Consider the following 124,957-nt stretch of genomic DNA (forward strand, 5'->3'; position numbering starts at 1 on the left):
CTGCCAATGTCTTAAACTCTGATCTGGAATTAGTATTGGGTAGCATTAAATAAAAAGTTAAGTTTTTCAAGAATTTTCATTTTTAACACTGCAAATCCACACTAAAATACTGAAATGTTTTGAAGCCCCATTTTTCATTTCTTTAATTTCTTCCAGGTTGATATGTAATTATTTGTAAAAAAAAAAGTTAAAATTTTTATTAATAGTGATATTTAAATATTTTAAAGATTAAAAACAATATTAGAATCCCTAAAACTGTGGAAATGTCATTCTGGCAGTGTATCAAAAAAACATCAAATGTGATTTATAAAAATTAAGTGATGGTCCTTTACACTTCTGCAAATTCCTCTAATTCCTTCTTAAAATAGCTAGCTGAATGAGAAGCATTTGAGAGCATCAAGATCATATCCTCCACAAATCGATTTAAAAGATATGTCTTATCTCCCATTTTTATTCCTTTAATCTGATTATTGGACTTAATTGCTAGTTCTGGGGCTTTGATAGCCAGGTTGAATAGTAAAGGTAATAAAGGACAATCCTGCTTGTTTCTTCTTCAAATTGTGAGGGGATCTGAATCATAACTATTAAGTTGCATCTGAACTTTATTTGGTCCATAAATATATTCAATCATTTTATAGAAACCAGCCACAATTTTAAATGCAATTAATCTTTGTTTTAAAAATTGTATATCCAAACCTTTTCCTATATTTGAAGAATATATGATTAATGAATTAATCATATAATCATTAATTATATATATATATGAATATATAATTAATGTAATAATAATAATGTTTTAATTTGTATATTATTTACTAATTTCTTGATTGAAGTAGATATAGTATGGTTTGGCATGATGCCAGACTGATCCATATGATTATTTTATCTATAATTATCTATAATCACTTTTAATTGATCAGCTAACAGCCAAGAAATTAAAAGACGCTTGCTCCTGGGGAGGAAAGCTATGGCAAATATAGACAGAATACTAAAAAGCAGAGACATCACCCTGCCAACAAAATTCCGAATAGTCAAGGCTATGGTGTTCCCAGTTGCAATGCATGGCTGTGAAAGTTGGACCATAAGAAAGGCTGAGCGCCAAAAATCGAGGCCTTTGAACTCTGTTGCTGGAGAAGACTCCTGCGAGTCCCTTGGACTGCAAGGCGAACAAACAAGTCAGTCCTAGAGGAGATCAACCCTGACTGCTCTTTAGAAGGCCAGATCCTGAAGATGAAACTGAAATACTTTGGCCACCTAATGAGAAAGAAGGACTCACTGGAGAAGAGCCTAATGCTGGGAAAGATTGAGGGCAAAAGAAGAAGGGGACGACAGAGAACGAGGTGGCTGGATGGAGTCACTGAAGCAGTAGGCATGAATTTAAATGGACTCCAGAGGATGGTAGAGGACAGGAAGGCCTGGAGGAACGTTGTCCATGGGGTTGCGATGGGTCGGACATGACTTCACAACTAACAAGAAGAAACAGTTTAATGCACATCTTATAATCCATATTGAGAAGTGAGATGGGCCTATAAAATTCCAAATCATGGGAATTTTCACCAAATTTAAGGATCAAACTCCCAAACTTAATTACACGAATACTTTAGACATAATTTTACCTAAATTATTTTATTTAATTCTTTACTCTTATTTAACTCCCTTTTTTCCTCCTTTCCTCCAAATTGAAGAATTAAAAATGAATAGTGCAGTCAATATAATTTCTTTTACTCCTCAACAAAATGCAATCTTTTTTTTTTAATTTACATTTATATCCCGCCCTTCTCCAAAGACTCAGGGCAGCTTACAGTGTGTAAGGCAATAGTCTCATTCTATTTGTATATTTACAAAGTCAACTTATTGCCCCCCACAACAATCTGGGTCCTCATCTAATCTTCAATTTTGGTTGAGCTGCTCTCCATAGTTCCAAGGACAAGTTCTAGATTGCTTCCTTCATCCCTTGTTAGAGAGCTCTGCCATGATGTTGTGCATCTCAAGTCAAAATAAAAATAACTTTTGTCCTTGTGGCATAAAGTCAATTAACTTGAATGGGAATCCTCACATGTATAGAATCTTATTTTGCATTATTTTTCCCCCCCGTCAGGGGTTTGAATTCCTTTCTTTGCTGCAGTCTAGCTATGCCGATACCTTGGAAGAATATTATTTCACGGCTCTATTTAATCTCCTCTAATTCATGTGACTTTCTTATAATTTTATTTTTTAGATTTGAATTTACAAATCTCACCAAAATGTGTCTAGATAACTGAGTTTCTAGTCAAACCAGGTGAGCGCGTTCAATACCTTTATCTTTAACTTCGAATCAAAGCTCAGGTCATTTATTTTAGAGAAGAGATAAGTAGTCAGATTGGTCATTGCAGTTTTCTCTGCTTTCATCCTTAAATTATCTCCTGCTACAATTCTGTAAATCTGCCAATTCAATCTTTATTTCAGAAATACTCTTTTGAGCCCTGCCTATCTCTAATCTATTGATTGCAGCCAATATCATAAGCTTTACTGGCAATAAACTGACCTGTATCTGCTATTAGCTGTGACATTTCCTTAAATTGTTTATTGTAAGTATGCTCAGGCATACTTACAATAAGTCTTTAGTTATTCACACAGCATGTTTATCCTACTCTGCCTTCTATTCTTTGTTTTATTAATTGTCCAATTACTACCATATGGGATGTCTGTCCATGTTGGTGGACAGTGCTTCCTTCCTTCATTGCTTCTTCTTTATTACTGGGAAGAGGCTCCTCAACCTCTTTCGGGTCTTCCAAATAAGCTTTGATTCCCTTGGCTTTGACCAGATTCTCCTTTAAGATTCTCCTTAAATCATTTTGTTATTTGAAAATATTTAAGGTAAACTGGCAACAGTAAAGAAAATAGCTGACCTGGGGCAAGAGCAGAGAACACAGCACAGCCTCCTTATCTTTAACTAGTGATATGAGCCGTGGTGGTGCAGTGGTTGGAATGCAGAATTGCAGGCTAACTTTGCTGACTGTCAGCAGTTCGATCCTGACCGGCTCAAGGTTGACTCAGCCTTCCAGCCTTCCGAGGTGGGTAAAATGAGGACCCAGATTGTTGGGGGCAAGATGCTGACTTGGTAAACCACATAGAGAAGGCTGTAAAGTAGTATGAAGCAGTACATAGGTCTAAGTGCTATTGCTATATCCCTCCATCAGGCGTCTTCTTACAGGTAGCATAACTAATCAAAAGAAACTTCAAATAGTGACCAGATCTGATCATATAGAATTCTGCTCCATACAAAGACATATTTCTCCTTTTCACCCCATGTCAGATTCTTCTTTTAGGCACTCGGTGCGAGCAAATGTTATTACTGTGCTAGAACAAACTTCAATATGCAAGAATCTTTTGTCTCGAAAAAAAGCAGTTTGTGCACAACTGCACAACAAAAACTTCATTTACATTTAGAGTAAAAGCAGATAAAGCAGGTTCCTTGCTGTTCAAAGGAGATGGCCCTGCTGGATGACAATGGGAGTAAAAAACAACAACAACACATTATTTTTATTTTCTGCTTTGTCCCTAACTATGGCATTTTACTTTCAAGCGCTGCAAGATGTAAAGCCAAGAGCTAGTTATTTGTAAATTGTTCCTCCCAAAGAAAACAGATCAACAGCAGGTGGATGCAGTGAAGATTATTTTGATTGACAGTTGGAGGACATACAGTTTTTCAGAATACATCACACCGCCAGTTTATAGGTGGTCTTGTACAAAACCAGACTTTTATAACAGCGAGAGAAGAGGCCTAGGTCTGTATACTGCTTCCACTTTGGTCACACATTTTTGGTTTTATTTGATTGTAATTTTGTTTTTATGACAATTTAAATAATAATAATTGTTAGCCATCTTGAATGCTTTAGAACAGGGGTCCTCAACTTTTTGGACCTCAGAGACCAATAAATTCATAATTTTAAATCCCATGGACCACTAATATGATCTGCCTAATGACCAGCTGGTTGGGCGTGGGTAGGTGGTCATGTGACTGGGTGGGCGTGGCCAACTCAATGTCATGTCAAGGGGCGCCTCACCAGCCTTTACTCACCCCTCCTCTCTCAGCCCCTCCTCGCCTCCCTGGGCTCCTTAGGTTCCCTACAGGAAGCAGTTGTTGGAGCTAAGCAACCACTATGAGAAAGAGTTGGTAAAACAGCTTAGTTCAAATTGGATCTGGCCGAGAAAGAGGCTCAGCAGAAGCACCTCATTGAGGACTATGAGCATAGGCTTTCCAAGCAGAGAGAAGACTTGCAGGAGTGCAAGGCCAGGTGCCAGTGCCTGGAGGCTCAGTGGGCTGAGTTGGTCAGCCAGTTTCAGGCCATGAGGCAGTCCCACTGGAAAAAGGCGGTGACTGCTGCTTTAGAAGGCCTAGATATATTTTGAAAAATATTTAAAAAATAACTACTACTGCTATTACAAGATTCTCTACAAAGAAACAGGGACATACAAAATATAAGTACATCAGGAAGAAAAATAGTATCTCACTATGTATTTTAATTATAGAAAGTTATTCTTTAAAGTAGGTGATATTCAAAACCCTGTTCTAGCACCTATGGTGGGTGGTATAGTTTATCCTTCAACTCTCAATAAAGGTAGTTTTTGACTTAACATCACTCGCTTAGTGACCATTCAAAAATATAATGGATGTATCTGGGGGGGTGGATACTTATCCAGATTCAAAGTTCTAAAGGTTGTTCCAATGGTCATGACTACATTTCGGGAACTTGGCAACCAGGCCAGATTCATGGCCAAGCAGCATCCCATAGTCACATGACTGCATTTTACAAAGGTTTCCCCCCAAAACAGCATTTATTTCTGAGTTTTTGCAAAACCAAACCTATGGCAAACCATTGGCTCGCTTAATGACTGCGACATACACTGAATGACTGCTGCAAAAGAGATTCTCCTAAAATAGACATATCCAAATGATGATTATTAAACCTCCATAAGTATTAAATTTCCCATGATATTCCATATCATTGTTTATAATATAACGTTATAATATTTTATATATATTTAATTATAATTGTTTATAATATAACTGTTTCAACTCCTACCATCAAAACGACGCTATAGAGCATTGCACACCAGAACAACTAGACACAAGAACAGTTTTTTCCTGAAGGCCATCACTCTGCTAAATAAATAATTCCCTCAGCACTGTCAAACTATTTACTAAATCTACACTACTATTAATCTTCTCGTTTTCATCACCAATCTCTTTCCACTTATGACTGTAACTTTTTGTTGCTATCATTAAGGGTTAAATTGCAACCTATGACCATCATTTGTGTTGTAAATGTTGTACCTTTGATGAAGGTTTATTTTCTTTTTCTTTTATGTACACTGAGACCATATGCACCAAGACAAATTCCTTGTGTGTCCAATCACACTTGGCCAATAAATTCTATTCTATTCTATTCTATTCTATTCTATTCTATTCAGCATTTTTTTAAAAAAATCGAGGGTTATTTAACACTTTATTGAAGAAGTTTTATTTAACACTCATAAAGTAGTTTTTAAAGTGTTTTACAAGTGTTTAGAATAAAAGAATTCTTCTAAGGGAATTTCAACCCAATTTTACCGACAGGATTCTAAAGAGAAAGAGAGAATAGTTTTCCAGAGATGTGACAGATCTCAAGAACAGATTGACTGGACCATGGCAATTGCAAATATTCTGATTTCACAATTTTCAGTGGAACAATAAGGGTGAAATGTTGACAATTGCCCCTAAATTCTTCCTCAAATCTGGTATCTCCAACTCCCCTACCTTTGGAGATGGCTCTCTGCCCACGTGATCTCTGAAGTGAGGGGCAGGGGGGGGGGAATGGCCATCAGCTCCAGTACCACTTTGATTTCAGATTTACACTCCAGTTCCTCAATAAATCTGCCACAGTGCTTTAATCCCTCAGACAGAAATAATGTGTGAGCCACAAAAGGGGAAAGTAGGAACTGTTTATTTCCATCATAAAGATGCCTTTTAATATTTCAACATAAATCAAGCTGTGGTTTATGATTATAATAAATTTACCAGGAAGAAAACCAACAACACTTCATTTGTTGCCCAAGACTGTGGAATGATTTGATTTGCTCCGTTTTTCAGTTCGAGAAAATGTAATTGAGCTGGGTGAGGTACAGCTGTTTTAATTGAGTCTTCAGAAAGTACCTGCTGCTGCTGGAAGCAGGAGGCTAATACAGAATGAGAAGGTACGCGTGCGCGCACACACACACACACACACACCATCTCTATGAGCTGCTGCCACAAGGCTGCCCTTCTTTGCTTCTGGCCATAGAAACCAATTCTAAATTTCCCCTAATCCCTGGAGGAAAAGGCCAGACACCACAGATGCATAACGTTTTGGAAAAATAATTACCCCTAGGGACAAATCAAGGACACAGAGCCATAGGGGAGAACTTTTGCATTAGAATAATCAATTAAAAATATCTCCCATATTAAAACAAGTGGAGATCTCAGCTGCTCATACTCACTCAAGGTATGTTCTGGATTTCCTGATCCTGTTCCCTGCAGTCCTTGATTATGGAATCAATGAAGAATACACAAGAACAGAAATAATCCTATTTCACATTTCTAGCTCTTCTTCTGAAACTTTTTAAATATACATTACAACTATTACGGGAATTGGGATCGCACTGCCACTTGCTCTGGGAGTCACTCCAGCCCTACGAAGGAACCCTCCAAACTGGGGGACTAATGGAGGGCACTATTATAAGCTGCATGGAAAAATCTGGATCCCATTCATGCAGAAAGGGAGCAGGGGCGGCTGGGGAATTCTGGGAGTTGACATCCAAAAGGTCTTAAAGTTACCCAGGTTGGATACCCCCTGATCTAGAGAGTTGTTCTGAAATCAGGGAACAATTACTATCATGTTGTGCTTTACAACCTTCAGAGCAGCATTTAGGGTAGCTAATGTTGGTTGAAAATACATTTAATACAACATGGAACTGGGAAGGAGCTGCTAGAGGAAATCCCACAAAGCATACCAGAGACTGTAGCTGTGAAGTTATGACTAATAGTGCATTTAAGTAAATGATAGGAAATGAGTGCACTTGAAGCCAGCGGTTTCCTCTTTTCAAGAAGGAAGAATGAGCGAAGACAAGTGGCAGGAATTCCGCTTTTGCTGAAATTCCAGCCCTTCTTGCCTGCCTCTAGAATCAAATGATGGCAAACCTGATCTTCAGAGAAGGTTCTTCTGAGCTGAGTGTCAAGGATGAAGGTCAAAACAAAGGGGGAAGAAAACCCTGTGAAGATTCAAGAGGGATACATGCAGGAAATGAGTAACCCTCTCTCCAGAAGAAAAAAGAAATAAAATACATGGTAAATTCTTTTAGGTGAAATAGGGCATTTTTTTATCTTTCAGATCATTCAAGGCCTGAAGATTAAGCAGTAATAGCCAAAATGTACATTTTCATCATGTATACAGTGGGGCAAAAAAGTATTTAGTCAGCCACCAGTTGTGCAAGTTCTTCCACTGAAAAAGATGAGAGAGGCCTATAATTGTTATCATAGGTATACCTCAACTAGGAGAGACAACATGAGAAAACACATCCAGAAAATCACATTGTCTGATTTGTAACGAATTTATTTGCAATTTATGGTGGAAAATAAGTATTTGGTCAATATCGAAAGTTCATCTCAATACTTCGTTATATATCCTTTGTTGGCAATGACAGAGGTCAAACGTTTTCTGTACGTCTTCACAAGGTTTTCACACACTGTTGCTGGTATGTTGGCCCATTCCTCCATGCAGATCTCCTCAAGAGCAGTGATGTTTTGGGGCTGTCGCTGGGCAACACGGACTTTCAACTCCCTCCAAAGGTTTTCTGTGGGGTTGAGATCTGGTGACTGGCTAGGCCACTCCAGGACCTTGAAATGCTTCTTACGGAGCCACTCCTTCGTTGCCCGGGCAGTGTGTTTAGGATCATTGTCATGCTGAAAGACCCAGCCACGTTTCATCTTCAATGCTCTTGCTGATGGAAGGAGGTTTGCACTCAAAATCTCACGATACATGGCCCCATTCATTCTTTCCTTTACACGGATCAGTCGTCCTGGTCCCTTTGCAGAGAAACAGCCCCACAACATGATGTTGCCACTCCCATGCTTCACAGCATGGTGTTCTTTGGATGCAATTCAGCATTCTCTCTCCTCCAAACACGACAAGTTGAGTTTCTACCAAACAGTTCTACTTTGGTTTCATCTGACCATATGACATTCTCCCAATCCTCTTCTGGATCATCCAAATGCTCTCAGCAAACTTCAGACGGGCCCGGACATGTACTGGCTTAAGCAGAGGGACACGTCTGGCACTGCAGGATCTGAATCCCTGGCGGTGTAGTGTGTTACTGATGGTAGCCTTTGTTACGTTGGTCCCAGCTCTCTGCAGGTCATTCACTAGGTCCCCCCGTGTGGTTCTGGGATATTTGCTCACCGTTCTTGTGATCATTTTGACTCCTCGGGGTGAGATCTTGCATGGAGCCCCAGATCGAGGGAGATTATCAGTGGTCTTGTATGTCTTCCATTTTCTAATTATTCCTCCCACGGTTGATTTCTTCACACCAAGCTGCTTGCCTATTGCAGATTCAGTCTTCCCAGCCTGGTGCAGGTCTACAATTTTGTTTCTGGTGTCCTTCGACAGCTCTTTGGTCTTCACCATAGTGGAGTTTGGAGTGTGACTGTTTGAGGTTGTGGACAGGTGTCTTTTATACTGATAACAAGTTCAAACAGGTACCATTAATACAGGTAATGAGTGGAGAACAGAGGAGCCTCTTAAAGTAGAAGTTACAGGTCTGTGAGAGCCAGAAATCTTGCTTGTTTGTTGGTGACCAAATACTTATTTTCCACCATAATTTGCAAATAAATTCGTTACAAATCAGACAATGTGATTTTCTGGATGTGTTTTCTCATGTTGTCTCTCCTAGTTGAGGTATATCTATGATGACAATTACAGACCTCTCTCATCTTTTTCAGTGGGAGAACTTGCACAATTGGTGGCTGACTAAATACTTTTTTGCCCCACTGTAGGTGATTCCTAAGGCACAGGAGAGTTTGTTACTAAAATACTAGCAGTCATCCTATCTTTGATAGTATCTTATTATTCCGAGGATAGATGGGAGCAGCACCTGACAGCTCTTGACATGGCTCTCCGTGATCTCTCTTCTGTTGCTTAGGAAGGTTTATGGCAATTGCAGGCAAGAATGACAGAAATGAACAATGCTAAATCTATGTGCTTGTTGAGATAGTAGATTTCCTATTTCAATGGAGGGTGAATTTTTAAGCAAACTATTTTTGTTCGCCCTGAACCAGGACGGAAATTTGACTCTTATGGGTTCAGTCATTAAGAGGTTCCCACAACCTGGTGTCCGAAAACCAGCCTTATCCATTTGCAAGCTTTGCAGGTTGTGTACGTGATTCTTTGATGCACCAAAAGGACTGCCAAGAACAGCCTGACATCGAGAGGGTGCTGTCATCGGGTCTTGATGTGCCTGCAGCAAACGTCCCTAGCTGCCAAGCGTAACCTTACGCAATCTAGCAAAGACACAGTCTTCTTTTGGAGACAGCTGAGCTTCACTGAAGAAAAGATACTGTCTATATTTTTTTTAAGCAAAGCCGCTGCCAATCTCTGTAACAAAAGCAATTTGGGCTTTTAAAAAATCATTCTACTTAATTCTTTTTTTTTTAAAAAAAACCCTAACATCACCGAATTTATCAACTAACCTTGGTGAACATCAAATTTAATATCACGGGTACAACCAGCCTGGAGAAGAGCAGCATCATCCACCTGTTTGGAAGGCGGAATTTAATAACAGAAAAAGCACTTTCAACACATCTATAGCCAAAGGAAAGAAAAAATAATACTTTCCTTATACGGATAACTTTGTGAGTAGTGACCCAAACTTCTCTTGTGACTTTGTATCAACAGCAGTTGAAGAAATATTCCTTCTAAGCAAAGCCTTATGGTCCCAACTAGAAGACACTGAAATCCAGTATTTTGTCCATCATGTATCCAGTTGGATATAGATATCGGATTTAAGATCCAAATATTGTAATAGATAATGGATATTGGGAGTTCTCTTTCAAACTCCCCCACCTCATTTTTCCCCCCAGAAGGCTTAGTTGTCATATTCAAGAGAATATTCAAATCTCTTCATATCTTGATATGATTCAACAGAAAAAGAGAACAACCCTACGCCTAGAATATTGCATCCAGTTCTGGGAATTGCATTTTAGTGATGACTTTGACAAACTGATATTTACTTATTTAGTTTGGTTCACACAGCTCTGCATCCAAAAACAGCAACTAAGATGATAAGCAACCTGGAAGGAAAAAGTTATGAGTAGATAGATAACCTGGAGAAGAGTAGATTGCAGGGAGTTTAATGACTGTCGTATAGAAGGGGAATTGTTTCTATTTATTTATTCATTAATCAAATTTATATGGCCACCCATCTCACAGGAAATGACGCTGGGAGGTTTACAGCATTGTTCAGAGTTATTTCAGAAGACAGAATGGCAAACAACGGAAAGAATTAGTAATGGGTCATCCGAATTTTCTTATAGTAGGAGCTACTCAACAATGGAACAGATTCCTTCAGATGATGACTGACTTCACAAGAGGTGTTTACGCAGTGTGGAATCATGCCCAGGGACGGCATTGGACTCAACATTCTCTAACGTCTCCTTCAACCTTTATATTTTATGATGTGATCATCAGTTTAAGGAGAGAGAGAAATGAGATTTCATGGACTGGAGTTCATGATTTAGCAAGAATCAAGAGGCATCGTTTGCAATATTCTGAAAGACGATGGAATGGCTGCCAGAACAAGTCTCTTTCCACTTTCTATAGTCCACTCCCTCCTAAATTTAGAAAATTCTTCAGATAGATTTAGTCATACTATACTGTATCAAGACAATATCAGCTGCCCTCCACTTTTATCAAAGTATTCCTTTAGTAAGTAATCAACATTTTCACACCCATACAGAAAGCACAGGGCCTGCCCTGCTGCTGTGACACTAGCATGATTCCGTTAGCAGTATAAAAAGAAAACAAAGCATTATACTGGGAAACATTCCTTATTACTTATTAAGAGATGGCTTTGTATCAGCCAAGTCTATAGTTCATGATAGGACTTCCTGCTCAGATTCATTTTGTACATAAACAAATGAGGAGGGAAATATCAGAGATAAAATAACAACAAAGCTTAAAGCTTGGCAAGCTTCAGTCTTAGGACTGCATTATATGAAACAAGGCAATATGGAAAGGCGTTGGAAAGGCTGAAAAACAAATGGGGAAAACAATCAAGGCAGGACTAGGGGAAGTAGTGGGGCTCCTCTACCCGTTGCAGAGTGCTTAGGTTGCCACACACATCATGCAATATTAAGTTATGAAACCAAGTTCCATCAGTTGCTTTCATTTTGCTCCTAAGTCAATGCATTGGCAGGTTAGAAAGCCACTTCACAAGGAATATGAATGATTAGGGAAGCAGATCTTAGTAAGTCAGATCTTGCTTTAGTCATTGGTTATTGGCTTGCCTACTAAAGTAAAACTTTTAGTAAAACTGATCTTTTCCATCTCATGGGGGATTAGATGCATATCCAACAGTCTCTGACATCTTCCGATAGAGAGGAAAATACCCTGCTTAAAAAGTCATAGCAGCCTGATATAGGATAGGGTACAGTTGTTTTGCGCATGAAATGGAAAATCAGAATCTGAAAGGTAACTAAACAAGTAGCAAGGTGCCTCAAATGAGCATCAAGCTCAATATTGTATTAATAGTTTAAAAGTAGTTTCATCTTAAATTAGCGTAAAAATATCATTATTAGGTGGATTGCTCCATCAGTTTTTTGTTTCACTCAAAATGATATTTGCAGTCACAAACAAAAAACAAAAAAGCCCCCAGAGCAGCACAAACCCAATCCAGAAGGTGTGCCGGAAAGGAGACAAATGTTTATTTAGTGCGCTATTTCTAAAGGTCGTTTGTGTTTCCTTCCGACTATAGTATGCTAAAAAAGCCGGGATGATATACTGGATCCCATTTCCAGCATAGGCACCAGTGATTCCCACCAAGGATTCCAGGTCATGAGTACAGAAAGCCACAATAATTGGAGGAATTAGTGTGATGACTGGGAAAAAAATTCTGTCCACTACCCATGGATAGGTTCCCCCTTCCCGGTGGAAGAGAGTTTTCCAATTATTTCTTAGCGTCACAGCAATTATAGGAAAGTTTGTACTGATGGTGAAGACAGGGAAGAGTCCCAGGAAGTAGCGGATAAATGCAATGCTGACAATGTCACAGTTTGTGAAGTTGAGTGTGTACATGTCCATTAGAGTCCCATTGCGGAAACAATAGATAGCAGTGAAAGACAGGAGGCTGTAGAAACCCAGGATCAAGACGTAATCCAGCAGGACTAGCTTGTTAACATGCTTCTTCTTAGAGATGGGAGTGATGAGGGATGGCAGGGAGTGCTGACACATGAAGGAATAAACGCAGACTCCAAAGAGGTTCCGAACTCCTGAGAGCTGAGCCAGAGGGGGATGACCTTCCCCTTGACCCTTGGCGATGCGGAGGAGGGCCACAATGATCATGATGATGAATGCTGAAACAAAAAGGGGGAAGGGAAGGGGAGAAGAGAGAAGGAACAGAGTTTAAGTCAGAGACGTAGGCAGGATCCCAACTTTTGAAACTTTTCTCCTCTAATCTTTGCTGGATCTTTCCTAGTCTATAGCTGAAGGGACAAGGAAAAAACCACTCATCTGGCTAAAGCTGCTCCATGAATAGAATAGAATAGGAATAATAGAATAGAACAGAATAGAATAAGAATCGTAGAATAGAATAGAATAGAATAGAATAAGAATAAGAATAAGAGAAGAGAAGAGAAGAGAAGAGTTGGAAGGGACCTTGGAGGCCTTCTAGTCCAACCCCCTGCTCAGGCAGGAAACCCTATAATATTTCTGACAAATGGTTGCCAAATCTCTTCTTAAAAACTTCCAGTGTTGGAGCATTTCACAACTTGTGGAAGTCGTTCCACTGATGAATTGTTCTCACTGTCAGGAAATTTCTCCTTATTTCTAGGTTTCTCTCTCCTTGATTACTTTCCACCCATTGCTTCTTGCTCTGCCTTCAGGTGCTTTGGAGAACAGCCCGACTCCCTCTTCTTTGTGGCAACCCCTGAGATATTGGAACACTGCTATCATATCACCCCTAGTCCTTCTTTTCATTAAACTAGACATACTGAGTTCCTGCAACCATTCTTCATGTTTTAGCCTCCAGTCCCCTAATCATCTTTGTTGCTGTTCTCTGCACTCTTTCTATAGTTTCAAAATCTTTTTTAGGAGTTATAAATCATGAGGCGTTATCAGTACATAAACAACCCACCTGATTGTACTGAAGATTGAAAATATAAGGCTCCGTTTAGGCTCTTCTAAATACCACTAATTTTTTTCCTCAGGAGCACCTAATTCACCTCTGAATTGTACAAGAACGTACATGGTCCCTTCATTTGAGGGTTCTTGTCTCGTTTGTGCTAATAAAGTTGCATGAAAAAAAAACTTCTTAGCATAAGCATATACCACTTCAGATGAAAGGTCATTTGAAAAATTGCCTCTGGCAGCTCAAGAGTATATGCCCTGTGGTTCAGGGCAGCATTTGTTAAATTTTTAAAAAACTGACAGCACAGGAATTCTTGCAAATGGAATAAGAAATTATCGGCATTGTTCTGAATCAACAACAGTCAAATTTGCTGCCTCTGGCTAACTGCAATCACAACTAACTTGGGTAAGTTATCATTTATTTTGCATTTTATTTTCAATTATTTTCCTCTTTCTTTTTTGCATAAAAATGCATACAGCTTAAAAGATGTACCATTGCAGTTTGTTGTTTCATAATAAAATATTTCACTCTAAGGAATTAGCTCCACCTCAGCTCCCACCTGGATTCTTTCAGTACTGATTTTCATCACGTTCGCCCAATGTGAGCAGACTTCTGTCTTACAGAATTTACTCTTTTTCTTCATGAGAATTTCAAGACCTACCAATTGTAGGGACAAGGTGGCTCAGCTCAAAATACCACAAATAGAATTAAGGTGCAGTGACATATGCTCTGGATTTGATTTCAATAATGTGTGAGCTTTCACAAAAATCAATTTCTGATTACTGCCTCCCCAACTGCTCTACCTTCTGTTGGTCACCTGGTTTAGTTAATGAAGCAAACCTAAGGAGATCAAATAAGACTACAGTATTTTCAAAGTTTGCTCTCAATCATCTGTAGGTTGGAGTCAAGGTATTTGCTCCATACTTCAAAGTGGCTCATTGCTTCAAGATCACAAAGGCATCCCACACATCCCAGGACAAATCCACCTCTATAAAAATCTTAACTGTAAACAAAACTTAAAGCTAATTTTCTTAGGATTCATAATGACATGTTTCCAACAACTGTTAATAGTGTTTAGAGTCACTTTTAACCCGAAGACTCCATTTTCTTTAAAAAAACCCAAAAAAAAACCCACCTTGTGAAATATAAATAGGGCTGCTGCTGTTTTGTATCTGTTTTTAATCTGCAGATGAAATGTACTACTGGTCATAAGTTACTTCAAAACAGCAGAGAACCCAGTAAATAGCTGAAAACATGAAGGCTGAAATTAAAGATTGAATTATATAACCTGTGCAGAAAAATTAATAAGACTCAACAACACAGAACACAAGACATAAAAAAAACCTAGCTGGCACAAATTCCTAGCTATACTTATCTACCGGTTTCTAAAAACAAAAACAAAAAACAACAAAAAACAGAAGCTTCCGAATGTAAATATTCTGCCACTTCAATTACTGCTTCAATTTTTGCAGCTTCTTGGAGAGGCTCCTGAGGGCTTAAAAACTCTGTTCCTTATCCAACAACTTTGTTATAAAAAAGCAAAACATGTATTTATCCAACAGAGAAAGCAGTTGGGTATCTGGCACTGAATACTGTATTTGACAAAGGGCTATTTCACAGTTGTAGACTGTGAATCTTTTAAGTCTGCATTCTGGCATGCAGACTATATTCACAATATTCCATTTTATTTTATTTCTACTACAGCCCAAAAGCAGAGTAACAAGGAACAGATGTCTGTGCCTGAAAGGGGAAAATGTCCAAATACCAGCTTCAAGATGCTGGTACCTCATCAGGAACCACAGAATTGTGTCCTTAATTTGAAAAATTGCTCTGCAATATTTGTATAATTTATGAATGGAAAAATCCGCCTGTCCAACCAGATCTGACAGGGTGGGCCCACTTCATGTCCTTTCCTTTAAATGTTGTCACTTCAGGAGACTTAGATTGTGTGCCTTCTCCACAGCAGCCCCTGTCCTATGGAATACCCTTCCCCCTCAGATCCAGCAGGCTCCTACACTCCTCGCATTCTGGAAGTCTAAAAAGCTGGTTCTTCCCAGGAGTATTGGGGTACAGTGAGGCTACAGTCCATTGGACCTTTGGTAGTCTGTTGCCTTTGGAGAGCCAGGATTCCTTCTCTTTTCTTAACCCGAGTTAATATCTACTAGCTACTTGATCCCCTGCTTTAATTCTGTACAAGGCACAAATTGTATTTAGAAGTTGTTGTTTTTTCCTGTTACTTCCACAAGGATTCCATGTTACATCACAGACAATATTCATATGAAATAAAATAATGCCTTCCTCCAATAAAGTAATTTTGGTTTGCACTGGAAAAAGTATCTTTCCCAATGGTTCAGTAAAATATAAAACAACAAAAGCTAAATTAGAATTCCTCAGCTCCCATTTTTTTCTTACAAGCAAGCTCAGAGAGCACCAAGGACCTCTCATGTCAACCATGAGCTACAAATATTCTCCTTTATTAGTTCTTACAAACTGCTATAACATCATTTCATTACAAAAGGAAGATTGAATCCTGGTTTTCATTTTCCAAATCTAACTGTCTATCAATGGGACTATAAAGTTTTTTGGAATATATTATGTTAGCATATTCTACATAGAGAAAGCAGCTTTTTTCTGTTTTGGAGATTCCCCTCCCCCCCACACACACACTTTATTGAAGAAAGCAACCTTAAAGCTCAACCTGTAATAGTTATAAGTTCTTCTAAAAACAATTATGTACAAAAGCTCTAAATCACCACAGGAAAGGTACAAAGCTCTTCAAATTATCTAGAACTCTCACAAAGACATAAAGTATTATCAGTAAGGCAGCAAGAATTGCAAGCTCACACATCCTGACAGGAGTAGGACAGTAGGCCCAATACCAAATGGTAGCTTCAAAGAAAGATCAAGTTAAGACAAGTTAGTCTTTTCAGAAAATCCAAGTGGAAAATCTCTAAGACTCTATTTGGAGAAAAAGAGTTTGATTTATGGAACACGGTCCCATAAACACTGCTGGAGCTTAATTATATTTATATATAAGACCTCTGTACCTCTTCTCCTGGTGGAGAGTGAAACAATATATCTCTACTCTTTCTGTTTATCCAAGGGTGAAGATATGACCTGTATCCTCCCAAAGTTCCCTTTATCAGGTAGAGACTTCATTATTTCCCATAATAGTAGCATGTGAGTATCAGTGGTGTGCCCAGCAAACACAATCTTTCCAAACACTTTGGTTTAAAGTCACCTAGCAACTTTATAAAGTAGTGGCCAAATTTGGGAAAAGTGTATTTTTGAGGTTTGATAGCTAATAACACCACTTTTTTTGGGGGTGGGGGGAGTTTCAAGATAATCATACTGCTGGAATGGCCTGGGAATAGCCCAGACCTTAACCCAATAGAAAATCTATGGAGCCGACTAAAGAAACTTGTTAGTCAGAAGCGACCCAGCAATAAAACCCAGTTAATAAAGCAATCATTCAATCTTGGTTTCACATTATAACAGCTGCAGAACTATGGGAAGACGTTGTAAGGCCGTAATTTATGCTAAAGGTTACCCAAGGAAGTATTTAACTGACATGGTGATAATTTTTGTACATCTTGTTTTTTCTACGTGTTTCGCTTTTCTTCTTTATACTGTAACTGCTATTCTAATAGCAAATCCTTCTTAAAAGTTACTGCATTACATTCTTGATTAAATTATCTTTCCATTGATATATAATTTTATGTTACTACTCCCCCAAACAAGTAGTGTTATTAGCTAATTTTAGAAAACACACTTTTCCCAAAGGTTTCCACAATTTTGGCCACTACTGTATATAGCTGCGTTGGCGAACCTTCCGCATTCTCATGTGCCGCCCGCGTGCCAAAAGTGGCACGCAAAACCGTCTTGAGACAAATGCTCACTCTCGCCGGCTCCCATGGCATTCCTATGGTCAAATGCGCACCGGCCAGCTGGCAGTCATGCATGCAGTGCTAGTGATCCCGGAAGTGCGACGGTCCATCGCGCATGTGCGATGGTGAACCTTCGGCACGTGTGCCACCTCACGCATGCGTGGTCAACCGGCACCGCGCGCACACGACGGCCAGCTGACTGGCGCACATTTGACCACAGGAACACGACAAGGAGCCGGTGAGGGTGCACAGTTGTCTCGGGATGGTTTCGTGTGCTGCTTCCGGCACGCGTGCCATAGGTTCGCCAACACTGGTATATAGCATTCTCAAGTTCACTTCCAGGAGGCAAGTCACCAATCACTCAGGTCTAGCTTGAACCTGCCAGTCTGGGAATAATTCTGATGTTCACTTTGTAACATTTGAATTTTTTTTTTTAAAAAAAAGAGAGAATGCCTTATTTCTGTCCTGGAAAGGCAGGGTGAGGTTTAGAGACCACAGGCAATAGTGAATTGATACATTAAAATAATAGAATAGAATTTTTTATTGGCTAAGTTTACAGAATCTATAGTTAGAAGAGGCAGTTTATGCCAACAAGTCCAAATCTTTGCTATATGTGGAAATCTATATAAAGATATGTAGCTTTCCCCTGTCCAGTCTCTACTGAACAAATCCAATGATGGGGAAACCCACGAATTTTCTAAATTGGTTCCATTATCAAAATGCTTTTTCTGTTAGAAAAAAATGTTCAAACCATTTACAATACCTGGAATCTGCCTTCATATAATTAGATCCATTATTCTGCATCTGTTCTCTAGGATGACAAGAGAATATATATTTTCTACTGCCATAAGAATATGTCTGCTCTATTCAGAGAATATGTCTATTCTACTCTTCTTATTCTACTCTTCTACTCATATGAATGCATGCATATAATATGTTGTTTGAATGATATGAATGCATGCATAACTTTGCATCTGTGCAGTTAAATGGTTTGTATCTCGTAACTGATTTATGACATTACCATAAGTTCAGATTTTTTAAAAAAATGAATTCATCAACAGATATGCAACAGAAAACTCACCCACAAACAGACATACAATTATTTTTATATGAGAATTATTTGTAACATCTGACTCCATTTTTGTATAGCACATATGAACAAAATGCAAACTACCTATAACCATGATGGCAAACCTATGGCACACGTGCCACAGGTGGCACGCGGAGCCCTCTCTGTGGGCACACGAGCCATCGCCCAGCTCAGCTCCATTGCGCGTGCTTGAACGCTTCCCGCCGGACAGCTGGTTTTCAGGTCTCAGCCCTGCAGGCAGGAGACAAGCGTGCATGTGGGTGGGGGGCTACCTTTCTCCTCACTTTCTGCTGCCTCTGCCTTCCCAGATCTGCGGAGATTCCCCTCCCAGCGTTGTTTTGGAAGGTGAGGCTTTTTTCCCTCCCAGCCGTTTTGGGAGGTGAGGCTTCCCCCCCCCGCGCTGTTTTGGGATGTAAAGCCAAGAGGTGGTGGTGCGCGCATGTACAGGCGAGAGCGTGCATATGCACAGGGAGGGGGTCACATACACATGTGCAGGGGGCAGGGCGTGCAGGAGGGGCATTGCATTATGGGTGTGGGCACACACACGTGCGCGACACTTTTGGCACCCAAGGAAAAAAAGTTAGCCATCACTGACCTATAATGAGTCTCGAAACTTTTCAAAACAAGTTATGACTGATGCTCTCTGAGCTTGGTTATTTTCTTGCAGAGTTTTCATTATCCAAAGTAGGTAACATTATCAGGGCTAGTTATTTTTAAAATATGAAAAAACATCACTAAAATGTTAGCTCTTTTTTCCCTCTAAGAGTGATCTGGTTTACCTGATATTTTATAAGCTGTAAACCAAAGGTTTTGCTGGAAATGTTCATTTTTTTTCCTGATCTACAATTCACAAAAGCCTGACGTAATTCAAGATATTTAGCAATTATCTTAGTAATTTCTTTCCGAGTGAAGGGGATAATGGGAACATCTTCTTGCTTGTGGTACAGGTACTGCAAAGCTGAATATTTAGATGCTAAATTTATCTTTCTGCTCTGAAGGCAGCAAGATGAAGACAACGTTCCAAAACCCAGTTATGTCCAACAATAAATCAAAACAAAGAGGGTAATAACTCTTGATAACAAGTATTAAAGCAAGGGTTTGGTGGCATATGGGACATGCCCTGTTCATCTAACTTCAGGATCCTCAAGTAATGAGAAAGAATATAAACATTCAATTTTATGAAAGTTAACTATGAAATCAGTGGGTATTACTAGCTATTCCTCTTCAAACAAAAAATGTTGAAATACTTACCTACATACGTCTTTATTAGAAAATTGATAGAACTTTCAGTTTGTCAAAACATAAACTGTATTTGTAAATTAAGTGCAGCCCCGAATACATGTGATATAAGAAAATATAGAATGCTAGATATTTGGGGGTATAATTCTACTTCTAGAGTGTTATAACTAGAGACAAATTTTATATGGGAGCCCTTAATTGTTGGACCTAGGGCAACATAAAACAATTATATGTATGCAGAAAGAAATAAACTGAAAAAGTAAGGTTCTACTTTTAGGCTAAATTCTACATTTAGGCCAAAAAAAACCCAACGCACAGGTATGTGGTACTTTGCTCAATAGTAGTAACTGGAGAGGCATCTTGGAGTCCTAGTGGACAACCATTTAGATATGAGCCAGCAGTGTGCAGCAGCTGCCAAAAAAGCCAACACCGTTCTGGGCTGCATAAACAGAGGGATAGAATCAAGATCACGTGCAGTGTTAATACCACTTTATAATGCCTTGGTAAGGCCACACTTGGAATATTGCATTCAGTTTTGGTCGCCACGATGTAAAAAGGATGTTGAGACTCTAGAAAGAGTGCAGAGAAGAGCAACAAAGATGATTAGGGGGACTGGAGGCTAAAACATATGAAGAACGGTTGCAGGAACTGGATATGTCTAGTTTAATGAAAAGAAGGACTAGGGGAGACATGATAGCAGTATTTCAATATCTCAGGGGCTGCCACAAAGAAGAGGGAGTCGGGCTGTTCTCCAAAGCACCTGAGGGTAGAACAAGAAGCAATGGGTGGAAACTGATCAAGGAGAGAAGCAACCTAGCACTAAGGAGAAATTTCCTGACAGTTAGAACAACTAATCAGTGGAACAACTTGCCTGCAGAAGTTGTAAATGCTCCAACACTGGAAATTTTTAAGAAAATGTTGGATAGCCATTTGTCTGAAATGGTGTAGGGTTTCCTGCCTGGGCAGGGGGTTGGACTAGAAGACCTCCAAGGTCCCTTCCAATTCTGATATATTATTATTATTATAAATCCAGAGAAAATAAAAGATAAAGGTAAAGGTTCCCCTCGCATATACGTGCTAGTCGTTGCCGACTCTAGGGGGCAGTGCTCATCTCCGTTTCAAAGCCGAAGAGCCACCGCTGTCCGAAGACGTCTCCGTGGTCATGTGGCCGGCATGACTCAACACCAAAGGCGCTCGGAACGCTGTTATCTTCCCACCAAGGTGGTCCCTATTTTTCTACTTGCATTTTTATGTGCTTTTGAAACTGCTAGGTTGGCAGAAGCTGGGACAAGTAACGGGCTGGGACTGCTCACCCGGCAGCACTAGGGATTCGAACAGCTGAGCTGCCGACCTTTCGATCAACAAGCTCAATGTCCTAGCCCCTGAGCCACCACGTCCCTTACAAATAAAAGATATAAAGGTGAAAAATGAAAACAAAGAAAACAAGCAGGATAAGAAATAGCTCTACAAAGTATCATCAAGTAAAAAAAAAGTAAACATATTTTCAAGGAAAGGAAAGGAAAAACAAATTCTGTTAAGACTGTCCTGCCACCCAAGTTTGATGCTTCTCCAAATGTATCTTTTTTCAATGTTCACTTAGTTTTCTTTCTCACTTTACTTTCACATGCCCCCTCAAGATTATTATAATTAAAAATAAAATAAATGGAGAGGTGGCATCTGCAAAGCAAACATCTGCCTCTAGCATCCCATTTATTTGCAGGGGTTATTATTCCTTTCTGGAATATCACAGAGCATTTTGGGAGAGAGGAATTCAGCAACGTGTCTAGCCTTCTCAAAAATGCCAATTAAGAATCCAGCAGATGCTATATTCTTCCTCAAGCACTTGACACAGTACTTTGGCAATTCTAGAAACACCTCTAGAAGCTTATAGAACAACAGAGCCGATGTCAAAAGCACTCTCTTAAAACAGACTAAAGGATGATCCTGAGGTGATCCTACATTATAACAAACATGTAGAGGAGTAGATAAAAATTAAGATTTCCATTTTCAAGCCTTTTAGCAATTCTAACTTATTCTGGGTCACAAATTTCACAGCTAGGAAGCCTTAATATTAATCATCAGAATATATCTTATTCTAGTTGTCATTGCCACAAACAATCTAGATTAGATCAGAGCATAAAATCATACCGTATCATCATGATAGAAAGGGAGGAGTCTAAACCACATTGCTCTCTTGATCCAATTTAAAACCATTTGTTTAAGCAAACAACTATTAACCATTTTGACACATTTATGACAGAGCTATCTATCAATACTAGCTCCTGGTGTGACACATATTCCCTTCAAAGCTGAGAGTCAATATTCTAGAGCATAATGATAATGAATCACCCTCTTTACATATGTGCTTCTTGCTTCATTCTTCATGAAAAAAGTAGCAGGATTTTAGTGGGAAGAAGAATCTTGAGGGAAAGAGAAGGCAGATGAGGCCAAATCATGATCTCTCTGGAAAAATTCTCTTTCAAGCATATTTTACAGAAAGGAAGGGTCTTTGACTCACAACAGGCTGTCTCTTATAACAAAGGTCTTCAGTATTTTAGAGTGATGGACTTTACAATCTACATCTTAAAATATGAAAAGAGGCCTGTTTGAAATTTGTGAAGTTCAAATTTTTTTAAGGCTGATTATGCTATGTAGTACTGTACTTAATTGATCAGATTAAAGATTGTAACACTGGAATTAAGAGTGATTTTAGAAATTACTTACAAAATTTCTCTTCAAAGTCTACAACATAGAGGTGTATAATACTAGCTGACGGGTCACCTGTGGCTTTTGAAAAAACCTTTAAAGGCCTTTCTGAATGCCCATTAGGCTCCTTCCAGGAAAACACAAAGGTTGATTTTAAAAGCAGGCTGGCTTTTTCATTTTTAAGTTGCAAAAGTTTTATATCTATCAGGAAAAAATCCTACTACATTTCCTGTCCTATACAGAGATTTTTTTCCTGTCTTCAGAAAAATCCTACAGGTAATCCTCAATTTACAACCACAATTGAGTCCAAAATTTCCGATATCCCAGGTGCTAAGCTGAGACGTTAAGTAAGCTTTGCCTCATTATATGACCTTTCTTGCCACATTTATTAAGTGAATCACTGCAGTTGTTAAGTTAGTCACACGATTGTTCAGGGAATCTGGCTTCCCCATCGACTTTGCTTGTCAGAACATCATAAAAGGGATTGTCACATGACCTTGGGCCAGATCAACCATCATAACTATGAATCAGTTGTCAAGTGTCCGAATTTTGATCACATGATCATGAGAATGCTGCAACGGTTGTGTGAAAAATGATCATCTTTTTTTCAGTGCCGTTGTAACTTTGAATGGTCCCTAAACAAACTGTTGTAAGTTGAGGTCTACCTGTACTAACAAGTACCAGAGACAAAACCTTCCTTGAGGAACTTGAAGCTGACTCTAGAAAAAAACAGAATTATTTTAGGTTTAACATCTCTACTGTAGAATGAACACCACTGACAAAACAATGATCCTATTCCCCCAAAGCCCCTATTTTCCTTTTGAGGGTTGAAAGGCCCTGGGGTAAAGGAAGACTAAGAAGCAAGCTGGCCCTATTCTACCCTACCAATCATATTTATACTATAAAATGGAGAATATTTCAATTCTGTATCTGTGAAAATATGTTCTTCTCTCATCACATTATTTATGACAGCCACTCTTGCCCTCTCTGAAAGGATCAAGAAAAATGGTTTTTTGTGGGCACATATAAAAACTTTATGAGTTACAGATACCAGTTAAAATCCCAAACATACATAAGTAGTAGTATAGCCTTTATTGTCATTGTATATCATATATACAATGAAATTGGGTAAGATGGTTCAGGCTTTTCTAAAACCAATACCGGTATATGTAAATTAAAATCTAAGGAGGAATAAATCATACAAGCTTTTCATGAGCACTCAGCTTTTTTTCCACTTCACCTGGATAAAAGGTAATGATATAGACAGCTTAGTGTCATTAACTTAGTAACAGATTTTATATATCATTATATTAGCTGTGGCTCTAAATATTGAGAACAGTTCTCCCCAGTCCCAATTTGCATAATAGCAAAACTGATTCAGAGGTGGATCTGCTAGGTACATTTTAATTTCAAAATACATGATGGCCAAAGCTAAGAATTCAAAGTCTATACAACAATAAGAGTGATGTAAAAGTAATGATTTTTAGCTGTCACCATGCACAAAGTAAGCTTTTCAGAGGCACCAACTATTGTAAATCTCAATTACACCAAAACCAGATGTGATTACTAATAACAATAGGTTTACCAAACTCTATTTCATTTTAATGAAATCCAAATTCAGATTCTTGCTGAAAGTGTCTGGAATATGTTGCATCCTTATGCCTGTCACTTAATCTGATGTGAATGGTACATTTGGTTCTGAAACAGCTGCAAATCCCAAATCTATTTCTAAAATGGTCAGTTTGCTGGAGAAACCAACTTGGATAAGTGTCAAAGCCTGGAGCCTTTTAAAAACATAAGAATAATGTATATGTATGTCTTAAGCTTTTGACTTTGAAATTGTTTTCTGAACTCAGTTTATTGTTAAATTATGAATAATGATGGAATTCACTCATTATGCTAAACCATGATTTATTGAAAACACCATAATGGTTAGGATCGTATAGAATGTTAAAACATAAATTGTGATTCCTTAAGTGAGTTCACACAACACACTATGGCAAAATTAAGCAACTCTCTTTGTGTTAAACATGACGTATGAAGCTAGCTTTCCCTCTTAAAGATGAAATGAATTTTTTCCTTAGGGCTCGGATTTATTTCTTCATTGGGCTTCTACATTAAATTATTTAAGAGTACATTGTAATTCTTCTTGTGTTTAGAAATCAGTAATAAAACTCTAGTTTACCTTCTGGTATACAAAAAGTCAGAAGTAGACTGATTTAATTTTGTAACATAAAACACTTTTTGGAGTCTGAAATATAATTGACACAAAAGAGAGAAGTATGGGGAAGCTTTATTAACTACCTGGATCAAACACAATCAGCTATTTTAGTTAATACATCTTTAGGGCTGATTTTGCATAAGGATAACCTTATACCATATGTATTAAACTACTGTCCACAGTATTTTTTTCTGATGTAATCATAGAGAGCTTTATACCATATCAACTTATATCATTTCAGCAGTCCTTAAAATGCTGATTATTAAATCCTACCTGTTTTCTTGCATAAAATACTGAATTTTAATTAATTCCTGCATCCACAATACAATGCATCTATTTAAATTTTGTTAAAAGATATCACAGCAATTCTAATAAATCACCCTCATTGTTCTGGGAGACTTTCTATTTAAAAAGCCGCTGCCACCTGAGAGAGAAAATACTGATGGTGTGGCAACCATTTTGCTGCCAAATAGAATGTCCAGTTCTTGGGTTGATCTAGCACAAGGTACACAAACTCAAGGTAAATTCTTGAGAGTCTTACTGCAATTCCATTCTTCTTGAGCATATGGTTTATGTAACTTATACAGTCAAAACCGAGGAACCTTGTCTCTACTCTACACATCCAAGATTCATAATATGTAAATGTTTAACTTGCTCATCCACAAGTAAGCTGCAGATGATCAATGTCACATTATGGACTAATTGCAGTTAAAACAGCAATACTAAGTGACAAATGGAGTCATTGTACGATCCAGGAGGAGAACAACCAAGGGCAGAATGACTGAATGCCATGGAGGGAACTAAGAGATGGCAGAGAGTGTGAGAGCAGGCAACTCCAACAAGCGTGGAATAAGCTAACTGATTCATAAGAGTGTTTGGTTATATTAAAAATAAATGACCACCCCAGGTTTGGCTTGTAGGACAGTACTGCGAAATGACAGGAATTTGGGGAGGAAATTAACCCTTAAGATGGAAAAAGTCCAATTTATGCTCCTTTCACATTCTTTCTGCACCTATTTCCTACTCCTCAGATATCTTTCTATTTTTTTTCCATGCAAGGTACTGAAGTTCATTAGGAAGTTCTGTTCATTGTTCAGTTTGATTATAACACTGAAATATAGTGGGCAACCTGAGAACTATTTGAAGCACATTTGAGACTAACATTTCTTCTATGGTATAATGGCACTGAAATGAAGTCCCTGGCTGAGTTTAGCCACACCTTGCCTGCTCATATCTCAGCAGCTCTGAGGATCCTTCTTTTCTATTCCAAGCATCTCCAGTAAAAGGGATGAAAGAGCCATTTCCTTGAGAACCTAAATAATTTTGGGTTACAGGAACATACAATGTAGTATCCCTGGATGGGAATTAGCCCAGGATTTTTTTTTATTTTAAACTAGCAAGTCTGAAAAAAGGATTCAAAACCCTGATCTAGAAAAATCAATGTATAGAGAAATCAAAGATTTATGGACGTCAAAGGTATGTTGTTAGCATGTTCTTTGCAAATTAATACAAGTTAAGTCTGGCAAAGAACAAATTCTTTATGATCAGTCATGCCCAACAAATATCGATTTTGTAACACAAAAGCAATTACCTAAGATATTTTTTCAATTATATCAAATCTGGTATGATAACATTTGGTTTAATTGCAAACAGCTGGTGATGTTTCTATAGTGTTCCATGAAAGAGTTACATATGTGTTCAGGATGAAACATTGAGACTAGATTTGTGTATTTCATGACAGATTTTAAGAAGCATACAAAAATAAACCAAAAAATTGATGAACAGTAGCACTGTCTCTTTTATTATGATGGTAATATATTCAAATAATGAGTTAACCATAGATAATTGGGATATTATTAGCATCTTGATCTCTTTGATTCTGGGTTTAATAATGCCCATTAAAATCTCTCTGGGGTGGGGGGAAACTATCTAAAATATGATTATGTCCCAAGGGAGGGAAGGAGGGCATGACTGACTGACTGAATAAGTAGTTTTTCCACTACACATTTGCTTAATAGCTGGTCTCAGTGGAAAAATCCACTGTGCATGCATACATATACAGACAGATAGTTGGGAATACCTTTTTAAGCAGCCACACAAACCTTGTAAAATATTACTGCTTTAGTATTTCAATAATAAAGAAAGGTTTTGCAAAGCACATGTTTATATGCTTTGTAAAATATCTTTTTTGAGTTCTTTGCAGTCCTAGTAGTGACTGCTACTCATTCATTCAATTACAGAAACAAAACTACTTAATTTCACATCATGAATTGTTCTGGTTATTAAGAATTATGCCCTGGATAAAGGAGAATTTCTATGGTGTACCCATTAAGCCATCATCACAACTGCAACATAAGTGAAGTAATCACATACATTTTTGTAACAACAATACAGAATGGTATTTTTCCTCCCTCTATCTTCCCACAACTAGCCAAATCCATATACATATGGAAATATCTTGTATGCTTACCTAACCACCTCATTAGCGATGTCATGATCTGAAGATATTTAGTTTTCTGTACATTAAAAAAGGTGAAAGGGCCCAAAAGAAGAGTAAATGCTGCCTGGAAGAAAATCAAGTGAGAAAAACAATGCAGATTAGGAAAAACAGTTTCCTGGTAGAAGTATAAATAGTTCACTGAAATACAGTTTTACCAATTATTATTCACTTAAAAAAAGAATAAATTTGCTTAGTAAACAATTTACTTATTTTTTTTATTAAGGTAGAGGCATAATACTAATAGGCTTCATCACATTGGCTACAGCTGATAAACAGTGCTACACAAGTTCCCCTACCTCAGAATATATCCATTATTATATCCATCCATTATTATTATTTTTTTTGCAAATTTCTCCTAGGACAAAACAAATTTTGGTATTTTTAGTAAGACTCAAATTTATTCTAAAATGCCTTATTAAATGTACATCATTAATACTAAAATATGCCATTTAGAATACATCATCAGAAAAAGTGATAAATAGCAAACACAAATTCAGAATACACATTTATGTAGGTGCAAAAGCAGCCCAATATTTCTTGCACATTTCACTACTGACTTTAAAGAGGTTGTCATGATTAAAATGATTAATCATTCATAATGTTGTTGTTTAAGAACTGAAGAAAGGTGGACAAATCCAGTTGGGACTGAAGTCTAAAAGAGACGTTCTTTTCACTCTGCCTGACTCAATGAAAATCACCCCAACTTGTTATTTGTCCTACTGAATATTCATGTTTTGTCATGTAGGATAGAAGAAAGTGAATGTGTGCATGAGTATGCATTTCATTTTTATTTGGAAATATATCCCAGGTGCAGTCATGTCTCTCCTTGTTAACCAAAGTGCTGAAAAAAACGATGGGATATTCAAATTTCACTTCTTTTAATTATTTGGTTCAGGAAGTCATCTCATGGCCATATTTTCAAAAACTGACAGTAGTGATGCATATACAGTATTGTCAGAATCAATACAGTTTTATGGGATTATCAATAACCTGTTTCCGCATTTCCTTTCAAGGGACTTCCAAAATGTTCAGAAGTATCTCTTAAAGCATATCATAAACATTTTATAAATTCCCTAGATTATTATTATTATATACACAACAATATGAAATTACAGCTACCAGTTCTTTAACTGGTGTTAGCCTTCATAAGCATTGAGTTCTTCCCAAGAACCTAGGATGTGTTAATGTATCAGGGTGGTATATATGCAGATCCAAGTCATGTGGCCTTTTGTAATTAATAGATGGAAATTTTGTCAATGTGCAGATTTACTAAGTGTCATCCAAGGCTTTTTCATATACCATCCATCCAGTGTACTGATAACCACCATGACCACAGCCAATTTATGCCATAATCTTTCAACTTTGTGATAATTGTGCTACTTGGTGATCTCCAATTCTTTGTCTTCTATTCTACGACCCCTGATATTGTCACATCAATTATCCACATTATAATTATCCATTCTTCTTCTTTTCAACCACACTTAAATCTGTTGTGTTATGTGGCAAGACTTTATCGGTTTGTATTTGGAAATCCCACAATATTTTAACCTGCTCATTTTTAATCAATTTTTACAACTATATCTTCCCACTAATTTACATTACTGGGTCATGATAATTTTTCATAATCTTCTTGCACGAGCTGTGATTATAATCTACTATTTCTTCTTCTTCTTTGCACAACCTGCACTTGGAATCATGATGATGATTTTTTTTCAGTTCTGGCCTTGATTGTATTAGTTCAAATAGCTTGCTCTTGAGCAACCAAAATCAAGCCTTCAGTTTCTTTCTTTTTTTAATTCTTCCAATTGTAAGCTATTGTCAGGTTTTATCTTTTCTACTTTCTACTTTCCCCTCCATCTTTTAAAAAAATTGACCATGTAATGCTTTTCCTTGCGGCATTTTGTTTATTTATTATTTTTGTATTCAAATATTTTTTTTCTGTACATTCAGTAAGTTCCAATTTTTATCTTGCATCAGTCCCCTTTTTTACTGACTTTTACATAACCGAATGCATGCTTCACAGTTTGTTTGACCTAAAGTAAACTTCTGCCTCTATTTTTTGCAGAGCAGGTATAATCTATCATCACTTCAGGGTCATAATGCATAACAAATAGTCATCAGCTCGAGGTTAGTGACCACCCCATCGTGGTTATCAGGGATGTTAAGCTCATTCTTGTATAGTTCTTCTGTTTATTTTTGCCACCTCTTCTTAATCTCTTCTGCCTCTGTTAGGTCCCTGCCATTTTGGTCCTTTATCATGCCCATCTTTGCATGAAACGTTCCTTCATATCTCCAATTTTCTTGAATAGATCTCTGGTCCTCCCTACTCTATTGTTTTCTTCTATTTCTTTGCACTGTTCATTTAAGAAGGCATTCTTATCTCTTCTAGCTATTCTCTGGAATTCTGCGTTCAACTGGGTGTATCTTTTTCTTTCTCCAATGCCTTTCGTTTCTCTTCTTTTCTCAGCTATTTGCAAAGCTTCCTCAGACATTTTGCTTTCTTGCCTTTCTCTTTAGTTGCTACCTCTTGTACAATATTGCGAACCTCCGTCCATAGTTCATCAGGCACTCTGTCTATCAGATCTAATTCTTTAAATATGTTTGTCACCTCTACTGTATATTCATCAGGGATATGATTTAGTTCATACCTGAGTGGCCTAGTGCTTTTCCCTACTTTCTTTAGTTTAAGCCTAAATATTACAAGAAGAAGCTCATGATCTGAGCCACAGTCAGCTCCTGGTCTTGTTTTTACTGACTGTATAGAGCTTCTCCATCTTTGGCTGCAGAGCACATAGTCAATCTGATTTCTGTGTTGACCATCTGGTGATATCCATGTGTAGAGTCGTCTCTTAGGCTGTTGGAAAAGAGTGTTTGCTATGACCATCGTATTATCTTCTTTTTTTTTTTATTCAAAACGTTTTACAAAAAAAAAATTCCCCCCTTTCCCCCCCAACCCCCCTCCCTTCACTAATCCCTCCCCCCTCCCCCCTGACTTCCCGGATGAAGCACAAGGTATAGTTAAAAATAAAACAAACATATGCTAAGAAGATTTTCCCCCAAAACTATTATACCAATTTTCCCTCTCTAGCTCTGACTTCCTCCTAACACAACCAAAATCCTTCAAGAAAAAAAAATATTAACAATTAAGAATAACAAAATATGTAAATCAATAAAACAAATTAATCCTAAAGTATTTAAAACCAACTAAAACATAAAAATCCAATCCAATTCAAAGAATATCTCCCTTATAGCTTCTATAACCATATAATTTCCCCCCCAGGTCTTTCTTACATAAACTCTTTCAAAAATATTCTATTCAAAATACAATACAACACATTATAAAATTTCAATACCAAGAATTACAGTAGCTATTCAAATTTAGTCCATCCTCGTCAAAATCCAGTATAAATCCAAATACCTAGTCTTTTATAATAGATATAAAACATATAATCAACCCATTTCTTCCAGATCTTCCTCACATATTGTCTTTCAGGGACAGTAATATTTCTGTCTGTTAATAATTCAAAGAATAATACTTTTGTCTCTTGCCATATTTTTTGATGCATTAATCTCTGTCTTTCCTTCATTTCTCCTTTTGAAAAGTCAGTCACAATATTGCCTAATAGATCCTTATGTTCAAAAATCCACAAATTACTACCATATATTCCATCAATCCAAAGAGAGAATTCTTGAAAAGCATTAAGCCTGTAAATTTTTTCAGTTCGGGAGACAGCCTCCTGTAGCACAAATTCTGACATTTCATCCAAACTATTTAAAGGAAACTTCTTTACATCAACTTGTTTATTCACGATCATATCTTCATATTTATCCATTTTTATTTGTATCTCCTCCATTGCATTTAATGTTTCAGTTCGTATTTTTGAATAATTAAATACATTATTTCTGTGTAGTCCTGTATAAAGTCACGAATCCATTCTTCTGAAAGAACCTTCATGGCAAAGTTCTTGCTGAAAATCCCCTTATGAAATACTTAAACAACGTAATATAATCCAACAATCCAGAATCATGATGTCTCCATTCAGTTTCGATTTCACAGCAAGGCTGGTCTATTTGCAGTTAGTCTAAAACGCCATTTTAAGAGAAGGAAAAAATAATAATTTTTCTCTCTTTAAAAAAGGAGGAAGTCAGGAAATCAACAATACTTGCAAACCAATAATTGTTCACTCATGCTTCTTCCGCCTGCTTATAGAAATCCACAAAAAGAAATCAATTGTTAGCAGAACTTGGACACCTTCCTCTTTTCCTGCTGTTGCAGGAGACGCGCTGGATAATGGAGGTAGGAGGAATTCAAAGGGATTCGACCTTTCGGGACTTTGCATAACAAAAACAAAGCCCCTAGGGGAATCTACCTCTCTCCCCCCTGCTCTTTCCCCTGCTCTCTCAACCAGAGAGGGAAAATTAAGTCGGGAACAGCTGTTCGTAGCTATTTACACCGGCTTTTACAATATCCAGTGCGGAGTGCCATAAATTAGCACCCAGCGAGAAAGGTGGCGCCCAGTGGAAGTCGACCATCGTATTATCTTGACAGAATTCTATCAGCCTGTGCCCTGCTTCATTTTGTACTGCAAGGGCATACTTGCCTGTTATTCCAGTTATCTTTTGGCTTCCTACTTTAGCATTCCAATCTCCCATGATGATAAGGACATCATTTTTGGGTGTTAATTCTATAAGGTGCTGTAGGCTTCATAGAACCGATCAATTTCATCATCTTCAGCACCAGTGGTTGGGGCATAGACTTGAACTACTGTGATATTGAATGGTTTGCCTTGGATTCGGACTGAGATCATTCTGTCATTTTGGGGATTGTATCCCAGTATTGCTTTTCCTACTTTTTTATTGTTATGAAGGCTACTCCATTTCTTAATAATAATAATATCAGAGTTGGAAGGGACCTTGGAGGTCTTCTAGTCCAACCCCCTGCCCAGGCAGGAAACCCTACACCATTTTAGACAAATGGCTATCCAACATTTTCTTTAAAATTTCCAGTGTTGGAGCATTTACAATTTCTGCAGGCAAGTTGTTCCACTGATTAATTGTTCTAACTGTCAGGAAATTTCTCCTTAGTTCTAGGTTGCTTCTCTCCTTGATTAGTTTCCACCCATTGCTTCTTGTTCTACCCTCAGGTGCTTTGGAGAATAGTTTGACTCCCTCTTCTTTGTGGCAACCCCTGAGATATTAGAACACTGCTATCATGTCTCCCCTAGTCCTTCTTTTCATTAAACTAGGCATACCGAGTTCCTTTGTAATTTTGCCACCTCTTCTTAATCTCTTCTGCCTCTGTTAGGTCCCTGCCATTTTGGTCCTTTATCATGCCCATCTTTGCATGAAACGTTCCTTCATATCTCCAATTTTCTTGAATAGATCTCTGGTCCTTCCTACTCTATTGTTTTCTTCTATTTCTTTGCACTGTTCATTTAAGAATGCACTCTTATCTCTTCTAGCTATTCTCTGGAATTCTGCATTCAACTGGGTGTTATCTTTCTCTTTCTCCCTTGCCTTTTGCTTCCCTTCTTTCCTCAGCTATTTGCAGAGCTTCCTCAGATAGCCATTTTGCTTTCTTGCATTTCTTTTTCTTTGGAATGGTTTTAGTTGCTACCTCTTGTACAATGTTGCGAACCTCTGTCCATAGTTCATCGGGCACTCTCAGATGTACTATGCTGCTAGCTCAGAACCTGTATAATTTGGCTGAGAACTTACATGAAAAGGAATAGTCTGGTGTAGGGGTACATTGTATTCAGCAATTAACAATAAAAGAACCTTAATATTGTTTAATATCACACGTTTGGTTGCTATTATTCATAATTCAAAAGGTGAATTCTCCAGAAATATTGACCCACTTTTCCTGGATTTAAGGTTATAACAGTCCTTGTGTGCCTCTGACAAAACCATTTAATCAACTCTGCTTGGAATGAAGGGGAAAAAGTGAATTCCGATTCCCTAAGATAAGGCAACAGAGGAAAACAATATTTAGTGATAGCAGGATATGCCTGAAGTTTAGTAAGATGAACAACAGCTTCTCAGTCTCCAACAACACTAGAATATCGTATAAGCAGCAATGCGGTCTACATTCTGAGGGACAGGACGTGTGCTTTGTGGATCAGTGGCTGCAAGAATGTATGTATTTTCATGTAAATCATCTTTACTACCTTTCTTCAAAGATTTCAGGACATGTTTTAAGGCAGTGGTCACCAACCGGTGGTCCGTGGACCACTGGTGGTCCACGATAAAATTTTGGTGATCCTCAGAAAAATTATTTGCATTTTTTATATTGCACTAAATCAGGGGTCCTTAAACTACAGCCCCGGCACACATACGTGCAATGAACGTTTGTGTTGCTGCAGAGAGTCTCTCCCTTTGGGATCTTTTTGTGTGGGTCAGAGGGGTGCAGAAATTCTGACTTGGGGTCTGCTTCGGCCTCCTGGTGTGAGGCTTTGGGCAAAGGCTGGAGGAAAGTGCCACTGGTGGCAAAGAACCGGAGGGCCTTGTCCTAATAGGACTGCATCATGGCCTGGAACTGGCTGACCATCTCAGCCCGCTGAGCCTCCAGGCGCCGGTACCTGCCCTTGCACTCCTACAGGTCTTCTCTCTGCTTGGAAAGCCTATGCTCGTAGTCCTCAGTGAGGTGCTTCTGCTGAACCTCCTTCTCGGCCAGATGAGCTGTTTGGCCATCTCTTTCTCATGCTGGCTGCTTAGCTCCAACAACTGCTTCCTGTTGGGGCCCTAAGGAGCCCGGGTGAGGAGACAAGGAGTGGCTGGGAGGGGAGGGGCAAGTAGAGGCTGGCGAGGCGCCCCTTGACGTGACATCGAGTTGTCCATGCCCACCCAGTTACATGACCACCTACCCACCCGCACCCAGCCGGTCATTAGGCAGATCATATTAGTGGTCCGCAGGATTTAAAATTATGAATTTAGTGGTCCCTGAGGTCTGAAAGGTTAGTGACCCCTGTGTTAAGGTTAAAAACAAATGCAATATTATGAACTCATTTCAAAGAAATGAAGGAATTAAACAGTACAGCGTATTAAGCAGAGGTTACAATAGCATTATCATCATATTTTTCACTGGCCTATCTTTCAGCTGGACGCTCAGCAAGCCATAATAAACACTTCAACATGATAAATCTATAAACAACAGAGGTAGCTAATATCACAAGCATTTTCAAAATAAAAAGGAAATATAAAATTCACGAATTCTTACACACTTTTGCTGCAGGTAAGATCTGCTCTCCTGTTATACCAAGTCTGAAGATGTGTCCAATGTCTTAAAACACTTAAACATACAGAAAAAGGCCTCCTATGATCTTCTTTCTTAGCCAACCTATTATTCATTGGTTATTATTCAACCTGCATTCTTCTGCGCATGTGCAGGATGGCGGCGTTGTAAAATACATGCCGACAGCGGGTCGGGTTTTTTCCCGGCCGGGAAGCCGCGGAGGTGGCTGCTAGGCTGCCCGGACCCATCGCCCCGCAGATTATCTCCCCGACAGCCGGACAGAGATCTTTAGGTCCCGTTAGACCCCCGGCTGCCGGGGAACGGGGCTGAAGTGTCGGGCGGCAGACGGCGGATGGCGGCGGCCATCTTGGGTGGGCGCGGCATGGGGCTGCGCCCGCCGGGAAGAACGGAGAGCTGTGGCCGAGCTGCCTGGGCTTATCGCTCTATGGACCATCTTCCTGACAGCCGGATAGAGACCTGTGGGCCCTGCTGGACCCCCGGCTGCCAGGAACGGGCTAAAGTGCCGGGCGAGCAGCGGACGGCGGACGGGGGCGGCCATTTTGGTTGGGCGTGGCATGGGGCAGCGCCCGCCAGCGCCCGCCGGGAAGACCGGAGAGCTGTTGCCGAGCGGCCTGGAGCTATCGCCCTGTGGACCATCTTCCCGACAGCCGGATGAAGACCTGTGGGCCCTGTTGGACCCCCGGCTGCCAGGAACGGGGCAGAGGCGCCGGGCGGGTAGCAGCGCCCGCTGAGAAGAGCCGGCCCGGTTTTGTGGTTCGCTGCCAGGCGGCCGCATGGGTCATCAGTGGCCGATTACCCAGCATGGGTGCCCCCGGCTGAAGCGCCCAGCGGCAATGATACCAACAGTGGCCCTGATACCATCGGAGGCCACTACTAATGATGATGAACGACGGCCGCCATTTTGGAAGGGCGCGGATTGGCGCGCGCTAGAAATGGCCTGGCTTGGCCGAGGGTTGCTGCAGCCGGTCGTCAGGACATCGGCGACTGAGTGTGGGCCGCTGATTTTTTGGCAGCTCTGCTTAGCAGCACGGATACCAACAACCCAACGATTCACCATCATTGACCGCATTTGCCATCTTTGCGGATGCCTGGACGGTTTGCCGCACTTTTTGAGCGGCAGTGTTATCGCCGGTTTGGATACGAACAGCTCTGGCAGGTGGAACTTTGACCTTAGTCGATGGGTGACATTATGGGCAGAATTCATCAGCCCAACTTTTATTTCATCTAACTGTTGCCCTACCGGCCTTTTGGCGTTGTCTGTGACTGTTCCGGTCTCACCCATCGTCCGCAATACCATCTACTGACCGGGAACTTTTCCTCTCCCCGCTGTTATTTAGATCTTTATGCATGAAATATACGGCTGCCGAACTTCTTCAACTGCGAGGTTCCCCCGCCTCGCAGGAATGGCCATCTGGGTTATCGAGGGCCGGCCTTAACGAGGGGTCTTGGGACCCGGAGAGGTGGCATGCGAGGAAGAAGAATTTATGGGGTTTTGTACATAGGTTTTTTAATAAGGGTTTTTTAAAGGGGGGGAGGAAAGTGACGGGAGGGGGGGAGATCCCGTCGGGGAGGGTTGGTTCAGTCCCAGTCCCAGTTCACGGCGTTTTTTCATCTGGTCCGAGGGAGGGGGGTGAGGGGTTCGTTCCAGAATTGGAAGTTGGTTCCATCTGTACGGTAAGTGGGAGGGGCAGATATGGCGGAAGCAAGGGGCCGTATCGTTCGTTGGGAGCACGTGTTCGCTGTTTAAAAGCGATCGTGTGCTCCGGCCCCCTAGTCTTTCCCCGTTCCCCGGAAGGTCAGGATCCTCAGAGCCCGGGCCTCCGGTTGATGTTGTGCAATGCCCGGTCCGTGGTTAACAAGGCCCCCCTGATTTGCGATCTTATCCAGGGGGAATCCACGGACTTTATGGGCATTACGGAGACCTGGCTGGGTGCAGAAGGGGTGCCCTAGTTGAACTGTGCCCGCCAGGTTTCGAGCATTCCATCAGCCAAGGGCCCAGGGTAGGGGTGGAGGGGTGGCGGTTGTAATGAGAGAGGGTCTAGAGCCGAGAGAGACCACTGTTCCTCAGATAGCCGGCTGTGAATCGCTTCTTGTGAAGTGGGGCCATAAGAATCAGATGGGTTTGTTGATCGCGTACCTGGCTCCTTGCTACGTGACTACAGCCCTGCCTGAGCTACTGGAGGTGCTTGCCGGGGTGGCTGTTGAGATCCCCAGACTTTTGGTCATGGGCGATTTCAATCTGCCATCGGCTGGCTTGTCATCAACAGTGGTTCAGGAGTTCCAGGCTTCCATGACGGCCTTGGACCTGATTCAAGTAACTGATGGCCCTACTCACACGGGGATCTGCGCTGGATCTGATTTATATCTCTGGACAGTGGTTTAATGATCTGGTAGTAAGAGATTTAGTGACAATACCGGTGTCATGGTCAGATCATTTTCTCCTCCGCCTAGACTTTCAGACCGCTACTCACCACTGCAGGAGACGGAGCCAATGCGTTGGTTCCGTCCCAGGCGCCTGATGGACCCTGAGAGGTTCCAGACGGAGCTTGGGCGTTCCTGAGGATCTTACCCATGGCACGACTGAAGAACTAGTCGCGCCTGGGAACAGGCCGCGGCTGGGGCTTTGGACCGTGTCGTGCCTTTGCGACCTCTGACCCGGCGCAGATCTCGATTAGCTCCTTGGTTCTCTGAGGAGCTGAGAGATGAAACGCCGGAGAAGACGCCTAGAGAGCACCTGGAGGTCCAGCCGCTCCGGCTGATCGGACACTAGTTAGGTCTTTTCAAAGACCTACCTAGTGGCACTGAGGGTGGCGAGGCGCCCACGCCTCCCTCATTGCGTCGGCAGATAACCGCCCGGCCGACCTGTTTCGGGTGATCCGTTTCCTCCTTCACCAGGGGGGGCGGGATGAACCCTTACAGGGACGTGCCCAGGAGTTTAGCGGGTATCTATACGATAAAATCGCTCAGCTTCGGGATAGCTTGGACCAAGATTGCGATGATCCAGATGAGATGACTGAGGCTCGTCTTGTTGATGTGGTTTGGGATGAGTTTGATTCTGTGGCTCCGAGGACATGGACAGGTTGCTGGGGAGGCTGCATGCCACTACATGTTTACTGGACCCGTGCCCCTCCTGGCTGGTGCTGGCCACTCAGGAGGTGACACGAGGCTGGCTCCGGGGTATTATAAATGCTTCTTTGATGGAGGGGGTCTTTCCCGCTGCCTTGAAAGAGGCGGTGGTGAGACCCCTCCTCAAGAAGCCTTCCCTGGACCCAGCTATTTTGGGTAATTATCGTCCAGTCTCCAACCCTCGCTTTGTTGCGAAGGGTGTAGAGAGGGGGGGGGGACGGCAGGTCCCTCAGGACCTGGAGGGAGGTGTCTATCTAGCCCGGTTCCAGCCCGGCTTCCGGCCCGGTTATAGCACGGAGACAGCTTTGGTCGCGTTGGTGGATGACCTCTGGAGGGCCAGGGATAGGGGTTGTTCCTCTGCCCTGGTCCTGTTGGATCTCTCATCGGCTTTTGATACCATCGACCATGGTATCCTGCTGCGCCGGTTGGAGGGGTTGGGAGTGGGAGGCACCGTTTATCGGTGGTTCTCCTCCTACCTCTCCGACCGGTCGCAGTCGGTGTTGACAGGGGGGCAGAGATCGGCCGCGAGGCGCCTCACTTGTGGGGTGCCGCAGGGGTCGATTCTCTCGCCTCTCCTGTTCAACATCTACATGAAGCCGTTGGGCGAGGTCATCAGTGGCTTTGGGGTGAGTTATCATCTGTACGCTGATGATACTCAGCTGTACTTTTCCACCCCAGGCCACCCCAGCGAAGCTGTCGAAGTGCTGTCCCGTTGTTTGGAGGCCGTACGGGTCTGGATGGGGAGAAACAGACTCAGACTCAATCCATCCAAGACGGAGTGGCTGTGGATGCCGGCATCCCGGTACAGTCAGCTGCAATCGCGGCTGACTGTTGGGGGCGAGTCACTGGCCCCAACGGAAAGAGTGCGCAACTTGGGCGTTCTCCTGGATGAACGGCTGTCGTTTGAAGATCACTTGACGGCCGTCTCCAGGAGAGCTTTTTACCAGGTTCGCCTGGTCCGCCAGTTCGCCTTTCTTGACCGGGATGCCTTATGCACGGTCACTCATGCTCTCGCCACTTCTCGACTGGATTATTGCAATGCTCTCTACATGGGGCTACCTTTGAAGTGTACCGGAGACTGCAGTTAGTCAGAATGCAGCTGCGCGGGTGATTGAGGAGCACCGCGTTGCTCCCGGTAACACCTCTCCTGCGCAGTCTGCACTGGCTACCTGTGGTCTTCCGGTGCGCTTCAAGGTTTTGGTTACCACCTTCAAAGCGCTCCATGGCTTAGGGCCCGGTACTTACGGGACCGCCTGCTGTTCCACATGCCTCCCACCGACCGTCGCAGTCGGTGTTGACAGGGGGCAGAGATCGGCGCGGGCGCCTCACTTGTGGGGTGCCGCGGGGTCGATTCTCTCGCCTCCTGTTCAACATCTACATGAAGCCGTTAGGCGAGGTCATCAGTGGCTTTGGGGTGAGTTATCATCTGTACGCTGATGATACTCAGCTGTACTTTTCCACCCCAGGCCACCCCAGCGAAGCTGTCGAAGTGCTGTCCCGTTGTTTGGAGGCCGTACGGGTCTGGATGGGGAGAAACAGACTCAGACTCAATCCATCCAAGACGGAGTGGCTGTGGATGCCGGCATCCCGGTACAGTCAGCTGCAACGCGGCTGACTGTTGAAGCAGTCACTGGCCCCAACGGAAAGAGTGCGCAACTTGGGCGGTCCCCTGGATGAGCGGCTGTCGTTTGAAGATCACTTGACGGCCGTCTCCAGGAGAGCTTTTTACCAGGTTCGCCTGGTCCGCCAGTTGCGCCCCTTTCTTGACCGGGATGCCTTATGCACGGTCACTCATGCTCTCGTCACTTCTCGACTGGATTATTGCAATGCTCTCTACATGGGGCTACCTTTGAAGTGTTACCGGAGACTGCAGTTAGCCGAGAATGCAGCTGCGCGGGTGATTGAGGGAGCACCGCGTTGCTCCCGGGTAACACCTCTCCTGCGCAGTCTGCACTGGCTACCTGTGGTCTTCCGGGTGCGCTTCAAGGTTTTGGTTACCACCTTCAAAGCGCTCCATGGCTTAGGGCCCGGGTACTTACGGGACCGCCTGCTGTTTCCACATGCCTCCCACCGACCCGTACGCTCTCACAGAGAGGGTCTTCTCAGGGTGCCGTCCGCCAAGCAATGCCGGCTGGCGGCCCCCAGGGGAAGGGCCTTCTCTGTTGGAGCTCCTACTCTCTGGAACGACCTTCCCCCCGGTTTGCGCCAAATATCTGACCTTCGGACCTTTCGTCGGGAATTAAAAACTTATTTATTCATCCAAGCGGGACTGGACTGATTTTTTAGATTTTTTAAATTTCTAAATTTTAAATTTTAAATTTTTAAATTTTCTGTAATTTTATATGGGGTATTTTAGGTTGGTCAATTTGACGGTTTTAATTCGGCCACTATTGAATAGGTATTTTAAATTGATTTTTAACTTTGTATACTTACTGCTTTTTATCTTGGCTGTACACCGCCCTGAGTCCTTCGGGAGAAGGGCGGTATAAAAGTTTAATTAATAATAATAATAATAATTCATTTAACCCTAAAAATTAGCTGCATATTTTTCAAGGGATTGCATTTCTGATCTCACAGACCACAAAACTAATCTAATCTCACATCAGATAGGAAAATTTGCCTTTTGCTGCCAGAGAAATATTCTTTTCCTTCCATGTCAATCCTTTTTCTGAAGAACCAAGATTGAAGTTACAATGCAATTGTTAAAAATACTTGTCCAATGGCCATATAGAAATTTAGTAACTCTATCTACATTAAATACGTATTTTATAGATTGGCAACCATCAGGTAATTAAGTTCCTGAAGTCCCCATGGTCATTTGTATTTACATTCAGATACTTGACCACCGGTTCATATTTATGATGGTTGCAGTGTCCTAAGATCATATGATCCATTTTTGCAACTTACTGACAAGCAAAGTCAATGAAGAACCAGATCCACTTAAGAACGGTGTTACTAATTTAATAACTGCAGCGACTCACTTAACAAATGTGGCAAGAAAAGTTGTAAAATGGGGCAAAACTCATTTAGTATATTTCTCAGCAACATAAACTTTTGGTTCAATTGTGGTCATAAGTAGAGGACTACCTTTAACTCTCAATGAGTTGTCTCTACGACTAGAGTCAAATATAAGAAACCAGGAAGAGGCCAAACGATACAGTAGTCCTCACTTACCAATTGTCTCATTTAGTAACTATTCAAACTTTTTCAATAGTGTTGAAAAAGATTTATGACTAGTCATCAAATTTATGGCCATCACAAGCATCCTGAGGTCGCATGATCACAATTCAGGCATTTTGAAACTAACTTGATTCACAATGATCCCAGTGTCCTGCAGTCATATGATTGCCATTTATGACCTTCACAACTGGCTTCCAACAAAATAAATTGTTTACTTCCAGCAATAAGTCGCAAATTGCAGTCATGTGATACATAGTGGGTTGCACTTACCTTTGCTACCGGTTCGGAACCAGGTGCATGTGCGCATGCTTCCCTCATACATGGCCCTTCTTTGCATGCACAAAACTTTCTCTGCATACGCAGAGCGTCCGTGATAACGTCTGGGTGGGTGGGCGAAGCCTCCCACTACGAAGCCTCCCACTACGGGTTCGCCCAATCGGGGCGAACTGGTAGAAACCCACCACTGATGTGACATCACATTAAATAACCGTGGGTGATTTGCTTAACAACTAAAGTGGAAATGATGTCATATGTTGGACATGGTCACTTGATGCTTTTCTTAAGGTCCATGTCGTTTAGTGACGGAGTTGCCAGTCCCAACTGAACTGCCAACTCCTAGACAGGACACATAATTAGAACGACTAATTCAATTTTATTGTAAGGCTACATTAAATGAATTGACAAGTCTGAAAGTACAAATTTCCCACCACCACTTTTAACCGTTTGATCCATTTGAGCACGTCCTTCCTAAGTTTCTTTCTCTGAGTGTTAAGCCATTGGGGCCTCCTACTTCTCTTGTCTGATTGCTTCTTAGGCAGCATCTCTACCCTCATCTCTACCCCAAGGTCATCCATACATTCAGATACATTAAGCGATGATTACCTGTATATTTATTGTGGAATGCAAACTAAACATTTTGAGTTAACAATGTGACAATTGATGTTGCTAAGCTAATGTTTTAAGCCATAATATGAGCAGCTATGCAGCCTGTAAAATTTTAGAATGCTTTCTTTTTTAAATATATGATCTACAAAAATTATCTGAAGTGTCCTGAAACTTCGTATTACAATGAAGATAAAAAAGGATAATGATTCATAGCCACACTAAGTAAGTATAAAGCTTGTATCAGTGCCAAAAGGAAAATAGCTATCTTCTGTGTCTAGAAATTATAATTCAGGTCCCTATTCAATTTTCTTAGGAAAACATGATTGGACTACTAATGCAATCCTCACTGGGGGAAAAAAAAGATTAGCCCATAGATCAAAAAGAGGTGAAACAAAGAGACAGACAAGGGATGTGGATAATTAAAGAACAGGTGTTCTCAGCAAATTGGAACACACCAAAATCAACCAGCAAAATCTGCAACTTGCTTCAGCTACATTAAAGGACGGAAAATTGCCATCAACAAAGTTGAAGCACCGGAAACCTACGGTTGAGCACAACTGTTACTTAAAGGCAAAATGGTCTTCCTCATTGGAGGAAAAAAAGTGCTGTCTGATTTATTGCTATAAGATTTTTTGAAGTAAACTCTTTTTCAGATTGGAAATCTATCTTACTTTTGCTGGGTTATTAATTCTGAAGCAAACTTCACCATTAATTTGCATAAGATCATATCTTCAAATACTTCTTTCTCCTAAAGGGTTCTACCATGAAGTTCATTACCAGAATGAATAATCACAAATCACTGCACCTGAATTATGAATTTTGTTTTCCAGTCTCCTGTATTAAGAAAGAATATTTTGTTGTTCATGCATTTTAAATTAAGCTAAAAGTTTAAAGGAAAGTTTGATGAATGCGAATACAAATAACAAATGTTTACTGGTGTATCACACCAGTAAGTATGACTGAATAAGCCTTATCTGAGAGGAGAAAGAGAATGTACTTGATGCTAGAAAAATAATGCCTAAACTTTTTATTAAGAAAGATTTCATATTTGTTGTTAGTTGCAAAGTTGTGTCCGACCCATTGTGACCCCATGGACAACGTTCTTCCAGGCCTTCCTATCCTCTACCATCCTCTGGAGTCCATTTAAGCTCACGCCTACTGCTTCAGTGACTCGATCCAGCCACCTCATTCTCTGCAATCCCTTTCTTCTTTTGTCCTCAATCCTTCCCAGCATTAGGCTCTTCTCCAGTGAGTCATATGGGTTTCATATAGGTACTATTAAAAAGCCCAAAGGGGTTATGTCTAATAATCAGCAGCCAAAAAAACAAAAAACAAAAAAGGAATTTTGGGAATTGAAGTCCACAAGTCTTAAAGTTGCCAAGGTTGGAGACCCCTGAACTAAATAATATACCACACTCTTCAACCTATAACATTTAAGCATAAATCCTTTGTAATTTTTAGCGGATATACCTATTAATTGTGCAATAAGTATATTATCTCCCAAACAGAAAAATCATTATAAAGGAATTGGACCATATTTTGTACTATTCTCTCTCCCTTCCTCTCTCTCTCCCCGCCCTTCCTTCCCTCTCTCTTCCTCTTTAAAACAGAGCCACTGCCCAAGTTCCCTTTACGATTAATCTAAAGCTGTCAACATCAGCAGAAACCAATCCAGGATATTTCCACCTTCTCCAAAAATGTGTGACATACGATACTTGTACCTGAATGCATACTGTATATTTGCAAGCAATCACAGTCCAAAAAAGAACAGAGCAATGAGCAAACCTACCCCAATCACTAATAATTAAAGTTAATTGCCTGTAAAATCAGAGTACCCCATTTAGAAAATTAATTCCTTCCTCTCCCACTCTCTCACACACATAAGTCAGCTTCTCACTAAGGAACAAACATACAGATATTCCTCAACTCACAAACCACAACTGGGACCAGAATTGCTGTCACTAAGCAATGTGGTCATAAAGTGTGACTGCTTTGTTAGAGAAAGCAATTTGGACAGTCCTGTTTGCCATCATTAAGTGAATGCGCTGGTTGTTAGGCAAGGAAACTGACAGGAAGTTGCGAATCCCAGGCAGGACAGATGGAGGAGGGAGTGAGGAAGTGCCTGGGAGGGTGCACAAGAGCCTTAGAACAGCTTGGATTTTCAGCCCTAAAGTAGAGAAGCTTCTGAAACCATCCTACTCTGCGGTTGAAAGTTCTCTGTGTTGAAATCCAAGCAGGATTATCTAGGCTTATGTTTTGTTGATTCCTGGCTCAAGAGACTATCATCCGATTTATTCTGTGCCCGGGTTGAATGCAGAAAATGGAGCCTGATTTTCAGTACTATCGCAACTGTTAATTTCACAGAATCAATTAACTCTTGTTGCTTTTATGCCCTGCATAAGAATATTCTTATATTTCTTTGACATACATAATCAAAGACGGATGACACACAGGCAACATACATTTGGAACACTTCTAGTGATGACCCCCAACCTAGAACAAAAGTGACAAACCTTCTGAAAATGTGAGCTTGGGGTTTCTCTTTCATCCTAAGGGTAACAACCTTACTACCAAGACTCTTCAAAATCTTATAACATTCTATAGATAAAGCAATAAGATTTTGAGGTATTCAGTGGGATACTTAAAAGAGAAGGTAGCAGCATGAAGAGGGCAATAAATGTATGTGTCAGAAGTGTGAACATCTGATGCATGACATCAAGCCAATTATCTATACCCTATTACAGGGGTCCTGAACCCCCGGCCCAGGGCCCACTACTGGGTCTTGAGTGCCTTTCGGAACCGGGCCATGGAAGTAGTGGGCGAGAGCAGGCGTGTGTGTGCCTACCCACTTGTGTGAGCACGGGCACACGCGCTTGCCACACATGTGCAACCAACCCCTCTCCCCTGCCCTGCCAGTCTGCAAAGCTGAAAAAAGCTGGGCAACTCTGCCCTATTAGGATGAGCCACAGGTCAAGTGCAACGAAGGAATTGGGAAAATAATGTAAGCAACTAAAATATGGTATAAAAATACAATCTTAAAACATGACTCTCATATGGGATAGAATATAGGAAATAAAAATGCAAATAAGGAGCCAGAGTACCTGAACTGAAGTGAGGAAATTAAAAATGGATTCTTTAGAAATTGTATCAACAGGCTGGATGCACAGGCAATGTCTGTTTCATAACCTCATAAGCTGAATCAATAAAAATGAAGGTGATTACCATGCTGAAAAGAAGCAATTAAATCTAACACTATTAGACAAGTTAGATACATAGACAGACAGACCGACCGACCGACAAGGACGCAGACATATAATGAGCTGGAACAGACAAATCTTCATAATTGGAATGCATTAATTTACTGATGGTTTACAACAACTGATTCAAAAGAGACATTCACATCAGACTAAACAAGACAAGCGACAACAACTAACAAATTTTATTGTCCCCTAAGGAAAATATTTTAAAATCAGATCAAGCAAGGCAGTTATTCTCATTTATGGCTAAGCTCCTCTAGTCAGTATAAATTGTGCTATTTCCTCTGTTACTTATTGATACTTTATTCTTTTCCAACAGCTCCCTACCTTTTATTCTTTATGCAGCTATTTATTCTGCTACTTTAAATATTTTAGGGAATTGTAACTATCAAAAAATGAGGGGGGGGCGACTTTTCAGATGATGCTGAACCTCACCCCCCACCCAACAGCAGTCTGAGCCAGTGCGTGGCCAATACTGAGGGACTCCAGGAGTTGTAATCCTGCACCGTAAGGAAGGCACAGATTCCAGTGCCAGAAAGGCAGACACTACTCAAAGGCTTCATTAAGAATCTGCAAGATGCTGGACACTTACTGGAGAAATCAGTTTGATCTAAGGTTCCTGACCTGTGCATTTCTGGGCATAGATTTGTAAGCAGCTTGGTAAGGAGACTGTGAGTTACAGTTTTGGTTTAGGCACAAAATCAGCTGGGTGACCTTGGGCTAGACTCTTTCTCTCATCTGTAGGAAGGAGTTAATGGCAAACCACTTCTGACAAACCTTGCTAAGAAAATTGCAGGGTCTTTTTCCAGGCAATCTCTAAGAATTGGACTTGATTGAAGAAGAAAGAAAAGGGGGGCAGGGGAGGGGAGGGAAGGGAAGGATGCTGTCAGGCTTTTCATAACCTGATTGTTTTATAGCCCGTTTTAGGACCAATAAGAACTGCTTTCCTTGTTCAAAGTTAAGGGATGGGCATGCCAATACAACAGCATAATGAAGGCATGAATTATTAATATATGTGAATCTATTCCTTAGGTTGAAAAAACGTGGTTTCAAATAGGTGTTGCTGTTCCTAGTAAACTGAAAAGATGCTATTTTTCAGAAAGTTAATGCAAGGACACAGGGTCCTACCACATATAGGACAAAAAATGGTAATGAACAGCAAGCTTGCAGTTTAGGATGTAGATATACTTCCACTGTTACTTTCCACAATCAAATTAGGGGGGAAAAAGAGACTGCCAATTTCCTAAGATGACCGCTACTTAATTTTTTATTACCAGACTATTTATGGTGCTGTATCAGGAATCACTTTGGCACCATTTTGCTTATATTTTTACTATTCTAAATGTAAATATATCATGATAGAGAAGGGAGAAAAGAAAGCAAAACTGATAAGAAAACAGGATAAGAATGTGGCAATAATACAGGTAGATCTCGATTTACAATAGGTCACCTAGGATACCTGACCTAACTTGGGGTTACTTATGACCTGGATTCAAGGTTCCAATGGTTGCAACACACACACACACACACACACACACACACACACACACACACCCAGTCACATGACCACACTTCAGACGCTCAGCAGTGGGGACATATTTATAACTGTTTGCAGTGTCCTATGATCATTTGTTTGTGTTTTGCGATGATTTTGACAAAAACCAGTATTTATTCCTGATTTTCAGCAAAATCACATCCGTAGCAAGCCATTGGTTTACTTAATAACTACAGCTAATTACAGCGGCATTTGCTTTACAACTGCCACAAAAAAGATAATGAAATCAGGTTAGTTATGTGACCGACCCACTTTATGTCTGCCATAAGTTACAACACGATGGTCAGGCTTCATTATGATCATAACTCGAGGACTATCTGTATTATATACCATGGAATTGCTTTGGAATAAAGTTGCCAAAATAATGAACAAAACTATTTAACAATTAATTAAATGTAGAAATTCAATAAATTGTTTCTAGTAGTTACATAATTGCCTAAGGACATTTTGGGGTAGGTTTTGAAGCATAAACAATTCAATGAAGGAGTATAATAAAATATTACTATTAAATAATACAACCAGAAAAAAATCCCTGAGAAATGGAGACTACAATCAATTAGCAAAAAGTTCAAGCACATTTAAAGGGAGCAACATAGATGGATGGAAATAACCATATCCCAAATTAGCTCATGTGATTATTAGATCTAAGTATTCTTTCCTGAAACAAAATATACGGTTCTATCCTTTCACATTTCAACTGCTAAAATGATTTCAGTTGCTTCTGCATGAAAATAAATATCTTCATTATATTTTATTAAGTGAACTGAAAATGATAAAAACTTATCTGCAACTAAGGTAAATTTGAATAAGTTGAATAAGGGTTGACAATAGAAAGGGTTAGGGTTAGATCCTTTCCCCATGGAGATGGAAAACTCAACACATAATTGCACTTTTGTTGCCCGTAATATATTGCTCAACTGTGAATTTTCTTTTTACATACAATTACACTACACCTACTATGGCTCTGTTCCCCCTGGTCTTAAGTTACCAAAAAGTAACACAAAAATTTCTTTAGTTGAAGCCTTAGCAGTTATGTCCATACAGAAATCTGCTATGCAGAATATATATAGCCCCAATCAAGACTTTTATATTTCTTCCAAAGAACATGCTCTAGAAAACTTAATACTATATAAAATGATACTTTCTTCTGACAAATCCTAACATATTCTTAAACTGCCAAATTCTAAAAAGAATAAATCTCTGAATCTAATACACTATGGTTTTGCATCAGGAAGCCTTCAATTGATATGACCAGTTGCCATAGTTTGGCTGTATTCCTACAGATTTCATGGCTCGTAAATAATAAATCAAACTATGTAGTTTTGAACTGCTATGCATAATAATATTTTTTTTGCCTTGCATAAATGTTCTAGCTATGGGATTGGAAAGGGGAAACCTATAAAAATCTCCTTATAAGACTATTCCATCTATAATGGAATAGTCTTATAAGGATCAGCATAGTCTGATCTATAATGATAGCACAGACCATGCTTTAAATGAAAATGAGCCACAAACCAAAATCCTAGCCATGCAGAGCAATATAAATTGAGCAAGGAACCAAGGAAACTAATAAATACAATTGGGCCTCTAGTAAAGTGCAAAGACAGCTTTGTCTGTGTATAGAATATTCTCAAGCCCTTTTTGTTACTATTTATCTGTAAGTTGAGACAAACCAATAAAATCCATTAGGATCACTTTTCTCCTAAAACCCTCCTCCCAACCATCTCAAGTTTTGCAGTGCATGGCAAGCTCAGTATCCACTTCAGAGCCATATCACCCAAGTCTATTTTTCTCATTCTAATCCAACCAAATTCCACCTTAAAATCTGACCTCAGAAGCTAATTCTGAAGCTTATACTTAGTTGTAATGCAGGATGAAGCATCAGGAAAGATAGATAGCTTTGGCTTTATCAAATGAATAGAATACAGAATACCGAGTACAGAGTACAGCAGAGCAGAGTAGAGCAGAATATATAGTAGAATATATATTTTTACTGACTGTACAGTCAGTAAAAACAAGACCAGGAGCTGACCTTGGCTAGGATCATGAGCTTCTTGTTGCAAAATTTAGACTTAAATTGAAAAAAGTAGGTAAAAGTACTAGGCCACTCAGGTATGAACTAAATCATATCCCTGATGAATATACAGTAGAGGTGACAAATAGATTTAAGGAATTAGATCTGATAGACAGAGAGCCTGAAGAACTATGGACGGAGGTTCGCAACATTGTACAAGAGGTAGCAACTAAAAAGAAAGGCAAGAAAGCAAAATGTCTGAGGAAGCTTTGCAAATAGCTGAGAAAAGAAGAGAAACGAAAGGCATTGGAGAAAGAAAAAGATACACCCAGTTGAACGCAGAATTCCAGAGAATAGCTAGACGAGATAAGAATGCCTTCTTAAATGAACAGTGCAAAGAAATAGAAGAAAACAATAGAATAGAGAAGACCAGAGATCTCTTCAAGAAAATTGGAGATATGAAGGGAACATTTCATGCAAAGATGGGCATGATAAAGGACCAAAATGGCAGGGACCTAATAGAAGCAGAAGAGATTAAGTAGAGGTGGCAAAATTACACAGAAAAACTATGCAAGAACGAACTTAACATCCCTGATAACCCCGATGGGGTGGTCACTGACTTCGAGCCAGACATCCTAGAATGTGAAGTCAACTAGGCCTTAGGAAATCTGAGCAACAACAAAGCTAGTGGAGGAGACAGTATTCCACCTGAGCTATTCAAAATCTTAAAAGACGATGCAGTAAAAGTGCTACACTCAATTTACCAGCAAATTTGGAAAACTCAACAGTGGCCACAGAATTGGAAAAGGTCAGTTTATATTCCAATTTCAAAGAAAGGCAATGTCAAAGAATATTCAAACTATTGCACCATTGCACTCATTTCATATGCTAGTAAGGTTATGCTTAAAATCCTACAAGCTAGGCTCCAGCAGTATTTGGATTGAGAACTACCAGAAGTAAAGGCAGGATTTCAAAGAGACAGAGGAACTAGAGATCAAATTGCCAACATTTGCTGGATCATGGAGAAACCTAGGGAATTCCAGAAAAACATCTACTTCTGCTTCATTGACTATGCTAAAGTCTTTGATTATGTGGACCACAACAAATTCTGGCAAGTTCTTATAAAGATGAGAGTACCAGACCATCTTATTTGTCTCTTGAGAAACCTATATGCGGGTTAAGAAGCAACAGTGAGAACTGAACACGGAACCACTGATTGGTTCAAAATTGGGAAAGGAGTCTGGCAAGGCTCTATATTGTCGCCCTGCCTATTTAACTTATATGCAGAGCACATCATGAGAAAGGCGGGGATAGATGAATCAAAAGTTAGAATTAAGATTGCCAGGAGAAATATTAAGAACCTCAGATATGCAGATGATACCACTCTAATGACAGAAAGTGAAGAGGAACTAAAGAGCCTCTTGCTGCGGGTGAAGAAGAAGAGTGCAAAAGGTGGCTTGAAACTCAACATTAAGAAAACGAAGATCATGGTATCCGGCCCTCTCAATTCCTGGCAAATAGATGGGGAAGAAATGGAGGTAGTGACAGATTTTATTTTCCTGGGCTCCAAGATCACCACAGATGTAGACTGCAGCCAAGAAATTAAAAGACGCTTGCTCCTGGGCAGGAAAGCTATGGCAAATATAGACAGCATACTAAAAAGCAGAGACATCACCCTGCCAACAACAGTGCATATAGTCAAAGCTATGGTTTTCCCAGTTGCAATGTATGGCTGTGAAGGTTGGACCATAAGAAAGACTGAGCGCCAAAGAATTGAGGCCTTTGAACTATGGTGCTGGACAAGACTCCTGCGAGTTCCTTGGACTTCAAGATGATCAAACTGGTCAGTCCTAGAGGAGATCAACCCTGACTGCTCTTTAGAAGGCCAGATACTGAAGATGAAACTCAAGTATTCTGGCCACCTAATGAGAAGGACTCACTGGAGAAGAGCCTAATGCTGGGAAAGATTGAGGGCAAAAGAAGAATGGGACAACAGAGAATGAGGTGGCTGGATGGAGTCACTGAAGCAGTAGGCGTGAGCTTAAATGGTCTCCAGAGGATGGTAGAGGACAGGAAGGCCTGGAGGAACATTGTCCATGGGGATTGTGAGGGGTTGGCCATGACTTCGCAACTAACAACAAAGAGTCAAAATAGAATTTAGACTTTAGAATTGGAAAGGAGAAGGAGAAGGAAAATTGAGTGGAGTGGCGTGGTCGGGGGTGTGGGAGTAGGGTAGGGTAAAATAGGGTACAGGAATAGAATAGGCTAGGATTAGGATTAGATCTACTATACAAAAAGCATTTAAGAGAATAGTTATTTGTATTTGTAAAACAGCATATTGTCAGAATAAAGTTACTAAAATAATGAAAGAGTAATAGTAATTGAATTTGCTACTGGATTGGATTTGCTACACTGGAATTCTTTTCATGCCAGTATTTGACAGCAAGCTCTGCTATCTTGTTTTCCATTACCTGCAGTTTATGAATTCTTTATAAGGGCAACAGCAAAGCTCACTTTGGCTACAATTTTCAAAGTCCAGGAATGGGTATACATGACACACCAACCATAAACACTAAAGGGGGTTGCTTCTCAATATTACCCTTGGGCTTCCAATGAATGGGATGGTTCTATGAATACTGTAAGCTACATAACCATTCTTCATCTTATCAGAATTTAGTACCAGATTACAGAACCTCATCTGTATGAACCACATTCAGACAATTGTCTCTCTTAATTCATAAATAACAGAGAAATACAGCTACCAATAATTAGTACGCTAACATGCTCCTACTATCTACCACCAAGCTTCATAACAATATTAAACTGCCACCTAAGTCTTGAAGGCAATGTAATAAAGTATTGCATTGAAAATGTATCCCTGTGTCTCTGACAAAAAGGTTCCATCGGGACAACAAAACTAATTGGATCTCAAAATCAGATGATAACCTAGACTGAAGTATTTCAACAACAACTAAAAATCCTAAAAAAATATATGGATGACCATTCTGTTAACTATTTCCTTTCCAAATCCCAAAAGATATGGCAAGGATATGTTAGACAGTAAAGATCTTCCATTACTTTATCCCAATCCACACAATTGTTTAACCACAATTGTTCTATTGTTAAACTATCTGCATTCAATTGTTACAAGCTTATAGTTGAGTGCAGGAACAATATACACCCAGAACATGAAAAAAAATTGCTTGGTTAGGGATTCATTTTTAAAGTATTTAGGAAATGTTAGCCTACAAAAAACCCAGACTATTTACTTGTTATTGGATCAAATGTAAATAACATCCTTTGCATTCTTTAATCACAATTTTTCAGTGCACAATGCCAGACCATACTAAAAAAATTGAAGGGGTGTGTACTCATGTGGGGAAAATACCATAACGAGTATGTTTAGAGCCTGTATCTAAATACTGGAAATTATTTTTGGGGCTTGAACAACGACATCTAAGTAAAATAGCTAAGATTAGCAAAAAAAAATCCCAGATACTTTGCAAAGACTAAGATGGGAACATTTTCCAGAAACAAGAGGTCTGATAAAATTCTCAGGGATATTACTTAATTCATAATATATGCTAAATTATGTGAGCTTTCTACTGCAAAGCACCTAGATTTTTTCTAGACTTGTTCTGCATGTTATAAATGTCAAGTGTTATTCACAATCCATGGACAGGAGAGGAGACAACTCCAGTGACTGGAATGGGAGGTGAAAAAAAGAGAAAAAAATAAGAATAATACATCTTTATTATAGCACATGGGTTCATTTGTCTTAAGTAAGGTTCTGGAAGTAAATCAAAATGAGGGAAAAAAAGAAGTGAAGTTTTAGTATTTCTTTATCTGGTTTATCTCAAATCAGAATCACCATTCTATCAAACCAGAAGAGGTATACCTGTTTGTGATTCTAATCAGTTTCTGCCTGAGGTAGCATTGCCTCTTCCTAAAGAAAATTTAAGTACTTGCAACCCTAATTTTACTCACTGCACTAGTATGCTTCCAACTGGGATAATGTCCATCAAACCATCTGCATGTCTCTCTTTGCTTAGCCTGCACCTGCTGGGCTCCCTGTAACACTGCAGCATCTCTGAAACTATACGCCTGAATACAGCTCACATCTTAATTAACTCAAAAATTTCACCCCAACAGATGTAATAAAGTCTCAAACAGACCTAGCCAGATTGGAGATAACATATTTTGCAACACTCTATATCAAATCAATATTTTGTTCTCTTATCTGGAAAGCATTAAATATTTCCCTGTGCTTGAAAAATAGTTGAACAGTAGAGTGAAAACTAAAGCAATTTGGACAGATAGATATCAAAAGAATTTTTGGCGATTCTTGTGTTGTATCCCTTTGCTAATTGTTCCCATTTAAATTCTAATGTAACAGCCAAGCCAAAGATCTACGCCACAAAGATAAAAGCAAAGCTGTAATTTGTGAAGGTTGATTCTACTTTGATAAATATTTAGAAGGCCATTACGTAACCCCACCTTCTCAACAGATCCCAAAACACCTGTTAGAAAACAAAAGGAGAATGTCTTGGTACTAATATGCACATGGATATATTGGATTTAAATAAATAATAGGTTTGGTTGCTACAGTTCTTTTAACCACATCCCATTCATTTCAATAAATCTTGCTAATGAGAATTATGCGAAAATATTCCTTGGGAAAAATCACTTTCACTTTTAGCCCCTGCCAAAGAGCCTGATATAATAAGATTAAGAATAAATAGGCTGGATGGGATGCTAATTCGTTAATTCATAATCCACATGTAGAATTGATGCAGAACAAAGCAAAGTGCTTATTCAAGAATGTATAGCAAAGAGAACTATCCATTCTTAAATAATATATGCTGCATAATTGCCTCATCACTCTGGACTAAGAAAAAATATTTATGACAGCTTATAAATAATACTGAGATTTTCAGGCATACTGCCAAGCCATGGTCTGTTATTATTCAAGAAAGCTATAAACTCCCTCAACCTTTATCTTGACTTTATGTCAATTAATTGCTCCTTCTATATAACAAACTGTTTACATCCAAACTAGGAAAATATATGCCCTCCAAACCAGCATTGCAAGTTAATTTCTCATATGGTTTCAAACTATTATCTGAGCTAAAATGGGAAAAATTAACTCAACCAGAGGTTGCAAGTGATTCCAAAACCACTTGGAATGCTGTGGTGCCAATAAACAATAAATAAGAACCAGAAAGCATGGTCAAACTTGATCATTTGCTTTAACCAATAAATCTGCATTGCCGTGAATTCATGCCATCAAATATGCCAGTTATTAGAGGGGGGAAAGTATTGATAACACTTCATGAGTGAACCCAGATTCAAAACCCATCTGTAAAAAGCCTACAAAATAATGTTTGAGGGTAAGGGAATCAGTTTAATAATTTATCATCTAAACAACTTTTATTTAATTACTTGTTCATTTATCAAGATTATACTTTGGAATGGTAGTTTCCAGGGAGTAGTTTACAAGAGAGTCAAGCCTGAAATTAGTGAAAGATGAAGATTAAACATAAGCCTATCAGACAGCAGAGCTATGTTTAGGTTGCTGGAGCCTACACAGTAATATTAAGATGCTGCACAGGAAGGAAACTCATCAGAGAGCAGCTTAATCTGTCTAAATATTTTCACTACGTGCATGGCACTCAGCCTTCATTCAAGGCATAGGAATGCAGACTATTTCTGGAGGAGCTTTTTGCACATTAAACTACAAAATTATATTTTATGCCCATCATTCTCTCTTCTTCTTTCCTAGCTTCAGGATACAGTTAATGTATAATTTAAAAAAAGTTAATACTGCAAGAGGAGAAGGAGAAGAGTACAAAGGAACAGAAATCTTAGAAGAAAGAGAGTATATATGTGCTTGTGTGTGTGACTACACACATGTGTATATATAACAAATTACCATAAAGGACAAACAGCAATTTTGATATTCTAAATATAGCACAATATAAGAAACTGGCAAAATATAGTACAATATAGGGAGCCAGAATGCAAACTTCAACTTCCTTGGGGGGCAAAAGTGGACAGTCTGAGAACAAACTCACATACACTGAAATCTTTACCACATTTATTGAAAATGATAGTGGACTCAATTGGAAGCCTTATTTTCTCCTTCCCAATGAACCTATTAGGGAAACTCTTTTTAGAACAGTGCATACAATTGTCAACTAGAAAACTGAAAAATGAGGAAAATATTTAGTGATCCAAATCGGGGAAGGACAACTTTGAGGGGTGGCCAAGGATTCTATTTAACTATTACTGCTACTGTTACTGCTGCTTCTTTTTTAATAAAGCAAAGGCCACAGTATATAGGATAATGAAGTAAGTTCAAAAAAAACGTGGGAAGGCTGTAACACATGGGAGCAAACTTATGCTACTTTTTTACCTGTCTTTGGGGAAGGTTTGGAAGGTTTTTAAAATATGAGATCAACATTATATTACAATTTATATATTTTCAACTTTCAAACAGCAGTAAATCATATTGCTGGTTTATTGCTGCAATGGACATATGATGCTCTGAAGCCCATAAAGGAAAGGAATCCCATGCAACTTTGGGAATCAGATTGTTTAATTTTAAACACTTCATCTCAATGTATGAATGCACCGCAGGCCATGAGAAATGATTCTGAAATACTCAACCCAATCATTCTTCCTAATAGTTTAGAGTCAGTCAGCAATTGAGCACAGAAGGTTCATGGATTCCACTACCAATTTTTACATACTGTTAAAGCTGCAACATTAATGATGCCGAATGCATCACAAAGCCAAGGAAAGGCAGCATTACAGAACTGTATTATTATAGACTATTATTGCTTTCACAGAATACTCAACCTACTGTTTCCATAAAGACACATTTTCTTCTATCCCTGGTTTAAAATATTACCTTATGAATTATAGGTGCAATATCTCAGAGATACAGGTCATAATTAATGCCTGCATGCCTTTCCTTCTGCTGGATCAAACTGTTACTGAAACTCAGTACAAAAGAAACCTTTGGTGGTATAAAAATTCTGGAGAAACAGGCCTAGACACAATTTAATAAAACAATACTTCCTTTAAATAATTAACCAGGCTATGGCATTTCTTAATATTACCAAGGCTTTCTTCCTGTTTCAGCATTATTACTGTGTGTCACCCATCCTCCCGAAGCGTGCTGTTCATAGTAATAATCTAGTCAGGAGTGCAGGAACAAAGTTTAAGATGCACAGAGTACCCTGAAGGAAAACTGTATTTATTACTTCAGGTTTGTTCCTTCTTTGCCATCTGCATGATTTACTTACCATCTGCCACTGCCATGATTTTAGCAATAAAAATCCGATAAACTTTTTAAAAAGATTTTTGTTTTATCACTCTTTTCCTTAATTATTACGTTTAATGCTTGATTGTTACCAATTAACAGCCGAATGTCAAAGTAAATTCATGACAAACATTACAATAGAAGTATGAAGAGGTAATCTCTGGATAAATTGCAGTAGACAAGGAAACTCCTCAGTCTGTCACCTGATTAACTACAATGGCAAAAAATATCTATTTTAACATCTTAATATACTTCTAAACTCAAGATAGATAGTTGATTTCTTCATAGAAAGAATGAAATTAGTTCAAATACTGAAAAATCCTTGGGCTCAGTTGTTTTTTTAAGCAGGAAGTGTATTTTTCACATGCAGCTTCAAACTGATATATCATAAGTTTGGAATAATATGAAATGGATCCCAAGCTGAAAATTTACACATGCCTGCTTTGGTAAAATCTTTTAATATATACTGAAATATTGGTAAAGTAGGACCAATGAACATATTTGCTAAAAATCACACTCATTTATAAAATGCCAACATACAATGAGCAGTCCTACTTTAACTGCTGAAGTATATGAAATATCTAATATTTCTTGGACCCAAGTAGCAATATTAATACAATTCAGTTGCTTTTCCAAGGAAGTCGGACAACCCTTTTCAAGCTTTCATCACTTTATTAGTACTGTAAATATTTCTCGCCTGGAAAAGAAGAGCTACGTAAGTTATTGCCTTGTACAGAAAAAGAGGAAAATTAGGAAGGAAGCACTACAGTTAGCCAAAGCTAACACTCAACAGGATACTGTGCCTGAAGTGCAGTGTGTAGACAGCCTGATAAATATGAGTTGAGGCTGAGGTAATTTCCATTGAAAAGTATCATTAATTTTCCACCACCTATGTGTATCTCAAGGGACTCCTACAGTATAAGGCTGACCTTATACTGTTAACAAACTTCCAGGAGAAAAAAAGGAAAGAGAAAGAGGCTGAAAACAGCAGCAGATTATACCCTTAAAATTTAAATCAATCATTCTTTCACAATGTTATTTTGTTTAAGAACAAAGCAAAATTCATACTGTGCCTTTGGTTAGTGACACCTACCAGATAAATCCTGTAAGCATCAATCCTCCTGATCGGCCCCCAGCATTTGTCTGTGTCATTATACTTTGTCCCATCTTCCACATTGCATGAATGATTGCCAGTCATAGTACTAACAAAAAGAAGCAAAGCAGAATATTAATATTCATCTTAATATGTGAACAGACCTTTCGCATATTCCCTTCATAAATATACACTCTATCATACAAGTATATCCAGGAAACAGTTGCAGATCAAGTAATAACAGCATTTTAAGCAGCAGATGATGTAGCTAGTATGACAACTGCAACTATTCTTTAGCTAGTTGGTTATGGCAATGGCTTTCCATTCTGCAGTTACTTCTTATCATTGTAATGTATATTATGTGGGCTGCCCTAGGCAGCATTCAGAAGATGTAATTCATGCCATAACTGGATTTCTAACTGCTACATTTAGCTTGCCTTGAATATTTGCATACTTTGACAAATGTTTTTCAGGAATTCAAGTGCTGGTTTTCACTTTCCAAGTCCTAAATAGCTTGGGGCCTATCTGAGAAAACAATTTGAGCAGGGGCGTGGCCATGACCGTGGTGGGGTAAGGACCTTTCCTTCACTTCACAGGGCTTAATAATGAAGATTTATGAGGATTAATGCTGTTTGGAATGCACCGTTATGGATGAAAGTTAATAAATCATGAAGTGGAAGTGTTAATAGCCCAGCAGACTGAATTTAAAACTGGTAGGTCATCTGAAACTGCTTGAATTAAGGAGTTTTTACTGCGTGGGATGACCGAACTGGCAGATACAATGAGTTTGGAATAAACTGCTGTCTTTTGCTTTCCTTATTATAATTATCGTGTTCTGTGTTAAATGCTGAGGCTAAGGAATATCAAAGACTGAATTTGCTAATGAGAAGAATTTTAATTGAAGAGATCGATTTTTTGTGCTGGACTGACTGGCTGACTGGCTGAAGAAGCTTTTATTAGGTGGATAATTTTTTTTTATTATTTTTCTTTTGAGAGGAAATTAATAGCTTGTTTATATTACAGAAAACAAAAAAAGGACTTTGTTTTGAAGTTCAAGCTGGTTTGTTTTTTTTTTCTCTGCCGACGTGGAGAAAAAATGGCGCTGATTAAGCTGTGAGGTAATTGTGTTTCTTTGTGGAGTGAATATGACTCATAAGTTACTGATAAGCTACTAACGAGTGCAAATAAGCCGTTTCGCTTCAATTAAAAGATTGTCGTCCCTTGATCTTCATCAAGACCCTCTGTAAAATTGGTTTGACTGCTGTCCTTTGATCTTCACTAAGACTCTTTGAAAAATTGGAATCCCAGTTTGAGAAATTTTTTGGTTTTGTTTTTTCAAAATGACTCAACAACTTTCAGAAACGCAGCAAATTGCTGCAGCTTTAAATAAAATTGGGGAAAAAATAGCAGCACTATCAGGCGTATAGATAATTTGACATTTAAACTGACATCCAGTGCAAAATTTAAAGCAAGATATGGATGATAACTTTGTTAAACAAAAGAGGAAATGACAATGATTAAAGATGAAATGGAGCAGCTGCATGTGCATGAGGCAAAAGTAGATCGGCAAATTGGCAAAATATTTTATAAAATGTGCAGCAAGATAAGAGAATTTGTCTTTTGGAAGAAGAGATGAGGAAATATAATTTTGTTATCAGAGGAATCTCGGAAGAAAGGGAAGATAAATTGAAACAGCGGGTTTTGAAATGGATTAATGATTTGGATACGCAACTTACGTTCACAATAGCAGACCTGGCAAGCGTTTTAGAATTGGATATAGAAGGCAAAATGGTTCTAACAGGAATGTGCTTGTCAGGTTCGCAAATCTTGGTGATAAGTTGGAAGTTATGGCCAAGTTAAGAGAGTTGGGAGATGCTTTGAAGTTTGAAGGGAAGACTATTCAAGTCTTCCCGGATATATCAAGAGAAGAAAGGGCATGGAGATTTTTTTTAAAACCAATTACAAAAGTTTTGAGAGATAATGGAATTAAATACAATTGGAGGCCACCACAACAATTGAAATTTTTTTATAAAGGAAGGATGCGTACAATCACCCCAGATATAGATGCATTATTATATTTACGGGAGCTTGGACTGATTGAGATGGAGGATTTAATGGAGATAAAAGATCAAATGCTTCAGATGGGTGGAACATACGTGGAAACATCAATCTCAGAAGAAGAAAAAGGGGCTATTGGAGGGCAAGACTCCAAAGGGTTAAAGAGGAAAGAAATATCACCTGTGTTGGTTGAACAGAAGAAGAGTCGTGAGGATACAGTAGGAGAAGAAGCAGATAAGAGTCTTGGAAAATATGAAGCTGAATGCGGTCATCGCTATCTTTTTTTGAGTGATGAATTTAAATAGACAGCCGGAAAGAAGTGCCCCGGGCATTGGCACGTCCCCTCTCCCCCATTCTCTTTATAGAGGCGAAACCGATGAGGATGTGGGGGAAGAAGATTGTTTGTACTTTATTGTTTGTTTGTTTTTTTTTTTTGTTTTCTTATTGTTGTTTATATGGTAGTTTAATGTCGGGTGGTGGGGGCACAGAAAGGAAGATGCGGGATAGGATTAAAAATTTATATTTTAAATGGGAGTTATAAAAATAATGTCATGGAATGTGAAGGGTACAGGAATCAGATTAAAAGAAGAAGATTGGAGCTTAAGATTAAAAGGATTTACCAGACATTTTATTTTTACAAGAAACTCATCAGAAATCTGAAGATTCAAATAGAATGTATATAAAAGGTATGCAAATATATGAAAAGCATTTGGAACTTCAAAAGCTAGAGGAGTTGCAACACTGATATCAGATAGGGTGTACTTTGAAAACATAAGGTAATTTTGGATGAAGATGGAAGATATGTAATAATTGTTGGAAATCTTAATGAGGAAAAAGTGACACTTGTTAATTTATATTTACCGAATGAAAACAAAGAGAATTTCTTGAAAAATAACAAAATTTTGGAGAATGAAAGTGTAGGAAAGTAATTGTGGCTGGGGATTTTAATTTAATCAGAGATAAAATAGACAGTACTAATCCCACCCGCTGTGGAGGAGCAAATAAATGGGGATTTTAAATATGTGGATGCTTCAAACGGCGTGGTTGATGTGTGGAGAGAGGTTAAAGGAATTGAGAGAGTATACACTTTTTTCTAAGATATATAATACATATTCTAGAATTGATTATATTTTTCTTTCTAAAGATTTGTTGAATAATGTGGATAAGGTAGATGTGGGAATTTAAAGATTCTGATCATGCAGAAGTTATGGTGGACTTAGATTTTAATTTTGAGAAAAAAGAAGCTATTGGAGATATGACGAAATTGTATAAAATGAAAAGGATAAAAATGGATACTTAAAAATTGGAGGAAAGTTGGAGATTAAATGATAACGGGAGGTTAAATTTGAAATTGTTTGGGATGCGATGAAAGCGGTGTTTAGAGGAGAGTATTAAATTATCAAGTAGGAAATATAAAAATTATAAAAATTAAAATGGAAAGAGATAAAAATAAGATTAAAGAATTGGAAAATCAATTTTGCTTACTAAAGAAAAAAATTCTTCAGGAGCTTAATATGTTAAGAAATAAAATGATAGAAGAAGATACAGAGTTAGTAAAAAGAAATTTGAGATTTTAAATAGGAATTTTTGAATTTAGTAATAGAAATTCTAAATTATTGGCAAAGATGGCGAAAGATAAAAGAGAGAAGAGAGAAATTGGAGTTTTGATAGATGATAGAGGTATAAGATGTTATAAAAAATTAGAGAAATGTGAAGTGGTTAGAAACTTTTTTCAGAATCTATATTCAAAGAAACCAATTAATCGGGGAAAATTGCAGAGTTATTTAGAAAAGTATGTGGTGAAAATTGATCAAACATATAAGGAATTGATGGAAGAAGATATAACACAAGATGAGATTAATGGAATAATACAAAAATTAAAATTAGGGAAAGCTCCAGGTGAGGATGGATTACCTGTTGAGTTTTATAAAGAATTTAAAGAATTAATAATACCAAGACTGCAAAAATTATTCAATGGAATATTACATGGTGGGGAAGTACCTTCGTCATGGAATAGAACGGTGATATCCTAATTCCTAAACCAGATAAAGATTTAGAAAGGATTGAGTCCTATCGGCCCATTTCTTTAATTAATCAGGATGCAAAGATATTTACTGCTATTATAAGTAATAGATTAAATAGATTTATAGATAGATATATAAGTTATAATCAAGTAGGCTTTGTGAAGGGTAGATACATGAGTGATATTGTTAGAAGAGTATTAAATATTATAGATGTAGCTGAATATAATGGTGATAAAATTGGTATAGTATCATTGGATATTTTTAAAGCTTTTGATTCTGTACAATGGGAAACAATTAAAGTAATTGTGGAGGCTTTAGGCTTTGGTAATAAGTTTATACATGTTATTTCAAAATTGTACCAAAAGAGCAGTGCAAGAGTGAAGGTGAATGGAATATTAACTGAAGAGATAAAATTAGAAGCTGGTACGAGACAAGGATGTCCCTGTCCCCAACATTATTTTTATTGGCTATGGAAATATTGACAAAATGATAGAAAAGATGAAGAATTAGAAGGATATAAGGGTATAAGATAAATTTGTATGGATGATACTTTAATTATTTTGAAAAATGTAGAAAGATTTGAAAAGATATATAAGCATTTGATAGAATTTGAAGAAATGACAGGATTGAAAGTAAATTGGTCAAAGTCAGAATTATTGATGGATAGTAATGGTAATGAGTCTGAGAATATGCAAGAGCAATTTGGGATAAGGATTAAAACACATTGAAATATTTGGGTATAGTGCTTTCACTTAAGGTTAAAGAATTGAAAAAACTTAATTATGATGTGGTGATTAACGAAATTGAGAAGAAGATAGATAAATATAAAATTTTAAAGTTGTCTTGGTTTGGTAGAATTGCAATGTGTAAGATGATGCTGCTGCCCAAGTTCAACTTTTTATTCGAGATGCTACCACTAAATCTGACAGAGAAAGATATTGAAGGATATCAGAAAAAACTGGATAAATTTTGCAATGGTGGCAAAAGACCCAGATTAGTGAAGAAAATGTGGTATCAAAATCAAAAGGAAGGCGGATTAGGAATCCCCAAATTATTTAATTATTACTGTGCGTATGGTATCCGGATAGTGGTAAAAATACTTAAAGGTGAAGATAATTATTGGAGAGATTTAGAGTTAAGGGATATAGAGAAATTTGGATCAAGGTGGTTTTTAGATAAAGCAAATTTAAAATGTGTAAGTAGAAGTTATTGGTTAAAGGATTAAGTAAAAATGTGGAACAAATTTGTTAAAATTTTAATTCGGATATAATCTTTTGGGGAGACAACTGGAATTTGGCGATTAAAATAATATAAAACGTAATGAAGTGATTAAAGAGGAAAATATAGAAATTATTAAAGATTGGATAAAAGTTATGGGAAATGAAAGGAGGAATAAAGATATTATTGAAAAATTAGGGTTAAGTTGGTTTGAAAAATACAGATAGAAAAATGGACAAAAAACTAAAGGAAAATTATTCGATAAATAGATGTGAAACTGAATTTGAATATTTAGTATCTCGGATTATGAAAGATGAAATTGGGCTAAAGGGACTCGTTAGTAGGGTTTATAAGATTATAAATTCTGATGAAAAATTACAAAGAGTGATGAGGACAAATTGGGAAAAAGATCTTAATATTGAAATACCAGAATCAGATTGGAATGTGAATTGGAAGAGTAGAATTATGAGAACTTTATCTATAAGGATTAAAGAGCACAATTATAAAGTTGTTTGGAAATGGTATTTGACTCCAGTAAGATTGTCACAAATGGATAAAAAACTAGTAAAAATGTTGGAGATGTGAGATGGAATTGGGGACTTATGAACATATGTGGTATAATTGTGATAAGGTTAAAAGTTTTGGCAACAATTGAGAAAATGATATTTGAAATGATGGGGAAAGTAATAACATTGAGAGTGGAAACTATATTATTGTTGGTAATTAAGGAAATAGAATTAACAAAATATGAAAAAGAATTGATTAGAATTATGATTATAATAGGTAGAATTATAATAGCTAGATATTGGAAACTGGATGTGATTTTTAGAATAGAAGAGTGGAATTCTGAAATGTGGAAATTAGCTTTAAATGATAAAATGACATGTGATATTAAAATTAGAAGTGGTGTGTATAAAGAAGATATTTTCTGGAAGACTTGGAAACCATTTGTGGACTTTGCGCTTGGAACATTGGACGCTTCAGTACCTGTACCTCGAGAACGTGGATTTTGGCAATCATGAGGATATATCCGAAGACCCAAATCTTCCTTTTATGTATAGCACAAGGGTGTAATAATGTATTTTCTTTTTGTTTGTTTGTTGCAAAAAAAAAAATAATAATAAAAAAAAAAAAAAAAGAAAACAATTTGAGCAAATATATCCAGACACTAAAATTTGCCATTAGTTTGATTTGTGTGTTATCAACTCTTAGCAACCATGTGGATAGATCTTCTCCAAGATGATCTGTCCTCAACCTTCAAGTCTCCCAATGGCATATCCATTGCCATTGTAACAGAGTCCTTCTCCTTTCCTTCTGATTATCATTGTCAGCTGGATTCATGATTATTTCTAACAATGGTTTTTTTAAGTACAATGTGGCTCTTTTAAGTTTTGTATAATCTGAAATTGACTTGAAAACTGGAATAGAAATTGAAGCAAGCACATCAATACAAAGTCAAAACCATCATTATGAGGTAAGTACATCATCTTTTAGCTTTTTTATAAAATGAACACATCCACAATATTGTTACCAAATGCATACCTACCAAGTCACTTGCATGAGAGAAACTGGGACAGCAGCTGCATAGATTGCCAGATCACCATATAAATAGATGATTATACAGAAGTAAAACAAATTTACTCCCACTACAAAGAAGAAAAATGAAAAAATGCAATTCACAAAACTGTATCACTTTAAAAATAAAAAGCTTAATATTTTAGTCATTTCTTGTTGAAAGTTGCTTTTATAGAACTCAATAGATGCTAAAACGAAATGGATCCAAAACACTGCTTGAAAAAAAGAATATAATCAATGCATAGTAGAATTAAATCTTACAGGCAAAAAACCCCTATCTAGTATCTTAAAATCTGTTAACATTGTTTTCTATAATTAAGTATTTCAAAATGTTACATTAAATAGAAGGCTCTCACTACGACAAACTTCCAGGCAGAAGTAAAGGATCTTACCGTGTGTGTATCTAGAGTAGAATACCTGCTTCATTTGACTACAATTTGCATCTATTATTTCACTCAGAGTATATAAAAATTATGATAGGTGCCGTATGATCACATTGAAATTTTATCGAAGCATACAGTAACTCCCTTTAATGGACTACAGATAGTCCTTGAATTCAGACTGGTTCGAAGTTCCAAAGTTCTACCTGGGGAGTTCTTACAACCTGGATTCGAAATTCTGATGGTTGCCCCCCCACCCGTAATCATGTGACTTCACTTTGGGCACCTGGCAATTGGGCCACATTTACAAACCCTGGCAGACTTCCATGATGTGTTTTGCAACCAATTTGCTGAAAACCAGCATTTACTTCCAGTTTCCAAAACTGGATATGGTTCTAATATTGCCAAATTACCATATGATTTATAAAAGGCTATGATGCAATACTTTTTCTTTACAATTTGGGGACAAAATTATTGGTATGCAAAGAAGCTTTTATGGTCAGACATCAGGAAAGATAAAGAAATTCCAAAACACATCAGCTTGTTTTTCAAAAAGGAACTAAAATAACTCAATCTAAACATATTTCATTTTCAAAGTAATCAGGCCAAGGATAGAAGGCATTAATTCAAAGATGGAAAGAAAAAAAGAATATAAGAAATACAAAAATGGAGCTTGGCACTAGGAATGGTCTTCCGCAATCTATTTGTGAGGATGGAATATATGTACATACAGTTATATACATATGCACAGACTGTATACATATACACATGCACAACTCTGTTAAAACATAAAGTATTCTTCAGTCAAGTTTAATGCTTGGTGATTTCATAAACATGTATCTATATGTTTTGGGCAACATTTTCAAACAATCTATATCTCACCAGTGTTGAGGCACTGGATTAACTTTATGCATGCTCAGATAAATAAGTGCAGAATTTAAATAAAAAGGAAATAAATTGCCAACTTTTTCTTCTGAGTTTCGGCTTCTGATCTAGCCTATTAATTATTCTAATTTTTCTTGACAGTCTCCCATTTGAGTATAAAACGCATCTGACTCCACTCAAGATTTGAGATCAACCAAGGTCACTGCTAGAAAAATACAAGTACTACAACAAATGGCAACCCTTTTTTCTTGGCCAAAATAATGCCTTTTACATTAAAAAAAAATTCCCCAAACAGAAACAACATGGTGTACTTAGCAACTGCATGTCTTCTAAAGGGGTCAAGGAAAAAGTCTTTTATTTCTTCAGAAAATTTTGCTCAAAAGATAAATGGAAATGAGCACTATTCACCTATGCCACTATTCAGCAGTATTAATTCTATAACTGTTTAGCATATATTTTCCCCATCATAATTTGTCTCACTTCCTGAAAGAGGTTCCTACCAAATTATTTTATGAATCAGTACCACAAGTATGTTTTTAAAGCCTGACTTAATGCAAAGCTTGGACAAGCAGTCATTTGTTTTAAGCATCTGGCTCATTAGTACGTGACAAGCCTTCTAATTTCCTCCATGCATGATACACTGAAACATGATCAATGCCAATTATATGTATTTATTAAACAAATAATTACCTATGAACTATGCTAATCACCAATATATTTATGCCTGCTGAGGTCTGTTGCCAGGCTGGTTTTTCACTTGACTTACAACATGTTCCTCTTTAGATACTTATTTTAGGGTTCCTTATGTCTACCTAGATATCAGACTTTGACTTCAACATCCAACTGAAACCAATGATGCTAGGTGCGAAGTGTCTGTTGCACACACAAGTTCAAATTGTAACACTAGATGAAATTCACTTTCTACTTTTCAGGCAAATATTTTGTCAAAGCCTACTAAAATGTGTACCATCATGAATTAATGCATCACACAATATGCAAAAAGCACAGCGCATACCAGTTTCAATTGCTAATTGTATACTGCAATTAAGTGGGCAGTGCAGTAGAACAGCCATCCCATTTATAAAACCTCCATTCAATTGAAAGAGTCATCAATTCATTTATTGCTAGCATTTCTATGCCATTGTATAGCCCAGAAATGGTTCTAAGCAATGATATTTCATAATGATTAAGCCGAATAATTTTAGAGTATGCTAATAGATGGAAACAGGAAAAAAAATCTTGTTTATGACTATAACATATTCTTCTTTCTCCTCTCCTCCTAAAAATATTTTGGTTCTTAAAAATTATTAAAACTGTTAGTGTAATTTAAGAGGAAAGCATAAAAAACAATAAAAAAACACAAAATACTAGCCATCTGTTGATGTCTGTTGAAGTCTATCAGTAGAATAAAAGCAAAACTATTTCTCTGCAGTAATAATCAGTAATTATGTCCCCACATTTAGATATTCATAATATTAAAATGAGAAAAGAGCAGCATGGTAATCAAAAGCATACTTATTCCCAGCTTGGGCTTTACTAATATTTTTAAAATAGTAAATAGATTAAAATATTCATTAATTCTTTAAGACCTATTGCAGCTTTTCCCCCAGCTAAATGTACAAACAACTGCAGCTATATATAAATGCTTATTAAAATCTTATTCAAAGAAAAAAAATCAAATTCAAATTAATCTAAAACCAAATAAAACTTGAACATTAAAGTCATTATTCATGTATATTATTTATTAAACTATAATGGATTTTTGTCAGCCCTTTTGCAAATGCTAAATTGTATATAGAGTCCCATTAGAGGAAAAAAAACTCTTAATTAGGAGAAAGAGAAATTAGTCTCATGAAACTCTGACAAGAAAATGAGTTTGGACTAACATTCAAGTTTGAAATCAAGCTATGACTGCCTCATCTAACAAGTTCAAGGCAGCTGCGAATACCAGAATGTGTGTTTTGGGATATTCTATGCATAGTATTTATGAGGTGCCTGGCTGTGTGTGGCTTTTTAGTTGTTGATTGGGATGCTTATGGACAACTATTAAATTGTTACCTGTTTTTTCCTTGTGCTGCCAAGTTCTAATACCTGATAAGCTGGTGGTAAATCAACACTCCTGTTGACTGTCAAGGGGCCCATTTTCCAAGCTTCAATCATTTGCCTGGCTTTTTCTGTACCTGCCACTGTCTTCCATAGAAAAAATAAGCCCACTTTTAATATTTGATTATTACCCCCTCTGGCAGAAACAACTTCAAGTAGACATTTCTTATAACTGTCTATCAGTTTCTGACATTGAATAGGGGTAATTTTTTCCTCACTCCTTCATGCAGATTTTTTTCAGTTATGCAATGTTGGGAGGGATTTCTTGCATGCACAAGTTGTTTCAAATCTTTCCACAGAATCTTGATGGGTTTTAGACCTAGGCTTTGATTTGACCATTCCAGAACCCTCCATTTTCCTTCTTCTTCTTTTTTTTCAGCCATTTTTTGGTGGATGTACTAGAATGGTTATTGCCATTGTCATGTTGCAAGGTCCACTTTTAGTTACACTTTTGACAGATGATCTCACATTAGTCTCAAACATCCTCTGGCAGAATGAACAATAGATTCAATGATGGACTCCAAAAGCACTCCATACCATCACCTCGCCACCATCTGCTTTATAGTTAGAATCAGTTTCTTCTGGTAAAATGATGGCTTTGGCTTTTTGCATGCCTTTTGATATTGTGATCAAGTATCTCAATTCTTTATCTTGCATGTTCACAGCACACTGTTCCAGAAGCCCCAATCTTTGCCTAGGTGTTCATGAGCAAACTTTAGTTTTGCCCTCAAATACTTTCAGTAAGCAATGGTTTTCTCTTGGCACACCTCCCATGTAGATCTAATTTGTGCAGCTTCTTTCTAATGGAAATCTCATGCACTTTGACAACCAAGAGTAGTGAGAGTTACCTACAGGTTACATGGTAAAATTCTGGGGGTTTTAGGGATCTTTTAGGGATCTTGTGAACTTACTGGAACGACCTGCCCTGGGCAAGTTGGCACTTGTTTGAAATCTTTTCCATCTCTTAATCATCTTCTTGACAGTGGAATGATTGATGTACAATTGTTTAGCAATCTTTTTAAATCCCTTTCCCAGACTCATAGGTGCCTATAATCTTCTTTTTGAAGATTATGAGAGCTCTTTTAATCTAGACCCAGTGATACCTCACACTTCAACAACAAAGAGCAAATCAAACTAAATATCTGAGGTTTCAATAAAGCAGGTTCATTCAAGATCCTCTCTATTAATGTTCTAATCCTTTGTACCTGATCTGGTGCATTTCTAATTTTAGGTATGAGCCAGTGATAAATCTACAAATGTGCTTACTTTTCCCAAATGTGAAATGTGCATTTATGTTTTTTTTCAATCACACAATGCACTACAAAATGTAAGTACTACATAAAATCTGCTATATCGATATTGTTGAAATGAAACTCATATCTCTGTGTTAAGACTGTATCTGCTCACAGCACATGCTTGAAATTTGTGTATTTTTGCTTGTCAATCATCACCTCAAGGGAATAGCCAATGTTTATTTGGTCCATAATAATCTTAAAAATAATTTCCAAATCCTTAACTCAAAGACATTTTTCTCTCTCTCTCTTTCAGTGCTCAGTATACAGAAATATTTGTTACCACAAGAAAACTATCATTTCAATTATTATTTTTGGTTTTATTGAAATATTTTTATCCTTCATGATCTTTTCTAGGTGTACGTTGCCTTCTTTCTTGGACTTAATCTCCTTTTAATTTCTCCAGTTTTCCATATATCTTTATTTCTGCATCCAAGAAAGCAAATTATTTACTACCTTCATTTTTTTCACTACCAACAGTAAGTTCAGGTCTGCTGGTTCATTTTAATTTTCTTTAAGAGTTAATATTAAACCCAAATTTTCACTTTTAACATCAGCTCATTAAGTCATTTTTACTTTCAGCTATGTGATATCATATTTATATCTAAGATAGTTTAACTTTGTATTTGATTCAAGGAATCCTGCCAATTTAAAATATATAAATTGATATAATTTTGATATTTAATGAATAATAACTAATGCCACTAGATGTGATTCCAAATTTACTCAGTTACAGCAACCCATATATTTAAAGACATTTTTTAAAAAAAATATATGATTGCCACTCCATTCTTTCATATAGTTGTATTGCTCATTCCTAAAATGTCATATTTAATACCTTTCAGCTTTGTCCATTTTAAATTTTCTGTTGTCCAGGCTTCTTACATGTCATAATCCACTACATAATTTCTTGATTTACAGTTCCTTTTGAAAGGTGGTTTAGTTTACTTCACACCCACACAGCCACCCCTGTCTTTGTCAGTTACTGAACCTAAGGAGCCCTTAGCTTCATTTCCTCACCCCAGCTTTGAACTTTCCTGGCAAAGCTGACCTTTAAGGAACTCATAGGTCTATCCTCACTTTCATGGTTATTTGAAGTTACTGAGCCTTTCTACCATATCAAGGTTATAATCTCCTGGAAGGGTATTTTGAATATATTTCAGTAAATGTAAGAACAAGATAGCAGCTATTTTAAAAGCTAATACTTGGATTCTCAGGAAAAAACTGAATTAAGAACAGTTGTAATATAATCAGAGATATACATTAAAATTAGACTGTCATTTTTCAAATAGTCCATTTAACAGGCCAAGGACAACATGTAAGATAGAAGGATTATGAAAGGGCTGCTATTGTTCATTGTTAAAATCAAACCAACCAAATATATTGTTCACTACTTAGATCATTTGATTCCAGACTTGAATATATATTTAATAATGCTTCTGATAGGAATTTTAGTTCAGTAGATTATAATCTAGATATTTAAATAGAAAGTAAAACCAAGATGCACACATTACTCATTCTTTGGGCTACAAAAATGGTTATGCCTTGACTCTTGCTTATGATTTAAGATAATTCTAAGAATATATTTCTGCTTTAATATTCTGTATTACTTATTTGACAGACAGAACTTTATTTTGGTCATTGACTAATAAAAATACTATCAATAAAATGAAAGCAATCGTCTAACAACAAGAACTGCTATCAACCATTTGTACAGAAAGCTTACACATAATATAGCAAAATTTTGCTACTTTTAGTTAAATACACTTATCTTTATTGTTTTATAGATAGTACAGATAAAAGCTACCCTGTTTCCCCTAAAATAAGATATCCCCTAATAATAAGGCAATTGGGCTTTTGAGCACATACACTAAAATAAGCCCCGCCTGAAAATAAGCCCTCCCTGAAAATATTTAAACGCATGAGCAGCTGGTCCCCACCATTTTCTCTGGTTTCCTCCATGCACTCCAAAATAATAAGACCTCCCTGAAAATAAGGCCAAGCATTTATTTCGGGGCTCAAAGAATACTTATTTTCAGGAAAACATGGTATTAAGAGTCCCCCAGGAATTTCAATAAAAGAAATTTATCACCAGTTAATCAACTGGTATTTCATATGAGGTTTCCTGTATTTCCGTTTCAGGACAGTTGTGGGAAGAACATGAAATCGAGCTAAAAATAAAGCTCTCTCAAATTTGGGAACTGTGATATGATTATGTGGCACGTTCAGGTATTAAAATTTGGTTATTTACAGTTACAATATAATTGAGAAGATTATGAAAGAAAGCAGCAATTTCTGTTTGATCTTCTACATCTAAGATCCTTTGTAGACCATTACCTACTACTAGATAAAGTAGAAAAATGTCAAGCTATTCTCCAAAGCACCTGAAGGCAGGACAAGAAGCAATGGGTGGAAACTAATCAAGGAGAGAAGCAATTTAGAACTAAGGAGAAATTTCCTGACAGTTAGAACAATCAATAATAACTTCTTGCCTCCAGAAGTTGTGAATGCTCCAACACTGGAAATTTTTAAGAAAATGTTGGATAGCCATTTGTCTGAAATGGTGTAGGGTTTCCTGCCTGGGCAGGAAGACCTCCAAGGTCCCTTCCAACTCTGTTATTATGTTATGCCATAGTATTGAACTAGCATGATCTAACTATAAGGTTAAGCTGGCATCCCTGGAGAAACTATGCAAACTTGATTTCTTTTCGATCAGTTTCCCTGGAAGTTTTATAGTTTTCTGCAAATATTAGATAGGTCAGTTCACTATGGTTAGGATTTGAAACCATTGCTTTTTAGCAATCTTTTGGCAATCTTGTGATTCTCCTGAAAAACACTTTGGCTTCCTCCCTTTCTTAATTCTTCAACAAAAGTAGTGTTTCATATTAATTTTTACAATAAAGTTATGACTTTGGTTTGCCATTTGTTTTTTTCAATTTAGGTAAGCATTGTGCCAGTTCTGTTTTATAAACAGTCATGGACCTTGATTGATACTTTCATTACTGTACACAAAAAAGGAAGATCAATGGATTTCTCCAGGATGGTATATGACATATATGCCTAGAATCCATTACTACAATAAATGACTCCAGAATCCCTGTTAGAGCAAGTCAAACTATCCTTCAGAGTTAGACACCTTTCATAGAAATCATCAGAAAACTTTCTTTTTCTTTAAGACCACATACCAATTCCCTACAAAGTACAGCGTGAAGTCTTATGTGTCTCAGCTTAAATTGGTAAGATAACCATTTGACAAGCATTGATTCTTATAAGATTACCGAAGGAAATGTGCAGGATATGCAGCAAACACAAAGACTTTCTTTTTTAAGAAACCTATAACTAACTGGTCTTCGTATAACAGCAATTATAATAGAACATGATATTCTGAAAATCGTATTCTTTGCCTGAACTATATCTTTTTATCCTGGTAGCAAATCTTGCCAGGTTTTAATTGGGCATTATATTAGATATATTCAGTGTGACTGCATACATTTGTTTTAGTCTGTTCTAAAACTACATCACATAGAAAGCAAGGTCAGAAGTTAGCTCTTAAAAGCAAGTAATTGATGTAGTGCGGATTTCATTTACTGAAAAATTATGCAGAATTTCCTCAGTTGCAGGAAGCCTGGCAAATGCCGAAGTGAGGCAAGGAAAGAGCAAATTGGAAACGATGGATAGCAGTTGGGAATTTACGACACCCAATAACCTCCAAGAAAAACTGAGTGAAATCTCTGGTAAGGGCACAGCAGGGAAGACAATTGCAAAACCATGCATTTGAGAACTTTGATTTTTCAGCAGTACAGGTACCCCTCAATTTACAACTATTCTGTTTAGCAACCATTTGAATTTACAACAGCACCGAAAAAAGTGACTTATGATGGTGCTTGCGCTTACAACTGTTGCAACATCCCTACAGTCACGTGGTCAAAATTCAGATGCTTGGCAACCAGCACGTATTGACGATGGCTGCAGTGTACCAGGGTCATGTAATCACCATTTGTGACCTTCCCAGCCAGCTTCCAACAAGCAAGGTCAATGGGGGAAGCTGGATTTGCTTAGCGATTACACAATTCATTTAACAACTGCAATGATTCAGTTAACAACAGTGGCAAAAAAAGGTCAAAAATAGCAGGCACTTAACAACCACTTTGCTTAGCAATGGAAATTCTGGTTGCAACTGTTCTCATATGTCGAGGACTACCTGCACTTATTTCTGTTTGTAAAAAGATGCAACTGCATCTAATCCAGACAAAAGGGCCTCTGGTGGCTCAGACTGCTAAGACAGTCTGTTATTAACACAGCTGCTTGTAATTACTGCAAGTTCAAGTCCCACCAGGCCCAAGGTTGACTCAGCCTTCCATCTTTTATAAGGTAGGTAGAATGAGGACCCAGATTGTTGGGGGCAATAAGTTGACTTTGTATATAATATACAAATGGATGAAGACTATTGCTTAATATAGTGTAAGCCGCCCTGAGAAGAAGGGCGGAGATATAAATGCAAATAAATTAAAAAAAAAGTTATGAATCAGCAACAGAAGCAGTCAACTGTAATCTAGCTGAATGAGGAAACTAGAACATTTAGAAAGAGGCAGTCATTCAAAACTTTATATTAAAAAGAAGAGAGTCTTATCACTTAGGTAAATTATTTAAAATTATCTTGCAATCTAGATATGTTTGAACTAGAGACACCCTATAGGATTTCCACATTCCTATATAAAGCAATGCTGCACAGGCTAATAAATATGTACAAATGTCATGGTTCTATCTTCAGTTTCAGTATGTACATTTTTGCTTCGTAACACTATACTACTAGACTATAATGTATTTCTAACCAAAAACTATTTAGAGACCATTCAAAACACTACACTGTGTGCACATTAAAATATTTTGCGGATACTGACATCCATAATGTAAAACCTCTATAGACAAGAAGCCAAAAGAAGGAATGGCAGGAAGAGAATTTATTATTCTCCTAGCTAAATTCAGTGCTTGATAATGTATGCCTTGATTTGGAAATCTCTATGATCTTTCCAAAGCATTCTAATGGACCCAGGTATTTTTCTACAGATCAAAAGAACAGAAAAATCACATGGCACAAATTAGGGCCATCCCTATCTTTGAAGGGGCACTTTTATTTTTCTATAACTGTTTGTTATTAGTTTTTTAAAACTTTTCCCTCTGAAAAAGAAAGCTAGTATCACAACCTGCCTATAATAAGCGAAAAAGAGCTGAATAAATTTTGTTTGAACTATCAACCAAAGAAAGCATTTGGTTAAAAAAAATTAACTACAGCATGCTTAACCTGCATTCACATATGTGATCTGAGCACCCTCTACTGTGTAAAATTATTCATAGCAGAAATAGAGAATTAATGCTACCATATTATCCCAGAGCTGTATTTCTCCAATGTAAACATCCCTCCAGCCACACTATAAAAAAAAATTTAGTCCCATCCATGATAAAAACAAAATCTCCTTTTTTTCCCAAGCAAGACATTTATTCAATGCTAAGATATACATTAAGAAAATGTTCTAATGCTGAAAAGGTAACTCTGCTTCAAAGGAAAGCAAAAAGATGGAATAAAGGTACTTCTGCATTACAAATAGCATAAACAAAATGTAGTTTTGCATCCCATTTACCCTCCTTATCTCATTCTTCTTTATTGTCTACAACTTTCTTTCATTAACTATTACTTCTTACCAGATAGTTAGATCTGGTATAAAGCCAGAAAGAGCCACCTTTGGAAAGGTGGGAAGATAAAGTTAGCCAACACATCTTGACCGTTACTAGCTCATTTTGGATGACACTGACCAGAGTGATACTTCAACCTTTGCTATGAATACAAAGCTTAATGAAGAAGAGGCCAAAGGCCCCCGATTCCATACACAGGTTTATTCAGTCCTGGATCTTGGGAGCTATCCAGTGGTGAAATGTAAAATTTGTTACTACCAGTTCTGTGGCCGTGGCTTGGGGAGGGAGTAATATGACTGGGTGGGCGTGGCCGACTTTTTTTTTTACTTTTAAAAGCATTTTTTCTACAACCTCTTCCGCCAAAGATGTAGAAAAAATGCTTTTAAAAGCATCTGACAATCTCTTCCACGATCAGGCAACTCACCTGGGATGATCAGAGGAGCCTTTTAAAAGCATTTTTTTACAACCTCTTTGGCTGAAGAGGTTGTAGAAAAAATGCTTTTAAAAGCATCTGACAATCCCAGCTGAGCTGCACGATCATCAGAGGCTTTTTTTTAAACTTTTAAAAGCATTTTTTCGGCCAAAGAAAAAATGCTTTTAAAAGTAAAAAAAAACAAAACCTCTGATGATCACGCGACTCAGCTGGGCATGTGGGGGGGGCAGGGATTTTTGCTACCGATTCTCCGAACCACCCGCCATCATTGCTACCAGATCGGGTGATCCAGTCCAAACCAGGATCATTTCACCCCTGGAACTATCACTTACATACATTTGATTTCCATAGCAGCCATAGGTAGGGATAATGTAGATGTTCTCAGCCAGGCCATCACCAATAAAACTTATACTTAGGGGGAAATTGAGGGGGGAAGAGAAAAGGGGGGATGGAGGGGGTACAGGGAAATTGAGAGCTTTTTGACAATAATTTGGCAGTACTCCACTCTCTGTATTAATCTGCAAGTGTTTCCTAGTTGGTGTTTACTTGACAGTATTCCACAAATAAAAACTGTAAGCATGTTTTAGGAAATGAACCAGATAAGGTTTAAATAAAAACCTATCTGAAATATAAAACAGGGCCTTAATAGCTTAAAAGTGGTTACCTTTATTGAAGAACATGGAGGCCATCTGACCCATTTCTACCCTTTCGGTGATTTCAAAAATATTAGGTGGTCCTCGTCTCTCTGAAATTAGAAGGAAGGTTTTAGACCCATAATAAGTTTATTTATTTATTTATTTATTGATCATATTTATATACCGCCCTATCTCCCGAAGGACTCAGGGCGGTTTACAGGCACTTAAAAAACACATAAATACAATATAAAAAACAACTAAAAAACTTATTCTAAAAGCCCAATAATTAAAAAATATAAAAAATAAAACCCAATTAAAAACCCATAAATTTAAAATCTAGCTCTGTCCTGCGCAATTAAATAAGTATGTTTTAAGCTCGCGGCGGAAGGTCCGAAGGTCGGAAGCTGACGGAGTCCGGGGGGTAGTTCGTTCCAGAGGGTGGGAGCCCCCACAGAGAAGGCCCTTCCCCTGGGCGTCGCCAGACGACATTGCCTCGCTGACGGCACCCTGAGGAGTCCCTCTCTATGAGAGCGCACGGGTCGGTGAGAGGTATTCGGTAGCAGTAGGCGGTCCCGTAAATAACCCGGCCCTATGCCATGGAGCGCTTTAAAGATGGTCACCAAAACTATTAGTTAGTTCAAGCTATTCATATTATAAACCAATTTTTTACACAGGTAGTCCTCCATTTACAACCATTTGTTTAGCAACTACGTATTACAAGTTACAAACACACTGAAAAAAATGACTTACGGCCGATCCTCACACTTATAACCATCAAAGCCTCCCCACAACCACCTATCAAAATTCAGCCACCTGGCAATCAGCATGTATTTACAATGGTTGCAGTCCTGGGGTCACATGATCACCATCTGTGATTCTTCCAGCCAGCTTCCAACAAGCAAAGTCAATGGGAGAAGCTGGATTCGCTTAACAACAACATGATTCTCTTATCAACCGCAGTGATTCACTTAACAACTGCAGCAAAAAAGGTCTTAAAATTGGGCATGACTCACTTAACAACTGCCTTGCTTAGCAATGGAAATTCTGATCCCAATTGTGGTCATATGTCGAGGACTACCTGTATCTTGTTTATGAAGTACCAATATGCCTATATACATGTAATAAAAAGAAAGAAATGTTACAATAGATGCATATTTTAAAACTCATTTTAAATGCTTTATAGTTAAATTGCTCAATATTCTCTTGTTTTTCATCCTTTAAATGTCTCTTTTGGTTGTACTAAAGTACTTGAGTAATGTATTTGATTAATTATGGGCCAGAATTAAGAAAAAAATCTCTCCTTCCCTCTCTGAAGGAGAACAGCTGCTTGGTTGAGGACCCAAAAGAGTAAGTAAGAGGGGGGGAAAATCTATGTTCACCATTTTAAAGACTTTCCCGCCAATGATTTACACATTTTAGATTTTTTTATTTATAAAGGCAAAATGTGCAAAACATGGGAGTAGAATGTTTTGGAGCTCAGGCAGAGTTTTGATGTTCTAGTTCAAAACGTAAATCCTTCATAATTAATCCACATGATACAATAATCTGTTTGAAAAATTTGACAAACAACATGCCACAGATGTGAAGCACAGTAAATAGTTTCAGGATGACATAAAGCCATTAGGAGGACTACATACTAGAAATAATCCACTATTTCTACATAGTTCTTATAATATTCAATAAGATCAGTACACAGCAATCTTATGGAGAAACATACGCATGAGATTTCCCACACACACACACACACTATTGCTAGAATGTAAGGTTAAAATTGAAACTGCTTATCTTACAAAAAGAAACCAGTCCAATTGTTCTAATGCACAGCACAAAACCATATCTTGAATTTATCAAAGCAGCTAGAATCTTTGGAATGAAATGTGAAAAAGATAATTTTTCTACCCTTGTTTTCACAAACAATTCAAAAGCAGAAGTTATTCAGTAAAATTTATTTAGCAACAATATTTTCATCACTTTTGATATGATATTAATCCAAGACATGAGGGAAGAAGGAAAGTAAAGTTTACTAACAGTTAAACTCTATAACTTCTGAGAAGGGAAGAGAGCAACATGGTGCAGCTATTGTCTTCAAGTGTTTTGTACAAGGCTGAAAATTATACTATAAATGTCTTAAGCAAATATGTTAGTTGGAGAGGAGCTGTCATGGGGAGCTTGGAAGATTATAACCTGGAGAATATGGAAGATTATAATATTGATATAAAGCAATTCAACAATGAGCTTGTTTGATATAATAGCCTGAAAAGATTTGAATTCATAGCTCCCATTTGCTTGCAGAGACTTTGTACTATACAAGGAATAGATCCAGCTTTTGGCAAGTCCCTGTTTACTTGGAATCTGATGATGGCATATAACAAAGGCAAGAAAAAAGGGAAAAGACAAAAAAATCAAGTAATACTCCTGTGCCCCAAACAAAATAAACTAGGTGATTAAAAATAATCCTATAGATGCTGCAAGAGTAAGAGTAAGAATAAATTCAAACAGATTTTAAGACTAATGAGTTTCCATCAAAGTTACTAAAGATTGATGGAGGATAATAAAGAGAAAACAAAACCTAAAGGAAATAAATGATTTTATAGTTTTGTCTGAAGGTAAAAATGTTTATATGTTGATAGCAAGTACTAGAGCAAAAGTAAAAAACAGTTTAAGTGGTTGTAAAATCTTCAGTCCAGTTGGAGCAGTAATTTAAGCCAAGAAGAAAAGTCTCACACACATAGACCAAAGAAACTGGCTTCTAAACTATTTGAAAGATGATTTTATTCTAATTAAAAGATGACGTATATTTCTGATTGTTGTTATTCACTGCAATTACACAAAATGAGCTGTTAAAAAGCCGATCAAATTTAAAGAAGTAGACTATGATTAAGATGGGAACCTACTAAATATGATACGGTACCTAAGCTCGATAAGAAATGGAGTAGAAAGTTCGTATTCTGATTTTAAATACCAATCATTGATATTGATGCAACAGAGCAGTTACTTTCTAATATATACATAATTATTAGAATACATTTATCTGGGTCACTTGTATAGAAGTAGTATCAATAAAAGGAAAACTAAAACCAGAGAGAGCCAAGCTAGCCACTCACGGGAAGAGATATTGCCAATCTTGATGTGATCTTCTGTTCCAACGCTTTTGAAGGGCTTGGTAATCAGATTATCAGGGAACCTGGCCTCATAACGTTATGGATTAATGTTAATTTTCTGCAATAAGACCACGGTCATTCATTATTTAGTGATGGACAAGCAGGGAGATCTGGCATATATTACTGAAACCAGTGAGGATGGGGAAGTTGTTTGTTCTGAAAGTTATCCAACTATGTATCCAACATTGCAAAGAAGGACAAAATATGTATATTACAAGGACACCATTGTTGCAAGCAATGTGCCTGGAATCAAGAAAAATATTTTTTTTAAATATGCATTTTGGTCATCTGCAAAAGAAGAACGAGCTTTCTTCTTTGATAAACTATTTTTTTTCAATTAAAATATGGTTTGTAAAGTATTACTAATGTCTGATTTCATGACACACTTGTATTATTTACAGAAAGTTTAAAGAAAGGTTAAAGATCTTTTTTCACTTGCCTTTGGCATTAGCAAAGAACTGTAGAGAAAGATTGATTCTTACAAGTTATCAAGGTGAAAGTAGAATCAGCTAGATACTTACGCACAGATAGAATAGGCCGTGTTTCTGATCGTTCATAGACATCTGGGAGAACTTCACTATCAGAAACTTCAGATGAAGAATCTTCTTCATCATTATTATCTTCCTAAAAGAGTAAGACATTAATCTAGATTTCAAAAATGAAGGATCATTGTAGAATTCTGATAAGTAAAAGACAATTAAGCACTAAATTAAAAACACATTTACAAGCTGGAAAAAAAGCAAAACACTTTAGCTGTGGGTCTTTAAGATGCTTAGAATTCCTGTTCCTCCATTATACTGAATATCCAATCTAGTGAGAGAAAAGAATGCTGTTTTCAAAAAAAAAAAGCAGAATGGTAGGGAATTTATTGCTGTATTTTAAAGGCAGGCACAAGAACAATATTAAAAGTTTCCTACGATGTAACAGAATGATTGGAAAGATATTGGATTAAGACATGCCACACAAACCTTGTGCTTTTCCATTCTCTTTAAGTGAAGCTGAGCATTAGCTGCAGCCATGGCCTCCATTACAAAAGTTGTTGTCATGTAGCTATAAGAGAATTAGAAAATATCAGTTATTTAAAAACAAAAATGATTCACAGTATCCCATTTATATTAACACACATTCATTTTAAAGCTCTATTCTGAGGAGTTTTCAGACAATGTTGAATATTGAAAGCAAAGTTAGATATAATGCAGGCAGCCAACTTTTTTTCCAAATAAGCTTTGTATAAAGCATATTTTTACACTTGGTATCAGTGAAGATTTGGAGAACTCAAGTAAGTTTGTCTTCCAATTCTTAGGTTCCCTTGACACTTTGCTTTTCTCCCACCAGCTTCAATGGTAAGAATCAAATGGCAAAGTTTAATAAAATTAACTTGACTAAAATATTGTAGATGGATGGAAAAAGACACATTTGGAAAATGCAATGTTATGTATTTGTGACAGATTTTATTCCAACATTTTCAAGGAACTACTAAACTTATGTTAAAGATAGTATAGGTATGTTTCATTTTTTCCCCCTTCTTTTCAATTTTGTCCAATTGCTTGGACTAGTCCTTGAAGTTTTCTTGGCACGGTTTTTCAGAAGTGGTTTGCCACTGCCTATTTCCTAAGGCTGAAAGAAAGTGACCGGGCCAAAGTCACCCAGCTGGTTTTATATGAAGACAGGACTAAAACTCGTGGTCTCATAGCCTGATACCTTATGCCAAATAGACTCTCTTTCATAGATTTTATTACATCACTGGTTTTATTATTTAGTCAGATAGCAATTGTATTACGGAGATAGTAGATAATAATCATGGGGACAATTCATGTATTTATGCCAGAAATGGCATAATTCTTTACAGAAATGGCTAAAACATCAATAGTTACATTATATGGAAATACTAGAGCTAGTTTCACACATCATATTAAGTCATAAATGTGGAAGGTTTGAGCTACCAAGTACAGCTTAGGGTATCTAAATCAAGTTATATTTATTTTATAAACCATGGTTTGAAAATCCTAAGCTACCATAGTATATATGGAAATAGGCCAGTGGTTCACAGACAATGCTATGTATTAAGGATTGAAAATACTTTTTAAGATCTACTAAGACAATAACTGGGAGTAAGCAATCCTTTAATAAGAGATCAACATTACGATTTGATTTGTTGAGCTTTCACCCACTTAAGTAGTTATTTTGTTTCTTATTTTTAGCAAAAATGAGCAAAGGATAGAATAATGCTAAACTCAAAAATAATATTTTGCTGCTTTACAATTGAACTAATTTACAAAAATTGAGTGAGAAATCATTTCTATTAAGATTAATATATAGCAACTATTCCCTGGGGCCTAGATAATGATTCTCTCTAAGGGCTTCTTACTATATCAAACATACTTCAGGGATATCACAGATTCAGAAGTGCTTATAGAGAAATGAAAGTATCAGGATATTACTGCAGGAAACATTTCCAATTTGACAGCAGTAAAAAAAAATTCAGGGAAAATACAATACAAATAGAACAAATAATTACAAATTGGAACAGAACCTATCAATACAAAGAAATGAAAAGGAAGCGAAATCAAAGCACAAGGTAGGTAAACTATAGATAAGCCTTAAGGTTTTAAAATAATCTCTTTTACAAAGCTCAGAAGCAATATATAAACATTTATGCTTTCCATCCAAAGAAACCAGCACTTTTTCAATGCCTTCAGTAGTAATTTATAAGATTAATTTGCAAACAACAGTGTCTCAACTGAGAGAGAAAGGAAGGGTACAAGAAAACCTGCTTAAGGAAATACTTTTACAATGGAAGGTAATGATGCTCACAGTAGAACAATTAAATGTCGGCATATCATTAGTTGCACTTATTTAACAAATCCACAAATTTAAACTGACCATTAATGACTTGTATAGAAAGCATTTAAGAGGGAACTAGGTCATTTTTTTTAATTTGCATCTCTTTTTTTTGCATCGTACAGAACAAATTCTTGCATGTTTTGTGCATTTTTAAAGCTCATTCAGAGGTATAAAACTGATCCATTAGCATGAATTCTCTATACTTAAAGCAAACATTCATGGGAGAGGTTAAATCTATTTTTTTATTTTGCACAACATGTAATCTTTGCCTCCCTACTCCACTCCAGGGGGCATTACTGGTGGGGTTAGGGGGGAAGAACTATTATCATCTACACTGGGTCCTGGACAGCTAATAATGAGGCCCTACAAGGTAATAAAAAAATTGAAAAATAAAGGAAATTTATTACTTATGTATATTAACTCTGATATATATTTTACATACAGTCCAATATAATTCCTCTTCACTCAATAAGGCCAGACAAACCAAAAGGTTGGACAACCATGATCTAGAGCAGGGTATCAAACTCAAGGCCCATGGGCCAGATCAGGCCCACAATGTGGTTAGATCTTGTTGGAAGAAATATCCATCTGGGTTCAGTTCCAAGTGGGGACAAAGACACTGGAAACATGGAGGCTGCTTGGAAAGATGGTTTAATGGTGGCCAGGATCACATGGCTTGAGATCCTGAACAGAAAAGGGATGAGATCCTGTGTGCTCCCTGGCTTTATGCTTTTTCTGAGCTTTGAACTTTCTGGGGCACAAGAAGAGTACCCTGATTGGCTGTCAGACTCCCAGGGGGTGGGGGTCTTAGCTAGCCTTGCTGGCTGATGTAATCTTCCCAGGTGCCATGTGGTGAGTTTCAGTTGCTAGATGGGTTCTGTTATGTTGCAGATGATGGTGGCCCATTGACAAAGGTGGGGGGTGGCAGGAAGTTGCAGGGAGCTGCTTTGTCTTTAAAACAAATGTTTTAAAACAATGTTTCTCCATTTCTCATCCAGGGAAATATATTCTGCCTTTTAAATATTTTCTAAAATATTTCATTCTTCTAGGAGGGGGGTGGGTGCTAAATTCCTACAATCTGGCCCATGGAGCTGCCCTGGAAACAGCAAAAGAAAGGCCCATGGCGCCTCGGCCCATCCCAGGTCAACCAGGAGCTGATCTACAACCCGGTGGTGGCTATCTGGGCCGGAAAGTGCTCAGCCTTAGATCCGTGGGGCCGCTTCTGGAGAGGAGGCAGCGAGCATGCACAAGGCCTGGCATCCCTGGGGTCCATCTTATCCTGCAGGCTGACTGCATTCTGAGCGCCTTCCTTTCACCCAGTGGGAAGGATGAGAGGAGCGGCAAGGCTTTATGCCAGCTGGCCGGCCAGACAAGGAGTAGGTCAGGTGGGCTGGCTGGCTGGGGAGAGGATCATGGCTGCTCAGGTGTATTATGAACATCTTATGTTTCTCTTTTTTCCAAGAGCTCATCCAATTCCAACTTCCCCTCCCCCCTTACCCATTCACTTTTTCTTCATGTTTTGGTTTCATGATTTAATTCTCATTCATTCTCTCTATGGGACTAAACCTATGGACCTCTTTTGTACCGGTCAGTCATTTTTCTACATTCCGGCATCACTATACATTCTTGACTTTAATCTCTTCTTCTTTCCACTGCAACTCAATGTTTTCTTGTTTTACCATAAATACTTTTAAGTAATGCATTCGCGCTGCATTTAGTTTTCACAGTGAGATCTGTAACCTCCTTGCTTTAGGTAAAGGTAAAGGTAAAGGTAAAGGTTCCCCTCGCACATATGTGCTAGTCATTGCCAACTCTAGGGGGCGATGCTCATCTCCGTTCCAAAGCCGAAGAGCCAGCGCTGTCCGAAGACGTCTCCCTGGTCATGTGTGTAGATGCTTTACAAGAGATATTTTAAATAGCAATAGCACTTAGAATTTTATACTGCTCCTTATGCTTTACAGCATTCTCTGAGTGGTTTGCAATGTCAGCATATTGCCCCTAACAATCTGAGTCCTCCTTTCCACTCTCGGAAGGGTGGAAGGCTGAGTCAACCTTAAGCCCGCCAGGATCGAACTCCAGTCTGTGGGCAGAATTTGCCAGTAATACTGCATTCTAACTACTGTGCCACCAGGGCTCAGGAGAAATGAACTAAAATTTCAATGTATACTCCTGGCTGCCTGCAATTTGGCAGATCGAATCTCACCAGGCTCAAAGTTGAGTCAGCCTTCCATCCTTTCGAGGTGGGTAAAATGAGGACCCAAATTGTTGGACTTAAACAGCTTAGAGGGGGCTGTAAAGCACTATAAAGCAGTATATAACTCTAAGTGTTATTGCTATTGCTATTTATTGTGCTATTTCAATTTGCCAAAAATCAATTAAAACAAGAATTCAGTCTGCTGGCAGCAAAAGTAGGTTACCCAGTAGGTCGTTATCAAAAGACACGGTTTTTTATTTCTTCCATTGTGATCCCCAATTCCATTCTGTGGGTTGTGTCACTGTTGCTCACGTCTTTTACCAGCTCTACTTTTTTAACCTTAGTTTTAAAGATGTGAGTCCAAAGATGGGCCCAAAGATGTTGCTGAATTTGATTTACAGAACTATGTAAAGTTAAAGCAGCATATTTTATGTTGACCCTACTTGCTGGTGACCATACTGAAAATATACAACAAAGAAAGTCCAATGAGCTGCAGCTACTCCCAGGTATCTACATACCTTGTTTTAGCCAAATTAAGAGAAGTAACATGTAGCAAAACCTTACCTCATAAATCCCAAGAACATTATTAAAATAAGGCTGACAAGCCAACCAGCAGCAGCAAAGGCCTTTGGCATAGTTAGAGCTCCTGTGCCAACTATGAGGTTGAACATATAAATCAAGCCAACCTGCAATGAAAGAATAGAAACATTTAATAGAAACTATTTAAATTAGTTCCATCTTTGGACAAATTGGGTATACAGTATACAGTACCAATCTCCACATGAGCAATCCACACTCAGGTATTATGACTATGTGATTTCATAAGTCTAACAGCCCAATGAAAATAATCTTTGTTAGTTCATATTAACTGTTCCAGTAATAATATTGCTTTATGATATGAAGGGTTTTTTCCTTTCAACTCATGGAGGTGGTTCATTTGGCATAGTATAAGCCTGCAACGAAATCTCTCACTCAATGACTTTGCCAAATGCATCTGATGTGCTTAATGGGGCCTGTAGAGCAGTGGGTGGAACTAAATAAGGTCACCATGGACAAAGCAATCTAAATCTGGCTTGCTACCATCTGTTCCTACCTATCCAGAACTTCCTACTTGCATTAATTCTCATCATGTTTCCTGCAAGACATAAAAAAAATCCTTAAAATTAACCAAGGGCTTCCTATAAAATTTATCTAGCAATATATTACTTTTCATTGATATTACTTATCACTATCTTTTCTGTCCATAATTCTGGGCAAGACAGATTTATTTCTTGAAGCCTGGTCTGCCTACATCTTTGGTAATCTTGTGTTCCATCTATTCTAGAACCTACACTTCTTCAGTAGCCAAAAACTGCTTAAATCCCACTTGGTTTACCAACCATCTTCAGTTTCTTTTTCCAAGTTCAGCAACTTCCTTCCAGGCAGCTTCCTAGCCTATTTCACCTTCCTCCCCCTCTTTATATATGTGAAAACTTAAATTTGTTTCACTATCAGCATTTCCCAAATACAGTTTAACAGTTTGAAGTACAGTTCATGTGCTGGGAGACAATTGACAGGATGGCAAAGAATGCTTGGTTAGTCCATTTTGTTACACTCCTATAAAAACTCTTTTGCAAATTATAAGGAAGTATTCCAGCTTAAGTCTGAAATAGATCAATAAATTCTCAAGTGAGCTACCTATCTGGATAGTGCCGGTTTTTGAAATCATTACACACAAGGCACCCAAAAGCACAGTGTACTTGATATTAAGAGTCTGGAAGAAAGCCAATTCTGGGCAAGAAATTAATATAGTATAAGTAAACACAGAACACTTCCTAAAAGCACAAGATAATGACAGAAAAAAGTCCAACCCTGTAAAATTAACCGTACCTATCAGAATTGTAGAAAATACAAAAAGGGTGGAAAGAAGGGCAAAATAAAATAAAGTATTACTGTTGCCTTCAACTGCTTTATTAGAAATTTTATACATAAGGCAGCTCTCTCTATAGAACTCTCATCTTCACTGTCAAAATATTTTTATTTCTTGTACTACAATATATGGTGTATAAAATGAACCAAGAGCACAATATAACATAATATTTCTGGCGTAAGTTTAAACTATAGCCTTCAAAGACTATAATAATATATAGACATCATGTTCTTTCTGGGAGAAAAAGATCCTTGTGTTCTCATCAGCATCTGATCAGCAAATGCATCTTTTAAATGCATCTTTTAACTGGATCTTTTAACCTGTAATGCAGTTTGTAATTTAACTTTGTAAAAGTTTTATTTGGGTCTGGTTTTATTTGGAAAATTTATTTGGAAAATTTACTCTCCTATGGGCTAGGTCCGTGGTGGCTAACCTATGGCACACGTGCCACAGGTGGCATGCACAGCCATATCAGTGGGCACACCAGCTCAGCTTCGGCGCGCATACGTAGGCCAGCCAGCTGATTTTCGGGCCTTCTGGGCCCACCAGAAGTTGGGAAACAGGCTGTTTCCTGCCTCCGGAGGGCCTGGGGTGGGAAAGGCCTGTTTTTCTTTCTCACCTGGCTCCAGATCCTCTCTATGCATCTAGGGAGGGCGAAAACAGCCTTCCCCAGGCCCTCTGGAGGCTCAAAAACGGCCTGTTTCCCAACTTCTGGTTGGACAGGAAGTGACGTTTTTTGCTGTCCCCAGCCTCCAGAGCCAGGGGGTGGGGAAGGCTGTTTTCAGCCTCCCCAGATGCATAGAGAGGATCTGGAGCCAGGTGAGAAAGAAAAACAGGCCTACCAGGCCATCACGTGCCAGGAGTGGGGGGGGAGGGGGTTGCGCATGCATGTGCAGGGCAGGGCACATAGACTTATGGGTGTGGGCACCCGCATGCACAAACCTTCCCCCCCCCATCCTGGCACGCGATGGCAAAAAGGTTAGCCATCACTGGACTAGGTAATCTAGAAAGTGCTGCAATCACTTCTTGAGACTGATGGAAGTTGGAAAAAAAGTAAAAGAATTTTGTTTTTGTTTTTGTATATGATAATTTCGGTGAGAGTCATGTATGAACAAAGATGGAAAGCTGTGGCAATAACAACAAGAAATAAATAGTTGGTGAAGTTGACAAAACTTGCTATGATAGCCAAACTAATTTGTTTGGTCAGAAAAAATGCAGTATCTATGTTTATTTCTGGAAACCTTTCATCAACTTTGTGTAAAAAATGAATTTATGAGTTATGATTTTGATGGTTAGATAGAATACATCAGATTATAGAAAGAACAGAGTCAGGGTGTAATTTTAGGCAAACAGTAAATTTATAATTGTACTTATAATTGTTATAAAAATTTTGAAAACCCACTTCTCTTGAATTTCCAGAAAATGGTGCTTTTAATTGTGGGATTATTTTTTTTTCTCCTGCTAACAAACCACCGACTTTGCTGCCAAATCAGTACTCTGGTAGTATCCTCTCCAAGTTTAAGTTATGGGTGTAACTTGGAATAACCCATGATGACCCTCAGATGACTATGTACTTGTCTGGGAAGAGAATCCAGTGGATTGTGATTCTTGGTACAAGCAGCAGAGGGTTGAGTCTCCATCTTTTCCTATCACTGTTTGTTTTTTTTAACATCATATTTTGATGTTTCCCTTTGTTTTAACCTACATTTTAATTGTTAAATTGAAAACTGATGGAAATTGCAAAATAGGCTTATTATATGCAACTAGAAGGCAACTGTTGGGAGATGCTGTGTTTCGATTTGTGGGAAAATTTAGAAATTAAATTTGGAAAGGTCCAAATAATTCAAGGAAAAGTTTTATTACCAAGAATCAATCAAGGGATAATCCTGGATGGATCAGGGATAATGGCTGCAGTAGGTTTATGATAGATTAGAAGCCATTAGTTCACTTCTGTGAATTAAATACAATAGCAGGTTATTAACAGTGAGCTTTGAAGTTTAGCTTGTTGTTGTGATTAGCTGTTAACTGTTTTTTAAAATCGATAGTTGGTAGGTCAAAATGGTTGATTGACAATAGATGTTCATATTTGTATTATTTTTAATGTGATATAGTAATTTAGTAGAGATTTAGAAATTCATAAATTGAGGACTTGTTTTATAAGAGGGGAAAACTATTATAGTTGAAATATATTTATCAGTATTCAACCAGGGGGACAATCTATATGTATCTTTGTTACTTTGTCTTTTATGCACATTTTTTTGTTTTGTTTTGATTTGTTTCTGTCTTTTTCCTCTCTTTTCTTTTTTGGATTTGGATTTGGAGCCCACTTCCACTACAGCATAATGTAAGAGTGCGTGTGCACCTAAAGATCCTATTTTTGAATAACATATTTTTGAATAAAAAGCAATTAAAAAGCTTAGTATTGCTATTATTATTTTCAATTTGAAAATAATGACTCATGAAGATGATCTCAATCTATCTCTTGTTGAACATATTATATTTTATCAAATATTGTGCTAATTAGGAGTCTGAATATGTCTAATTTACCTATAAAATAATTCCTACCAAGCTTATGTTCTTACTGCCTTTTAAATAAAGCTAAGACACCACCATCAACATTAAGCAAAGATATATCCATGGAAAAGCAACATGAAACAAAATATTCTAATAATATTTATACTATTTTAATAATTAAGGATTTTTACTGCATTTTGTTATTATGTAATATAGTTAGTCAGCAGGAAGCATTCTTAAAGCTCTTTTAAAAAACTTGTTGCCTTAATTCTGCAGGGAATTGCTGCTTATTTATAAATTTGCTCCTGTACCCTTTGACATCAAAATTTTATTTTAAAATGCGCTATACACTAATACTTTCTTTAAATTTGTATTTACATGAAGTGTAGATATAATCATTTACTAGTATTTCCAAATCCTTTTCAAGGTCGATTACAATGCAGTTGTGAAATGATCAAAACAATATTCAGTATCAAAACCCAATTTAGAAACAGGCTGTAATATGTTCAATAATTTGGAGAAAATAACAAAACAAGCACAAGAACACAATTGCCCTACATAAAATTACAATTTTGCATGCTAATACTGGACTAAACATAAAACATGCATTGTGACTGTACCAATGCTAAGCACTCACATAAGGAGAGTAGAGCTCCCCTGTATCAGTGATGCTTCTAGCCATATTGAACAGAATTTAAGGGCTTAAGACAGATATATTGTCAGTCGTTCTTGTTCCAGTTAACCTGAAAAACACAAAAGAGTTAAATTTTTTACACACTTACTTATAATTATTAAGAATTGAACCTACCGCATAACAAATTTTACTGAGATAAAGCTAGTATCACAGAGTTAACTATCATGACTTTAACCAATTTTTAAAAAATCACCTGTTTTCATGCCATTGCTTTATTAAACAACTCTAAGATTTTCTCTGCTTGAAATTAGATTGCAGTACATAAAAGGTATTCTTCCCCTTAATTGTCCGTTCCTAACTGGATCTGCATCCTAGGGCAACACTTACATTATTTCAAGGAAAAGCTAATTATGAGATCCTACTAATATATGAAATTACTTCATAATAGAAAATTAAAGTAAAGTAAGTAAAGAGAATACAGTATATCAGTTGTAAATAAAGTCAGTCAATCAAACAGGAAGCTGCAAGAAACCTGTTGGACATAACATTTTCTACAGAAGAAAGTATATTTACTGGATTTATAGTCCATTTTTCTGTTAACCAAGAAAGCACAAATATGACTTTAAAATATCCAGAGATACCTCCTTAATTTGACAGTTGCAAGATTCAACAGTATTCTAAGTATTTCTGACCAAAGACCTAAAAGATTTCATATAATAAATCCCAAAGACCTTAATGCAACATACTGTCTCTCTTGTCAGAAATCCTTTTTTTTTTTTGCCTCAAATGCACAATGTTTAAAAACTTTCAAAACTTCTCAGAAATCAGACATAAAGTTAATCTTTTTTTGTTAATAGAGCATCCTGCCAAATAGGCACAGTTTATATGTGATACAATCAGATTTTCTTTTTAAAATGTATTATTTATTCCCAGTTTTACATATTTCATAATGAAAATCTCTTTTGCCAATATTTTCATTTTGAAGTGTAGCCTAAGAAATATTTAATCGTTCCAAATCTGAAATCCATTATAAACAGTTTCCAACTTGTTTAACATTGTTAAAGGTACTAAAATCCCATTACCATACTCATTCTAATTATTGATCTTTCATCATTATTAAAACAAGTTTATCAATGATAGTGAGATTGCAATAATCGCCACTATAATTATAACTACTGTAAGGATAAATGAGAACTTTTATTTCTCATAAAGAGCAGGATTGATATATAAGAGGAAAGTTGGCCAATGGTAGCACTGGTCATCTAACTCTGCTTTTATCCCATTTTCTATCTTTGCAATGATGTTAATGCTAAAGTATTGTTATATATTTCTTTAAGCTTTAATAATAAACAGGGATTACATTCCACCTTTATTCAATCGTGTTATTTTAGTGTTACATGTTATTTTAGCTCTTGGAAAAAATGTATTGGCTCTCCGATACCCTTTCTATTTAGTTCTATCATGAACTAAGTAAGTAAGGCTATCATTTTGGATTAGAAAAGGTAGGTTTAGAGACAGAATGGCATTAGGAGTCTGTGTTCAAGTTCAGATTCGGTGTATACACAAGTACAATAAAATAGATTCCCTGACCATCTTATTCTAAACACACTGATGTTCTTAATGTAGTCTCACTGCATGGAGAACAATTACATTTCTTGTGTTCTCTCTCTCTCTCTCTCTCTCTCTCTCTCTCTCTCTCTCTCTCTCTCTCTCGTGTGTGTGTGTGTGTGTGTGTGTGTGTGAGAGAGAGAGAGAGAGGAGGAGGAGGAGAGAGAGGAGGAGGAGGAGAGAGAGGGAGAGAGAGGGAGGGGGAGGGAGGGAGGGAGAGGGAGAAAGGGAGAGGGAGAGAGAGGGAGGGAGAGGGAAGGAGGGAGAGGGAGAAAGAAGGAGAGAGGGAGAGAGAGGGAGGGGGAGAGAGAGAGAGAGAGAGATATTAGTAGAACGCTGTGCTGTTCGTTCTTTCATTGTTTCTTAGGGTTGAGGACAACCCCAAGGTGTAACAGCTTGAAAGGGAGCTTTTGTCAGTCTGGAAATAAATCAGGAAGAGTGAATGAAGACTTAGGCTATTAAGAAGTAATGCCTTCCTTGAGCTCTCCGCCTAAGGACTTTTTTATGCACTACTCAGCAGCAAGCAAATCCCTCATACAGGTTTAAAATGCTACCCTTTAAAGCTAATGGGAAGAGAGGGCAGTATTTATAACTGCTCTGGGAAAAGTAACTCTTGAGAGAATGCCTGCTAGCAGATTCTTATTGCATCAATTGTTCCATCAGGAAACTAGGCACACAAAATCCTGCCTGGAACAGAGGCTGGACTAGACCTCTGAGCTTCCTTCTATCACTTATGATTCTATGTAAAACCGTTGACATATGCTACTGGTTTATTATGATGCAATTTGGTATGGGAGAATGGGTTTTGTGTGACATAGGCTAGCCTCAGGATGCTTTTATTTTTCATTTGGCCAAGTCCATATTGTTTTGCTAGAATAATACGAAGTGTTTTGCCATCATATTCTTCCAAATTACTTATACGACTTTGCAATCTAATCTATTTTCCCATACAAGTATTAAACCAAACTCATACAATTATTAGGCAAAAAGCTTTCTTTTAATCTAGAAATCTTGGTGGAAATGGGAATGGCCTACGACTGCTAGAGATATCTTTCAACAAGCAGAATCTTACTCTTCATATACCCTACTCATATACACACTGACTCCAATTTAAATACAAGGTTGTTCATGATAAAACTCTCTTCTTTTTGTGTACTTCATTTTTCAAAAATCCTCCTCAAATTGCAGGTATTTTTCTTCTATCAACAAAAATATTAAATGAAGAATGTTCACCTGACTCCCATGTGAAACTACATACTTTCAATTAAGCACAACTTTGTCTTTTTTGCTTCAACAACACACATACACAATGAATAAAAAATACAAGGTAGTAGACTTACAACCACAACTGAGCCCAAAATTTCATTTCCTAAGTGAGACAGTTCTTAAGTGAATTTTGCCCCCTTTTATGATCTTTTTTGCTATAGTTGTTAAGTAATCCTTTGCAGTAGTTCTGCAAAGTTCTGCAGTAGAATCTGGCTTTCCCATTGACTTTGCGTGTCAGAAGATTGCAAAAGCTGATCACATGACTCCTGGATACTGTGACTGTCATAAATATGAGTCAGTTGGCAAGCATCTCAATTTTGATCATGTGACCATGGGAATGTTGCAACTATCATAAAGTGTGAAAAACTGTATTAAATCATTTTGGTCAGTCACTAAATGAAGTGTTGTAAATCAAGGATTACCTGTAGGGTACACATAAACTATCAGCTCCTGTTTTAAACACATTACCCCTTGATCATATGGAATAAAATTGGACAATCTTTCTATAACACTAACGTAGAGCCAATTCATAAATCAGTAATGAATGTATCTTGAATCCAGGACTAACTACAGGGGGGGACTCCAATGTTTGTGTTTGTGTGTGTGTATAATTTTCTCTTTAAAAAAATCTAACTTTAGGAATACAGTTCAGATTACAGAATATGGATTTGGGAAAGGCAATACGGCATAAAGATGCGACTAACCAGTACCTTAGTCCCTCTGCTTACTCTTTGCTTATTATACAGTATTGCACAGTTTATTATATACAGTATTGCACACTTTTTTCTAGATTACATCCTTCGGCGTACTTGGCGATCGAGTACGCCGAGGCGGACCTTTTCACCAACTGTAATCAGAGACCCGCCCGTGCACACTCGTGTCAGCCCCTGAAACGATGCTGACGACCGTCCTAAGACGAAGTCACCCCTTCGTTTTAGCAATACCACGGAAACGCCCAACGCTGATTTCGGGGTACTTTAGGCATCATCCCACAAGGGCTCTTTCGAAAAGCATTTCGGGGTTGCAGTCCCTGCTGTTAGGAAGCCAAACGAAAGCTCTGCCGGAGCTGCTTCGGGCATGCCACGTCCCTTAAAACTCGCCCAGCCGCGGCTTCCTCTTCCCATTCTGCCTCCCAGGGCTGCTGCTTCGCCCTGCCGCTTCCCGCCGTCCCCCAAGCCACCACGAAACGTCCTTTCTTATCTCTCTCTCTCAAAAAAAAAAGCTTTTACCAGTAACAACCACAAGCCCTGCGAAACCCCAAGGCAGAGGCTTCACCCGCAACTCCAAGCCGGCTCCCCTCATGCTGCGCCCGGGAAAGCGAAGCCACGGACAGCGCATGCGCCACTCCGGCCAAAAGAGGCCCGCTTCAACCACCCTGGAAAGCAACAACAGCGACGGTACAGCTGTCCGAGCCGCTTCCTACGTCAATCGAGGAGGAGATTCGCGAGACGGATTGAGGCCCCACGGCTACCGTAGCGTTCAATTTTAAGGTAGGAGGGCCTTACGACTGCGCAAGCGTGGAGCTCGAGGAATTATGAGTTCGTGGGGGACGCGCGCTTGTCGCCTGTTGCTTTTAAATCTGGCGGCAGTTGGTGCTGGCGTGGGCGACGGAGCGGGTGGGCTTTATATCCTTTCGTGAGTTTTGTGGGCTTTTTGCTGTCTTTCCTTCAGCAACGTAGATATTAAAAGCCTAGCTCGAAGCACGCTTAGGGAGGGAACGGTCGTCGGAACTCAGTGGGGCGATTTTTTTCTCTAAATAATCAGAGGTACGGTCGTCAGCACGCAAGTCTCACATGCAGTTGGCTAGTTTATGACTTAGATCAGGGGTGTCCAACCTTGGCAACTTTAAGCCTGGAGGACTTCAACTCTCAGAATTCCCCAGCCAGCTTTGCTGGCTGAGGAACTCTGGGAGTTGAAATCCACAAGTTCTTAAAGTTGCCAAGGTTGGAGAGCCCGATTTGGATGATTTATTGATTGATTATGTGCCATCAAGTCAGCGTATAATTCTCTGAGGTGCAAATGACAAGGGTCAAGTTACCCTACTTCAGACACATGTAAATACCCAGAACTTTGGGAAAAAGCTCTAATGTTGGGAAAGGTGGAAAAAAGAAGAGAGTGGACCAGCATTACGGTGGCAATGAGGCACCCATTGGGAAACTTCAACGAACCAGTGAGGGATCATGGAGAAAATTATGTGGTCACTAGGAGTCAAAAATGATTTGGTGGCACATAATCATTTGTGCCTCGAGTGAAAAGTCTGGTTTGATTTGTTCGATGATCCATTGATTTGTTTACTTGGCTGCCCATAGAATGTTGTCCAACACAAATGGCTCAAAAGCTTCAATACTCTTCTTATATTGCTTCTTCAACTTTCAAAATCAGAAACTGGAGGAGCTTATTTAACCAGCAGCTACAAAGGGCTATACAAACCTAAGCTTAGAGTTAGCTTGATCTTTTTTTCTTTCTGACCTATTTTTTTTCTACATCTAAAACCCTTCATAGTGGGTTTTAATGAACCCTTACTTCCAGTTGTTCTCCACATTACCTTCATACGCTTCCCATTCCTGATTTAACTTGTGACTCATCAGTGCTATGTAAGCATTGGCATTTTCCATCCTAAAAAATACCAGTAATCTATACTATTGTCCCTCTCATTCAGTCAACATGCTGTCTGTCAGAATGTAGATATTTGTTGTGTAAGGAAAAAGTGTGATGGCTTTAAAAAAACAAACTTTGTTATATCTATATCTTTTGACATCCCATAAAGGGTTCAAAAAGGATTATCTTTGCTTATCAGAGGGCTTTAAAACAGCCTGACCTGTTTATCAAACACTAGTGCATGTGTGGTTGGGAAAGAAGAAAATGAGTTTAGTCTTTATCAGCTTGCTTTTTAGCTTTCTGAGTTAAGTAGGGGCAAAAAATCCCTAAATAGGAAAAAGCAATATAAAAAAAGGATGGAAATATGTGGCACTTCAAAGATTTTTGGGCCAGAAAATTCCATATCCATGATCAATATCCGGTGATATATTCATTCTTTTATAGAAGAATAGAATAGAATTTTTTATTGGCCAAGTGTGATTGGACACACAAGGAATTATCTTGGTGCATATGCTCTCAGTGTACATAAAAGAAAAGATACCTTTATCAAGGTACAACACTTAAAACACTTAATGATAGTCATAGGGTATAAATAAGCAATCAATTTTATGTGTTATATCTGGGTATTGTATGTAAGTTTTAAAACTGTTTTCTAAAGAATGCTGTGGACACTGCCCTATCCAGATATTAGTTCATGGTTCTAGATCTTTATTTTGTTTACCATTAAAATAACTGGATTTTTAAAAGTTAAAAGTAGTTGAAAAAAAATCAAAATGGAAATGAAAATATTATAAATTGCCTTTTGTAGCAGCCATAGAGAATACAGAATTATATAACTTATTAGATTGGTTATTATAACATACTTTTGTCTCATGACTCATATATAGGTACACATACCTTTGTATTTCATATATTTTAATTAAGCATACTGTAATACGAATAAAATAAAATGTTCAGTAAATGTCTTGAGTTAATTATAATACTTTTTCTACTCGGATTTTATTTCTCACTTGTTGTTTCAGGATTCAGGCTATGAAGATTAACCAAAACACTGTCCTGCAGGGGAAGAGGGTAGCCCTAGTACCATACACGTCTGCTCATGTACCCAGGTATGCAATAAATAACTTAATTTGGGCAGGGGGGAGGGTGATGTTGATTTGAGAGCTCTGGCTTGAAAATATATTCATTTTACAAAGTTTATGTTTTCCATTCAAAGTGCCACAACAAATTCCCAAGATGTTCAGATTTGAAATACATGCACAAAATCATTGGGCACATAGAAAAAACATTATATTAATGTATTGTTGTTTAAAATCATGAGTATTTTTTGTCTGAAGAATAACTGGTGCAGCTATAAACCATATACAGTTGACTTATTTGCATATTTATTCAGATTCAAAACCAAACATGTTATTTGGAATGTTTGTTCACTTTGCATCTGTAAAAAGCTGCATATTTTCTGCAATTGACATGCAATCAAAGAAAAATATAAGTATAAATTAAGGAGTTTCAGATAGATGTAGCAAGCATACACACTCTGAATCATCTTATCCCCTTCAAATATAGATTGCTGTATAGGCCAAGTAAACTGTACTATAATCAGAGATGTTTACTCCAAATTAACATACATTTAAATTTCATCGTTGATCTTAAAATTTAGAGATTAGAATTGCAAGTAGTAAGAATGAGAATTCTAACATAGACATCTTACATGTTTACTATATGATGTTACAACAGATCTAAAAATCATTTCTGAATGGGGACCAGGCTTCCAACTATCAGAGGAAGATCCCATATTTTCGCTTTTGTGCAAGATTTTCACCACATGAAATCTCCCCCACCCCCTTTCTTGTAAAAGTGAATGGCAACTGAAGATCAAAAGGGACTTAACCCAGTTCTTATGAAATGAGCTCTGCATACTTGCTTAGTCTTTGTCTTAAATTGTACTACTTGCTAACTCTAGAGCATCAATAGGAAACCCAAGGATCATATGCCAGATTCAGCCATTAGCCCTGTTTTTTCCATAAGGTCATGCTGTGAAATCAACAAAATGCCAGTTTCTGTGATAAATGTTTTTTTTTTTTTATTCAAAAAGTTTTACAAAAATTTTTTTCCCCCTTTCCCCCCCTCCTCCCCCCTCCCTTCGCAAACCCCCCCCCCCGACTTCCCGGAACGAGCACAAGGTATAGTTAAAAATAAAACAAACATATGCTAAAAAATTTTCGTCCCAACTTAATTATACCCCTACAATCATCAATTCCTAACTTCCCCCAAAAGCAATCAAAAATAATACATCATAATCATTCAAAAACAGTCTGATAACTCTTAGTCTGATATCTACGTTGAATATAGTCAATCCATTTTTTCCATTCCTTTAAGTATCTTTCTTGCGTATTGTCTTTCAAAAAGGCTGATATCTTCGCCATCTCAGCCAAATTGGCAACTTTCAATATCCATTCTTCTAGTGTTGGTACTTCTTTTTTCTTCCAATATTGTCCTATTAGTAATCTTGCTGCAGTTATTAGATTTAAAATCAATTTAGTCTCAATTACTGTACAATCCGTAATAATTCCCAACAAGAAAAATTGCGGCAGGAACTTTATCTTCTTTTTCAAAACATTTTGTAATCTGTGATAAATGTTTATCGGGTATGGTTTTGGTGTTTTGTTTTGTTTTTTGTAAAAATAAAAAAGAAAAGGTACAGCGTTATATATTCAGTTTCTCTCATCTCATGATAGCTAGAAACCCACTTTCTAAGCATCAAGTACAGGTAGTCCTCAATTTACAAGCACAATTTAGCCCAAAATTTATGTTGTTAAGTGAGATAGTTAATTTTGCCTCATTTTATGACCTACCTTGTCACAGTTGTTCAGTAAAGCACTGCAGTTATTTTAAGTGAATCTGACTTCCCCGTTGACTTTGCTTGTCAGAAGGTTGCAAAAGGGGATCACATGACCCCGGGACACTGCAACAATCATGAATCAGTTGCCAAGTGTCTGAATTTTGATCACATAACCATGGGGATGCTACCACGGTTGTAATTGTAAAAAACTATCATAAGTCACTTTTTCAGTGCCATTGTAAATTTGAACGGTCACTAAATGAACTGTTATAAATCGAGGACTACCTGTAAATTCAACTTCTAACTGGAGGAAAGGGCTAGTGTGCAGAATTTGAGATGGCAGCTATTAATCTGAGTGGGGGTTATTAAAATGCCTATATGAGTTACATTGTATCACTAACACGAGTTCATCAAGAGGTGTACTTAACGCCATACCAGTTTATAGGGGATAATATTTTAAAGAAGCCTACTTACTTTTTCTCGATTTTCTGATTAGATACCATGAGTGGATGAAGTCGGAAGAACTACAGCATCTGACTGCATCTGAACCACTAAGCCTTGAACAGGAATATGAGATGCAGTGCAGCTGGCGGGAAGATGCAGATAGTGAGATTTCTGAATATTTGGGAAGACCTGAAAAGGGGTAGTCTACACATACGTTGGGTGGTTCATTTCACAAATGTTATTTATCTATGAAACTTAAATGCCACCATCTTGCCTAGGCAGCTTACAACCGATAAAAGCAACAAAATAAAATATTAAAACAATAAATATTGACACTAAAATTGACTTTAAAATAAACAAAGATGGCAAGGAAGGGAGCAAGATACACACAGAGAGGAGGTGGGGTCTCATTTCAGTCTGTTAACCACCTCGGTATGACACACCCCATGACAAGCCCCATAGGTAGTTCAAAGTGGCATTTTTAGACCATTACCATTAAATGTTAGTTTAAAATTTGCAATTTCGTAATTTTCAGTTATGGAAATGCTTTTTATTGTAACTCAATTCAATCATGATCAAACACAAAGGGATATTGTAATGTAATAGAAAATCTGATTTAAATGTTTATGTATATTATGGGCATTCTATTGTACTCAATGAATGGTTTCTGAAGGAATACAAATTAATTGGTGGTTCTAGTCTTTTCAGCTTTTTTTATACCCATCTACATCTTTTGCTTGGATTACCATTAGGAGACATATTAATATTGATTCCAGTTCTTCCAAAATGAGATGCTAGGGAAATTCTATTTTACCACAGCATTGTTAGTCAGCAGTATTAATCTGTGAACAGGCTTCTATCTTCCATGTTTAACATTTCCCTGAAATCCTTCAAGGAAGTAATCCTGAAGTTCCATGCAGTCATCATGAGAATCTGTTTACTATTTCTACATACCTACTTATTCCAGGATGGCCCTAGAATTTGTGTTTCAGGATTTGAAAGCACTTTTGGGTAAATGTAAGAGAACAAGACAATGTAGTTAAAGTTTGGAAAATCAAATGTTTTTATGGAGATCTACAATTCTTCATTTCGAACCTAGCAGTTCGAAAGCACATAAAAAATGCAAGTAGGAAAAATAGGGACCACCTTTGGTGGAAGGTAACAACGTTCTGTGTGCCTTTGGCACTTAGTCATACCCACCACGTGACCATGGAGACGTGTTAGGACAGCGCTGGCTCTTCGGCTTTGAAACGGAGATGAGCACTGTCCCCTAGAGTCGGAAACAACTAGCAAGTATGTGTGAGGGGGACTTTTACCTTTACCTTTACAATTCTTAAATGAGGTTGTACTCCTATCAAAAACCCAAATGTGCAACCTGATGGCATTCACGTTAGATATTTATAACAAAATATATATGGTGTTATGTATTTAGAAAGAGATCTCTTTCAAATTTTTGTGGTCAGTGAAATTGGAATCTGCAGGCTGGAAATGCTTTCTATAATATTGCACAATCGTGGAATGAATTGCCATTGGGAGTCTGTCAGTCTTTCTTTCGAAAAGTTGTATTTGGCTTTTTAACATTAGTTTATTAAGCTACAATGTCATCTTAAATTTTATTATTAAGACCAGATATTGTCTTTTACCTGATGTCAATTGGTTGCATTATTGTCAGCTTTGGAAGTCATACTAGGCCGGAAACTTCCATGCTGCCGCTTTTTCATATGTGGGAAAGTAGGAGGGGGGATTTAATAGAGGGTTTGTCTTTAGACATAATAGCATTCTTCCTGCTGATCAAGGTCAGGCCAGTCCTGCATCTGGAGAAGGAGTGGTCGGAGTGCTGTCTCGAGATGGGATGGTTGGCGATTGGAGCATGTGATCGTCTGAGGAGTCAGGAGATGGTCTTGAGGGTTTTGATATACTGAGGGAAAACCTGGACCTCTCAGATTCAGATTTTCCCAGATGTGCCAGTTTACCTATCCTAGTAAATAGAACTTTGAAAGATGTGTGCTTTGGAGTGGGAGGGGTTTTTCTGGAACGCTGACAATTATTTCAGAAAAATACTATAAATTGCCTTTAGAAGATATATATTTATGTAAAGTGAGAAATCTTTAATTCAGTTTTCTATGCCTGCAGAATGTGAAGTGGAGTGTGGTAAGACAGTAGAATAATGGCCAAAGCCAGGTAATATTGCTTCTAGTAATCATATATATTTACCTTGATTTTATATATTATGTTTCTTTCAGAAATTCATAATAATCTTTTTTGATTCTTCTTGTCTTACATTTCCCAGAATGCACATTTATAATACTTGATGCTGAAAAGTGGTCTAGCCAGAAAGCCACAGAAGAAGACTGTATGGTGGGAGATGTGAACTTGTTCCTTACCAATTCTGAAGATCCAACAGTGGGGGAGATAGAAATCATGATTGCAGGTCATCTAATTTGTTTCATATCTTCCAGTATTTATTTTATTATTCTATCATTTTTCTTCCAAGCAGAGCCAAGGAGATTTACATGACCCAAAAAACAAAAAGGAGATGAATCTTAAATGTAACAATCAAAGGCAATAGTGCTTAATAATAATAAAAAAATTAAAATCGGCTCTCATTTTTTAAAAATTAAAAAACTTAGATCACAGGCATGTTTAAAGGGAGTGTATTTTCGCAAATGCCTCAGCACACAAGGATATCTTCAACTATTTTATTGACCCAAATTCCTTTCAGGAGATAGTTTCATTATTTCACCACTGCCAATGAGAACGCTGTACTCCTGGCATCATAATTATAAACCAAACTCCTTGGGGCCTCCCAAATAAAACTTAGTTCAGAAGTTGGATCATATTGGTGGAAGAAATTCTTTCAAATACTCCTTTACAACTTGGAATAATCTTTAAGTTTATAGCAACGTGCCTTTCCATCTGAAACCTATCAGAATCAAACTAAGTATGTGTAGTCATTTATACAAGAGAGAAAGAGAGATACTTTTAGCAGGCCAGTGAAGGTTGTCTAGACAGTATTGTTAATGTTTTGAACCTAGATGATACATCTTGATGAACAGGGTTAGATTCAGCGTGAGAAAGCTTTCTCCTCCCACCTCCTTTTTTCTTTGCCAGTCTCATGCTTTCTAAAAATATATCTTGTGTAAAACCAAAACTTGTAAAATGTAGGAAGAATTATATAAACTTCCTAAAAAGAGACTTTGGCATCTGTTCCCTCTTTCAGAGCCCAGCTACCGTGGCAGAGGGTTTGGCAAGGAGGCCACTCTCATCATGATGTTTTATGGTAAGAATGCCTAACAGAATATGCAGAATCTGATTTTTAGTTGTTACAATGTGAGAGGAAAAGAATGAGCAAAGAAATTTAAGGAATTTGTACAGTCAAAAAGGATACCCAACGGAACAGATTTTCTGGCAGAGCATATTAACAGTAATGCAAAAGATTTAACGTTGGGAGAATGGGAAATTGTTTTCATATCACCTTTACTTCAGATCTGTGTGTGACTTCTGTTCAACTTCTTTGTGTCTTAAAAATGCCAAAGTATAATTCAATTGTTTTGAATTAGTGTAGTGTATTTACATTCCAGTAGATGTTGAATGTTAGCTTCAAATATTTTATGAATGAGTATCATTTATTTAGACTTAGACTTAGAATAACTTTATTGTCACTTTAAATGTACACTAATCGGCATACATTGAAATGAAATTTCATTGCATACAGCTCGCAAAGGATCACCACCTTCAATATACACTACATAAACATGACAATAAATAAATATATATATACCCTCTTATATTATATGACACAGAGAAACAGCATAGTTTAGTTTGAATGTATACATGTACATGGCGAGAAAAATGAATCTTCTGAGTTTACCAGACGGGAACAAAGCTGTTACAGAAACCTCCTCCCAGAGAGGAGCAATAGAAACAGACCGTAAAGTGCGTGTGTGGGGTCTCTAACAATGCTTTGAGCTCTAAGCACATAGCACATAAGCAGTATCCTGAATAATGGGAAACGGGCTTCCTATAATCTCAGCTGTCCTTACCACTTTCTGAATGGACTTTCTATCTGAGGCATTGCTGCCACCAAACAAAAAAAAGATGATGCTGTTTGTTAAAACGCTTTCAATTGTGCCTCTGAAAAGTGGCCAGGACAGAAGGCGAAAGATGTGCTCTCCTCATCCGATGCAGGGAATGCATACACTTCCACCTCTGCAGCTGCATCCTTGATACTGAGTGGAGTATGACTATGCTGGCTCTTTCTAAAATCTACAATGATCTCCTTTGTTTTATTAGCCTTTAGAACCAGGTTGCTTTTATTGCACCAGTTCACCAGAGCTTTCACCTCTTTGCTATAAGCATCTTCATTGTCATCCCGGATAAGACCCGCCACTGCTGTGTCATCCACATACTTCACAATTTGATTTAGCACAGCAGTCGTGGGTCATCAAGGTGAACAGTAGGGGACTCAAGACACAGCCCTGTGGGGAATCTGTACTCAAGGAGATAGAGTTGGAAACTTTTCTTCCAACTTGCACAAAATATTTATACTAAAAACAATAAAATTCAATGTCTTTAACAGTAGGAACATTGTAAGCATACCTTTAGTTAGCTAGCAGAACCAAATCAAATTACTTATCTGTATAAGATGGTACTGTTTCTAAGGACCCACTTAGAGATGCCACAAATTCAGCATAGGAATGTTTATGTGCAAAGTTTGTGTTCTACCATTAGTCTGTAATCATTCCTTTTCCAAGTAAAGCTCTATCTTCATTATTATCTTGGTCTATAGGAATTACGCATCTTGGAGTCACCACTTTTGAGGCAAAAATTAAATTGGAAAATGAAACCAGTATTGGCATGTTCAAAAAAATTCATTTTAAAGAGGTATAGTAACTAGAAGCTCTCCTACATGTATGTATGTTGAGTTGATATTAAAGTGTGTTTGTTTCAGCATTTAAAGATAACTTTATCTTCCATATTACCTAGGTGGGAATAAATAGTACCTTCCAAGAGGTGACACTGAAACTGATTATGGACGAACAGGAGAAACAGTGGCTTCTTGAGCAAACTAACGGAGTGATTGAAACAAAATACAGTGCCATGAAACTAAATCACAATTGCGACAGCTGAGAAGCTGTGCTCAATTTGTCTCAAATTTAGAAAGATTGCTTTTTATTGTCCAAAATTGGAAATTGTGTCCTGAATCCATGGCACTAGTTCTTGCTGAAGAAGAAAATGAAGTATGACCTCTGCCTTGTTATTGCCTTAGGTAGTTTTTGCTAAGGATATAAACATCTAGGATAGTTACAATAAACTGCCTCATTTTAGTGAGAAAAAAGAATTTTCAGCTGAAACTCAGCTTGAACTGAATTTGATCAACAGCTGCTGTCAAAATGATGTCCTGGACTTGTTTACTGTATAATTCAGTGCAAAAAGCAAGGTATGACTGAGCTGCATTTTGAGGCAAAGAACTCAAGGATGATGTTACAAATAGGTTGAGAGTGCTCTCACTATACCATTTATGATTAATCATCTGTGAGGATTGGGAGTTGGAAGCATCATGTTGTGTGGTCTATATGAGTCCAAGCAGTGGTGGCAACTGAGATAAGTGGGTCTGAACACTGCTTTGGAGTGTCCCAGGGTTCAACCTTTTAGAGAAATGCCAGCCTTGACTGACAAAGGCTTCAGACAGAACAGATATGCAATCTGGGGAGTCCTCATGGACTCACAACTGCTGAAAGAGCATGGTGGAAGCCAAAACCAAAGCAGCCTTTGCCTGGTTTCTGATGGCGTGTCAATTGCAGCCTTAAGTGGAACACTGAAGACAATCGCCTTTGACATCTCTTTCCCAGGCTACTGTTAGTCTGCTGACCCTGGGGCTGCCTTTGAAGACCACTATGCAGATCCAAAATGCAGAGACTTACAGTCTTATGTCATGACAGCATTGCTGTGGTATCTGTTCTATCATTGTGTTTCTGAGTGCAATTCAAGATGCCAACTGCTACCTTTACAATTTCATGTGGTCTGGTATCTTTCCCAGACTGATTCTAACTGCCCAATTTGGATAACAGAGAGCCCCTGCGAAGGGGTTCCCTCAACTGTGAGATGTGATAGGAGAAAATCTGTCAACAGTTTTGTCTTTGGGAGCTCCCTTCTTAAGGAACAGCCTACCTCAAGGTTACTTCAGAAAATTTTTAAAAACTCAATGATTCCAGTAGTCCTTTTGAGAAATTTTTGTGGAGTTTCCAACACCAAAATTGATTTTATTGTTCTATTATTTATTATTTAACATTACTTTGCTAGTATATTTATGTAACAGCTAGAATCTTTCAGGATTAAGGCAGTAGATAAAGCTCATACTAATAAAGAAATGCAGCAATAAAGGGGGTTTGGGTGTTAATGGGATACCATGATATGCTTATTGTTTTGTTTAGATTGGTTGGTTCCTCATCAGTTACGTATATTGCTATGTATTATATTCTGTTCTGTTTTTGCATTGTTTTTATCTGCTGTAAGTCACAGCAAATCACTAATGTGAATCGGGCAACCGTACAAATCCAAGAAATAAATATCTTTAAACCTTATATAATGAGTTTATTATATTGCATGTCATGTGTCCTTAAAATTGATTCTATTGTAGTGATAGTTGAATTAAGAGAGAGAATAAATGGAACTTAGATTGAAAAACCACCTGCACTCATTCAAAATATGGCAAACAGATGTTTTGTGACAAGCTATGCTTGCTTATGACAGAGAACCACAAGAAAATGGCTTATTAAAGGCCATGGGAAACAGTTTTAGATTAAGAATAAATATCTACTTATCATCAGATTTCTACATGTCCTTTATGTATAATTAGCAAATCAATCACTAGAGAGTAATAAAGTATAAGATATGTATGCATAGTTTGGCAGACTAAGTGAACAAGGGAAAACTTATTTTGGAAAAAAAAATTATTTCCACTGTAAAAGCAAAAAATCCCAAGTCTGCATTGACTTTAGTTTCTCCTTGAAGGCTGAGTTTAAAATAAAAAGAAAGGCAGTTTGTGTTTTGCAAATCCAGTTCCTTGCTTGTAGGTCATGCAACAACCTCTAGATTGCTGCAGTGTTATTTGTAAATCCCTGGAGCAGTCAGTATTCAAGTAGAGAATTCTTGCAGGATCCTCCAGATTCAAACACTAGCAACAAAACCACATTCTGGGGCCACGGAAATAAAATACTATTAGATAGTATTTTATATTGCTCTCGAGCAATATAAATCTTCATTAAAACAGTCATTTCCTTTCACTGAGGATAAAGCGCCTCTGTTAAGAATCCCTTTGGATCATCCTCAAGACTTCTGAGAATTTTCCATTGCATCTTTGCACTTCGAACTGACCACCCAAGCTGTTCTACAACTAGACTGTCACATACTGTCTATATTCAGGTGCCTGGAAAGCAGTGATTGAAAAGGTCCAGGAAGCTCGCACCAATGCCCGGCTCAAACGTATCAAGTCATATGAATGCAGATTACGTAGGGTAGCATAAACATACAAGTACAACTATATGAATAGTTGCAAGTATAAGTCATAAGCTAAACCTGGTAACTTCAGCATGGGATGTCAGCATTCTACAGTATAAGTGGCTCGCCAAATGGCAAAATATCAAGATTTTAACATAGATGGACTGACAACTGCCACTTTATTCAGTTAAAACATTTGTGTAGTCACCCACTCAGTGGTGAAATCCATTTTTTTTTACTACCGGTTCTGTGGGCATGGCTTGGTGGGTGTGGGAGGGGAAGGATACTGCAAAATCATTCTCACCCCACTCTAGGGGAAGGATATTGCAAAATCTCCATCCAATCCCACCCCACTCTGGGGCCAGCCAGAGGTGGTATCTCCAAACTACTCAAAATTTCTGCTACCGGTTCTCCAGAACCTGCTGCTGGATTTCACTCCTGCATTCCCCATTGTAACCAGAAAACTCAAGCTGAGTTTGGCCACCATAGTGGCTTTACTAGCTACTTTAAGATGCCTCTGATCTGGACCGTTGCAAATAGCACAGAAATCAGGGTCTGTTGACAATCTAAAGTGCAAATCTAGGCTGAGGAAGTTCTAGGCATGGGAGAAATTGGGATAAAAGTAGACAAAAGCGTTGTTTTTTCCAGCTGTCAAAATCAGGTGCTATTCTCTATTTAAACAAAGCAGTTAAAAGAGGAATGGTGATAGATGCAAGCATTTCGTATTGATTCGTCAGTACCAAACTTACAATAACATGGTTAAAAAAAGTGTTATAAGTTTGGTACTGATGAATCAATACGAAATGCTTGCATTTACCACCATTCATCTTTTAACTGCTTTGTTCAAATTGTTAAAGGGGACTAACTGCTATTTTCTATGGTGCATATGTAGGATTTCATGCATACAGAACACAGAGCTTTGCTTTTTCCCATGTTCTTTTATTCTTTCAAACCACCAAGACATCTTTAATAGCACAGGAGGTTCTAGCTCCCTTTGACTCGGCCCATTTGATCCACCTTTGGACTTTTTGTGTTGGAGTAGAGGCACTGTCACCAGTGTTGTCAAGGGTTGCTGAAAAGGTATTTGAATAGACCAGCCAATATGGATTTGTTCTAATAGAGCAATTAGACTAATTGCAGAAGCAAAAGGACTAGAATAGATCATTAACCCTGTGACCATAAATGTCCATTCTTAATCAAGATAATGCAAAATGATGACATGGGCATTGTGACACCAGAGCAGTCCTTCATTTGTTGTCTTGCATGTGAAGGACAGAATTTGCGTTGGGACATCATCAAGCATGTTTCATCACCTGCCCTTGTTGGCCCTGCCCAGACACCTATGCGTGTGATTAGGTATTAACAAACCTCTGTAAAATAGCTCCTCTGTCTTACTTGTTGACGTTGCCTGTTTCCAAGAAGACCTTTCTCGTGGCTCACGGTTACAGTAATTTCATGGAGCATCTCTTTAATGTTATCACGTATTAGTCAGCAACCTCATTTCCCATCGCCTCACTTTTCTATTAAGAAGGATAATCTCTGGCAGCAACAATACATAGTCAATCTCCAAAGATATGGAGATTCCACAGCACCATGATTCAATCATTCTTGTGCTGGGGGAGGCTTAAAAATCAAAGCAATTTAAAACCATTATTATGAGCTTTAGGTCAAAGACGCTACAATAAAAATGCACACTTATAGTTATTAACAAAACAAAAAGGTTGTTGTAAAATACAATAAGAATACATAAGAATAAATTAATATAGTGACAGTAATGCAGACAACAGTGGCAATCACCAGAATTTATGCTAAATTTCAATCGTTGGTAGGGCAACCATTAATTGTTTATTTGTGTAATAACATAAAACCAGGCAAATTTGGAAAAGATCTGTCAGGGTGCTGTTCAAATAGAAGTGACCAATAAGCCTTGTGCTCTCTACCAGGGCAGCTTTTTAAAATAAGATAGAGGGATGATTTCTGAGATGCCCTATAAAGAGAATACTGATGGAGCAGATCTCAGGCTTAGGGACCTGCAGAACCATGATGAAGCTACAGAGGCTTCAATATCACAATGGCATTCAACAGGTCAGCCCAGAACTGCTGAACTGCTATGAGAATGAACCCAGCCATTTCTGACATCTTGCACACAGGTTTTTTTTTACTGCTTTAAAAAAAACAACCACGAATATCCTGCAAGATGCCAAAACACTACTTAAAGTCTAGTAAAATGTAAACCTAGATACCAGCACGGGTAGGCTCCTGGGGGTTCGGCAGGGTTTGGGCGATCCTTTAACCAAGGATTGCTGGGGTTTGACAAACCCCCAAATGGCACCCCTGGCTGGCCCTGCCCACCCCACCCTGCCCCTCCCAGGAGTCTCCACGTGGCCTGTTCATCATTCCAGGTAAGTGCAGGGGGCACGCGGAGGGTCTGGGAGGGCAAAAAATGCGCCTTCTGGAAGTTCAGAAATAGGCCTGTTTCCGACCTCCAGAGGGCCTCCAGAGCCCATCTCCCGGAGGCTTGAGGAAAGCCTCTGGAGCCTGGGGAGGGTGAAAAACACCCCCTATCATGATGCAGGCAGCCAAGTAGGCCACACCCACCATGGCCACACCCACCCATCAACGGGGCAGCTAAAGGATCTGAAGCCCACCCCTGGATACCAGGAGATAAACTGGGAAACTGTGAGTTCTAGTACCACTTTGGGCACAAACTCAACTGGGTGACCATGGGGAGGCAGAGCCAATTTTTGCCTAGCAATTACAGCATCATGCTAAAAACCAGGAGATTTTTAATTCTATTATAGTTCTAGTCTCACCATGGTCACTCACTAGGTGACCTTGGGCCAATTCTTTCTCATCCCAGTTCACAGCCTTGAGTTCTTTATAAAAAAATAATAACAAGGATGGGATTTAAAATAAATAAAACAAATAAAACAAGCAAAGAAATTAACCACTTCCAAAACTCTTTTCCAGGAAAACTGCAGGGACTTGTCCAGACATTTGCCAGGATTCAAAAACGGACTCCAAGACATCGAGGAACAAAGCAAAACAAAAATTATATCCTTTTCTCCTCCCTTTTGTTTTTATTTGTTTTTAGACTTTCCCCCCCTTTCCATCTGCTTTTAGGAGAGAGGAAACAGCATTTTCCCTTAAACTCCCTCTCTCCATAATTTCATGCAGCTGCAGGCTAATTTTAGATGCTCTCAGCCTAATTATAAAAAGTGTTTTTAGAAGCAATCAATTTGAGTTCTTGGAAGGAGGGGGGAAACCGGAAAAAGGTCTCCAAAAGACAAAAAAATGGGTTATTTCAGAGAGAAAGAGAAATGTCAACAAGAGAAAAGGAGGGGAGAAAATGCTTGGCTCCCTGCTTTGTTTTGCCTCCCCCAGTACATGACCCTTCTCCTCAAGAGCCATCCCCAAGGAAATCATAGGAGGGGGGTGGAATGTTCATCTGTTTTATGAGAATACTGATTATGAGTGTTAAGTTCTGGAAGTAACGAGGCTGGAGACCAGGGTAGTGACAACAGCTCTTTAATATAGGGTGAACCCAGCAACAGCCTGGGGGGAAAAACCTCTCCTTTTATACAGTTCTGCTGGAGGCTTCGTCCAATCAGCAACGTGCTGATTTCCCGCTCAAATATTTAAAGGTACAAACATGAATACATAACACTCCTCCCCTCCCAGAAAACACTATGCCTCTATTTACATTTTATTTACATGTCCTTATTCGACGTAGTCACGCAAATAACCTGGGCGTCTCCTAGTTCTTTCAGACCTGCGCGGTTCAGTTCTGGGTGGTGTTTTGAGCTGGTCGGAGGGGCTGTTTTCTCCTCCCAGCTCTTTCTCTAGGCCAACGGGCCCTGGATTATATGGAGACTCTTTTCTTGGCCATCCGCCTTGGATTACTTTTGTGATTTTCCCTGCCGATTCCCTCGGGAACCTGATGGCGTCGCTGGACCTCCGGGACCTCAGCTAAGTCTTGCGCCTCCGGGTTATGGTCAGCTGTGGGTTCAAATAAGGATTGGTCACTATCTGTCTCGTTTGGTTCGGGTTGCTCTGTTATTCGTTTCCTTATCTGATCTATGTGGCGCCTCCATACTCGGTTGTCTTGTAACTCGACCAAGTATGACTTTGGACCGGTCGCTTTTATGATTTGCCCTGCGAGCCAACTTGGGCCGTCCCCATAGTTGCGGGCCCACACTCTGTCACCTATACCCATTCCTCTCGTTTTTTCTATTTCCCCCTGGTAACCCTCTGGTGTGTAATGGGGATTCAAACGGTCAAGTGGGCACCGGAGCTTCCGACCCATCAAGAGTTCGGCTGGGCTTCTGCCTGTAGCAGTGCTTGGGGTTCTGTGCTGGATGGCCAGAAAGAAATCTACCTTTGTTTTGCCAGTCACCTGGCTTGAGCCTGGACAATGCCTCCTTAGCGCCCGGACGGAACGCTCTGCAAGGCCATTCGACGCAGGGTGGAAGGGCGCAGAGAGGGCATGTCGGATGCCCTCCTCTGCCAAGTATTCCTCAAACTGGGCTGCCGTGAATTGCGGGCCATTGTCGGACACCAGAGTGTCAGGCAACCCGTGGGTTGCGAATAGGTGGCGAGGGCTGCGATTACTGCCTCGGCCGTAGTGGATTTCATAAGTATGATTTCTAACCATTTAGAGAATGCGTCGACAACCACTAGGAAGGTTTGGCCGTGGAAGGGCCAGCAAAATCAATGTGGATTCTTGACCAGGGCCCTTGGGGTTTTCCCATTCCTGACTGGGGCCGTTGGTGGTAGAGGTCTGGACTCTTGGCAAGCCTGGCATTTCCTACCCTCTCAGCAATTTCTGAATCCATGAGTGGCCACCACACATAGCTTCTTGCTAGCCCCTTCATCCTTACGATCCCTGGGTGACCTCGTGGAGGAGGTCCAATACCTTTCCCTTAATTTATCCGGAATTACCACACGATCACCCCATAACAGGCACCCCTTGAGCCGAGAGCTCATCACGCTTTTAACAAATTCCTTAAACCTTTCGCCCGGCGCAGTGGCCACCCTCTTGTACCCAACCGAGTACAGTCCTTATCACAATGTCCCGGTATGATGCCCGAGCCACCTCCTTAGATGTGACTGGGCCAGAGTCCAAAGAGTCAATCAGCAGGACAGGCGTCCCGGGTGGGGTCTTCGATCGCCTCTGGTAGTGGGCATCTGCTTAAAGCGTCCGCATGCCCCACTTCTTTTCCTGGTCGATGCTGCAGCTTGTACGAATAAGCGGCTAAGAAAATAGTCCATCGAGTCAATCGTGGCGAAAGTGCCACAGGCGTTGGGCGTCTCCTAGTTCTTTCAGACCTCGCGGTTCAGTTCTGGGTGGTGTTTTGAGCTGGTCGGAGGGGCTGTTTTCTCCTCCCAGCTCTTTCTCTAGGCCAACGGGCCCTGGATTATTGCAGACTCTTTTCTTGGCCATCCGGCCTTGGATTACTTTTTGTGATTTTCCTGCCGATTCCCTCGGGAACCTGATGGCGTCGCTGGACCTCCGGGACCTCAGCTAAGTCTTGCGCCTCCCGGGTTATGGTCAGCTGTGGGTTCAAATAAGGATTGGTCACTATCTGTCTCGTTTGGTTCGGTTTGCTCTGTTATTCGTTTCCTTATCTGATCTATGTGGCGCCTCCATACTCGGTTGTCTTGTAACTCGACCAAGTATGACTTTGGACCGGTCGCTTTTATGATTTGCCCTGCGAGCCAACTTGGGCCGTCCCCATAGTTCGGGCCCACACTCTGTCGCCTATACCCATTCCTCTCGTTTTTCTATTTCCCCTTGTAACCCTCTGGTGTGTAATGGGATTCAAACGGTCAAGTGGGCACCGGAGTTTCCGTCCCATCAAGAGTTCGGCTGGGCTTCTGCCTGTAGCAGTGCTTGGGGTTCTGTGCTGAATGGCCAGAAAGAAATCTATCTTTGTTTTGCCAGTCACCTGGCTTGAGCCTGGACAATGCCTCCTTAGCGCTCCGGACGGAACGCTCTGCAAGGCCATTCGACGCAGGGTGGAAAGGCGCAGAGAGGGCATGTCGGATGCCCTCCTCTGCCAGGTATTCTTCAAACTGGGCTGCCGTGAATTGCGGGCCATTGTCGGACACCAGAGTGTCAGGCAACCCGTGGGTTGCGAATAGGTGGCGCAGGGCTGCGATTACTGCCTCGGCCGTAGTGGATTTCATAAGTACGATTTCTAACCATTTAGAGAATGCGTCGACAACCACTAGGAAGGTTTGGCCGTGGAAGGGCCCAGCAAAATCAATGTGGATTCTTGACCAGGGGCCTTGGGGTTTTTCCCATTCCTGACTGGGGCCGTTGGTGGTAGAGGTCTGGACTCTTGGCAAGCCTGGCATTTCCCTACCCTCTCAGCAATTTCTGAATCCATGAGTGGCCACCACACATAGCTTCTTGCTAGCCCCTTCATCCTTACGATCCCTGGGTGACCCTCGTGGAGGAGGTCCAATACCTTTTCCCTTAATTTATCCGGAATCACCACACGATCACCCCATAACAGGCACCCCTTGAGCCGAGAGCTCATCACGCTTTTAACAAATTCCTTAAACCTTTCGCCCGGCGCAGTGGCCACCCTCTTGTACCCAACCGAGTACAGTCCTTATCACAATGTCCCGGTATGATGCCGAGCCACCTCCTTAGATGTGACTGGGCCAGAGTCCAAAGAGTCAATCAGCAGGACAGGCGTCCCGGGTGGGGTCTTGATCGCCCTGGTAGTGGGCATCTGCTTAATGCGTCCGCATGCCCCACTTCTTTTCCTGGTCGATGCTGCAGCTTGTAAGAGTAAGCGGCTAAGAAAATAGTCCATCGGGTCAATCGTGGCGAAAGTGCCACAGGCGGTGGGCGGGCGCCAGCCAGTATTCCTAACAGCGGTCTGTGGTCAGTCACAATTTCAAAATCCGCCCAAATACATATTCGTGGAATTTTTCACCCTGACACAATGGCTAGTGCTTCTTTATCTAACTGACTATAGTTCCTTTCTGGGAGGACATTGTTCTAGAGTAGAAGGCTATAGGGGCTTCTGTGCCGTTTGGAAGTCTGTGGCTGAGCACAGCCCCACCCCGTAAGGGAGGCATCGCAAACCAGCACTAGGGCAATGAGTTATGATATTGGATGAGCAGGCTATCACTTGAGAGCAGGTTTTTACTGTTTCAAAAGCCCTATTTTCCGACTTTCCCCAAGACCAAACAGTATTTTTCCTAGAAGTTTGTGCAGCGGTTCAGCAACGGTCGCTTTGTTTTTAAAAAGACCGCGTAAAATTCACTAATCCCAGGAATGCCTGCAGCTCTGCTTTGTTTTTGGGCGCTGGAGCCTTTCTGATTGCCTTGACCTTGCTCTCAGTGGGGTGAATTCCTTTCTTGTCTATGCGGTAGCCCAAGAATTCGGCGGATTCGACCCCTATCTGGCATTTGTTTTCTTTTACTTTTAGTCCGGCTGCCCGGGAAATGCCCAGAACCTTTCTTAATCGCTCCCCAGTTCCTCCATGTTTTCCGCTGATATTAAGACATCATCAAGTAGGGAACTACCCCTGGGAGCCCTTGCAGGAGTCGTTCCATTAAGTTTTGGAACAGCCCCGGTGCCACACTCACCCCAAATTGTAATCGGGTGCACTTGAAGGCACCCCTGTGAGTTACAATCGTTTGGGCTTCGGCTGTGTTGGCGTCTACGGGCAGTTGTTGGTAGGCTTGGGCCAAGTCTAACTTTGCAAAGACCTGCCCTTGCCCCAAAGAGTGCAGCAAGTGTTGCACCACGGGAACTGGGTAAGCGCTTTTCTGTAAGGCTTTCTTAAGCATCGCCTTGTAGTCAGCACAAATTCTAATTGACCCATCTGGTTTTATTGGGGTGACGATTGGCGTCTCCCACTTTGCGTGATCGACTGGTATCAAAATTCCCTGATTTATGAGCTTGTCTAGCTCCTTGTCAATTTTTGGCTTAAGGGCAAAAGGGACTCTCCTCGCCTTTAGCCTAATGGGAGCTACCTGGGGGTCTAAGTTGAAGGAAATAGGGGTCCCCTTGTACTTGCCCAGGCAGTCCTTGAAGACATCTTCGAACTCGTTAAAGAGAATGTCTTTCAGGTTACAGTCACTTCTGTAGATGCCAGTCACTCCCATGCCCAGGGCACGAAACCAGTCTAGTCCCAACAGACTGGGCAGGGTCCCTTCGACGATCGTGATGGGCAGGGTCTTCTTGTGAGGTCCGTACTCGACGCGGACGGAGGTGGTCCCTCGAACAGGGATTCGATTTCCCTGGTAATCGTGGACCCGTAACCGTTGGGATTGCAGGTGGCGCTTCGCGACTGAAGGCAGTGACTTCACCAAAGTGTCCCAGGACATGATGGTGATGGCTGACCCGGTGTCCACTTCGAGTCGGCACCTTACTCCCTCTATTTTAGGTTTGGTGAAGATCTTCTTCTCCACTCGGGTTGAGGCGCGGCCTATAACTACAGTCGTTTGGTTCGAATTCGCGCCTTTCTTATTTGAGCCAATCGCGGGGCGCCTTTCCCGTCCCGCGCTCTGATTGGCCGATTTGAATTTTCGGCGGAGGGTTGGGGAGCTCGACAGACTTGAGCTAGGTGCCCCTTCTTTCCACACCGCCGACATGTTGCGTCCTTAAACTTGCAGCGTTGGCGCTGGTGTTGACCTCCGCAGCTTCCGCATTCGTCTCGGTCCTCTTTGTCGCGCTTTTCGGTTCGGCAGACCCCTTCCTCATCCTCACCGTCACCGTCGGATTCGGTCTGAATCTCCTCCTGGTGCACTGGAGCCGGCTTTGTGCTCGCCTTTGGTGGGGGAGGCCTTTGCAGTGTCTCCGCCGCTTGGGTGGACATTTCATGTGCTCTGGCTTCGTCCAGAGCGTTGGCCAGCGTTAGGTTGCTCTTTGCTAGCAGCCGGCGCCGCAAACGGATGTCTTTGACCCCTCGGATGAGTTGCTCGAGCAGCACCTCGTCTAGGTCTCGGTATCCGCAGTCCTTGGACGCTTTCCTTAGGGCGGCCATGTAGTCACCAATGGACTCGCCCTCCATCTGCCTTCGCTCTCCAAATTCAAACCGCCGCACGTATTTGGACGGTGTGGGTGCGAAGTGGTTCTTTAATAGGGTTTGCAGAGTTGGCCACGATACCGATTGTATCGGCGTTGGCTCTGCCAGGGCTTCCGCAATATCGATGACCTCCGGACCACAGTGGCTTAAGAAATAAGCCCTTTTGCGGTTATCTGGAACTCCCTGCAGTTCGTTGGCTTCTAGAAAGCTTTCGAAACGGGTCATATACGTTCCCCATTTCTCTCTGGCTGGGTCAAACGGTGCGGGCGGAGTGTAACTGGCCATCTCCGCGGTTTCTGCCCTGGTTTGCTGGGTTCGGTTCTATCGTGCTTCAGCTCGGTTCTGGTTCTCCTTAGCCTCGAGATCCCACCTTCGTCGCCAATGTTAAGTTCTGGAAGTAACGAGGCTGGAGACCAGGGTAGTGACAACAGCTCTTTAATATAGGGTGAACCCAGCAACAGGCTGGGGGAAAAACCTCTCCTTTTATACAGTTCTGCTGGAGGCTTCGTCCAATCAGCAACGTGCTGATTTCCCGCTCAAATATTTAAAGGTACAAACATGAATACATAACAATGAGGAAGAAAAACAGATTTGTGTAATCAACAAACTTCTCTCAAACTACTGCTCTCTCAAAGCAATACCTTTTCACATTAATCTGCCTTAAGGGACTTCCAATTTTTATTATTGAAGGATTAATGACAGTTTGATTATTTATGGAGTTGTTATATCCCTTCTCACATCTAAATAGGAATACTATCTTCTGATGGGAGGGCTTCTTTCATTATTACGGTGCAAGACATTTGATTAAATTTAATAATCAGAACGGTGCTCAAAATCAGGCTGATCTCCAACAGAACTATTTTAGCCAGAGTGATACAGTATGAATAACACTGTTTCCCAAAGTTGGCAACGTTAAGATGTGTGGACTTTAATGCTGGCTGGAGAATTCTGGATATTGAAATACATCTTAATAATGCACATCTTAAAGTCGCCAACTTTGGAAAATATCGGTGTAATAAGTCGCCAACCAATAGCCTGACTGCAGGATTTTGACAGGCTAAAGATTCTGAAAAAGACTTGAAAAAACCATCAATCCAGTTATCTAATGGTGAAAAGCAGAATGAATAACTTATTAACTCTGAATTTGCCTAACAGCCTTGCAATTAACAGTGCAAACATTTGAATCATTTGGGGGTGGATCATTGCTCAACTATAGTTTTCTGGTAAAATTATAAATGAGTTGAGACAGGGTTTTTCAAATCTGGTAATATTACTAAAGCAGCAACACTGTTAATTACTGAAGCTAATTGGCTCTTCCTTAAAAATTTAGAGGAAAGAAGGATACATTTTACATGTGCAATTGTTTAATGTGTAGCCATGTTTCTACAGAAATAGTGTGGTAAAGCATTACTGTCTTTCTTTCTATAGTTCTCATTTAGCTTTTAGTCCTTTTTTGTTTGATTCTTTATCAGCTTGTTTTACCCAATGTTCTACTGTGTTTCTCTGAAAATAGGACATGTCCCGAAAATAAGGCCAAGCCTGATTTTTGGGATGGATGTAAATATACGCCCTCCCCTGAAAATAAGCCCTAGTGACAAGGTGGGCATGGCCAGCACTTTTGGGAGAGAAGGCAAAGGGGAAGTGATCACTTGCAAACTCCCACCCCGCTCCCGCCTCTCCGCCGGGTGACTCCCAGCAGCCCCAGATGCCAAAGCCGGCGCCCACCCAGCTCCCTTTTCCACAGCACCCAGCACTTTATGGAGGGCAGTGACAGGTATGGTGGAGGAGAAGTGAGACGCAAGCAGTGGTGGGATTAAAGGAATTTAACAACCGGTTCTCTGCCCTAATGATTTCTTCCAAAAACCAGCTTGCCAAACTATTCAGAAAGTTAACAACTAGTTCTCCCGAAGTGGTGCGAACTGGCTGAATCCCAATCAAGACATCACATCACAGAACTCCAGAGGCCACAACACCAAAGCTCAGGAACAAAAGACTAGGACCACACCCACACAGGATGCTACGAAACAGCCGACCAATCTGCAAACACCCACTCCATCTACCAATCAGGATGCAACCACACAGCCAACCAACCTGCTCACAGCAACACTCCCCACCAGTATTTATAGAGAGACGGCAGCTCCGACCATGCTTTGCTCGAGATGCACGAAGCCGAAGACACCAGCCTGAAGATGATGAGTGAGCCCTGTCTCGCTCCTCTTGCCGTCTCTTCTCCCCTTCTCGTAGGACATGGCAGGGCTTCCTGCTTCTGCCCAAATTGGATGCAGTTTGGGGGTGGCAGGTGGGGAGGAGTGAGGCTGGGGAGACACGAGACGCATGTCTTACCTGCCTTGCAGCTCTGTCACGTGTCTTGCAGCAGTTGAAAGTGGGGGATTAAAATTATGTTAACATGGTTAAAGAAGTAATTCTGTGTCTATAAAACTAAGAAATAGTTTTTATAGAGTTTTGAGGTCTGCAAACTGATAGAATTCTTGAACTTCTCGGTACCTCCATTAATTAAATGCAACCTAAATCTATTCTGACACCTAGTGGACATAAAAAATAGATTAAAACGGAGACGTGAATTAAGCGCACTGCTGTGCTTTTTTTACTCTTGTTCTCTGTAAATACAGAGAACAGATAAAGACCAGACTAATGTTAACTAAAGCAAAACAAGAAGGGCTGGAAGAAACCTTGCAGGTCTTCTAGTCCAACTTCCTGCCCAAGGCAGGAGTCTTTATACAGTCACTGTCATATATATATGGCCTCCTTTGTGGTCATAAGTGGAGGACTGTATATAGAATATATCTTCTATACATATAGAATATGTATATTCTTATACATATAGAATATGTATATTCTATATACAGTCCTCCACTTATGACCACAAAGGAGGGCAAAATTTCTGTTGATAAGTGAGACATTTGTTAAGTGAGTTTTGCTCCATTTCTTGGCAGAGTTGTTAAGTGAATCATTGCAGTTGATAAGTTAGTAACCCAGTTGGTTAAGCAAAAACAAAAAGCAGCTCACATGACCGTGGAACACAGCAATGGTCATAAATATGAGTCAATTGCCAAGCATCTGATTTTTGATGACATGATCATGGGGATGCTGCAAAGATTGTAACTGTGAAAAACAGTCATAAGTCACTTTTTTCAGTGCTGTTGTAACTTTGGACAGCTACTAAATGAACTGTTGTAAGTCGAGGATTGTTGTGATAGAGCACCCAGAACTCTGGGAAAATATGACAGGCATCAGATGGAAGAATGCTAAACTATCCTGAGTGACAGCAATGAGTAAATGATGCCCAAATGAATCTCTACTGAATAGAAAACGGAGAAATCAAAGAGAAATATTTACTCTCCCAGCCCAGAGATAAGTTATGAACTATTATAAGATACCCTTTAAACAGATAAGAGAATCCTCATCGAGGTGGGCCTTAAAACCCAACTTTGCTGCAGAATTTGTTTATTCCTACAAAAATCTGATCATCAAATGTAGAACACTTTATGGCTAGAAAAATGACATCCAACTGTTTATTTAAAAACAATTTTATGGATTTTATGTTATTCGTCACTGTTTATTCAACATTATTTCCATTTTTGTTGAAATGTCCGAGAAACAGTAGCGGCTAACATTTACTATGCTGAGTTATTCCATGTCTATAGTGAGTTGTCCCACTTGGACATGGCCACAGTGAGATGGCTCTGGTGGGTTGAGGGTGGTGAAATGGCTGCTGCAAGATGTTCCATTCCACTCCAAATTCATCAGCTTTTTTGACTGATGTGCCAAAGTCATTGGTTAGGCATTACCTAGCCTAGTTTAGATAGGTTCTTTGTCAGGCCACTGTGACTTAGCCTGATGGATAAAGGAGCCCTTGCTCCTGTTTGGTTCCTGTTTGGGAGTCTTGCTTGATGTTCCGCACAGGGAAAACTTAATCAAAGGGGTGTAGAAAAAGAGCTCCTGTGTTTTTTTTCTCCATTGTTCTCCTTGACTTTACTTTGTCACATTTACTTTTGGCAGAATGAATTGGACATGGATACGAGTCCCTGGAACATTGTTTCCTGGTGTCACCTTTGCAGAAATGGCAACTGACAATTCCGGTGGGACGGAATTCCGGTCAAGGTTTTGGGCTACTTCAGCGGCTTCTGCCATCTAATTATCAATTTTGGCTGATAGTTCTTTTATTGGATAAGATAAGACAACAAAGGCAGATGCCCTTGCCAGAAGTGCAAGACTGATGAAAATAAGGGCATTAGTGTAGTTGAAAGGACAGGGTTGATAGCATTGTCCATGATGAGTGTACAACTATCTGATTTTGCCCACTGCCCAAAAAGTATTCTGGATACTGGATACTACACTCACTGGAGAGGAATATTCACCGCAAAGAAGTGACCTTTTCCCTCAACTTGGATCTCAGATGCAGACAATTAGAAGGCCTCCTTATGGAGTGTATGGAATTTGTTCCAGGTTGAATCAAGTCCTAAACAAGACTAAAAGTGGATGATTCTGGAGGTTTCTTCTCCTGACAGATAGCAGTTCACCATTAAGTGGAGTCTTGTACCTGTAGGAGTCAACATCTTCTCTCAGAGCAACATAATATTAATATTGTCTTTAGAAGACACAGACGTATACAGATAGCCCTCAATTTGCAACCATTCCTCTAGCGACTATTCGAAGTTACAGCCACACTAAAAAATGGGACTTACAACCAGTCCTCGCACTTACAATTGTTGCAGCGCCCTCACAGTCACGTGAGCAAAATTCGGGCATTTGGCAACCGTCATGTATTTACCACAGTTGTAGCATTTGATGTGTGGGAACATGTGATCACCATTTGCAACTTTCCCAGATGGCTTCTGACAAGCAAAATTAGTGGGGGAAGCAGGGTTTGCTTAATGATTACATGAGCCACTTAACAACTGCAGTGATTCACTTAACAACCGTGGCAAAGAACTTCGTAAAAATCAGATGCTACTCGCTTAACAACTGCCTTGCTTAGAAACAGAAATTCTCATCCCAGTTGTGGTTGTAAGATAGCACCTAGACTTACATACTGCTTCCCAGTGCTTTACAGCCCTCTCTCAGTGGTTTACTGCAGAGGTCTCCAACCTTGGTCCCTTTAAGACTTATGGACTTCAACTCCCAGAGATTCTCAGCCAGCTTTGCTGGCTGAGGGACTCTGGGAGTTGAAATCCTAATCTTAAAGGGACCAAGGTTGAGACCTGGTTTACAGAGTCAGCATATTGCCCCCAACAATTTGGGTCCTCATTTTGTCGATCTTGGAAGGATGGAAAGCTAAGTCAACAAAGGCAGATGCCCTTGCCAGAAGTGCAAGACTGATGAAAATAAGGGCATTAGTGTAGTTGAAAGGACAGGGTTGATAGCATTGTCCATGATGAGTGTACAACTATCTGATTTTGCCCACTGCCCAAAAGTATTCTGGATACTGGATACTACACTCACTGGAGAGGAATATTCACCGCAAAGAAGTGACCTTTTCCCTCAACTTGGATCTCAGATGCAGACAATTAGAAGGCCTCCTTATGGAGTGTATGGAATTTGATCCAGGTTGAATCAAGTCCTAAACAAGACTAAAAGTGGATGATTCTGGAGGTTTCTTCTCCTGACAGATAGCAGTTCACCATTAAGTGGAGTCTTGTACCTGTAGGAGTCAACATCTTCTCTCAGAGCAACATAATATTAATATTGTCTTTAGAAGACACAGACGTATACAGATAGCCCTCAATTTGCAACCATTCCTCTAGCGACTATTCGAAGTTACAGCCACACTAAAAAATGGGACTTACAACCAGTCCTCGCACTTACAATTGTTGCAGCGCCCTCACAGTCACGTGAGCAAAATTCGGGCATTTGGCAACCGTCATGTATTTACCACAGTTGTAGCATTTGATGTGTGGGAACATGTGATCACCATTTGCAACTTTCCCAGATGGCTTCTGACAAGCAAAATTAGTGAAGCAGGGTTTGCTTAATGATTACATGAGCCACTTAACAACTGCAGTGATTCACTTAACAACCGTGGCAAAGAACTTCGTAAAAATCAGATGCTACTCGCTTAACAACTGCCTTGCTTAGAAACAGAAATTCTCATCCCAGTTGTGGTTGTAAGATAGCACCTAGACTTACATACTGCTTCCCAGTGCTTTACAGCCCTCTCTCAGTGGTTTACTGCAGAGGTCTCCAACCTTGGTCCCTTTAAGACTTATGGACTTCAATTCCCAGAGATTCTCAGCCAGCTTTGCTGGCTGAGGGACTCTGGGAGTTGAAGTCCACAAGTCTTAAAGGGACCAAGGTTGGAGACCCCTGGTTTACAGAGTCAGCATATTGCCCCCAACAATTTGGGTCCTCATTTTGTCGATCTTGGAAGGATGGAAAGCTAAGTCAACCTTAAGATTTGAATTGCAAAATTGCAGTCAGCCGGCAGTTAACAGAAGTAGCCTGCAGTACTGCACTCTAACCACTGAGCCACCGAATCTCATCAGATGAGGATTACATGTAACCAGGGCTACCTAAACTATTATCCTGTCAAGGGACAACTTGATATTTTTCCCCCCACATAAAAAAAGAACAGATTATAACTTGAATCAAGGCAGTGTCTTCCACTGGTCAAGGCAACAGATTGGGTCTCACAGGGTGCAGGATGCACCCAGCTTTGATTTTCAATATGTTTCTACTGTTCTCCATCTTTTTCCAGGGTCTGCTTTCTGAGGCAGATGATTCATGCCATCTAATAGTAGGGCTAGCCTTGATTTTAGTTTCATGCTCTATATCTATTCTCATTTAATGCAGTTATTTCCGCTAAATGATCCACAAACACACTAGCTAACTAGATGGCTCCATTCTCTAACCTGTCTGCCAAGAATAAGTTTTGATTTATAATCTAGGCACAAGATTACGTGTAAAGAAAAGGCCAACTTCCCTCAATCCATTTCCAGAAATCTATGCCCCTCTGTAGTAAGAACGCCGCTTGGCATTCGTGCATTTTCCATTGTCTATCGTTGCTATGCAATGTGATAACGTAGCTTAGCTATGTGTCTTTTTGGAATCAATCCTTGCAGCTGCTAATGATAATAGTCATTGATTCTCTTGCTTTTAGTTGCACAAATGAGAAGGGAAAATAGAGGAAGAAACAGTTGCAGGAATTCCTTATTAACATTTATTGGAAAAGATATACTCTTTTCCTCTTAAATTCCTTGGATGATATAAGTTATACATGTCATTTGGGGCTCGTCTGAGTGAAATAAATTGTGCCGGGATATTTTTTCCCACCAAGATTTCAAAATATCAGTTTGAAATAAATACACCTCTTTTTCTAGATCAGATTTTATGACACACACCCGCCCCCAGTTTCACATGATACAGACCTCTCCACATATTGAATTATAAAATAGCTGGCCCTCAGTTATTTTGTGAGCACCAGTGTATATATTTTAGCTGTCTCTTGTGTATCATTGTTTTATTGCACAACCTGAAAACTTCCAGCAAGCATAGAGTAGTAAAAATTGCATTATACTTTAATTTGAGTGTATGTAAAAGGCACCAGGCTAGAAACTGGGAGACCAGGAGTTCTAGTCCTGTCTTAGATTGAAGGCCAGCTGGGTGACCTTGGACCAATCACTCTCACTCAGCCTAAAGAAGAAGGGAAAGACAAATTACTTTTGGAAATCTTGCCAAGAAAGCTGGAGAAACTTGTCACCAGGAATCAAAATCAACTCAAGGATACCTTATTTATTTATTTGCGAGGTTAGATACTTGACTAACTTAATGGTTTAAAGATCAGTGAATGGGAAAAAAGAGAGTGCAGATATATTACTTGGCTAAAAATATAGAGAGAGAATGGAGCACGATTGTGTAACTTTTATTCTCTAAATTCAGCATGGTGATTTGTTGAAATCATATACCTTCTGAATCTTCTATATTACTATAAAGTGATAATGCAATCCATACATATTTACTTAGAAGTGGTCTCACTGAAATCAGTGAGAGCTTGTTCTCTGATAAGGGGTTTTGTTTACACTCCTAATGTATTTGTATTGGCTATCTGCCACCTTCAATAGCAAGCAAGGATTTGAAATCCCCTGAGGAAAGCTACCAGAGGTTAGGTAGAAGACTTGAAGAAAAGCAAGCATGGAAAGATGGGCCCATTCCTGTCCCTTCCCTCCCAGTTCTCTCCCACCGTTTTTCTCTTCTTGATCTAAAAAACATGGATCTTTCTACATCATTTTGTACTTTGATCAACTTATATTACCCAAATTAAATCCTAGGGTCCATGGTGCCATGAAGAAAATCAAAATATAAGTATATACTGATTCATTTCAGTTGAGAGAAAAGGCCTTTTAATGGTCGTCCAATCTCCTTTAAGAAAAGATTGGACAACCATTTGTCTGAAATACTATAGAGTTTCCTGCTTGAGCAGAGGGTTGGACTAGAAGACCTCCAAGTTCCCTTTCAACTCTGTAATTCTGTTATACCTTAACATTTCACAAGTGCTGTTTAAATAAGCAACAATTTGCCTCAGTAATAATTTGGCACATTAGATCTTCAAAATAAGAAATACGAAAATAGTTAATAATTATGATATATATTTTAAAAAGCTCAATCAATTCTACAAGTATTAAAAAACAAGTTGTTTTACACCCAAAGTCCTACTGAATTAAGTTCCTCCTCCTCCTCCTGAATTTTCATCCATAAAACATGATTGTATAGCTCATTTTCTATTAAGGAGGAAGCAGTTGAAGTTAAATTCTTTATTAGTTGCTTATTATTAGTTGCTTTATTATTATTATAGGTCAGCCAAAACTTCGCATTTTTCATGCTCTGCTTGGACAGGTCAAAAATCCCAGACCTCTGCCTGTGCATGGAAACCCAATCTTTTCCAGATGTGCTCTGGACTTTTTTTCCAACTCTACCTGCAAAGCAAGAAAAATGTGAGGTGTTAGCTTAGTTGTGTATGAAAACATAAATAACAATTCTCACAGATTAATTTAAACCAGGTAGAAAATGCCTTGTAATAACTGGGTGCCAGACTATTTCTTTAGCTTTCTTCCAGTAGTTCTAAGAAGGGAAAAGGGGTAGAGAAATACCTGAAAGATATGCATCAGGGGTTTCCAGCTTATCAAGTATATTGATCAGCTACTTCCACTGCAAATGGGAATTTTTTGCCCATGTGAATATCTACCAAAGATTGCCAAGATGTTGTTGCCAGTATCCTTGATCAGTTTTTTTCTCTCTAATGACATAGATCAGCGGTCACCAATTGGTGCTCCGTGGACCACTGGTGGTCCACAAGAAAATTTGACGATCCACAGAAAAATTATTTGCATTTTTTATATTGCATTAAATCAGGGATCCTCAAACTATGACCCCTGGGACAGATACATGCAATGAACATTTGTGTTGCTGCAGGGAATCTCCCCCTTCGGGGTCTTTTTGTGTGGCTTGGAGGGAGACAGAAATTCTGACTTGGGGTCTGCTTCAGCCTCCTGGTGCAGGGCTTTGTGTGAAGGCTAGAGGGAAGTGCCACTGGTGGCAAAGAGCCAGAGGACTTTGTTCCAGTGGGACTGCATCATGGCCTGAAACTGGCTGACCATCTCAGCCCGCTGAGCCTCCAGGCACATGTACCTGGCCTTGCACTCCCACAGGTCTTCTCTCTGTTTGGAAAGCCTATGCTCGTAGTCCTCAGTGAGGTGCTTCTGCTGAGCCTCCTTCTCGGTCAGATCCAGTTTGAACTGAGCTGTTTTGCCAACTCTTTCTCATGGTGGCTGCTTAGCTCCGACAACTGCTTCCTGTTGGAGCTGTAAGGAGCCCGGGCGGGGAGGCGAGGAGTGGCTGGGGGGAGGGGGGAGTAGAGGCTGCCGAAGTGCCCCTCGACGTGAGTGACATCGAGTTGGCCATGCTAGTCACATGACCACCTAGCCACCCACACCCAGCCGGTCATTAGGCAGATCATATTAGTGGTCCGTGGGATTTAAAATTATGAATTTAGTGGTCCCTGAGGTCTGAAAGGTTGGTGACCCCTGATTTAGATCATTACCTTGGCAACTCCCCAAAAATCCAAAACCAAAGGCCTTCTCTCTTTTTTGTAATTTATTCTTTTAAAGTAATGACAGAGAATTGGAAAAAACACAAATGTTAAAAATCCACGCATTGCCAAAGTAAATATTTTTAAGTGATAAATTGCAAGAAAAGGAAAAGGGTATAATATATCATAGTTACAATTCTATGTAAAATTATCTAACACAATTATTGTATATACATACACACATAATTGTGTTAAATAATTATACATAGAATTGTAACTATGATATCTCATATATATATATATATATATATAGGTCTTTGGTTGTTCGGGTTTTCTCCCGTGTAAAATTGGAAGTGTCTTGGCGACGTTTCGACGAAGTCTCATTTGTCATCTTCAGGCTTCAGCTTCGTGCTTCTGGGAGCAATGTGTGATCGCAGCTGTTTCTTCCTTTTAACTGCTAGTGGGGGTTTGAACTGATTGGGTGGGAGCTTGGCTGTGCTCTGATTGGATGGGGGTTTTTCTGTGCTCTGATTGGCGGGGGATGTGTTTTGTGTCGGTGGGGGGTTGGTTGTGCTCAGTCTATTCTGTGCTGCAGGGGGATTTGAGCTGGTGAGCTGCACTGCTGCTGTTTGGCTTCGTGTTCGTGGTCGTGCTACATCTTCGTAGTGGGTGTCAGTCTGCTGCATGTATGGATTGGAGGGGTTTGAAGTGGCTAATGTTGCAGCTGCGGTCTGGCTTCTGGTCCTTGGTCGTGCTTCCTGATCAGTGTGGGTTTGGGTGTGCTTTCTGGGTGGATGTGTGGTGGTGACATCCTGTGTGGACCTCGTGAGTGTGGGTCTGGTGTCATTCCTCGTGTTAGGGACACGTTTGTCAATAAGGGCAGGTTTCCAAATGGCTGGTAGGCGGGAGGTATCATCTCGTTTGTTCATGCTGTGTGGGCGATTTTCTATCTCGATGGAAAACCCGAACAACCAAAGACCTATATACAAACACCCGTGAAAACCTCAGAAAACATATATATATATATATATATATATATATATATATATATATATATATATATATATATATACACACACACACACACATACATACACATATACATATATATATATACATACATACACACACACATATACATGAGTGGTGGGTTGCTCCCATTTCGGTCCGGTTCTTGCAAACAACAGCGGTGGGAGGCTCCACCCATCTGGCTGGACGTCATCATGGACGCTCCCATTGTGAACCGGTAGCGGAGGTAAGTAGAACCCACCCCTAATGTATATATATATACACACACGCACACACACACACACACACACAACCTGGC

General features: G+C 39.0%; 2 protein-coding genes across 7 annotated transcripts; one reads left to right on the top strand and one right to left on the bottom strand.

The window, feature by feature from the left end:
- Positions 1–10,418: 10,418 nt before the first annotated feature.
- TMEM104 (transmembrane protein 104) lies at positions 10,419–92,578 on the bottom strand. 2 transcript variants are annotated; one of them, XM_058167623.1, is made up of 10 exons: positions 92,427–92,578; positions 88,281–88,386; positions 83,785–83,906; positions 79,151–79,232; positions 78,704–78,806; positions 75,051–75,131; positions 63,574–63,673; positions 56,728–56,836; positions 27,009–27,102; positions 10,419–12,622 (listed from the first exon to the last, which is right to left on the bottom strand). In XM_058167623.1, the coding sequence occupies exons 2-10, from the start codon at positions 88,323–88,325 to the stop codon at positions 11,862–11,864; spliced, it is 1,497 nt and encodes a 498-aa protein (XP_058023606.1). In that variant the 5' UTR covers positions 88,326–88,386; positions 92,427–92,578; the 3' UTR covers positions 10,419–11,861. The 2 variants fall into 2 exon arrangements, with proteins under 2 accessions (XP_058023606.1, XP_058023605.1); XM_058167622.1 differs by having other exon boundaries at positions 92,381–92,518.
- Positions 92,511–103,596, top strand: NAT9 (N-acetyltransferase 9 (putative)). 5 transcript variants are annotated; one of them, XM_058167628.1, is made up of 7 exons: positions 92,511–92,641; positions 94,772–94,858; positions 97,088–97,197; positions 99,326–99,466; positions 100,256–100,315; positions 101,825–101,919; positions 102,022–103,596. In XM_058167628.1, exons 2-7 carry the CDS (start codon positions 94,782–94,784, stop codon positions 102,163–102,165), a joined length of 627 nt encoding a protein of 208 aa, XP_058023611.1. In that variant the 5' UTR covers positions 92,511–92,641; positions 94,772–94,781; the 3' UTR covers positions 102,166–103,596. The 5 variants fall into 5 exon arrangements, with proteins under 5 accessions (XP_058023611.1, XP_058023610.1, XP_058023612.1 ...); XM_058167627.1 differs by lacking the exon at positions 92,511–92,641 and adding an exon at positions 92,661–92,917; XM_058167629.1 differs by lacking the exon at positions 92,511–92,641 and adding an exon at positions 92,675–92,767.
- Positions 103,597–124,957: the final 21,361 nt, after the last annotated feature.

The sequence above is a fragment of the Ahaetulla prasina genome, chromosome 2 (assembly GCF_028640845.1).
Source record: "Ahaetulla prasina isolate Xishuangbanna chromosome 2, ASM2864084v1, whole genome shotgun sequence".
Taxonomy (NCBI): domain Eukaryota; kingdom Metazoa; phylum Chordata; class Lepidosauria; order Squamata; family Colubridae; genus Ahaetulla; species Ahaetulla prasina.

Bases quoted from the DNA above. Each gene is read 5' to 3' on its own strand.
- TMEM104 (XM_058167623.1), bottom strand. From the start codon at position 88,325: ATGGCTAGAAGCATCACTGATACAGGGGAGCTCTACTCTCCTTAT. The intron at 83,907-88,280 runs GTGAGTGCTTAG...CTTTCATTGCAG, and splicing joins GGGAGCTCTACTCTCCTTAT to GTTGGCTTGATTTATATGTT. The intron at 75,132-78,703 runs GTAAGTATCTAG...TTCTAATTTCAG, and splicing joins ACGGCCTATTCTATCTGTGC to AGAGACGAGGACCACCTAAT.
- NAT9 (XM_058167624.1), top strand. From the start codon at position 94,260: ATGCTCTCAGTGTACATAAAAGAAAAGATACCTTTATCAAG. The intron at 99,467-100,255 runs GTCATCTAATTT...TCCCTCTTTCAG, and splicing joins GATAGAAATCATGATTGCAG to AGCCCAGCTACCGTGGCAGA. The intron at 101,920-102,021 runs GTATAGTAACTA...CATATTACCTAG, and splicing joins AAAAAATTCATTTTAAAGAG to GTGGGAATAAATAGTACCTT.